Genomic DNA, 144179 nt, shown 5'->3' on the forward strand with positions numbered 1-144179 from the left:
AAGCCAGTCTCAAAAAAGAGGAGATGACTAAGCAACTCAGTGAGACCCTGTCTCTAAATAAAGTACAAAATAGGGCTGCGGAGAGGGCTCAGTGGTCAAGTGCCCCTGAGTTCAATCCCTGGTACCCCAACCCCACAAAAGAAGAAAATGCAAATCTGTTTGGCTCCTGACGGATGTGAATGTCTGTGTGCAAAAGTGAACTCTAAAGAGGGTGTGGTTATGGACATTAGTACTTAACATGCAAGTTCTTATAAACCAAAATCCTTTCACCAAAAAAAAAAAAAAAAAAAAAAAAAAAAAAGCATTTAAGTCCAAAACAATCTGACAGTAATCTGCTTCTTGCTACTTAGAAAAGTAACTTTGAATTAACACGTATTCTATCATTGGCTAATTTTCCCTGTGTTGATGAACATAACTTTTCAAATACATTGGTTTTAGGGATTTCATTATCCAACCCTCAACTGAAAACATCCCATTTCATCTCCAAAGACACAACCCTAACAAAAATGGCCAAGAGCCAGGAAATAGAAAAATCAACAACTAGTTTTTTTGAGGAAAAATTTAAAAATGCAAATCCATACTACAACCCAATGGCAGTGATTTGAATGAGTGTTATTGGCTATTTAAAAGCCACCACCTCATCTGTTGTTTAGGACAGGATAATTCTTGCAAAGAACCAGAGACCTCTTAGCAACTGGAGCGAGCTGACCTCATCTCCAAAGTTGGTGAGAAGAAAGAATGTGCAGCTCTCACAAATCCCCATCTTCCGTACTACTTCCCATGTGCCTGAGGATAGGGAATCGCTTTATGCTTGTGGACAGCTTCACACTGTAGAGTAGAATATCTCAAATCAGCTGTGCACCAGGGATAAGGATGAGGGTGGGAACTCTGGAACAGCAGCTGGCCACCCTGAGATGAGGAACAGTACATGATTGACATCGCATGGAATTGCCGGTGCATGGTTGTAATAAAAGCAGGGTGGGCTTTGAGTCTGTATTAGCATTGCCATTTCCATCTGCAGACCTGCCACTGCATTCCAGACTGTTCCTGATCTTTTCTTCTACAGGTGTATTAGGGCTCTCTAGAGGAAAAGAATCCACAGGAAGTGTGATTATAAAAGGGGATTTATTAGATGGGCTCACACGACCAGAAGTTGGAGAGTCCACATGGCCGTCTGCAGCTGGAGAGCTGGAAGAAACAGCAGCTGCACAGTCCAAGAGGCAGAAGCCCCAGAACAACAGGGATCAACAGTGTTACTCTAGTCCCAGTCCAAGGCTTCTGGAAACTCCCTGGAGAATCACTGGCAGAGTCCACTTTGGAAGGGTGAAGAAGCAAGAGTCCAATATCTTCAGAGGATCACAACACTGATCAAGATACTCTTCAAGAAGAGCCAAGCTGCATCTGCATCTGCTTCATTGTTCTCCCAGCTTTTATTCCATCCTGTTGGGGGTGCTGCCCACGCTTAGGGAGGGGCTCCACTTCAGTTGATTCTCCCACGTGCCAATCATTCCTAGACACACCCTCATGGACACACCTAGAGGCCTCTTAATCTTTGGCATCTCTTAATCCAATCAAGTTGACAATTCACATTAACCACTACAACAGGCTTTGTTATGGTACTTGCACCCCTGTCAAGGTGACCCCCCGTGCTGCCCATCCCCAAACGCCTGAAAATATCATGACATTACTGTCCTGTGGCAGGCACCAGAGCTGGCATTTTAAGGAAGAACATTGAACCTCAGACTAGCTAGATGACTAGCCCAAGGATGCTAATGAGATCACAGGGGGATGGAGCTCAAGTATTTCAAGCAAATCACCCACTGTGAACCATACCAGAGTTTTCTGTGTTCTGAAAAACAAATCTGGTCATCCATGTGCAGACATGATTTCATAGTAGAATATTTTGGTCACATCCAAAAGTATTCAGAACACCAGTGTTCATTTCAGGTAAAGCCAAATTGCCCTCTGCTCTGTGACTCTGGGGAATGCCCAGCAACCTTGGAAAGAGGTCTGAGTTGGATACTGGGCAGGAGGAATAGCGATTATCCAGAGCATGCTGAGAGGCCACAGGCAAGGACCCTGGTCTATCCATAAATCCAAGGAGGGCTTAAGAAATCTGGTGGCAAAGGGGAGACTGAGTGTAGCAGGGAGCATCGGGCGGACTTGCAAACATGACCTATTTCAATCCTGTGTCAGGAAATCCTTATGTTCCAACAGGAGCTTGACTTTATTTTCTCAGTTGAGTTCTCTCTTCAGGCCAGTTCCAAACTTTCTTCTTAAAAACCTGCCTTTGAATTTGTTTGGCTGCTGTTGGCCTTCCTAGGCAAGTAGGAAAGGAACAATCATTTTTATGCTCAAGTTGAATCCTCACGTGCTTGATCCAATAATTATTATCCCTTGAAAAGATGAGCTTAAGCTTAGGACATTGGCAGGCCCCTGTGTTTTTCATCTAAAGGGTTTCTCCTGGGATGCGGAAGGAGTTCCAAGATGCCTGAGGGAGCTTGGATTTCCTCCAACCCCGGCCGGCTGCCTCCCACTGTGTCCCTTCAAAGTTTCTACCCCTTTTGTTCCTACAGTGCAGACAGAATCCTCTGCCTGCTTGGGTTTCTGTTCTGTAAGCTAAGTCCAGACCAGCTTTGGTTGACAGAGTCAAGCCAACCAGTCAAGCAGTCAACTCCATTTCTTAGATAGGTGGGCAACTCTCTTGACCAACAGGATGCATTTATCAACTCAGGAGATGTTTTCAAGTCCTTCTGTGCAGCAAGAAGGGTCATGCATGGTGAAAATAAGAGAAATGGATCACCTTTTACATTCACTGTGAATCGCAACTCATTCTGGAGGTTAGAGATCTCTTCCCCACCATTATTCTCAGCTTAGATGTATCAAGGGATGCTTTTGTCAAGAGGAAGGCCCTGGGAGACATCACCATCCCCTGGAATGGTAACTTTGATGTAGCCTTCTAGCTTGGAGAATTTTCTCCTGCACAATCTGAACCCTGTTTTTATTTTCACAAGATTATTACATGAACTGAATGTTGGACCACTGAGATAATTATCTTTTTGTTTCTAATTTTGGAATCCACAGATCCTAGTACTTTGTCATTATTTGACAGCCCAAGAAAGTTTGCCGTCTTGAGTGTTATGGATTGTCATCCCTCAGTATCCAAGGGGAGTCAGTTCCAGGATCCCCCTTGAGGACACCAAAATCTGGGGATGCTCAAGTCTCTTACATAATATGGTATGGTATTTGCATATGGTCTACACACATCTTCCTTTATCTTTTAAAACATCTCTGAATTACCAATTATGCCTAATTCAACAGAAATACTATGTAAGTCATGGTTTGTTATACTGGTTTTTTTGGGGGGGGAAATGATGACAAAAATAAGTTGGTATGTATTTAGTACCAGTGCAATTATTTCTTTCCTGGTGCAGGTGTTCTCTGACTTTCAATGCTTCAACTTAATAAACTTTCAATTTCACAATGGTGCCAAATCAATACATACCCAGTAGCAACTGTCCTTCAAACTGTGAATTTTGGTCTTTTCCCAGGCTAGTTAAGTCCAGTACTAAAATCCCTCTCTGTGATGGGCAGGGAAGCAAGCTACAACTCCCAGGCTGCCCCATGACCACAGGGAAACATCCAGTACTTTACAGTGTACCGTGTTGCAAAGCTATGATACTCCATAAGTCAGGTGTAGCAAATGCATTTTTGACTTATGATAATGTCAAATTATGATGGCCTTGTCAGGACAGAGCCCCTGTGGTTTTGATCCAAAGTTGGTCAAGTCTGCAGGGTAAGGAGGACTGGTGGTCAACTATTGATGTAGGTCTACTACATATATTTTTCTTGTGTGGGTTCTTGTGCAATCAGAACAGATGTATACAATAGACTACATTTGATTTGTTACTTTTTTTTCAATCAGCAATGCTTTCCGAATCCTGTGATGAACCTCTTTTACTGCATGGCCCAGTGGACCTCCTATGGGAATGTACTAGAGTTATATGCCCACAGTTTGGGTCCTAAGTTATTTTGATACTCAATTGGATTAAACACTACATACCAAAATGAGTCTTTCTGTGGTTTCCCATGCAAATATAAATAAAGAGGCATTTGTCCTTCTGTCAAAACCATGTTGTATGGATCACTATAGTTTTTCTGTATATCTTAATATCTGTTAGGGCAATCTTTCCTCTTTGCTATTTTTATCATAGTTTTGTCATTTCCATGAATAATTATTTTTATGTATAAACTTTAGATTATGTTCATCATGTTTGGAGGGAAATCCACCTGAAATATTGATCTCATAGGAGGGAGAATTGACATATCTAGTATTGAAATTGCCCTCCTTCAAAACAGGAATATCTCTCCCTATATTCAGAAAGACTTCTATGTCCTTTATAATAATTTTACATTTTTCTTCACAGTCAGTGTGCATTAAGATACTTGAAAATTGTTGTTGCTCTTGCAAATGCCAATCATGTTTAGTTACATACCCAAGTTTGGCTGTATAACCAAGTTTCTGGTTTTTGTAAATTTATCTTGTTTCCAACAACCTAGTTGAACTCTTTCTCATTCTAAGAGTTTGTCAACTGATTTAGTTTGGTTTTGGAGGAAAATGGTTGTTTCATCTGTGAATAATATATTACAAAAATTCTGTTCCATATTGTAAGAAAAGTTAAAGAAAGGAGAAGCATAAGGATCAAACTCTGATGTACGTGCTGTGACCTTACAAAAATGATATGTATTGTTTGCTGGTAGAGTTGTACCTAACTATAACCTCTCAAGATTTTTAATTATATCATGCAGCTATTATATAATGGTGCATTTTTTATCAGCTTCATCTAACCATTTCTGAAAGGAATATGCTGTAAACTAAATGGCAGTTATTGATACATTCATTTCTCCTTGAACATATGCTCACAACAATTGATGTTCTTATAGTGTTGTTCCTTACACTGCACCATGTCTCTTTTGTGCCATGTGATATTTATGTATTGAATTCTATTTTGTCAGATTTTAGATTTGTTACCCTTCCTTGGTCCATAATTGACATTCTCTTATTTTCACACTTTATGCTTTAATCAAATAAGCATGGTGCATCTAAGAGAAAACAAATTATTGAATCATAGTTAATAACCCATCTCCTTGTCCTCTGTATTTTAATCAGTGAGAGTAGTATATTTAAATTTTTATATTGATTTGCTTCTACTATCTGATTTCCTCTTGTTATATTTTATCTTTGATTTTATTTTCCTTTTTTGCTTTCTGATACATGAAAATTTTCCTCTGGTGACTTAGAGTTCTATTTTTCCTTTTCATAGTTGCTCTTTAAGATCCATAATCACTATTGATTTCTTAAACACATTAGTGTCTCACTACGTCTTCCATCAAGACACATATTCTTGAGGAAGTTCTCATGTCCCTTTCATCTGCCCACTCCCTTACTCACTGTTTTTCTTTGTCTAGAATCTTAGTTCTTGCTTATAAATACGCATTCCCTTTTCCTTTTCCATCCTGGATTTTGTAGATAATGTAAATATGCCTGTCAGATGTTACCACTCTTCGATTTTTTTTTCCCCCAGCACTGTGGATCAAACCCAGGACACCATGCATGCTAGGTCAGCTCTGTGCCTGAGCTACATTACCAGTGCCTTCTAGACTTCTTGCAGCCTCCTCCTGGAGTTGAGTCCTTCCTCACTGACTTCTCCAAGTGAATTTGTGTCTGGCAAATCTTTCACAAACCAGCATGCCTGAAAATATTTTTATCACGCCCTAACGTTTAAGTGACAACTTGGCTGGAAGTAGAGTTTTTAGGTTCAAAGTAATTTTAAAATATGACTCTGCCTTAATGTTGATGTCGAGAATTATGTTGTCAATTTTATTCTTGTTCTTTGGAAGTCTGCTACTTTGTCCCTGGAACTTCTTGTGTTGTCTTTGTTTCAGCATTCTTAATTTTTCACTCAACTCTGCCTAGTTGTTTTATTTTTAATTTTTATTTCTCACCATCTTGGAAACTTTCTGAACCATTTCCATCTAAGGTCTAAAATCCCTTTCTTTTTTTATTAATTTAATAATGGAGGATTTTCTTTCTCCTCTTTTTCCAACAATGCCTCCTTTCCATATTTTTCTTAGACGTTCTCCTCTATTTCTTGCTCATTATATTTCTGCTCTGCATGTCCTTGGCATTTCTATTATAGTCCCTATCTTTGTAGTCTTTCATGACATATTGGGGACAGTCTTGAAACCAATCTTATAGCTCATGCATTTGTTCTTTAGCTAATTTAGTTTTGCAATTCAGTCCGACACCTGTGTTCTTAATTTTAATTATCGTGTGTTTTATAACTACGTATTTCTACACCACAGAAATTTATTGGCACGACTTTGGTCTCTGAGTGTTATTTCCTAGCACTCTTCATTATCTCCCTGAGCGTCCACTTGGACCATTGCTTTCTGTGATGGGCGTAGGTTTTTCAGTTTGCTTTCTTTTCAGTGGTTGGACTCTTTGTACCTGATTATCTTGGTCTGTGAACATTTGTTATCCAAGGTCAGAGTTCTCATCTGAAAGCTCTGTCGCCCTCCACAGAGGAATGCTATGGTCAGTTTTGGTGGTCACAAGTTTATACAAGAAGATGCCACTGGGAAGCAGCACCACACTCCACAATGCACAGCACGGACCCCAGCAGATACCTGCAACAGGAAAATCATCTGGCCTAACTGTCACTACTACTGGGACGGAGAAGGCCTTAACTAGCAGGTCTGCTGCTCCATGTCCTAGTGAGGAGCTTAGTCCCCAGAGAACCACCGAGAACCACATTGTCTCCCTCAACAATACCGGGCAACTCTGTTCCAGGTTTACCTTACTGCTGTCATCCAAATTTTATCTCCTGAGGTTGCAGCCCCCCCGTGTGGAGTTTTGGAAGGGGTGTGAGCTGAGGAGGAACTGCCCCAGGAGAGCTGGTCAGCACCTGTGGATACCCTTTTCATAAATTTCTCACTTAAGGAAGAGTTTCGTGCTGCCCTGATATGACCCCCGCAACCCATGAATATCAGAGGCTGGGATAATCTGTTGCAACAGATTCCTTGCAGCCAAGGGGCAGATGATAATGACCCCCCTCCCAGTGGAAAACAGGTGAGATTAATTCTTTCTATAAATCCCATTCTTCATTAACAGACGATGCAATAGATTCTTGTAAATAAGTTTCAGTGGGGTGATAGATAATTATGAGTTGTTTTTCTGCCCTCTTTAGACAGAGAAACATTCTTCTTTTGACTCTGACAGCCACCATACACATAAATACCTAAAGGATTGCAAACACCAGATGTTTTTCCCCCTTCCCTGTTTCCACTGAATACCGCTTAACATCGCAGGCCCTTTAGTGATGGCAGTGAGCAGAATTTCCATCCTAGCCACTAACAACATTGGTCAAAGTCATCTTTTATAACGTTTAAATAAATGGATTTTCCTTTGCACACACAAGGACAATATAGACAATCTGTAGGAAGTGGATATTGATCACAGTAATATATTCCTGTTATCACATTGCCATTATTTAGCCCCTGATCCAGGGGAAGCAAATTGCTGAGAATATCAAGATAAAGAAGAAAAACCATCTTGTGAAAATTCGAAGATGGTTTTAATGGACCCCTTCCTTGTTCATCTTTAGGCTTATTCTCAGAATTCAGACTCAACATGAGTAACAATTTTTCATGAGGAAATGGTTTTTTGCGTGTGTAGAATACACAATTCAAATAATGCACTTTAAAAAAAATTATGCACACATTCTTAAAACTAGGTTTATGTATATTCAAATGTTTAGGGGAAAGGGGACTTCATTTTTATCTACCTTTGTGTCTATTTATTTTTCTATCATCTGCGCTGGTGGTTTGGTACCCATTTTCCACCTCATCAAGATCAAATGGTAAAGTAGAGTCATTTCTTTATCAAAACTCTCAAAATAACCCTGTGTATGTTAATATAGCTCTAAATTTTACTATAGTATAAGCATTGCTGAAGTTTTTTTTATGAAAGCTGCACAAAAATAATCTCATAGTACAATCAAGAGTCACCTGAAAGACTAAAGGTTATATTCAAATAAATTTAATGGCTTTGTGCAAGGTATATTTTACAACCAAAACAACCCTGCAACAATCAATGCAAAGCTTTGGCACTTCCCAGGTGACACACAACTAATCCAGATGAAAGAATTGCTTCCTAATTCAAGTTTTCCCTTCAGGTCCTGTGTTTTAGATCAGAGGGCCAGCAAACTACTCCCCAGCCAAACATGGCTGGCCATTTTATTTATTTTATAAATAAAGTTTTATTGGCACACAGCCTTACCCGTTTGTCGATGAGCTGCCTGCCCTGTCTGCTTTTACACTACCACGTCAGAGTTGCATCTCTTCTCTTGCTGTGCCAGAAGGAGCAGTTCTCTCTGCCAGTGGACGTGGTGATCAGATGATCTTCTATTTTCATTTCTCAGGTATTCCAAAAATTATTTACACAAAACATTCTCTTTGTTCTAAGATTGGGCCAGTAACGATTCACGCTTTTATTGGCAAAATGAGAACACTGATTAGAATCAATAATATCCAATCGTTGCCATCCAGTAAAAATACTTCCAACAAACCTTTAGTGGCAAGGTGGCATAAATGGATGTGGGCTTGATTTATTGGGGAATGGATGGGTGTATAGTAAAAGGTATTGATTTCTCTGTATTTTTCCCCAGATGCCGGTAGCAGGCAATTGATTTAGTCTGCCATTATTGTTGTTATGATTCTAAGCATTTTTAAATTGCCATTGTTCTTTCTCCTGTAACATGAGTCATTTAAGGGTCTATTTTTTAATCCCTAAATACATGGGACTTCATAAGCTATATATTTTTTGTTGATGTCTACTTTATTGCCTTGAGGTCTTGAGGACAGGGGTAAAATTTTGTACATGTGAAATTTATTCGGCTTCTTAATATCCTTGCCTAAACTTTCTGTCTACTCTCTGACACTCTGTTATTTTGTGCTACGAGTTTTCTTCTGGACTCCAAGGTGTGTACGATCTCATTTTCTTGTATCTTCCTGGTAGGCTTGTTCTCTCATGTTTGGCAGATGCCCTCTGATTTTATTAAAACAAGTTGCGTGCTAAATTCTCCATGGTGAGATATTCGTATTACTAATCTGCCTTTTCAATTACTATGCATCCTGAATTTCTTTGAGCTGTGTTATTTTTATGTAGCTGGATTTTTAGTAGATAAATCCATTTCTACTGATGGTAATTAGACACAGTTCCAGATTTATTTCCACTTCATTATGGTGTGTGTTCTAAATTGCTGTTATTTTCATTTAATTTCTGTTTTTTCATTTATTTTATTTTCCTTTTATTCTCTGTTTTAACTTATTTATAACTCCCTTTATCTCTTCTCAATTTGGCTAGTTATAGTCCTTTAATTAGTGCATGGCAGCTATTGGATATTATTGATTCTAATCAGTGTTCTCATTTTGCCGATAAAAGCGTGAATTGTTGCTGGTCCAATCTTATTTTAACTGTTTACATACTAAATATTAATTTGTCTACTAAAATCTGAAGTTATTCAGTAATTTTATTTTTCAGCACCACACAGGGTTTCTATCTTCTTTTTGCTACTAGGGTTATTTTTAGGTAAAAACGCTCTTTTCACACTCGTTGGCTTAATTTCATCCACGTTTGGGCACATGCTGTTCTTTGAATCCCAACCCTTCTTTCCTCTCTTCTGATATTGTTGATGAAGAAGATCTTGAACATCTCTACAATTAGAGAAATGTAAATCAAAACAACACTGAGATTTCATCTCAGTCCAGTCAGAATGGCAATGAGCAGGAATACAAGCGACAATAAATGTTGGCAAGGATGTGGGGGAAAAAGTTCACTCATACATTGCTGGTGGGAATGCAAACTGGTGCAGCCATTATGGAAAGCAGTGTGGAGATTCCTCAGAAAACTTAAATATTTCCTTTAGTGTAACTTCTACAGTCTGCCTGAGTAAATCTGTGCTGGAAAGTACCTGTGCTTTGTGTTTGAACAGTTTGTGTCTGAAATTGCTTTCCTTCTCTTCTCAATTGCTGGATGAGGGGAACCTCATATCTTCATTTATACAATGGGTTCGTAGAATACCCTTTGGATGTGAGGACTTTCAATTCCAAATACTTTTGGAAATTATTTCATTCTGAAAAAAAATAAAAAAGATTTATTAGCCATTCTCTCTTCCAATCCTGTTTATATACAACTTAATTCATTCTCTAGCCATGGATCATTCATGAAACTCCTCCTAAAGCAACATCCTAGTGTCTCAGTCCAGCTTCCAAACTCCACAGTTTCTTTTTGGTACTTTCATGTGAGTCTCCCCTTGTTCTAATTGTGAATTAAGATGCCTGAAGGACATTCTGAAACACTTTATCTATCAAAGAACTTTCATCATTGGCAGACAGTCTCCATGGTCTTCATAAAACCTCAGTTTCTACAAAAGAAAATCTGTTTAAATTTTTTTCTCCTTAATCTTCCTCAGACCTCACCCCTCCTACCTCTACCACCATCATTAACGGGACTGATTTCTCTGAGTTTCTTTCAACCCAAGACTCTAGATACCAAGGAATCTACAAAAGAATGGCATTGGTCCTGATGCAGGGAATAGAAGAGAAAGTTGGAGAGAGCCAGAAGTGGGGACGTGGGAGTTGTAAGTCAAGCTTCGACGTCCATTCAGGGAGGTGGAACCTTTGCTAATGTCCTCATCTCTCCTCTCCTCTATCCTCCAGTCCTAAGTCATTGAATTTAGGACATCTCAGAATTGCTCTTTAATCGACTTATTCCATTGGTTCACTCCATTGGGTACAGTGTTCTAATTTCTTGCATTCTTTTCCTTCTGTCTCATATTGAAATGCAGATCTTTCAAGGGCTATCCAAAGCACACAAGAGAAGGCTATGCCTGGACGTGGGCTTAGCACTTAATTAGCCCCCATTAAATACTTTTGAATGTTTCACTGGCTTCTCTTCATTCTCAGAAGCTTTGCTACTCCCAGGGTATTTTTTTTTCTTTAATAGTTCCATAGGGAACCAACCTAGGTGCCCTTCAACAGATGAATGGATAAAGAAAATGTGGTGTATATACACAATGGAATATTACTCAGCCTGAAAGAAGAATGAAATGATGGCATTTGCTGGTAAATGAATGTAGCTGGAGAATATCATGTTAAGCAAAATAAGTCAATCCAAAAAAAACCTGCTTCATCTCACTGGAAAGTGGAATGCATGGTTTTAGGAAAAGCAAACTTAAGACAGGAGCACCATATGGTCAGTAAGACCAGAAGCAGGAGTGAGCTGTCTGATGTGATTGCAGAAAGATGTGGATGATTACAGAATCCAGGCTGCTGGCCAGCATCCTCCTGGTCACCTTTGGACGGGGCAGAACCTCCCAGGAGCCACCCACTGCTCACCCATCAGTTGCACTGCCAAGATTGTTAGATGATAGCTGGAGTGAGTTCCGAAAGCGAGCTTCCCCTCTCCAAAGACTTTCCCAAATGAACAATTAAAAAAACTCTGCAAAACCCACATCACCATTTTAAAAGACACTAAAGAGAAGTTATGTAATGCACAACCGTGCTTAACATAACCAGCTCCTGAAAAGATGTGCGGAATAAGAAATGAAGAAGCAGAAGCAATGGAAAGCAATTTCAGGCAAGCTTTGCAACTCCCTCCATCCGGATGAGTTGACGTTACTGTTACCGAGTTTTTGGATGAGTGGGGAGCTGTTAAGAAGTCACTGTGGTATAGATATTCGAATGTCTCAAGGACAGCAGGAGTTTCTCACAATAAACGACAACTGACATTTTTGTTTACAAACCTTGCAGTGATTTATCAGATAATTCACAGGAGGGTGCATTTGTGCCGGAGTGAATCCAAGCAGTCTAGGTTGTACCCAGTGGAGGGCAAAGAAGTTGCCTTCTATGTTTAATGATCAGTGTTTAATCTAAAGGGGCAAAGACTAGCCAGAGGAGGGAGGGGAAATGGAGGGCTGGGCAGATGAGACAGAAGATACTGAAAACTTTTGTGCACATTCTCTTGAACTGTGTTTCTCCTCTGATTCTCTAGGCGAAGACTGCAGAACTCTGTTCTACCAAGTTCGACGTGAAACGTCCATTTAACTTAGCAAACCTAAGCGAATGGAGCCCAGGGTCCTGGAGAAGGACCCACAGAGCTTCTCTCCTCTGCATCTGGGCCTTCCACCAGCTCCCGCCCTTCCAGGGATCCCCCAAATGGCTAATTTATTTAGATGCAGTTGAGTCCCAAACATCAGAGAGATCACACCCAAAGAGTGTCTTCTGAGCTCAATGCATTTGGGATGGGCAGGGGACACTGGCAGGACATGACACCAAAGACCCTACAGGAGAAAATGTTTGGGGGTCAGCTGCAGGTAGTGTAGTGTCCTCCGTCCACTGCAGGACATCCAGGGTGATAAGGACGTGCAAAGCTGGTCGCCAAGCTGTCGAGACCCCTGCCCAGCCACCTGGGAATGCTGATCAGGCCACAAAGATGAGTGAGTGGTTTTAACTTGGGCTGGGGGTGTAGCTCCATGGTAGAGCACTTGCCTAGCATGCATGAGGCCCTGGGTTCCACCCCTGGCACTTGTTTAATAAAACGAAGAAGGATATAAACTGGCAAACTAGAAGTGTGGTTTAGAACCTCTTCCCTGAACACAGAAAACGAACCTTCTTTTCTGGAAGACACTAAGAATAGCGCACGGGTTAGCTTTCTAGGTGACTATGACGAAGAGTTTGGCATAATCAGCTTATAAAGAGAAAAGGTTTTTTTGGTTCACAGTTTGGGGGTTTCCCGTTCCTGACTGTCGGCCCTGTTGCTTGGAGACTGGGAAGAAGCACTTCATGACAAGAAGGGGTCAGGGTCCCACTTTTGCCTTGGTAGGCATGGTCGCAGTCCCCAAAGACCTCCCCCAAGCCCGCTCCTTAAGTATTCAGCTGCCTCCCGGGAGCGCCTCCCCGGGGGCTGAGCCTTTATCCCGTGGGCCTTTGGGGCATTCCAGATCTGAACCATAGCAACCCACCTGCACCAATTAGCCCCACACATCAAGGTACGCTGGCTGCGGTCTCAGCCACAAGCCCACATAAAAGCCACCGCTGCCCCAAAGCAGCTTCTGCAGGTTGGTGTCGGTAAGGCATCTGGGAAACAAAACTAAGGTCTACGGCTTTCCTCTGAGTTCTCCATGGGACTTTCTGGTAGGAAGGGGGAACCTGCATTCCTGCAGCAAATTTCACAAACATCCATGTATGTGCTTTTCCTTTTGGAAAACAAAAATAATAGCAAGAAACAGATGCCCTTGCCACACAGCACCCACTTTCACAAACAGCCAAAACTCCCTTGGAATCACTTGATGCTTCTCTGCAAATATTAGCTGTGCTACCCTAGTTCTAGGTGCTTGAGAAACCTCAGCTGTGCTAGCACAACCAATTTGCCGGGTATGAATGGCTTCATCAGCAGGGAAAGGCTTGTCCCAAGCCAGCCAGTGATCATACTATGAATTCCCTGTGAGAGGGGTTCACGGCAATGAGTCTTGAATATGTGAGATGGCTCTGCCCTCTCGCAACGCTACCAGCATTTCTAATTCAGCCAGAGCGCTGTTCTCCATGCACGTACCAATGGTCCTACCCTTGTGTGATCTCTGGACACAATCATAAGACAGCTTTGGCAGAGAATTTTGTAGTTTGCAGCTGAATTTCTGGGACAGGTCCAAGTGACCTGGCTGGACAGCTGCAGAACGCAATTACACAAGAATATTCATTCATGTCCCAGTTCAAGTGACCCTCCATCATGTCGCTGTCATGAAGTCATCCCTCTCTTCTCCTTCCTCTGCTTCCATAGAGGATTGCCTCCACTACTGAATTCACGCTTCAAATCTTGGTGCAGAGGTCGGGCAGTTTCTTTTCCCAGAAAGAAGTTCTAGAGCTTGCTCATCTGCAAACCTCCACCTCTAAGGCCACCTCTCCTCTGTGACAGACTTTGCTGACAGCCCAAATCCCAGCACTCTTTACCTGTCCTGCTATGACACTTACAGGATTTTTTTGTTGTTATGCATTTGTTATTTGCATTCAAATCTTCTTTCTCCATTCTATTTAAGAGCTGCGAATGACTCTGCTTTGTGATTGAAATTCATTTCTCCTCTGGCTTCTGGCAGGGGCACTGAATCATGAGCTTTGCATCCTGATTTTTGACCTGCCTGGAGCTCCCTCCCATGCATCTAAGAAATAGAATCCCTTTTTGACCTCCTCTGGCAGAAACGAATCTTCCTCTACCAGCTGAAAATCCCGTGGACAGAAATCACTCACATTCTGTTGAGCATGAGCATCTCCGAACGGGAATCGCCGGGCCTGGTGTAAGCACATTTCGTTTATCAGACTTTTTCCTGGAGGGGAGAGAGATGGGGTGCCAAAGATGTAGAATATGAAAAGAAAAGAATCGGCCACTTACTGGAGACCAAAAACCAAAAACAGGTCAGAAGTAAGGATGGAAAAACTAAACTTAATTGACGTCGCGAAGGACCCAATGGCTGTCTCAGAAGATGACGCCGGAGCTGGTCAGTGTCTCGCTGTCCACTGCTCACCAGCCTTCTTGAGAGCGCCCATGCCGAGAGCTGACCACCATCCTCTCCGTGGACTGTGGATCCTCTTCAGGCTGGTCATCTTTGCAAAAATCTGATATTCTTGCCTCTTTTATTTGAAAGCGAGGCGTCCAGTTACACATTTGATTGCGATGACTGCATGTGTTCTTCTTTCCATCCTGTTTGGATTTCCAGATCCAAAATGACTAGGCTGAGAATCCACCCATCCACTCCCAGGTTGATCATGAATTAGAAAATGAATTAGCCGCATACCCTGTGAAGGAGAAAGGGTCCTGACCACCCAGTTCGGCTTGGGTTGGCTTTCTCAAAGCGGCCGGCGAACTTGCTTATAAGGTAGGCACAGCAAAGCTCAGACTCCCTGATGTGCCAGAGAAAAGGCAGGAGCAGCAGGAACCAGAAAAGGGTGTTTGCAAACAACACGCGAAATGCGCAGCCGTCCCAGGGACGTGCACAAACCAGGAGAGGATTATGGAAGCTCTTCCTGGCTGGGCAGATGCAAACAGCATATTTAAAATTTTTCCACTGTGTGTTTTTCCACTCACGAAAGGCACTGATGTAATAACTGTAATGAGAGATTGGAGCTTCTCAAAGTTCAATGACTCATTTACTTCAGGACAATTAGGGCAAAGGGAAATAATTCTCTGAAATGTTCTCTGCGGCACACACGGTGGAAGCTCATCTGTCTGCAACGGTGCGTAACGGGCTCTCTTGAAGGTAATTAAATGTTACAAGGAAGCAAAACCTAGGACCAGATTTGAAGGACTCTTCAGACCTTTGAATGGGGCCTGTCCTTTGGAGATCTTGAAGGAGCACAGGTGACCCAGAAAGGGGGAGCAGAGTGTGGGAGGGGTCCTTCTTGCAACACCAGGGGACCAAAGTACCTGCCCTGGAGGGTTAGTTCTACCACTTATCACCCTCTGATCACTGGGTAACTACTCTGGGTCTCCCTGTTTCATTTCTAAAAGGGAAATAGTTACCAGCTGCAGGGATGTTGTGGAATATAAAAATTAAAGAAATGCAAATAAAAAGATTTTGAAAACTAACATTAAATATAAAACATCTTAGTTCTTATTTATATGAAATGTGTTTGTGCACGTTGTCAGTGTCTGCTGCTATAACAAATGCCTTAGACGGGGTGATTTATAAATAAGAGGGTTTTATTAGTCATCTTTCTGGAGACTGGAAGCCCAAGAGCAAGGTGCTGGGAGATTCGGGCTCTGCTTCACAGGTGGCGCCTTCTTTCTGATCCTCACGTGGTGGAAGGGGTGGAAGGCAAGCCAGGCTGGCTAGTCCCCTGAGCCCTCTATATCCCTTCCCGAGTTGGAGTCCCCATGAGCTAATCACCTACGAAGTCCCCACCCCTTAAAACCATCACTTCAGGGTTTCATTTCCAACACAGGGATTACAGAGGAGCACACATTCAAACCGGAGCACACTGAGAACTGTTCCACATCTATTGGTCATGTCTGCGGGGACTGTTGATTTCCCGGTTTGCTAAATGCAATGAATTCCCTACACTCAGACTCGACAGGCACCTCTGTAGCTTCTGTTAGAATTTCTTTGAAATACACCTTGTTCAACTTTTACTCCAGTGCTTTCTTCTTGTTAAAATTCTGGAGATTCCTTAGAAAACTTGGAATGAAACCACCATTTGACCCAGCTATCCCACTCCTCCATTTATTTATACCCAAAGGACTTAAAATCAGCATACGACAGTGACACAGTCACATCAATGTTTTTACCAGCTCAACTCACAATAGCTAAACTATGGAACCAAACTAGATGTCCTTCAACAGATGAATGGATAAAGAAACTGTGGTACATTTATACAATGGAATATTACTCAGTCATAAAGAAGAATGAAATGATGGCGTTTGCTGGTAAATGGATGATGGAGTTGGAGAATAGCATGCTAAGTGAAATAAGCCAATTCCAAAAAACCAAAGACTGAATGTTTTCTCTGATAAGCAAATACTAATCCACAATGGGCAAGGGGGTGGAATGAAGGAACTTTGGACTGTGCAGAGGGGAGTGATGGGAGGGGCAGGGCACTGGGAATGGAAAGGATGGTGGAAGGAGACAGGCATTATTACCCTGTATACATGTATGACCACACAACCAGTGCGACTGTGCACCACGTACAGCCAGAGGAATGAGAAGCTGTGCTCCATTGGCGTACAATGTGTCAAAATGCATTCTACTGTCATGTATAACCAATTAGAGCAAATTTTTAAAATTAAAGAAATGGCAGGGTCACGCTCTATCAGGACTCTAAGGCCACGGGTGGAGGGGGGAGGCTGATCTTTATTTCTTTTTCTACACTACATTGACTGTTAATGGTTTTATGGAAAAGTTTGGTATTTTATTGGCCTGCTAGCAAATCACAAATATTGATAAAATTATAGTTCTGGATATCAGAGAGACAAATAAAAAATAAGCCAAATTTTTTTATTATTTTTTAATTTGTTCTAATTAGTTGTATGTGACAGTAGAATGTATTTACACATTTTCATACAAACAACTCATTAATAGTGTGTTCTGTTCTTCTCCTTCCTTCTATCAAACTTTTGACTCATCTGTAAAAAAATAAAAAGTCATACCAGATCTGAGCCAGATGAAAAGAATATTTTAAAATAAAATTGGTTTTGATTTGCATTTCTCTAATTGCTAGAGATATTGAAAATTTTTTCATATATTTGTTGATCACTTGTATATCTTATTCTGTGAAGTGTCTGTTCTGTTCCTTAGTCCATTTATTGATTGTGTTATTTGTTTTATTTATTTATTTTTTTGATGTTAAGTTTTTTGAGTTCTGTATACATCCTAGAGATTAATGCTTTATCTGAGGTGCATGTGGTAAAGGTTTTCTCCCATTCTGCAGGCTCTCTCTTCACATTATTTAACGCATTCTACTGTCGTGTACAACAAATCAGAACAAATTAAAATAAATAAATAAATAAAATTAGTTCATTTTTGCACATAAGATTTTCTGGCTAATTAGTGGGCAGTTAGAAGGAAGTTGAAATATTTTGAGATCATGCTAAGAAAATATACATTCCCTACCAAGACCATACAGAGTTCCAGATTTGGCCAAATGGTGGTCGTTTGCTGACCCTGCTAGAGAACAACATAAATCTATGTTTCCCTGAACAGAACCCACCATAAATGTGAGAAAAATGAGCAAAAATGTGGGCACATGGACTAACAGCTAAGAAAAGTCAGTTGCCATAAAAATTAAGTTTAGCGGCATTTTTCAAAAACAGGAATAATTTCTGATCTTTGTCCAGGTTAGGTTAAAATGCTAGATTTCTGCTAGTCAGCTTGCTCTGAGCAGAAGTTGAGGAAATGCACGTTATCTTCATGCTGGCACTTTATCTCTATGGGGTGTCCCTTCTGCACCCCGATGCTCCCTACCCTTAAAAACCCTGGTGGCATGGTAAGCCTCGACAACGGAAGTCCGAGCTCTAACTTTCAAGGATGCTAGCAGAAAGGCTCCAACGCAGATTTCTGAGTTGCCAATAGCAAACAATTAAAAAATAAAACAAGGGCAGCTGAGCTTTTCCAAACTTTGGGAGTACCAGGTTCATGGATTAGGAACCCAAAGAGAAGCTTGGTTCCTCAGGAAGGCAGAAGATCTCGAGGGAAAAGAGGGAGGTGAGGAAAATAAGAGATGAAGAGGGAAACGTGTAGGTGGAAGCAAAAATCAAAGGGAAAGAAAAACTAATCATGGTTGTTCAAGGACAGGTGAAGGAATCAAGCAAAGCCAGAAGGAGATGTTCTTAGATCAACAAAGTGGTGAAATTATGGAATCCTCTATGTCTTATCCAGAGTGAGCGGCCAACACTGCTTGCCAGGTGAGACCTGGATAAAGTCCAGCAGGAAGAAGGCCATGCAGAGCTTTGGCCAAGGTGCCAAATCTCCCCAGGGCCCAGGGACAAGATGGCCCCGTGAACAGAGGCAAATGTCCACCCAGGAAGATGTGGAGAGAGAAAGCTGGTCTCTTTCCTGCCTTGTAAAATTCCATGTGGCACTCTCCTCTAACTTAAAAAATCTTCTAAAAGTATCACACTGCAAATTCAACTTTTCACTGGGCCCAGGTTCTACGCATGTTAACACATAGAAGGTTCCATGGTCAGTGCCATCGCCAGGATACAGATAGTCCCCTCGACCCCGAAACTCCTCATGCTATCCATTCAGTCATCACCCCTCCCTCAGTCCTGGCAACCTCGGATCTTTTTCTCTATCACTATAGTCTGCTTTTCCAGGATGTCAAATAAATAGAGCGACCATTTATGATTCCTTGAAGCTGAGTGCGCTCTCATGCAGGATTGTGTCGTTAAGATGCATGCAGGCGATTGCACAGGTCTGCTCTATTTTACTGCTGAGCAGTAAATGATCGTAGGGAGTGGTGATTTTTTTTTTTTAATCAACTGACTCAGTGGAGGAGATCCTGGTTCTTTTCTGCTTTGGGCTATCACCAATAAATTGGTAGTACCCTATTTCCAAGCTGTCACAAATGAAAATTATCTTTATTTTTATTTGATGAAAAGAATCTTGATTTTTATCAACTTTATTTTCATCACCAATAAAGTTGTTCTGAACACTCAAGGACAGGTTTTTGTGGGGACGTGAGTTTGCATTTCTCTGGGGTCAACCTCTGCATCCATGGCAAGTGTATGCTTAGCTTCATGTGCAGGTTTTGACCTGTTCCCCACTGGACCAATTTTCTAACCATTGCTTTTGCTAATTTCCTATGTTAGGAGGTAGCACACTCTGGATGAAGACCCCCAGCTCACTGGCTGACCCACATCGAGCATTTTCTTTACGCCCATTGACACCATTTCTTAGTTTTAAAAGTGGAGCTGATAAAGGTTCCGCTTGATGTGCTTCATGAGAGACAAATGAGATAATGCGATTAAAGCAGTCAGGCCAATATCTGCACTGGAGGCTCTCAACCAGGGTGACTCTCATCCCAGAGAAATGTCTGTCTGCAGATGTTTTCATTCATCACAACCGGGGAATGAGCTGCCACCAACACCAAGTCGTGAAGATCAGGGATGATGCTGAACACCCTCCACCGCACAGAATAGCTTCCTACAACAGAGACATTTCCACTCCAAATGTCATTGGCACAGAGGCTAAGAAATCCCGGTCCACGCATACCAAACACTCAACACACATCTACCATAAACAACAGCAGCATTATTAAAAGGTATGCTGGGTTTGGCTTATTTCACTTAGCATGATATTCTCCAGCTCCATCCATTTACCAGCAAATGCCAGAATTCCATTCTTCTTTAAGGCTGAGTATTATTCCATCATGTATATGTACCACATTTTCTTTATCCATTCATCTGTTAAGGGCACCTAGGTTGGTGCCATAACTTAGCTATTGTGAATTGAGCTGCTATAAACATTGATATGACTGTGTCACTGTAGTGTGCCTATTTTAAGTCCTTTTGTATGCAGAAGCTAATTCACATGGGGGGGGCATTAGGGAAGAATAGAGTTACTTTAGGTAGAGGGAGTGAAGGGAGGGAAGGGGTGTGGGGTAGGAAGGACAGTAGAGTGAGTAAAACAGACATGATGACTCATGTGCATGTGTGACTGCATGACCATGTGATCCTGCAACACGTACAATCAGAAAAATGAGAGATGACCCTCCATTTATGTCTGATCTGTCAAAATGCATCAGTGCCTTCTGCTGTCATGTACAACTCATTAGAACAAATAGAATTTTTTAAAAATTTGAAAAGGTATGCTGTTCAAACTCAGCATGAGTTTGTCAAGAATTCTAGGCGTGTTAAACTTTCAAAAAGAATAGTGTACAGTTAAGGAGAACAGTTAATTCTGTATATGACTGAAGTCAAGCAAGTGAGCATATAGTCAAAATAAATCAAACCTGATTGTTTTCTTAAAATTTCTTAGAAAATGTTAAAGAGAACAAAGATTTTCTGAAGCAGCCACAGATATCTGGAGTCCTAATGCAGTTCTCATAGATGAAAAAAAAAATGAAAAAGAAATGTGTGTGTATGTTGGTGAAGGATTGAACTCAATTGGGCTGAGATAGACCTTATTTAGGAGTAGCCAAGTAGCTATAGGTTTAACCAAAGATGAAGAGCGGTTAAGTAAAGGAAAACACTCAAGTAGTCCTGTCCGAAAGAAGAAGTTCAACAAAGATTTGTTCCCCTCTGATCTTTCTTTCTATCAGTCGACTTTTATCACTGTGACCAAAGTACCTGACAGGAACAACTTAGAGGAGGACAGCTTTATCCTGGCTGACTGTGTCAGAGGTTCTGTCCACGGTTGGCTAACTCTCTTGCTTTGGCCAGAGGTAAGGCAGAATATCAGGGGGAAGGGCGTCGGGATGAAATCTGCTCAGCTCGAGGCATCCAGGAATCCAAGAGAGGAAAAGACCAGGGGCAGGGGATGGCCTTCCAAGAGCACATCCCAAGGACCTAGTCTCTCCTCCCATAGTCTCCACCGCCTGCCAACAGTCCCTTCAGCATGAATCCAGCAAGGCATTAATCACTGATGGGGGAGCCCTCGCCATCCAATCACTTCCTAAAGCCCCAGCTCTGAAATTTAGTGCACTGGAGACCGCACCTTCAACACACGAATCTTTGGGGGATAGTCCATATCTAAACCATAACATTCTCCTCAGCCTTAGATAGAGGGGAACAAGTTAAATGAAAAACGCTGCATCTCCATTTAGCTTCACAAGTATGTTGTTGCCATGAGCTGCATGACTCTGGGCCTTTCAGACCCACAGTCTCTTCATCTATAAAGAGACACAGTGAAGCATGAGCCCCCTTTAAGGTCCAACATGCTCAGGGGAAGTTCTACTGGCAGTTCGGCTCAGGAACTGTTGGAAGGAGGTTAGAGAGAGGCTTTGAGCTGGTGTTCCCCTCGTTATTCATGACCCAGACCTAGAGTAACAACCCGTTTCAGGGTTGAGTCAACCTGGGCTGTGCAGGGAAAGCAGGTAAGCAAAGGTTGGCAGAGCAGAGAGCATGCAGGGAAGAATACACCCGGAGCTGGCTTGTCTGTAATTTAATTTTTTAAATGCATTTAGGATCTACTGCAATTGCATCCACTAATCCTGGAAGGAATGCTAATGCAATCCAATGTGCGGTGTTTGCTCTGGGTTGTTTGGTTTCCTCCCCGTTTTCCTGGGACAGTTTTATGAAGGTGTGTTTCACAGACCATGCAACTCGCCTGTCTAAAGTGGACACTTCAGAGGTGTGCGGCCATGGCCACAATCAACTGAAAGTATTTCATCACTTGCGAAAGAAACCAGTCCCCCTCCTCGTCCCCCCACCTCTTGCAAAGTTGAGCACTGTTAATGATCAAGCAAACCAAATTTCACCAGTCCTTCAAGAGCAAGTCCATCCATTTTTCCAATTTCAAATTATTTATTCCCAACCCAACTCCTCCCCATCTTTCTTTTCTTTTTTTCTAGTTTCTGACTGGCTCCATGGGCTGCAAGGTGAGCAGTAGGGCGAAGACTGCTGAGCCCCTGGCACAAAGTCTTAGGATGCAAAATAGTCTGTCTTCAACGTTGTAATGTAATGTTGTCAAAAGTAAAATGAACCTGGCATGGAGGTGCACACCTGTAATCCCAGCTGCATAGGAGGCTGAGGCAGGAGGATCTCGAATTCAAAGTCAGCCTCAACAAAAGCGAGGCCCTAAGCAACTCAGTGAGACCCTGTCTCTAAATAAAATACAAAATAGGGCTGGGGTGTGGCTCAGTGGTCGAGTGCCCCTGAGTTCAATCTCTGGTACCACTCCCCCCACACAAAATTAAAATGAATGGAAAAGGTTCAGAATTTTAAATAAAGCCAAGATCTGCTTCAACTGGCTGGACTCAGCTCTTCCTTGTCATAGACCTTATTTACAGTCAGCCTGCCAAGTGGGCCATCGTTAAACTCCTTCATTTTTAAAAATATTGCCTGACAGAGTTGCGTATCTTGATTCCTGAGTTTTATTGGTGTTCCTTGAAATTTTTCACCTTCCACAAAATGAATCATTCACCCTCTTCTCAACCCAACATTATTTTCATTTTTTATTTTGTCCTTTCTTTTATGATTCATCTTTTTTAAAAAGAAGACTTTGAAAGCCTAGGGAGGTTGGTCAAAGCACAACAAGGAAAATCAGAGGATCCCGAGGCTGAGAGAGCAGCCATGAATAAGCCAGGCGATGGTTGTAAACATTCGGAATGATTCGGCTCTGCTATCTGGCTGCTAAATGTGCTGGTTTTCTATTAGTGCAATGCCTGAGTGGGAGATGCCTACGGCACAGTGTATTTATTCCTGGTCTTGAGGGTAAAGTAAATAGAAACGTAGTAAAATTGCCTGATGCAAGTTTATTTACTTAATAAAAAAAATACGGAGAAACATAAAAAGTAGAGCAATATAATTGGGTTGTGATTGAGCCACCTGATAATATTTAACCCAGAGAGGAATAATTTAAGGACTAAACCCAGAGGCACTCAAGAAACATAGCAAGTGGTAAATGACTCTAAGAAGCTATAGTTTGGATCTGAAATGTCCGCCAGAGACCCATGGTGGTCTCCAGTTCATGGTGCTATTGGAAGGTGGTGGAGCCTTTAAGAGGTGGAGCCTCATGGGAGGAAGTTAGCCCACTGGGGATGTGCCTTTGAGGGCATTGTGGGACCCTGGCTCCTCCTCTTCCTCTTTCTTCTAGTTTCCATAAGATGAGCAGCTTCCTCCACTACCTGCTCCTGCCATGATGTGCTCTGTCTGCACAGGCCCAAAGCAACAGGTCCAAGTGGTCATGGACCGAAACTGAGCCAAAACAAACCTTCCTCTTAAGTTGATTCTCTAGGTGTTGTGTCATGGGATAGAAAGTTGATGAATAAAAATTTTGGAATCTGAGAAAGTCAAACGCATAGAAACAAAATAGAATAGTAGTTAGCAAGAATTTTGGGGGACTGGAGATATATCAAAGGATAGAAAATTTCAGTTAGGAGGAAAAAAATTCAAGAATCTATTGTAAAACACAGTGATGATAGTTAATAGCAATGTATTATATTTTTGAAAATAATCAAGAGTGAATTGTTTCTTCTTGCCACAGAAAAATCAAATACATGTGAGGTCAGATGTATGTTAATCAGTTTGATTGAGCCATTGCACAATATATACATAGGTCAAAACGTGCTATATGTCAAAAATGCAGACAATTTTTATTTGTTGATTGAAATAATTTGTTTTTAAAGGAAGAAGCTGTTGATTTGGCAAGAGCCAAAATGTACACCAGATGCTTGAATATATTAATGAAAAGATATGGAAAAATTCAAAGATATACTGATACTGTTTACTTTAATGATCCTCGTTCTTCTCTAATGACTTTCCCACACAGCCTCCTGCAAATGGCTGCTCTGATAAGGCTCCTGGTACATTTGATGAAAGAGTCCAAGATGGCGGGTGGAAGGGATAATTATCCTGAATACAGTCCTGTTTCCAATAAGAGCTTCTATTGGGTCAGTATGTATGAAAAATAGGATGGGAAGAAAAAGATCCAAATTTGAGTCTATACTCAGCGAGTATAGACTCTCTGAAACAATGAAGATTGTTTTGCAGAGCAAAGAGGAGCAGTGAACTGAGGTCCCAAATCTCCATTAGTCTGGAGATGTATGTGCCAGATGCAAAAACAAGCAGAGCACATTGGAAGGTAGAGAAAGGGAAAGCTTCCAACTCAAGGCACTTGGACGCCAGAGAGCTCCTGATTAGGTGAGCTCGTGCGCGATCGGAGACCTCAGATCCGTGATGGTGAAGCACAGGCAGAGAGCAGCCCATGGCAGGGTGCGTCAGCTTTCCAGCAGCCAGGAAATGGGGAAAGCCATCCATGGCAAGGGCGACTAATGTTTCAGTTCCCATAGCTCCATCCTAAAGGCGTAGCAGCTGGAAAATGAGTTTATGTGTCTACTGGGGACAGATGGCTTCTGTTGGCTCTGGCTCTCTGTCTACCCTGCTGATGCTCTATGAGTTGGCCTCGATGGGCTACTTCTGGAGGTTCCTAATGGATTGTAGCACAGATGACAGAGGGAGGAAACTCCCGGAGACTACTACTTGACTGGGGGTGTTTGGGTAGTGGGCAGCACTACCATTAGGCTTGGCAAAGCCCATGCTCTCCATCTTTGTAATTGGCAGCCCCCAAGACAGGAGGAAGAACCCCTCTGAGGCTTCATAGCAGTCCCTGGGACTTCCCTGTGTGGTCCAGAAATGTGCTCAGTGTCTTCAGCGAAACTGCTAAGGCTTCTACCTTTGGTACTTTGCTATCCCAGCAGTGAACACTGATGCTGCTTTAGTGCAACCCGAGACTGGTGGCATTTGTGGACAGTTTGATGTGTTGTTTTTCCAGATAAAGACTCTGTGGTGAAGAATAGTGCTTTCATGATCAGTCATGGATGTTCATCCTCCTGGTAAAGCTTTTGATTTTTAAAATAATCATGATAAGACACTTGTAGTATGAAATAGAGATGTGCTTCACATAGTAATATTTTTGTCAGTGACAGACAGTATACAGTGGCTCCAAACAATTATTTCAGTGATGTGGTAGCTGTCTTAGTTTGGGAAGATTCACTCTTGGATATTCAATGACAAAATCATCCAATGATGCATTTCTCAGGATATATTGTTATTAACAAGAAATGTCATTTTAGCCATTTCTAAATACACAGTTCAGCAGCTTAATTACATTTGCACTATTGTACAATCGTTACCACTGCACTTATTCAAAACAAATTCCATCAGCCTCTTCTTTAGTCTCTTTTTAAAACATTGCTCATGATAAAATATGGAGAATATTAAACTTGCCCTCTTACCATTTCTGAGTGAGTGATCCGGGGGCTTTGAGTTCATTCATGCTGGGCTCTCTCACAGACTTTCCCTTATTTTCAGACTGAACTCAGTGTCCATTAAACACCAACTGCCCATTCCCCATGCCCTGGCCTCTGGGAACCATGACTCCACTTTCTGTCCCTAGGAATTTGACTATATATTTTTTAAAAATGCAATCATACAGTATTTGTCCTTTTGTAAGTGGCTTATTTCACTAATCACAATGTCCTCAAGGTTCTTCCATGTTGTAACAGGTGTCAGCATTGATTTCCTTTTCAAGGTTGGCTAATACTCCACTATGTATAAATAATATGTTTTGTTTGTCCACCTATCTATCAATGAGCATTTGAGTTATTTCCAACTTTGGGCTAACATGAATACTACTACTATTAGCACTGACATAAAAGTAACTCTTGGAGTCTCCATTTTCAATTCTTTAGGGTATAATTACTGGGTAGTAAGGTAATTCTATGCATAACTTTTTGAGGATCTCCATATAAGGATCACTTTTTTTAAGAACAAAATATAGAATATCCATTATAATGTAATTTTAATAGATACCAAACCAATAAGAATTTCCAATGGAATCTTTTATAAAGAGCTTTTAAAAACTACCCAGTGTCTGGGGGAGAGGAAAGTATTCCTCACGTTCTTGGCACCTGACTGATAAGTACTGACTCTTAAGACCACTTCTGCAAATGCAGTAATATAACAAGAGATGTATTGTCACACTTTTGAAGCTAGTTTCAGAAACATCTCATTAAACTTTACTTCTTGTGGCAAGAATTTCCTGACAGTTTTGTACTACTATTTTTAGGGATATAATTGTGTGAAGTTTTCCTTATTTTGAACATGAAAGGCTTGCACACCCACACACAAAGATGAGATGGGAAAGACAAAACTCTCCATCACCTTCCTATCCTTTTAGCCCACACCTGCACAAAAATAACCTCATTAGATCCCAACCCAGAGCTGCCTCTGTTCCCCATAAACCCTATAAAACATTGTGGATAATGGTGTGCTTCTTGCCTCATGAACAAGAGGGGAGTCATTTATTAGCTGGTGGGACAGGTGCCATCTTGGAGGCTCTGATTCCTACTGAAAGTCAGGGTCAGAACAGAATGTTAGCCATGCATTGCTGTCTGGGGCCCGCATCAGTTGTGAGGTAAATAGCCCCGTCTGATTCTTCCTGAAGACTACAAATCTATTCTGGGAAGTTTGCCAGTGCTCTTGAACCAACCATCTCCTAGGCTTATCTTATTGGATCTCCACCATGGTGGTCACTCTGGGGAGTCTTACACATACACATCCCTTTCCAACAAAGAGAGAGCTGTCCATGGTACCACACGGTCTCCAACCGACCCTCAGAATTCCAAGCCTGCAACTGCCATGGTCCCAGCTTACAAACTGATGGTTTCAGAGAAAGAGAAGGAGGAGGGGAAGGAGGAGAGAGGGAGGAAGAAGAGAGGAGGAGGAAGATAATAAGAGGAGAGGAGGAGGAGAAGGAAAGGAGGAGGAGGAGCAGAAGAAGGCAGAGGAGGAGAAGGAAGAGGAGGAGAAGAAGGAGGAGGAGAGAAAACGAGGAGAAGGAGGAGGAGGAAGAGGGGAGGAGGAGGAGGAGGAGGAAGAAAAAGAAAAGGAAGGAACGAAGGGAGGGAGAGAGGGAGGGAGAGCAAGCATTCCTTCCCCAACTACAGTCATGTCTACAGCACGTGAACCCAACTCTGATTCAAATATTAAGTGAAAACATTTTTCTTCTTTTTTTATATGAAGTGGAAAATTTTAGCGTTTCGGAAAGGTGTTTTTTAGAAATGCTTTCTCTCTTAGCATGTGGAAGATGATTTTGTAAGAGTCACCCAGGAAAGCAGCCCTTAGGTACGAAACATAATGGTTCTCAGATGTTAGAGTGTCCCAAATAATCTTCTGTGTTCCAGTTTAAAATGCAGCTCCTGCTCCATCCAACCACACTTTGCACTTACATTCTATGAGAACTGCACCACACAGAGGAGAGAAAACATCAGAGTAGCTCTTGGGTTCTGTGGATCCACCATCCACTCCATGGCTTTTCTAGTGGCAGGTCCTTTCTCTCGTTTACACTGAGTAACGACATGGCAGGAGGACCTGCGCTAACAGGTGACGGCTCCCCCTGAATGCTGCTGCTACAGAAGCAAGCTGTACAGAGCTGTCGTCCGCAGTGCTGTCTAGCGATGCCCTCCTTCAAAGTTGTCTCTCTGGACTTGGTGTGCTTTTTAGATGTAAGCCTATTTTCAACCATTCCAACTTACACCCTCACCTCAGATTGTGATTTGTCCACACAGTCAGCATCCTGTGGGGACAGGACAGACACAGGGAGGTGTTCTTCTAGAGGATGCCCATTGGAAGGATAGTCAGGCCAAGAGCAGTCTTGACAACTGGCCAACTTGAAGACCTAGCTCTGATCTTGAAAAGCTTGGGCAGCCCCTTTAAGAGGTGGGACTCTCTCTCCTGTTTTCTATTTGACCATGACATTCAGGTCAGTGCAGAATCCCTCATGGCTGAGCCACATAATTTCACTCAATTCATTAATTACTTTTTATTAGGTAGATGGGAGTGAAGGGAGGAGAAGGGGTATGGCATAGGAAGGATCATAGAGTGAAACAGACATGATGACCTCATGTACATATATGACTGCATGACCCATGTGATCCTGCAACATGTACAATCAGAAAAATGAGAGATGATACTCCTTTTATGTGTGACCTCTCAAAATGCATAAATGCATTCTACTGTCATGGACATCTCATTACAACAGATTAAAATTTTTTTAAAAATAATTTTATCTAATATATCCAAGATGCAAGTTTACTTTAGTTAAGCCTTTGGTTATTAAAGTAAGTACACTTTTCTATCTGCCTGGAAAGCACAGTCTCTTTTATATAGGTGCTGCTGGTCAGGATATATAATAATTATTAATGACCCATATTACATCTTATTTTGTTGTTGTCTAAAAATCTCAATTACTGGTGATTATCTTAAATCATACCAGCATGTAGGTTCACTTAGCACTCATACCAAACTTCTCAGCTTCCTTTTCCCCTTGTGATAATTTAGGTCAGTGATGTCTTACAAAATCTCATGTGAGACTGCAGTAATGTTCAGAGGTGAGATGATCAAACTATGAGAGCCATAACCTAATCAGTGGATTAATCTACTTGAATGGATTAATTGGGTGGTACCAATAGGCAGGCAGGGTGTGGCTGGAGGAGGGGGTCACCGGGCTGTGCCTTTGGGGTTTATATTTGGTCCCTGGTGAGCACAGCTCTCTCTGCTTCCTGTCGCCACGTCCTGAGCAGTTTTCCTCCTCCAAGCCCTTCCGCCATGATGTTCTGCCTCACTTTGGGCCAGAGCCATGGAGCTGGCCAATGCTGCACTGAACCTCTGAAACCATCCAAAATAAACTTTTCCTCCTCTGTGTTGTCCTGTTGGGTCTTTTGGTCATTGTGATGAAAAAGCTGACCAAAATACTCCTCCCACCAAATAAAGCAAAAAAAATCATTAAAGAATGAGATGCAATTTCTTGCTTTTATCTGAAAACAGAGCCTTTGTCTCTTAACAACTTTTCTAGTGTGCAATTGGAAAGAGCTTAAATTGAAAGAATGTGTGTTTTCTCTAGCTTTCTTTGAATTTGATCTCCCTTTAGCAGCTTTGAACCATTCCATTAGTGTCTCTAGAGAGCATGTAGTAATCCATAAGCTATGGGTTGGTCCTGTCTATAAACTACCTATTTTTTCTTAAGTTCTTTGGACACTCAGGAGATGGATTTTCCTATGAGGAAACTAAGTCAGAAGGTGTCCGCATGTTGAGAGAGATATCCAGGATTGTGAGAAGAGGACACAGCCCACTCCTGACCCCCCCTCTCCCTGCCTGACTCTTCCTTAAAACCCCTAATTACAGTCAGTTGTTCCTCCTCCATCTAAGTGGCCACCTTCGTATTTTCTCTCTCCTTCAGTCTTCATTTCCCACTTCATTTATTTTCCTCCCCATTTTTAATGTCAAATTTTGGATGTCCAAACTCACCTCCAAACCAAGATAGCAGGAAATATAATCATTCTGTCCCTCACTTTCCTCATGAGGACTGCGCCTGTAATTAAGCTTTGCCCCCGAGTTGAGGTAATCACTGTTGTTTTATTTAACATTCAAAAGCATGATAAATTACCAGACTAAGACTGTCTCAATGGCAAGAAAGCTGTGTTGGGTATCTTTCTATCCTCAAAACCCTGCTCATATTCTCAAATATTTGTTAGATAAAATGAGAACCATTTATGTTTCCCCCTTAAGAAAACACTGTCCATTCCTTCAGTAAACACTGAAGGAGAAGCATCTATATTTCCAGCACTGGGATAAGTCATGCAGACAAGTTCCTTGCTTGCTTAGAGATTAAATTCTTGCAGGACACACAGACCAACACAAACCAACAAATAAGCAAAATATGGCAAACAAATCAAAAGGAGTTTTCGCATGGTAATACATGCTATGAAAAAGTAAAACACAAGATGTGAGAGATGAAGGGGGCCGTTAGGGTTGGAACTTCAGGAATGTCCCCCCAAAAGCTCATGCATTAGGCAAGGAGGCATGAAATGATTGGATTTGAGGACGTGTTACCTCTTCAGTGAATTAATCCATTTGCTGCACTAATTCATTGATAACTGAATGAACTACTGGGTGGTAACTATACGCAAGTGGGGCATGACCTGGGACTCTATCTGTTTCTGGCTCTTCACACACTCTCTTTCTGCTTCCCAGCTGCCATGAGCTGAGACACTTTCCTCCACCATGACCTTCCGCCATATTTCTTCCTCGGTGTCAGTCCACTGTGGAATAAGACCTCTGAAACTACGAGCCAAAATAAACTTTAAGTTTTTTAAGTTAATCCTGTCAGTTCACAGTGATGACTAACACAGGGACAAACACACCAAAAGTCAAGGACAGATTGCTGAAGAAAGTGACATTTGAACAGAAAGACCCAAAATCTTAAAAAAGAAATGGTCGGGTTAAGACCCAGGAAACAAGCCCATGCAGTAGCTGATGGAGAGGCAGATGGAAATATCCTGGGGCAGTAATAAATTGGCACTCAATAGTTCCCTGCGGTTGTCATTGGCCATACAACCATGCTGTCCATCCATGGATCCTACACCAATCATACCTATGATTATTCAGGAGCAGATTCCTGTCTCTGGACTCCTGGAATTGTGGCTCACTAGGAACACTGTTCATCATTTACTGTGCAAGACACCTGTCTAGATAATGCCCTGGTTGATCCACTCCCAGAAGGGAAGGGCTAACATATACCAAGAAGGTGAACACCCAACCATGCCTCATTTTCTCTATTTGAGTGTATCAATTCATGCTGTCATCAAAAATTAGGAAAGAATTGTCCCAGATCTGAAAGTTCCAAGTTAAAGAAAGAAAGAAATTAGTTGTAATTTCATACAAATCAGGCAGGCCAAAACATGAAAAACCAGGAATGCAGGAAGACAGGAACCCACACACTTGGCTGATGGGAAAGAAAATTGGTGTGACCTGTTCGGAGGCGATTTTGTAAAATCTATTAAATTCAAGATGAATGTAATCTCCAACCCAGCAATTCTACTGCTAGAGAAATTCCTCTATGTGTCTACAAAGAGAGAAAGAGAAATTTACCACAGTATTGCTTGTTACAGCAAAATGACAAATAAAACCAACAAAAAGCCTGAGAACCATCATTAGGGAAAGAGACCATAATAAGTTCATAAAACAAATTATCACATGGCAATTGAAGTAAATAAACCACAGTTACTTGTGTAAACACAGGTGTTCTTGGAAACACCTTACTGAATGGAAAAATAAAACAAGTCATCGAGTTTTTCTTAAAACAACATTTGTGTGAATTCTGCAAAATTTAGAAAAATCTCTAAGTGGAATTTTAGTCAGTTTTTTCACTGCTGTAACCAAAAGACCCGACAAGAGCAATTTTAGAGGAGGAAAATTTGTTTGTGGCTCATGGTGTCTGAGGTCTCAGTCCACAGACAGCCGGCTCCATTACTATGGGCCCAAGGTGAGGCAGAAAATCATGGTGGAAGGGAATGGAGGAGGAAGACAGCTCAGGACATGGCACCAGGAAGCAAAGAGGAAGGGAGAGAGAGAGAGAGTGAGAGAGAGAGAGTTCTGATGACCAGGAACAAAATATATACCCCAAAGTCATGTCCCCAGGGCCCCACCTCATCCAGCCACATACTACCTGCCTATAGTTACCACCCAGTTAATCCATTAAAGTGGATTAAACCACCAATTAGGTTACACCTCTCATAATCTAATCTTTTTACCTCTGAACATTCTTGTTTGTATGACACATGATCTTTTGGGGGATACCTAATATCTAAGCTCTAACTAGTAGTAAAAGCCTAAGAAGGCCAATTTAAATGGTATGAACCAACTCTGAGAGGGAGGGAAGAAACACTGGTTGTGGAATTATACTTTTACCATTGTGCTTCTTCTTTTAAAATGCTCTGGAGCAACTGTAAAAAATGTAAGATTGTGTTGAATCTTTTCAGTCCCCCAGAATTTCCTTTCTCCCTCCCCACCTCCTTTTCCCTAATCAATTGACCTTCCTTGTATACATTTACTCTTTGTTAAATTGAAGCTTCATAGATATTCATGAAGGTGAAATTCACCATAACATAGGTATACATATCTAACATAATTCAGCCAATTTCTTTCCTCTGGTGTCCCTCGCACCCTCTCACCTCCACCCATCCAATACCCTTCTTCTACCCCACTGACCTCCCTTCCATTTTCATAGGATACCCCCTGGTCTTGCCCCTAATTTGAATCTACTTCCTGCATATGAGAGAAAACAATCGACCCTTGACTTTCTGAGTCTGGCTTATTTCACTTAGTATGATGTTGTACTTTTAAGAAACATTTTCATAAATTAGATTTTGTATTCAAGTTTCTGTCAGCAATAATAATTTAGGGATGAAAGAATCTGAGGCAAATATGGTCACTGTTTCTTATTATTTGGAAACTTGGGTTGTTAAAAAATAATTGTCATTTGGATTGCCAAAGGAATGATATAACTCTTCAAAATTAATAGTGTTCGTATATCATGAAGAATTTCTTGTTTTTCCCAAAGAATTGTGACCTCCAGCTCTACCAAAATAATCTCATGTTCATTTTCGAAAAATAATGAGCACACTAATGTTCTGAGTATGCATCTCCTACTGTTTTATCTCAGGCTGTATTATTAACCACAGTGGTTCTGATGATTCATTATTTGAACAACCATGGAAATTTCTTGATAGGATGCATACTGCAGACTCTGGGGAAAAAATGGAAAACATTAGAAAGAAATTGCAGAAACAGACCTGGATGTGTTAGTAAGGAATTTGTTTACTGGCATTTAAACAACATTCTGCAGTTCACACTGGTGAACACAGGCGAGCTAATATGATCACAGACGCTAATAAAATCTCTCCCTTCCTCCTCCTCAAGTGACCCTGAAACTGTACAGTCAGTGATATGAACTTGCAAAGTCAGTAGACTAAAAACAGAGGCACATCCTAAGAACCCCAATAGTTGCTACTTACTTTTTTCCCAAACATATCTTTAGTGAAAGCAATATTTCTAAGAGGAAGAGATTTCTGCTTATATCTACTGGCAGAACATATAGAAATGTTCTTTGCTAGTTCCATCATTCTTTATGTGAAAATTTGCAGAGAGACTCTCTTGGGAGCATGGTCGGTAATGGTGATATTCACTAACTCAAGATAATGAGGGAGACTGGTCATGAAGCATTTTTTATTTGTAGCCAATGCCTTTCTGTTGTTCTCTGTCTTCAGAATATTCCTTTTATGCTACATTTACATAATGTAGTATAAAACTTGATACAGAATGATCTCCATCCAAATATTTGTTCCCAAATAAAAGAAAACAACTTCCTTTCTTAGCAAACCTAAAAGCAAGTGCCTCCAGATTGATAGATTTAACTAGATTGGAGGTGACACTTAACTTCACTATTCAGAGATCCAGAGGACTGGTGGGAAAAAAAGAAATTTAGATGAGTATATGAAAATATATTACTTAGAGTCACCCCAACTTTTTTTTTTTTTTTTTTTTTTTTTTTTTTTTTTTGGTCAACACAGCTATTCCCTGGTGAGGTTTTCCTTGTCCTTTTGAGTCTTGGGTATTAAGTACTAAAAAAGATTCATTATTGCTTAATCCTTTAGCAAGCATACTCGTCCATGGGGTAAGGAGGCTTTACCAAGCAAAACAATTAACTCGTTCAGGACCACAACTGGTTCTCTTAAGTGTACCCCCAAACAGTCTCTTAACCTCATCACAGGGTGGTTCTCTGAGGTTTTTATTCACAGAAACTTCTGATTAAAGATTTGCCTTACGTAGCTTCTTAGGAAATCCTCAAAATGTTAACTCATTGATTCCATATTAGGATATCTAAAATTGGGTTAATGTCAAATGGAACTTATTAAAATTCCAAACTTTGATAGGTAGGATAGGAAATATTGTTATCTTGGATTTCCTAGGTTCAATTCTCTGTAACCCCACAGAAGCAGAAAATATTGCATTTCCCAACATGCATGTAAAAGCAAAGGCAGGGATTTCTAATGACCCCCTTACCTTCAGACACTCCAGCATCTAGCATGCAGATGTCTGAGCTCCTGCTATGGACTGTACTAGCAGTAGGTGCCAGGGATTGTGCAGTGGACAAAATCGAGCCCTGATATCAAAAGCATAGACGTCCATGAGGGAAAAATCGAAGGGCACTAAGAAAGGAAGACTGCGGGGTACTGAGTCAGTAACAGAGACATTTTACACAGGCTGAGCAGGAAATGCAGAAACTTAAAGAAAAGCAGTTGGTCCTGTGAATGTGGAGGTCATGGGGAGGACAGTTCTAGAGGTATGGAGGAATTGGGGAAATGCTTCTGGAAATGCTCAGGAAACATCTCTGAGATGAGAGACCACTGGAGACATTTAAGGACCAGCAAGAGATCAACATGGTGGAGACTCATTCTAGGGAATGTCAGAGGAGAAGCAGGGTCCCACCGAGGAAAGGCTCGCAGAGCACCATAAGAACATTCCTGATCTTACTGTATGAGGTAGGAAGCTGTTGGACATTTAGAGGAAAAGGTGGCCATGCACTAATTTATATTCCAAAAGCAAGAACTGTACAGGGAAGAAGCCTGGAAGATACCACCTTCACCAAGTGATCAAGGTCAACACCACCAGAGATAAGCTACACGGTTATCATGTGCCCTTGTTTTGATAAAATGGGAAGGGAATCTCACCCCAGTCACCTTCTTTGCCATATCCCTCAATCCCAGTTCAACTATGAGAAAACATTAGATAAACCCAAATCAAGGCACTTTCTATAAAATATCTGATAAGGACTCCTCAAAATTGTCAAGGTCATAAAGACAAGGACAGAACAAGAAAACATCACAGATCGGAGAAGACAAGGAGATAGGATGATGACTAAATGCAATGTAGGATCCTGGAATGGATCCTGGTACAGAGAAATGTTACTAGTGGAAAAATTTAGGAAATACAAATAGAGCCTCAAATACAGCTGACAGTATTGTACCAGTGTTAATTTCTCCTAGTTTTGACAAATGTATTCTATTTTAGGACATTTGTGCTGCTATAACATAATATCACAGATCGAATATTTTATATGGCACAAGAAATGTATTTCTCACGATCTTGAAGTTGGGAAATCTAAGGTCAAGACTTTTATAAGTTCAGAGTCTGTGAGGATCTAGTTTCTGCTTCCAAGATGGCACCTGTAACGTTGCATGGTCCAGGGAGGAAGGACTCCATTTCATCACATGGCAAAAATTATAAGAGCAAACAGGGGTGAACTCTATCTATCAAGCACTTCATAAGATATGTAATACCAGTCAAAGGACTGGCTTGATGTCAGAAGTGACAGGGACTCAGATCCAATTGAAAGGAGAAGAACAATTGACAAATGGAAAGATGATATGGACGTGGACTTTGCTTGTGGGCTAGATGTTAGTAATAGGAGAGAGTAAAAGGTTCAAAGTTTGAAAACCCAGGAAACTGGAAACATGGAGGTGTTAGAGAGCAAATGAGCCAGACTGGGTTAAGAGCCAAACTCAAGGAGATGCAAAATTCCTTCAGGGAGGTGTCAATTAGATGTCTGAGTAGAGAGGAGAAGTTGGTATATTAGAATAAGATAGGGGCTGGGGAGATAGCTCAGTTGGTAGAGTGCTCGCCTTGCAAGCACAAGGCCCTGGGTTCCATCCCCAGCACCGCAAAAAAAATAAAACAAAATAAATAGAATAAGATAGTCTTGCACTCAGGAGAGAGGTGTGGATGTGAATAGCAGACATATAATCTCTTGTGGAAGTGAGAGAGACACACCCTACAGAGTGCATGGAAGGATGCATGGGGAGAGGGAAGAGAGGTGACAAGGTCAGAGAAGGAGAAAATGAGGACCCCAGGCAGTCATACCATTACCAGTTAAAACTCTTGTATTATAATCAGGTCTTTTGTAGCAGAGATGGACTTTAGGAGCCAGCAGGTTGAATAACCAGAGCTATTGGGGTGGCAGTTTCCCATGGAATGTATCCATATGTGTACAAAGTGTGTACTGTAGTCTCCCTTATGCCTGGTTTTACTTTCTGTTCTTTTTATTCCCAGAGATCAATCATGCTCCAAAAAGATTAAGTTGAAAATTCTAGAAATGAACAGTTTATAACTTTTACATTGCAAGCGTTTCTGAGCAGCATGTTGAAATCTTGCATCATTCTACCTAAGAGGTGAGTTACCACTTTGTCCAGTGTTTCCACTCTGTATATGCTACTCCCTCATTAGTTGCTTCGTCACTATCCCAATGAATAGATCAACTGCAGTGGCATCACAGTGGTTATGTTCAAGTGACCCTTACTCTACTTAATGATGACCCCAAAATGCAAGAGCAATGATGCAGAGGCTCTGGGAGATAAAATCTGGAAGGACAGATTAACTGTGGTACTTGGGGCAATGCTGCAGAGTGCATAGAAAAAAAAACATATAGTATATAGAGGGTTTGGCATTATCTGTGGTTTCAGGGATACATTGGAGGTCCCTGCAGATTTGGGGTAACTACTATACACACACACACGCACACGTTATTATTTCACACTTTACATTGTCATTCCTCAAAATAGGCTAACTTTCCACCATCCTCAGGGATTTGGAGATTTGGTATCATCAGTTACATCTGCTTATTTACAATCCCCTTTCACAGCAAATCACAAACAACAAAAGGGACAATTTTTCTGTGGCAAAGGGCTTACTCAGAACATTATTACTACCGAAATAAAGACAGGGGTTAAACTCTCTTAGCTCAGGAAAATAATAAACTCAATAAGTCAGTCTACCCCTAAAGGCAAAGTTCACAGGGATTTAGTGAAGCCAGTGAGTTTTTTTTTTTTTCTTTCCCTTTCCACTCGAGCCTTGGCATAGCATTCTGAAGTCCGGTTGGGAGAGAGCTGTATAAATAGTTGAAGAGATTGGACAGTTCAAATTCCCAGACCCTAAGTAGTTCTCTTATTGGGAGACAGTAACTCAAATTAAATCTGTGGGTGTATGAACCGCTGTTTTAACAGGGTCTTCTTCAAACATTAAATAATGCAGACACAAAAGGACTGCATTGTTTCACTTAGATTTCTCTTCAATTCAAAAGCTTCATTATTATTTCATAAGTCCTCCTCCGAGCTCTTCCCCTAGGCTGTCAGGTCTGTAATTTGAATGGAAACTCACTGCAGTCCCAGGAGAGCGCCTGCTGTATGCTTCTTAAAGATCCATCCTCCCTCCCTCTTGTCAGGTACCATTTTACTCTGGATGGTGAGGCACGGATTTTTACTCTGGATAGTGAGGCACGGATTCAAGAGGAAGTTGCACAAAGAGATTCAAGTCTTGTTCTCTTTCAAAGATATTGTCAGGTAGATAAAGAGATCTGGACTTACTAAGGGCCGACTTAATTCTCGAGGATGGATGCAAGGGAGAACAGAGAGAGGAAATTACTCCCAGGGTCTTTCAACAGAGACAATGCTTACGGTCATGGCACCTCCAGAGTCAGCAAAAGTGAGCTTTCTTTTCCTTGGAGAAGTTTACAATCCCAGAAAGGACCAGGTGGGGGATTGGACAAAGGGCCCTGTCTTTGAATACAGAGTGTTTTACCCTGAGGGACCACAGGCTGGCTCAAGGTGAGGGTGGACCAAAGTTCAAGGTCCTGGCGGAAGGGAAGAGCAGAGCCAGAGCTTCCTTCTAGAGATGGGGGCAGGCAGCTCAGCTCATCATCTGAGGCAATAAAGGAGGACATTTGGAGGTTCTGGGTATGATCTTGTCACAGGTGGGCAAGGGGCATCACTATCGTATCTAAACCACATGAGAAAGGGTCATTCTCTGTTCACGTGTTCTCCGGACCACAAAGGATAGGGGACTTCCTAATCTCTACTGTTTTCCAAGTGTGGGGCTTGGGGACAGTTTGGCATTCTCAGCGTCCATGCCAGAAAATTTAAATGTATGCATTCCAAGGATTTCAGATGGAACCCTTGGAGGTGATACATCAAGGATCTCTGCAAGGAGAGGTTGCTCTAAGTTGACCCCCAGAAAAACACACAACTGGGTCTAAAGACATTTTGCAGTTTCCCAAAGTCGAATAATGACTGTTTTCTCATACCCCAAGATCGCAAAACCTGTAGCTGGAAACGTCACTAACTACATAAGTAACGATCAAAACGCTACTGCAACCTGCCATTCAGCACTCTGGGGACATTAAAATGTACAGGAATAACAAATGCTTGAGTCATTCAACCTTTCTTGGCCATTCTATTTGAGGAACTGACTGCAGAGATCAAGAGGCCCCCTAGCCTCCCATGATGAGACTTGTTTTCTTTTACTCTTGGTTTTCAAAACTGCAATTGACCCTTCATGTCCATGTTGACTTAACCAAGTGCAAATGCAATATATATATATATATATATTTTTTTTTAAATTGCATCTGCACTGGATATACCATTATTCCCTAAATAATACAGGATAACAAGTACTTGGAGAGCATTTACATTGCATTGGGTGTGGTAAGTCATCTAGAGGTGGCTTAATGTATCCAGCAGAATGCATGAGGGTTATGTGCAAACACTGTGCCCTTCTATGTAAGGGACTTGCGTATCCTCTGATCAGGGCGTCCCCTGGGATTGCTGGAGACAAACCTCGCTATATACTGAAGGCGGACTATTTTCCACAGATCCCTTTAAAAGGTCAGTGCTTCTGGGAAGGACATCGGGTTAGGACTGATCAGAAATTAATACACTTGTGCTAGGAATGGAGATGCAGAGGGAAAGAAGGGGAAAGCAGCAGAAAGAAGTTTCCCTTGCTCTGCAGGTCAAATCTCTGTCTGTTAAGGCTGTGTTCCACCCCACCTGCATCTGAATGGGGTGTTGTTTTCCTTCCCATATTTTCTTCCCACATAATAGTGGTTTATTTTACAAAGAGGCTGCATTTATAAGAGGACCCAGAAACATCTTCTTTAATGCAAGAAAACCTTCAAAAGCAAAAAAAAAAAAATGGCGTTGACATTTATAATCATTAGGATTTACAATGATTCACTGTAGAGATAAATATTTGGATTGCTTGTGTTTATTAAAAAGTAATGGCATCTGTGCAGAAAAGAGTACAGTTTTGAATTTATGTTGTTTATTACCCATGTGGAGATAATGTAATCATCAGCAAAACAGACATGTAGATTTCTGATGCTCAAAATTACTTTGCTATCTATACAGCCTGTTTGAATATAGCCCTATTGAATAAGATAAAAATCATGGAGAACTCAGCTTTTGATTTCTAACAATTGCTGGGCCAGAGGTTATAGATGCTGGAATATCTAACCAACGAGCAGACCCGGCCATCCTAATGTGGACTCACCTGGTTTCAGGGAGACCAATTTGATTGTAAAGCTCCTACGACTTTGTCCAAGAACAGAATTCAGCAAAGGATGCACAGATAGTGATTTCGGGTTCATTTGGACCTACTATGTTATCAAGCTATTAAGTCAGTACATTCACTTTGACAAAACATAATCTACTTGCATTTTGCAACAATAGAAGTAGCAAAACACACCCACCCACAACTGCCACTCTGATGGGGTGGGGGTGTGAGAAGAAAAAGACAGGAGCTCCAATGTTAGTAAGGATACAAAGATCCCAGAAGAAGAGAGGAACGAGAAGGGGGGCTCATCAAAAAAAAAAAAAAAAAAAAAAAATCAGTATCTTTCCACGTGGTATAACCAGAAAGTCTAATGCTATTTGTGCCAGTTTTGAGCACGTTTGTGACAAAGGGGTTCAAGGAAGTTAGCAGGAGGGTGAAGACCACTGTTTCAGAATTACTCGCCATGGATTCTTCCAGTGAAGTCCGCAGGTAGGTAGGAATTCCCTGGAGGAGGAGCAACTTGAAGTTTATGTTAATGAAGTTTAGTGTGTAAGCCTGCAGATAGAGACTGGGAGAAATCCAGTACCATTGTAGAGAAACCTTATCAAACTACATACACAGACATAAAGATTTACAATGATCAAGAATACAAGCAACAATAAATGCTGGCGAGTATGTGCAGAAAAAGGTAAAATCATGCAGCCATTCTTGAAAGCAGTATGGCGATTCCTCAGAAAACTTGGAATGGAACCACCATCTGACCAGCTATCCCACTCCTTGGTTTATACCCAAAGGACTTAAAATCAGCATACTACAGTGATACAGCCGCATCAATGTTTATAGCAGCTGAACTCACAGTAGCTAAACTATGGAACCAACCTAGATGCCCTTCAACAGATGAATGGATAAAGAAAATGTGATACATATATACAATGAAATATTACCTAGCGTTAAAGAAAAATGAAATGATGGCATTTACTGGTAAATGGATGGAGCTAGAGAATATCATGCTAAGTAAAATGAGCCAATTCACCAAACCAAAGGTTGAATATTTTCTGATATGTGGATGCTAATTCACAATAAGGGAGGGTAGTGCTAGGGAAGAATAGAGTTCCTTTAGGTAGAGGGAGTGAAGGGAGGGAAGGGTGTGGGGTAGGAAGGACAGTAGAGTGAACAGACATGATGACCTCATGTGCGTGTGTGACTGCATGACCCATGTGATCCCGCAATATGTATGATCAGAAAAATGAGAGATTGCACTCTATTTATGTATGATTTATCAAAATGTATAAATGCATTGTACTGTCATGTGCAACTAATTAGAGCAAATATAATCTTTCTAAAAGAGTAAGATAAATAATGAAATCACCTCGTATCTGCAAGACTGAAGGGACCCCTGTATTTCATTGTAACCCAACAGCAGAAATATCATAAAGAAATCTTAAAAAATATAACTGAGCTTCCAACTGTCCCTCGTAACTCATGCAAAGAACACCTTTGGTTTCAAGTCCCACCTGTTCCTCTTATTTTCTGGATCTCAAAGTCACAAGATTAAAAAAAAATATGGTTATTAGACTTTCCCCCTCTAAACTATGAAAGAATACTCTTTGGAAACAAGATAATTATACAAGAGTCAACATTCCAGCTCATTTTCCTCCACCAGCTCCTATCCACACACACCACACCCGAGTACAATTCTGTGTGCAGCCTGCCATGCTTTTCTTTGATCATGTTGTATACGAACAAAAACATCTTCCTTTAGATAAAAAACATTTATAAAATGCATAGCAAAAACCGGTTCCATGGTTTACACTACTGGAAGGCTGATAAATAACCTGAGACTGGAAGTGAGTTCTGAAAAAAATCAAGGTTGGAGAGGTAGGGAGGGTGTGGTTCCAGGGAACTCAGGAAGGTGACATGAATATCTCAGCTGCTGCTGTGGATACTTGTGTGCAGCTTACAGTTGGCGCTGCCTCTCAGGATGTCAACTCTGCCTCACACACTCTCAGCCACAGGACAGTAGGCATAGCCACCCCCAACCACCCCTCATCCTTCCAAGAAAAGAGTTGAAATGATCAAATGTGACCATTGCCAGTATTCAAGGAACAGATGAGTGGGATTCTTTGGTGGCGGATTGCAAAACATCTGAGCTGGATAACGTGAAGATAGGCAAACGTTCATACCCGCCTTCTTCCAGATGCATCTGAAATATTTTGAAGTCAAAACAACCTCCTGGTATTTATGTCCCAAGCAAACCTCGCAGAGAATGATGGTTTTTCATTGTTCCAAGCATCTGCATTTAAAAAAAAAATTCCTGGCTTTCCCCTTCCTCGTTTTTTCCTATTGTGAAGGGAAAGGTGCACAACCTGGACTCTTGAAGGGAAGGTCACACCTGATGGAACTTTGTCTCCTCTTTGTTCTGGAGATGGTCATCTAGCTGCTCTGACGAGTAAATTCCAAAACAGCATCCTTACCATATTTTGTTCCTGAAATCCCCCAACGTAATAAGCTACGTCAAAAGATCCACAATTTCCTTTTCTTCCCCCCGAGTTTTTGGTCCCCCAATGTAGCACAGGCTAAAAGAAAGAGCAATGCAATAGTCATTCTAACAGATTGTTGAAAATATGACATTGCTTCATCAAATTTTTGTATGGGAAGAGAAATAAAAAATGCTCTTTATGACTCACAGCTTTCTTTTAAATGAAAGGACAAAAATCCTCCTGAGATTCATCTCTTCAAGGGCACATTCCTGCAAACATGTACATCTTGGCTGAGTATAAGTCAGAAGCCATGGCCTTCCATCTCCTGGAGCACTGAGCCATGTCTCTTGTGAGCCTCCTCATTACTGAAGACTGACATCCAGATCTGGCCTCTGGCAGGACAAAGCCTTCTCAAAGAGAATAAAGGAACTATGCATGAGAATCAATACCGTATCAGTTAGCTACAGCTGTGTAACAAACCGCCCCATCTTCTAATCTCCATGATTCAGAGCAACAGGGATGTGTGGTGGCTTCTCATGATTCTGAGGGTTGACTGGGCCCTTCTGGTGGTCCCGCCTGTGCCCAGTCATATTGCTACAATCCCAAGCTGGATTTCTTGGCTGCCCTCAACCACATGTCTCAGTGCAGATGGTAGGGTGGTTTGGATGGAGGACTGATCCCAGCTCTGCAGGATTCAGCTGCAAGGAAGTCAAGTGTTTGTCATTCACTTCAGAAATTAAACACCCCTCACACCTGTTCCCAGCCTGGTTCTACGAGAAGCAGGGACAATCACCAGTGATGAGTTAAGGGTGTCCGTCACCTTCCCCATTACCACCTTGAAATGGAATTTTCCCAGTGAAATGGCAGAAGGGAATCCAGTCCAGTAGAGCACACTGCAAATGCATTTTTTTATTTTTTATTTGTTCTAATTAGTTGTAGATGACAGTTGAATGCCTTTATACATTTTGTTTTTAAGCATGAAAGACATAGTTGTTTGGAGTCAGAATCCCAGGTAATTGCATAGACATTGGAATTTACAGAATTATCATTTGCAAAGCTCCTGGTCCCTTGCATGATACATTCTAGTTTTAAATGCAACTAGTTTGTTTTGTTGTGTTCTGCTGTGCTGCATTGGGGGGCTCAGACTGAGGGCCTTGGACTTGTGAAACTTGGCAACTGTTTATAAATACAGGAGATAATGTCTTCCACGGCCCCCTTCCAACCATGCTATTAATTCCCAATTAGTAAGGGGTAGGCTAGACTCCTGGCTTGTACGCTTCTGCACTTCGGAGAAAGTGATTCGATAATGGCTCATTACAATGTCACCTTCCTCGCAGGACTCATTTGGTACTTCAATCCTCTAACACACGCAAATGTTACCAAACGGTGTCTGAAACATAAGAAGCAATTCATAATACCTGGTGTGATCATAATTTTCCTATTATCAACAAATAGGTTCTTTTAAGTGCAAGTAAGCTTTATGTCTAATTGCAGAAATCAGACAAGCGCTACATCTTTGCTTTTCTGTGAGCTGTAATAATAAAAGTGGACTGAGCACGGCCTAATAAAGAGTCTCCATGAACCCACGCTTCTGAGTGAACGAGGTACTGGCTGCCTTTGGAGTCATTTCATTTAATCTGCACTCAATGACTGCCTCAGATCCAGGGGCCGTGCTAGTGTATTTATAGATATTGATCCATTATTTTATTTTGTTTTTCCTTCAGTAAACTTAAAAAGTATAAAGAAAGAGAAGGAAGCCCAGTAGAAGCCAGGAAAGGGGAAGCACCAGGGACTGGATTGGAGCAAACTATATTGCATGTTTACCTACCCATGCCAACAGGAGCCCTGATGTTGTTCTGGACTATGATGAACTAATAAAAAATAAATGTAAACAGCGGGTCCCTTTCACAGATGAAGAGCTGTAGGAAGGTCCCCACGAGGATCTAGAAGAACTGTCAATCACACTGCGCTGTCCCTCCTTCGGAATGCAAACTCAGGCCCTGCTCAGCGGCAGATCTGCGGTCAAACTCTGATTTGTCAATCAGGGACAATGGTCACAGAACTGTCGGTTCTTCCTTCTGAACCCAAAGCAATTGGTGCCACACCATGGTCCCCTGGGGACAGGATTCCTTGTGTGTAAAATAAGAGCAAAGAAAAGGAGTCGTGGGTTTGTTCTGCGGGTGGGACAGGCCTCCCAAACGCACACCCTCTCTGGTCTGACTCGCGAGCACAAGCTGTAGCCGGCTAGGTCTCCTCTTCTGGGCTCTTTCCTTTATTCTTCAGGACCCCAAATTGCAAAGGCTTGACTGCAGATGGCGTTTATTCTGCCCCAGAAGCTGACAGACATTGGGAAACTCCGCAACAGAGAGCAGACCTCCACAGGAAGAGATCTTCAAGAGTCGTTGTTTCCTGTTAAGAGTTGCTTCCATGATGATCAAGTTGAAGGATGCCCAGAAAACTTTCATTTTATTTTGTGATGAAATTAAGAAGTGACATTAATTTGGGAGTGAGGCTGAGTTACCGGCCACCTCTAACGGCATCTCAACAGAAGGAGGGGAACCCAGGCTGGCCGAGGAGCATTTCAGACCACTGCAATCCCAGGGGCCTCTCCCAGGGAGTGGGACATTCCCCAAACGCTTTACACTGTGACTAAATGATCCGACCTGTGAACTCGGTGGCATTTCGACTTTCCAAAGAAGCCTGCAAAAATGTCCACACCTTGCCCACCAGAAGAAACAAGGCTTCCTTTCTCTAAGCCTGAGCACATCGTCATCACATTCAACTTCTTCCAGAGAGCCTAGTGTGGGCAGGAAAGCAAACGAGTGCAAAATGCCTTATTAAAAAATTTCAAACCCACAGATTTCCACTCCAGGGAGGCAAGTTTGGAGCACAAGTTAATTCCCCCACGTTTATTGAAGGATAATCAGCCACACTGGAGATGCAGAAGTTTTCCTTTGTGCTATGGGGACGTAATTTCCAGACTGTCAATATCGCTGGGGAATCCGCCCAACTTTCACTCACAGTTGTGTCAGGCCAGCCACAAAGATGGTGGAGGAAAGCCTGTAATTTTTCCACCCCAAGCCAAACACTCCAGTTCATCTTGCAAGGTTTCTTTATGATTTCTTCACAGCCCCAATGCCGATGAGGCAGAGAGAGCTCAATTTTTATCTTCCCATTCTGAAGCTGATATTCTGACTCCACTTTTCCAGGTTTGGAAACCGAGGTGCAGTAAAAGAAGCAACTGGAACCAGGTTTGACTAGTAAGTGACGGGCAGGGCCTCAATCCCGTTGCTCAGTCAGAGCTCATGGTCTGCACCCCAGGCTGTGCGTTATTACTGCAGTTATCGCCTCGCGCATCATTTGAAAGTCCAACGCGGTGCCACCCAGATGTGCCACCCAGATGTGCACCTCTCTGAGAAACGCCTGAGATGCTCAATTAAAAAAAAGCTTACTTCTACGGGGTTGGGGGGCTCCACTCCATGATGGGGGACCCCTGGCTGCTAGGCTTTATGGTAGGAGCATACAGTGCAGGAAAGCCACCCACCTCGTGGCTAGTATGCAAGAGAGAGAGAGAGAAAGAAGAGACCAAGGCCCCCCAACTCTCTTCAACAGCACACCCCAATACAACTCTTAAAGGCTCCAGCAACTCCCGTGACATCAAGCTGGAGACCAAGTCCTTAACCCATAGGCTTTTGGGGGACATTCTAGGTCCAAACCATAGCAAATACCAAGCTCATTTTCTTTCTTTCAAAGAATCTCTATTTTTGCTGTATAGGGGGTGAAAACATCATGTACCTTTTTTTGTTTGTAAGTTATTTGACATTTCCTCAATTTAGGTTTCTGAAATCTACTCCAATGGACATTGTGTGCATGTATTAAGCACTTTCATATATTTAGAAAAAATTTATAGAGTCCAGGTAGTTTTTTCTGATATCAAAAATTTGGAGCATCTATTAGTGATTATATCATTTAAAGTATTATCAAAATTAAATATCTCTTTCCAAATTCTGATGGTTTCAATACTTTGCATGAAAGATTATCAAATTGCTTCTCTTGATTCCCTTCCTTTTCCTGTTCAGTTTTTTATTTCAGTGCTGGGCATTAAAACCAAGTGCTACTGCAAGCTACGAGTACCTTCCACCACTGAGCTACACCCCCCAACCCCACCCATTTTGTTTTTTAAAAATGCATCAATAACGAATAGGACATGCACACAACACAGTAAGCCTTGATTTCTGTCCCTGGCAATATGGAAGCTGAACAACTTGAGACATTCTCCTGGCAAAGCAGGTTGAATTGCTGGTGGCACTGCAAATTGGTACAACCACTCCAGAAAGCAGGATGGAGATTCCTCAGAACACTTGGAATGGAACCACCATTTGACAGAGCGATCCCCTCCTCAGCTTAAAATCAGCACACTACAGTGACACAGCCACATCAATGCTTATAGCAGCTCAACCCACAATAGCTAAACTATGGAACCAACCTAGGCACCCTTCAACAGATGAATGGATAAACAGTGGTATATATACACAATGGAGTATTAATCAGTCATAAGGAAGACTGAAATTCTGGCATTTGTTGGTAAATGGATGGAACTGGAGACTATCATGCTAAGTGAAATAAGCCAATCCCCCAAAACCAAAGGCTGAATGTTCTCTCTGATCTGAGGATGATAACTCACAATAAGGGAGGGGGGAATAGAAGTTCACTGGATTAGACAAAAGAATGAAGGGAAGGGGTGGTTGGGAATAGGAAAGACAGTGGAATGAATGGGACATTACTTTCCTATGTTCACATATGAATACATGACCAGTGAAACTTTACATCATGTACAACCACAAGAATGGAAGTCACACTCCATGTATGCATAATATGTCAAAATATATTCTACTGTCATGTATGACTAAAAGGAAAAATAAAAATTTTTGAAAGGGCAAATACAATATAACCAGCATCCTTTTCAAGTGTTTAGGTTTGCTTGGGAAAGAAAAAAAAAGTCAACAAATCCCCAGGGTCACAAATAACAAGGACCCCAAAAGAAAGGTTCTTAGTAAGGCTGAAAATTCCTGTTGCTGTGAATGCAAATCAAGATGCAGACTCTTAACCCCTGCAAGATGGAAGTCATGATTTAGACACCATCAGAGAGAGGAGGGGCCCAAAGGATGCACAGGCTTAATGAAACAGAGGAACGTGGACATTCACCCTCTGACATCCACTGGGGCTCTGATGTGGTGGGGGATTCTCCTGGTACAGACGGTACCCAGCCAACAACGTTGCGCTTAAGATGTTTGACTTTACAAAGGTTGCTGCAGAAGCCATATGCATTCAGTGGGAACTGCACTTGACTTTTGCTCCTTCTCAAGGTAGCGATAGGCAGTACTACATGATGCCGAGCGGCAGCAGAGAATTCCCGCTCCCGGTCAGTCACAGATTACTAGGGTAACTATGCTACCTAGTTGCCGAGCGGGGATGTTGGGGAGGTTAAGTACCTCCAATGCATTTTCCATGAATGACATTTTGAACATAAGGTGGGTTTATGAGAACAGAATCCCCTCGTAAGTCAAGGAGCATCTGTATTAGTACAGGAAGTGCTTGGAATTCCAATAATTACTTCCTGTGTAGTCTGGGGACACCCAGGTGAGTAATGTCCCATTCATTCATTCCACTGTCTTTTTAAGTGGTCCTGACAAGCCAAGAAGAAGCAAATGATATGGTTCTTTCAAACTTTGGGTTAAAAGGCACCTTGTCAGCAAGGACTTCTTTGGTCACAGTAGTTAAATATGTCCCTTCTCCACTCCATTTTTCTCTAGGACTTTCCGTCTTCTGGTAAATGACATGTCACTTCATTACTGGGTTGCTAGCCCATGTCCCCAAACAAGGTTGGAATTTCCAAAGGATAGGAGCTTTGCAGCTGGCTTAGAGAAAGTCATCACATGAGTCATCATGGTTGATGTTCACATGAACTGGATTGTCCCCAGAAGTGTGGTACGCTTCCCTCGGGGGCACAGATTAGGCACCCACACTTTCCCAAACTCACTGATCCTTTTTGATCAGGGCATGTGGATTTCAGACAGGATACCTGAAAGGAATTGCATATTCGGATGAGTCAAAAAATTTGGTGGTGGGGCCCCCAGGGGGGCTATCGGAGAGAAGAAAATATGGAGGAATGAGTTCCACGGCAGATGGAACAGCTCATGTGCCCAGACTTGCACCAGGTTGGAGGTGCTGCTGTTTGGTCTGGAATGTCCTGCAAAGGCTCATGGGTGGCAGGTGTGGTCACCAGGCTCTTGCACTTCTGGGAGATGGAAGAACCTACTGGAAGGAAGTCGGGTCACTGAGGGCTTGCCCTTGAAAGGGATCGCAGGACCCTGACCCCTGCTCTGTCTCTCTTTATGCTTCCCAGTTCCATGAAGTGAACAGTCTTCCTCCATCATCTGCTCCCGCCATGTTGGGCCGCGTCACCACAGACCCGAAGCAGCAGACCAAGAGACCATGGACCAGAACCTCTGAAACCATGACTCAAAATAAACAGTTTTAAGTCATGGTCGGTATTTATTCCAGTTGTGAAAGGCTGACTGGAACCCAGGAGGCAAAACTGTCGAGGAGGCCAATGCCTCTCAAAGAAGGGAAGACCACACTGGACGTTGGATGGATGGGATATTTTAGTTGCCCTCCCACGAGAGAGTCAGCTGTTGATGCAGAGGCCCCAAACTGAGCTCTACCGGTGTCAGGTGAGGTGTCCCTGCCCCGCCACAAAACACAATGTCGCCAACCAGCCAGTTTTTCCCCTTTCTTCCAAGGTACCCCCAGTGGTTTAGAAGATGGACTGGCACGCCCAATACTCTCTAACGGATTTCGTCCATCTGCTCATAAGACAGAATCCCGATCTTGGAGCCCATGATTGAGGTGTGCTGGGTTTTCCAGTAATTGTAGGGGGAGACACTTCAGGGTCGACCCTCTGAGCACGCCCATGCTGTGCTTGATTTTTAACAGTCTAGCTGACTAGGCCTCCGTCCTTCGTGCAGGTCACAGGATCTGTGATTACTCTGTGGACCTTCGAGCCGCCACTTTCCACAGGCCTCTGCTGCCCCGGGGCGCCTGTGAACGAGAGCCCCGCTGAACTGCATCCCCTGGAAACACGTCTGAAAGATCCCAAGGTCTCAGCCTGGGCTTTCTCACTGATTGCCACTTGGCTCTTTTCATGGGGACATTCAGTTTGTCCCAACAAGCCACAGACACGGAAACTGACTTTTCATTCATCGCTCGTCGTGTTTCTTATCTCTCGTCCTCCTTCAGGTGCAGTTCCATTTTTTAAAACATGTCCCACTTTAATTTTTGAGTAGCTTTCGAGGAAGGTTGTCACCAAGGAAATGCAAATAGGGGCTAACTGGGTAAAGTCTGCCAGCTTCGGCTCGCGTCTGAGTCCTTGATGGATTAATACACGAGCGAATCCCTGCAGAGGGAAATTTATCAAATTTAATCACAGGAAAGTGGTGATGCATTATTCAGCCACGGGCAACCTCGAGACCTGTCATCAAGAGCTTTGGCTTCTGTGCTCCAAGACCCAGGATCTGTGTCCTTGTGTGGCTTAACACAAAACAGCTCTTTTCAATTCCAACTTGATGTGTCCAACATTTAATGTACGCTCTGCTGCCAGAGAGGCCGGCGGTGATTCATCCGCAACGAACCCCATGCATACAAATGACCAGGTGCTCGGTCCTTCCCAGGTCAGTCAGGAGGAGGAGAGGAGGGTTCCAGACTGCAGGCGGCCGGCGCAGAGTGGTGTCTTCTGTGTCGGGAAGCGCGGGCCAAGACAGACAGGCACGTCTCGAGATTTCCTTTTTCTTCAAGGTGAGGATCTGTGTTCTATGCAGAGCTTTGTGGAGATTCACTGTGGTTGGCAAAATCAGGGACTTCCTGAAAACGTCCACATCCTGACCTCCAGATCCCGTGAATAGAATAGGTGACGTCACCCGGCAAAGGTCCTTTGCATGTGGAATTAATCTACAGACCTTAGGACATGCAGAAGATCCCTGAGGCCCCAGTGGGTCCCACATAATCACAGGGGTCCTTACAAAACGGAAGCAGAAAGGAAATCGGACCAGACAGAAGGGTGGCAGAGATGCCACGTGAGACAGATTCACCAGCCATGGCTGGCTCTGGAGGTGGAGGAAGGGCCCTGGCCAGGAAGCCACAGCCGGTCTCTAAGTGGCCCACTAGAGCGAGCTGCTGGTGCTGAATGCCTGGGGTCACCCTGGCAAACAGTCTGGCTTTACCCTATTGCCCCAGCAGGCTGCAGAAGCTGGTCTGCCCTCCCTACCTGACCCCGGACCCAGGGAGCGAGCTTTGGAGGCCAGTCCTTGAACGTCACGGGTTGGTGGCCACTTGTGCAAGGTGTCTATCACCCAGCACAGGAGAGAGAACGAGAGAGAGAGAAGGGCAGATGGCGTCAAGCTCAGAGCCATCCTGGCAGGGCCTGGGTGTCTGTTTCTGCAGCCCCATATGAGATGCATGGAGGATTCAGCCCACGCTTCCGTCTTCCCTCAGTGAGTGCCTAGCACACAGTAGGTACTCAATAATGATCAGTTATGTCCATGGGTCCTTCCGCATCCTGTTTACAGCAGTCACAGTTTACGCTCTAAGTGCCTGGTTCTCTGTATGCTGCCCTGCTGAGGCTCCACAGGATGGCAGCTAGGGCTTCCCAGTTCATTGCATAAATGCTGTAGGGACACACGGTGAGAACTTGGGACATGTTCGTTGAGTGGTGGTTGAATGAATAGCACTGAAAACCTGGCACTACAGAGAAAGGGCATTAAGTGAAGCAGATGCTACGTACAGTGACTTAAGAGCTCGGTAATTCTCCCCAAAGAACCAGAAACATCGACTCTCACAGACACTTCTACATGAACGTTCAGAGAAACACTATGCACAATACCCCAAAGGTCAAGGACACCCAATTCCACCAACAGATGAATGGATTTTTAGAAAATGTGGTTTATCCTTGCAATGGAATATTATTTGGCCACGAAAAAGAATGCAGTAGTGATACATGCTACAGCATGAGGAACCCTGAAACGTTATACTAACTGGAAGAAGCCAGACACCCAAGGCCACAGACAGCATGATTCTGTTTCTGCGAAATATGCAGAACAGGGAAATCTGGAGGCAGAAATTAGGTTTAAATAGTTACCAGAGGTTGTTTTACTAGTGGGTACAGGATTTCATTTTCGGATAATGAAAACTCTCTGGAACTAGGTAGAGGCGATGGTCACACAAACTTGTGAATGTAGTAATGCCATTGAGTTTTTTGTTTTATCATGGTTAAGTTTGTCTGTATTTTACTTCATGACAAAAGAAAAAGAAGAGAAAGAATTCTCTAGCTACCAGGAAGTCTGCAGAGGGCCAGCTATCTCCAAGCTTATGAAGGCTTATGAAATTTTGAAAATTTCTGAGTTTAAAAACAAGCCAGTGGGAGAAAATATTTACCATGTGCATCTCAGATAAAGCATTAATTTCCAGGACATACAAAAAACTCAAAAAACTTAACACCAAAAAAAAAAAAGTAACTCAATCAATAAATGGACTAAGGAACTGAATAGATACTTCATAGAAGATATACAATCAATCAACAAACATGAAAAAAGGTTCAACATCTCTAGCAATTAGAGAGATGCAAATCAAAACTACTCTAAGATTCCATCTCATTCCAGTCAGAATGGCAATGACCACCAGCAACAGTGTTGCTGGCGAGGATGTGGGGAAAAGGCTCACTCATCCATTGGTGGTGGGGCTGCAAATTGGTACAACCACTCTGGAAAGCACTATGGAGATTACTCAGAAAACTTGGAATAGACCCACCATTTGACCCAGCTATTCCACTCCTCGGTTCATACCGAAAGGACTTAAAATCAGCACACTACAGTGACGCAGCCACATCAATGTTTATAGCAGCTCAACTCACAACAGCTAAACTATGGAACCAGCCTAGGTTCCCTTCAACAGATGAATGGATAAAGAAAATGTGGTATATGTATACAATGGAATATTACTCAGCTTTAAAGAAGAATGAAATTCGGGCATTTGTTGGTAAAGGGACAGAGTTAGCGAATATCATGCTTAGTGAAATAAGCCAAACCCCAAAAAACAAAAGCTGAATGTTTTTTCTGATATGCAGATGCTAATTCACAATAAGGGGGGGATGGGGAAGAATAGAGGTACTTTAGATTAGGTAGAGGGAGTGAAGGGAGGGAAGGATGTGGGGTAGGAAGGACAGTAGAGTGAACAGACATGATGACTCATGTGCATGTGTGACTGCATGACCATGTGATCCTGCAACATGGACCATCAGAAAAATGAGAGATGACACTCCATTTATGTGTGATCTATCAACATGTATAAATGCATTCTACTGTCATGGACAACCCATTAGAACAAATTTTAAATTTTTTTTAAATTAAAAAAAATAAGCCTGTGGGGTTTTTAGCCTATCTGTTCCACTTACTGACAATGTGTGCATGGAGATACTTTTCTGTGGCCAATGCTCTTCCTGTGAATTAGAGATGGTTATATGTCACAATTGTTCTGGGGCATACAGGATGAGAAGTTCCTGGCACACAGTAGGCGCCTTTAAAGCCCTGAGCTCATGGTAAGCCATTTCACAAACATGAATGGTATCTCTGGTGGCTATATCCTACTCAGAAGTGGACTCTTCTTGGAGTTCAGAGGAATCCTCATTGCAGGTCCACACTTTGCAAAATGTCTCTGAGATCAGCTGCAATGTTTTCATTTTTATTAGCACACATTAATTATACATATTAATGGACTCCGCGTGATTTTTCCAGACAGTCCCATGGCGTGCACTGATCAACTGCAACCACATTTTCCCACCACCACTCCCTCAAGCACCCTTCCCAATCCCTAGTAATCACTACTGTACTTTTAGGTCAACCTATTTTAGTTTCCACATGTGAGAGAGAGCAGGTAATTCCTGTCATTCCACACCTGGCTTATTTCACTTAACATGATGTTCTCAGGTTCCATCCATTTTCCTGCACATGACATCATGTCTTTCTTCTTCATGGTTGACTAATACTCCATTGTGTATAAACACCACATTTTCTCTATCCGTTCACCCTCTGATGGGTTTTATCACCACTTTCTATGTCAAAGGCTTCCACCATTATGTACTTTCAAAGAGATAAAGAGAGTCCAGGCACTTAACTGAAGGAACACAAATGTAGCAGATGTTTTCAAATCATGCAAGGAATTAACTTGAGGACCCAAACTCCCCTTAACTCCAAGGATTACTTTCCCAACTGATTTCTCCTTGATTCTCCCATTTGGTTTTATGGCATGCCTTGTGGGGTGAAATGGTCATTGCAGGATGTGATGAGGTCAAGGACAGATTTGAAACAAGAAGCAAAGTCCACAAGGCGGAGTGTGGAGCCCCTCTGGGCATGTTTGTTATGTGGACATAATTGTAGAGTGTGACAATTGGCTGCCTGTTCCACAAGGTGCTTGGCATGGTGCCACCAAATGTAAATATCATATTAGCAGCAAACAATCTCCAAGACTCTACTATTGACAGGGAAGGGTTTTTAAGAAACATGGAATTCTATCTTGTGCCTAAACAGCTCACCCTCATCATGGGATCTTGATCTACAATGGGACCAACCACAAAAGTGCAAGTTATGGACCAGAAAGGTTATAAATCCCAGATCAAGAGAGGAGGAGGCACATTTTAAGTTTTATTTGGCATCGTCCTAATGAGAGACTCACCCCTAGGGCTGAAGATGTGACTCAGTGGTAGAGTTTGCCTAGTAGGCATGAGGCCCTGGGTTCAATCCCAGACACTGCATAAGAAAGGAGGGAGGGAGGAAGGATGGAAGGAAAGAGGAATGGAGAGAAGGAGGGAAGGAGAGAAGGGGAACGAGCGAGGGAGGGAGGAAAGAAGACGAAAGAGATTTACCACCAACCCCCCACCCCCCAAAAAAAAAGCATGGAACATTTTTAAGGAGATTGTTTCTCTGCAGGCAATATAGATAGATTTTAGTAAAAAAGAAGAAAGATGTATATGCTCTAAGGAGAAACCAGAGTATCAACTGTTGTTTTCTGCAAGATTTCCCTGCAAGTCAGTGGCCAAAGCGACATTGGGAATATGCAGGGAAAACCAAAACTCAGAGCAGATTGCACTTGGACGTGGATTGTCCGGGACAGCTCAGGAAAACGCCTGACCTCTCTCCCTGAGATCTAAACCTGCAGGATTTATTATTTCAACTCCCTTAAGCTGCCAAGGGGCAGACCCACCTTCCAGAACATCCTCTGAGTCAGGATTTTCACTGAGAAATAGAACCTTCTGCACCCCTCAGGTCCATGTTTCCTGGTCTCTCCTCCAAAGACTAATATGAAGAACAATTGCTGTCATGTCATGGAGCAGAGAAGAGCTAAGATGCATCACAGAAAGATCTGGAATAGGACGTCATCGATCCACTTGGTCAGCCCATGATAAAATTCACAGTTGTCCCAACTGGGTTTTAGAGACTCAACGTTATCCATGTTCCTCCATTAGTGAGTTTACCGTGGAAATATCTGTCCTCTCTCCACTCTGCTTCCCACATGAGACATAAAGCAGTCCATGGTTTCTTCACAGAAGGTTAAATCATTGACCTTGGTGTGTGCTAAATAATCACATCCGTTCTAACTTCCAAGGGTTGACAAAGACTTTCTGTCTCTGGTTTCCAGATCCACTGTGTAACTCCCAGTTGCATCCTCTGCGATAAGTTGGCCAAGACTGGAAGTTCAAGTGCACAGGGCCGTGGAGGCAAAGCCATTCGCTCCGTGGTGTGGACTCAGCACGAGTGCCGGGCAGGGTACAGACATATGGAGACATTTCAGGGTTTGGAAGTCATATCGGTCTCACATTAGTTCTTCAATATTTACCATTAACTCAGTTTTATCCACCCTCCACTCTGCCTTAACGGGATGGAAGCTGCTCTAGTAACGAGAGCCAATGGGTATGGTCTGCAGAGGGTTATGGCTGCGGTTTGAATACCAGGTGCCCCAAACGCTCATGTGTGAGACACTGAAAGAATATTCAGAGGTTAAATGCTTAGAGTATGAGAATTGTAACCTAATCAGCAGATGAATCCACCCATACAGATTAACTGGGTGGCCTTGTGTGTGCACCCTTTTCCCCACTTCCTCGCCAACACTTATTGTTGCTCATATTTATTTTTTCATGTATTATTTGCCTGTTTCTGGTACGATGGGCCACCAGGTGCTGCACACAGTTACAGGCAGCTGAGCAGGCTGGTTCAGAACTTGCAAAGGAATATAAAGCTCTACATTTTATATTCCTTTAGTAAGTTCTAATATGAATACTTCCCTAATAAGAACATTTGTCTAATCCTTAATCATTTGCTTGGTCTTTTCTGTGCAAGCCAGCTTTTGTTTCATTAAAACAATCTAATTGGAAATTTATTAAGGAATTAAGGTATTGGAAAATTAAGTTAAAACATAATTAAAATGAAATTATTCTCTGCAGTTACAGAAAAATGGGCACAAAGACATTGTAACTGGATCTGTGAGAAAAGGGTGGTCCGGGAAAACAAGGGTCCAGACGTTGACTCAGACACAAAGCCCAGCGCCTTCGTGAAGCACAAAACAACATACCATTCCCTCGTGAAAGAAAGACATTCCACATTGGAAGACAGACGTTTTCCAAATGCCAATCACGAAGGACTCCACAGCGTGACCTTGAACGGCTTTTTTGCCTCTTCTTTCACTGCTCTCTTGAGATGCCAGAGTCCTCTTCCCTGGTCCCTGGGAGGATGAAGTTCCATTCCAGACTGACGAATTCTTTCAGGACGCAAACCTACCCCCAAGCTACCTCTTCACCCCAAGCTTCTAAATGTGGGAGGCGCTCTCCCGCCCACTTAGCCCTGCATCGGCCCTGGGAAGCTCGTCTGCTCTTCAGTCACACGCGCGGAACCCCAGAGTCAATGGCAGGTGACTCTGACCTGATAGTTGTTTAGTTTTTTTTTTCTTTTTTTCTTTTTTTTTTCCCTGAACATGGAAAAACAGGTCCATCAGTTGTATAGTAGAGGCAAGCTCCCTTCCAAAGTTTTGTGTTTACCTCTAAACAAACAGGTTTTGGTGATTCAGATATTGTTCAGAGTTTGTAGTTACCTTTGGAGGGTGTAGTTACCTTTAGAAGCTGTCTCCATTCCTAAGATGTGCTGCTCATGGCTTATAGACAACTCAGAAAAAAAAAAAAAAAAAAACTTGTAATCAAATATTGTACCTGCAGCAACATTAAAAATGTGGTCTATTTCACACAGTGAAATTTAAAGGACTGTCTTCTGTACCTGGATATGTAATTCCCTGGCACATCCATGTTAAAAACAGGCTGTAAATAGCAGAGGCTTGCGTATACAGATGGTGCTCAAATTACCGTGGTTCCAGGCTAAGCTGGGATGTGCTGTAAGTTAGGTCTACCAGTGTGTTTTCAACTTACGATATTTTTCCATCTTTTTATTGGTGCATAATTATAATTAGACGTAATGATGGGATCCGTTGTTATGTATCTACACATGTACACAATATGACAATATAATTTGGCCAATGTCATTCCCCAGTTACTCCCCCTTTCCCACTCCTCTTCCCTGCCCGGGTCCCTTTCATCTACTCAACTGATGCTCCCTCAATTTCCATGAGATTCCCACCCCACACACACCTTTCTTTTCCTTTTTCCTCTCTAGGTTCCTCATATGAGAGAAAACATATGATACTTGACCTTCTGAGTTTGGCTTATTTTGCTAAACATAATAGTCTCTAGTTCCTTCCATTTTCCTGCAAATGCCATAATTTCATTTTTCTTCATGGCTAAGTAATATTCCACTATGTGACCACATTTTCTTTATCCATTCATCCACTGATGGGCACCTAGGCTGGTTCCGTAGTTTGGCTCTTGTGTATTGTGCTGCTGTAAACCTGGGATTGCATGGATCATGGTAGTAAGATGCCTTTAATTCTTCAGGATAAATACCAAGGAGATGTATATCTGGGTCATATGGAGGTTCCATGCCTGGTCTTTCTCTTGGCATTAATTCCTTAGCCTTAGGGGTCCTATTGAGAAAGTTGCTGCCTGTGCCTACATGTGAGAGTGTTGACCCTATGATTTCTTCTGGAAATTGCGTAATTTGTAGTCTAATGCTTCAGTCTTAGATCCATGTTAAGTAGACTTTTGTGTAAGGTAAGAATAAGGATCGAGTTGTATTGTTCTACATATGGATAACCAGTTTTGCCAACACCATTTGTTTAAAAGGCCATTTTTTTCTCCAATGAATGTTTTTGGCACCTTTTCAAATTATAATATTCCAATTTACAATATTTAGCAGGACATGGTCCCATCGTAAGTTGAGCATCTGAAGTAGCAATTAGAGATTCAGGCGAACTTGTCATTTTATTGAAAACGTGTCCATCATGGGTGGTGATAGCCAGTTTTGCATCACTGTAACCAAAAGACCTGAGAAGAACAACCCAGAGGAGGAAAGTTTCACTTTGGCTCATGGTTTCAGAGGTCCAGTTCATGGTTGGCTGACTCCATGGCTCTGGCCCAAGGTGAGGCAGAACAAAATGGCGGAAGGGCATGGAGGAGGAGAGCAGTTCAGGACATGGCACTAGGAAGCAGAGAGAGCTCCACTCTCTAAGGACAAAATATAAGCCCCAAAGGCATGCTACCAGTGACCCACATCGTCCAGCCACATTTCACCACCCAATTAACCCACATCAGTGGATTAATCCACTGATTAGGTCACACCTCATAACCTAATCTTTCATCTCTGAACATTCTGCCATTGTCTCACACGTGAGCTTTCAGAGAGTTCATCATATCTAAACCATCACGAGTGGCATGTTGTGAGTCAGGCGTTTTTCATTTGTTTGTTTATTTACTTGGGTGTCAAAAGGACATCTGAATTCTCACACTCCTTGTTCAGTGTATTTTCTGGGTTCTTCCTATTACTTGTAGTACAACCCTCCTATCATCCTGACAATGAAAAACTACTTTATAAATACCTAAAATTCTCCTAAGGGAGAACCACCAAGCTTCATTCCAATTCAATGCCTTTCAACGTGATGAATATTTGAGTTTCATTATGACCCCCCTTTGGGGTTGAACAAACTCTTCAATGATCTGAGTCCCATCTAAAGGTAAAATAGCAGGAGAAGTGTGGTTATTTCCACAGTATTCCTCATGCCAGACTCTGATCAACTTGTCAGATGTGTCACCACCAATTAGAAAGTCCTCCAGGACAAATGAGTTTCTGCCATTGAGAGGCGCCACTGGTATCTGATGATCACACAGCAGAGACGGGGCTTCTCAACCCCAGAACTGCTCTGGGGACCCATTCTCCCCCAGATACCAAGCACCTGCAAAGACACCAGCCCACAAGGCGCTGCCTGGTCTTTGGGACAAAAATCACATTCTATTTTCTTCGTGCAGTAGGATCTTTGTGAACTTGAGACTACCTTGTGTAGCTCAAAGATACAAGAAAGGTTCACCACATGGCTCAACCTTCATCATGAGCTCTTTCCACTTGGAGAAGACCTTGATGCATGTGCATAGGAATGGACAGCTCTCGCTAAGGTTTTCTTCTTTATCTGACATCAAATGTGTTTAGGTGACCTGTACTTAGGCAAAGTTCCCTGCTGTCCATAGTCTATTTGCCAATGAAAGAAAGAAAGAAAGAGAGGAAGAGAGGAAGGAAGGAAGGAAGGAAGGAAGGAAGGAAGGAAGGAAGGAAGGAAGGAAGGAAGGGGCCAAATTATATGCTGTGGAGGTATTTAGTAAAGGACTTGAACTTCCTAATATTTGAACACTTCTAGGATTTTTGTAGCTGTAGATGGACAGCATGCCTTTATTATAAAATTTGTTTAATGTATTGCTAAGGATTGAACCCAGTGCTTCACACAGGCTAGGCAAGTGCTCTGCCACTAAACTACAGTCCCAGCCCAAAGGAGGATTTTTAGAAAGATATCTGTGAAATTTAAATTTTAACAAAAACAGTTTGTGATATGAAAATATGAGAAGATGGTATAAGAAGATGGAAGGAAAATTATGTACAGTTATAATTCAGCAGTAACGGACCAACGTTAACAATAGCTGTGGCTGCGTCACTGTAGTGTGCTGATTTTAAGTCCTCTGAGTCTGAACCGAGGAGTGGGATAGCTGGGGTCACATGGCGGGTCCATTCCAAGTTTTCTGAGGACTCTCTACACTGCTTTCCAGAGTGGCTGCACCATTTTGCATTCCCACCAGCAATGGATGAGTTTACCTTTTTCTCTATATCCTCACCTATATGTATAAATGTATTCTACTGCCATGTACAACTAATTAGAACAAATAAATTAAGAAAAAACGTATATGTCTAATTAATGTACTCATCCTAACTAGTCAATGGAGGACTTGAAAAATGTGTTATATCACAGTTTCTAAAACTGTTATACTTCATAGGGTCTAAGGACGGCCTGTTAATGAAGTTGCAGATGCCTCTCTGTGTGAAGCCCAGGATGTATTTTTATGTAAATATTTTAGTTTTTTTTTTTTTCATTTACTTACCAATATTGGGTGTCCTTAGAAAAGGTGCTTTCAGTCAAAAAGTACAGAATCATTATTTCACCCTAATTTAGCATGAAAGTAAAATGAAGTCAACTCATTGTAATCACTTTAGATCATCCAAATCAAATATCATGATTTCTTTACTCAGTAACAAAAGATGGGTTTCGTTTGGCTTTGTTGAAGAAGCAAGTATTTTTTTTAATTTGTCTAAAAATTATACAATTATAATCATTTGACATTTCCTTTGAAGACTACCTGCACATTCTACATTCTCCTCAGTTAAGACAGAAACTAAACACCGTTAAGACAGTTGAGCGAATTAACATTTAGAGAAGACATTTATATGAAATAAAACTGAATAATTTCCAAGGGTGTTCAGAACATTATCCAGGATAAAGCATATGTTGAGCCATAAAATGAGTTATAAGGGATGGGAATTACACAGATCAAGGGCTTAGTAGTGAAAGGAATGGAAATAGAAATCAGTTCTAAAATAAGATGAATATAATATGGCCAATTATATCTCAATTAAGCAACATATTTCCAAAACAATCAAAGCCCAAACAGGAAATGGTGGCTGGAGTTAGAGAATATTTTGAAGTGAACATTAATGAAATAAGATGTTAGGCTTTGTTATGGCTCAGAAATGAAGTATCCCCCAAAATCTCATGTGTGAGACAATGCCAGATGGTTCAGAGGTGATATGACTGGGTTATAAGAAGTGTAACCTAATCAGTGGATTAATCCACTTGAATGGACTAACTGGATGGTGACTATAGACAGGTGGGGTGTGGCTGGAGGAGCTGGGTCACTGGTCACCTGCCTTTGGGGTTTACATCTTGTCCCTGGTGAGCAGAGCTCCCTCTGCTTCCTGGTGCCACGTCCTGAGCTGCTCTCCTCCTCCACACCTTTCCGCCATGATATTCTCACCTTGGGCCAGAGTCATGGAGTCGGCCCACCATAGACTAAGCCTCCAAAAGCATGAACCAAAATAAACTTTTCCTGCTCTAAAATTGTCCTTGTTGGGTCCTTTGTCACCGAGGGTAAAAGGCTGACTGAACAGGCTTTGTGGGCTATGGCTGAAGTGCAGAAAGAGGGAAGAAATGTGCAGTGTCGTGGTTGAGTGTGCCCTCTCTGTGATGCCCACATGTGTACCAGTTCATCTTCATCATTCATGTTACGGGGAAGTACAAGTGTCTGCTGACTCCAGCTGCCATCTAAGTGCCTTGTTCTTTTGTGCCTGATGCATCCTTTGCTGCAGACTTACCCTCTACAGCTAGAGGCTGTGGCTCTGTCTAGCTGTGTTTTGCTCTTGCTTGTGTTTTTCTAGATCTTTGCTGTCTTTTCATTGTTCTTAGATCTACCCAAAGCTGGCTTTTGTCTTGCTTGCTTTCTTCTTCCCCTTGATTGATTGCTTAAGGAACAAAATCTGACATACCATCTGATTAAAATGCCACAAACTCGCCTTTTCTATCTTCTTCAGATGTGCTGAGAAAACATCGCGTATATGAAAAGAAGTTGTTCATTCTGCACCATTACATAGAACCCCCACCCCGCACCACAGCACAGAAAATAAAACTCTTAGGAAGGACAAAATGAAGGTTTTTGTGAACTTTCCACCCCACCAAGGTCAATATGGCTAGAATGAATAGGACAATAAGATCCTTGGTGGGCCTTCACTATTTCTTAGATTTTGAGTGATAAGACCTCCCCCAATATTTGAGGTGGGTAGAGCTCAGTTTTCACTTAACCATCATAAAAGAAAAGTTACTAGTTTCCATCCTATTGGAACATAACCTGACCAGGGCAGACCCTACACAGTTAGCTGAAGAATCCATCTATGAAGCAACATTAACCCCTACACCATCGATACTTGATGATATCATGGCAATTCACTGGTTCAGTGAGATTCATGAGGAATTTCTCAGGGACCCCTGTAGGAGAAGAAAGACAAACACCACCAGCATCCTCTGCCTAAATATATGGTGTCACACATAGAGAGCTCTGGTTTCTTCACTGAGATTTCGAATAAGATTGTTCCTGAAGACAAGTTTTTTCCACCATGCAAGACAGACCATGGTGCAGAGACTACATAAATGTAGATATAGGTATAGAGATAGAGATATAAAACTAGCAATTGATCTTGACTCCATGGGTTTTCAAATTGGGCTCCATGCACATGACAAAAGGCTGTACAATCATTAGGGGACACCACGTTTCCCCATCCCTAACCCTCTAGAGGATTTCTGCTTCGAGCTGTTGAACATACAGGTGAGGTATTGAACTCTAGCAGATGGGAGGGTACCCCATGTCCCCTTCCACCAGTGTCTCTCACATAACACCACAATGATAAAAAATGGAACTGGATCTGGATGACTCTGCCCTTCTACACTGTTGACACCCTGGTTGTCAAGGCAACAGATGGTTTTGCTTTCATCTTTCCAGGGGCTCCAATTCCTCTGCTTCCCAGGGCTGCATTTCTCTCTCTCTCTCTCATCCTTTCCAAAGGAACCTCATCCTCACCTTTCATCTTCACGACCTTTGGGATGTCTTCCACTAGACCATATCGCCTTCCTAAATTCACAGCATCGTACCTTCAACTGCCTACACAACTTTTCCTTGTCCTTGTCTGTTATGGTTTGGATTTGGAATAACTCCCAAGACTCGTGGGTGGAAAGCTTTCTACCCAGTGCAGTAATGTTCAAATGTAGGGCTTTGGAGGAAAGAGATGATTCTGACCTCATTAGTGGATTAATCCATTGAGTGTTGAATGGACTTCCGATGGCACTGGTTACTGCAGGCAGTGGAGCATAACTGGAAGAAGCAGGTCACTGTGGGGTGTCCCGGAGGGATATTTCCCTATTCCTTTCCCCCACTCCCTCTCTTTCTCCTTACTGGCCACCACGAGGGCAACATCTCTCCTCTGCCATGCCCTTCTGCCATGACATTTCTGCCCTGCTATAGGCCTGAAAGCAATAGAGCCAGCAAACCATGGACAGAAACCAGGAACCAAAATAAATCTTACCTCTTTTTAAGTTGTTTGTGTCCCATATTTTGCTAACGGCAATGAAAATCTGACTAAATCCTGTCCAATCTCATCTTCTCTCTGTCCCTGTGCCACAACTCCCTGACAAGCTGATGGCACCTGTTTTTCTCTGCCCTTCACACACACTGTTCTCCATTCCAAATGCAATTTTTTAAGATCTTTGCCACCTTGATAACCCTGGTTATGCTTTGAGGTGAAACCTCAGGACCGCCTCTCTTTGAAGGATTCCTTGAACCCCCAGGGAAAGAATCATCCCTTGTTCCTGTGGGCTGCGAGAGAGGCATCGGAAATAGAACTAATAAAATGTGACTTGTTTGATGTAAGAAGAGAGAATCAGAGATAAGCTAGGTAATTCTAGCAATCTGAGCCTAGAAGCAGGAGTGACTGTGAGCCATTATTAGGGAAAAGAAAGCTAGAGGAGGATAAAGTTTAACAGTATGAACAAAGATCTGTGGTTTTATCGTTTTCTTCAAACTCTTCGTAAGCAGGAAAGTGTACCAGTTCAGACTGTGTGGCTTACATGCACCAGAGAGTCAAAATTTCAATAGATAGACAAAACTAACTATTGGCACGAATGTGCAACAACATTTATATGCTTCTGGAGTATAATTTGTTGTGCCATCTTGGAAAATCACTGGACAGCATCTCATTAAGCTGAACAGATGCACATCTTATAACATGATTCCATTCCTAAGAATATTCTTAACAGATATGCTGACATATGTTCACCAAAAGACATATACAGAACATTCGTAGCAGCTTTATTCAATTATGACAAAAAAGAGAGAGAGACAATCCAAACGTCTATCAAACCTGGAATGGATGAATAAATTGTGTTTTATCTACAGACTCTCTTGTGACTGGCTTTTGTTCAACATCTGAGAGTCTGCTTTTGGACAGGTTGAATTGACATGTCTTATGGATATCCAGATGGAATATTCTGGAAGACTCTAGAAATAGCCACATAGGAGGCAGGTGAATTTCCTTCACTAACTCATGGACTCGGATCGTTTTTCTCTCCTTCATTCATGCCTCTGTCTCCTCAAGTGCACCTTTAGCAGGTGAAAATGCTAATTTACACAGCTGCTGCCAATTTACACAGATTTGCACACTTTCACATAGCCCTTGTCAGAATGTAAGCTTCACAATGACAGAGATCTCGTCTGCCCCGCTCACCACTCTTTCCACCACAACTAGGAAGCATCCGGGCACATTGCAGGAATTTAACAGCTATGCACTGAGCTAATTAAATACTGCAAAAACTGGGCAATCAACAGAGATACTTGATGCCTTGGAATTGCCCAAGCCCATCACAGGCTTATCTGAGGAAAGAGAAACTAAGGAGGAAAGGATATTCTTTGGAGAATGCCTATATTTAGCAGCAGGAAAACAATTCTGAACAGTAGACCAAAAAAATCAATGAAAACATTTTTTTTTAACTCATAAACCAATTTTATGTGTTTTATTTTAGGAAGAAGACTAAAAGGTATTAAACACTTTGCTTGTTTTTTTAAAATTTTTTATTTGCTCTAATTTGTTTTACATGACAGTAGAATGCATTTATACATTCTGATTGCTTTTTGACAAATGATAATTGCACATCTTTATGGAGTACAGTGTGAAGTTTTGGTACATTTATACACTGGGTATTGATCAAGTCAGGATATTTATGTTATCCATCATCTCAAACACTAATTGCTTCTTTGTGATACATTCAGAGCCCTTTCTTCCAGGTATTTCGAATAATGTGATACAATGTCGTTAACTAAACCACCCTTTGTGTGATAGAATACCAACAGGTGTGTCTCCTGCCTGGTTCCAACATTGCGTCTGGTAAACGGTCTCTTCCCAGCCTCCCCCACCTCCATCGGCTGGTAACTACTACTTTGCTCTCTAGTTTGATGAGCTCAGCTATGATATTACCAACCCTAGAGATATCGAGTTGATCTGCATGACTAAGTGATCACCAATTAAAAATTATTCATAAACTATTGCTGGTGTCTTATAAACTTCTTTGAATTCACGATAGGAGGCTTCAAAATGTGACTTAGGATCTGCATTGTGTGGTTTTCAGTCACTGAAGAGAGAATTTCATCCTCATCAAATTCTTCAATCCTGATGATGTAAACTACTGCTGATTATACGAAGATCATCAAATTCACAGAAAATGTGTACCCTTGGAAATGTCCATCAACTGTAAATCTGACTTTTCTTTAACCTTCTGACTCATGAAATCTGATGATATGCCTTCACTGTGTGGAGACAAAGAAATATCAGAAACCACAGTGAGAAGCTGCTTGCCCATCCATGTTGGAGAATATCATGCTAAGCGAAATAAGCCAATCCCAAAATACCAAAGGCCAAATGTTTTCTCTGATATGCAGAAGCTAATTCACAATAAGGGGGGGTGGCTATGGAAGAACAGGGCTACCTTAGATTAGATAAAGGGGAGTGAAGGGAGGGGAGGGGTATGAGGTAGGAAGGACAGTAAAGTGAAACAGACATGATGACCTCATGTGCATGTGTGACTTCATGACCCATGTGATCCTGCAACATGTACAACCAGAAAAATGAAAGATGACACTCCACTTACGTATGAGCTATCAAAATACATAAATGCATTCCACTGTCATGGACAACTAATTAGAACAAATAAAATTTTTTTAAAAAGAAATGCACAAGTATTACCTCCCCACCTTAGCAACAGGACAGGCACTACTGATCCCCAAAGGTTGTCTGTAAACAAGGACAAAATAAAAATATGCAACTCGACAAGGACTTTCCTAGAACTCCACGTATGTTCCATTTGAATTTCACTTCCACCTTTTCTTCCTCTGCCCGGTGTATAATTTCTGGGGTTTGAAACAAGTTATAAGTTCCTACTCCTTGTTCACCTCTATCATTGAAGCTCTGCTCAGCAAATTATCTTGGTCCCTCATCCCAATTACATTAAGCTCCCTGATTCATGGGTTTGGTTCTGTCCTTAGGTTTAGATCAAAACCAGTTAGTAAGGGATAAAGAAAGTGTGCAAATACCATGATTGGTTAATTGGTATTATTAACCAATGCTATTTTTACGTTCAGAAATATTGCAACATGCCCTAGCGTTGGCTTCCTTGGTAATAGACAGGCAGTGCTATCCTGGCAAAGGATAGCTGAACAGGGTGGTGGAAGCTCCTCACTGACCCGCAGAGGCAGACCGAGGAGACACAAGGCCAGTTGTCCCTCCAAGAAGCCACGTGACCAGAAATCCAGGTTTGCTCCTCATCCCTGCATCCTCGGGTATTACCTGGGTGGTCGTTCCCTCCCCTTCTTCAACTGATGATCGATGTTACTCCTTAGGAGTAGATGCCACGTCAGTACCCTACGTAAAAATATTTGTAGCAAGAATTGACCGCGTCTAAGAATTTGCATTTTTTTGAGTAGCATGATTTTATAGGAATTGAGAAAACACCCAAAAAACAGAGAAACAGGGATAAAAATCTTTCCTACTGCTAACATTTGGATGTAGTTGTAGTTGCTGTAGCAAATCATCCCAGAGAGAGGAGACCATCAGGTAGATGGCACGAATATGGCACGAATATGGAAGTATAAGAAGCCACACACACTCTGGGTAGGAATGTAAAGTGGGGTAGCCACTGTGGAAAACTGTATGGAGTTTCCTCAAAAAAATTAAAAGGGATTATTAAATAATCCAGCAATCTCACCTTCTGGGCATATATCCAAGAGAATGGAAGCCAGGATCTCAAGGAGAGATCTGTCTGCATCTCCACAACAACCAAGATCTGGAAGCAACCTAAGTGTCCACAGGTGGATGGCTAGAGTGCGAGTTATATATCCATACAGCAAAGTACCGACCAGCCTTAGGAAGAAGGCTGCCATGTGCGCCGGAAGGGATGAAGCCGTAAAGTCATCATGCTAAGTGATACAGACCTGCCACAGGAGCACAAATACCACTGATTTACTTACACGACTTATCGGACAAGTCAAACTCATGGAAACAAAGTAGAATGGTGGTCCCCAGTGACGGGGGGTCAGGAAATGAGGGGCTCCTGTTCAGGGGTGGGAGATTTCAGTTAGACGTGATAAAGAAGTCGTAGAAATTTCCTGCCAAAGTGTGCCTGTAGTCAATTTGAGTTTGATTGCCAGTAACAAAAAAAAACAAAGTATATATGTAGAGTTCAAGAACAAAGTCTGCTCAGCAAAGCAATTTGGGATTTTTAAGGTAATAAAGTATAGAGGGCTGAATGTGCCACCTCATCCAGATCATCCTGGAGTCCGTTGCAGGGAGCTCAGCCCCATCGCCTGGTCTAGCAAGTCTGCTTCCTGTCCTTCTGGTCAACCTGGATCCCCAGGGAGCCCAGTCGGGGACCATCTGCTCCCCTTGGCTCAGTCCTCTCCTGACCAAAGTTCTGGGCTACATTTCGAAGGTCACCACTGAGGGTCTCAACTCTGCTGATGGTGTCTCACCATCTGGATGCTATGGCCATCTGTGATCCATTTCCACCCTCAGGTTGACTGTTAAAGTACACTTTCCCTGGACTTACCAAGTATCACACAAAAGAAATGCCCCCAAAGGTCATTTATAGCACTGTAAAATTTCCTGAGCGTCCCATTGCCCGGTAAAATATCCCTGCAACTCCGTCTGCATGTGTGCACTCTGACAGTTGATTTTCTCCCAAAGGTCATCTGATTCTTCAATTTCTACTTTCTTTAGAGAACCAGTCAACAGAGGAGGGTGAAGAATAGATTTTTCTCTGTTTCTAAACTTCATCCCAAATTGACTTTTTTTTACTCTTTTAAAGGAAAGGCTAACTAGAATCACTAATCATCATGTTAACATTTACAGAGAAGGCATGGTTTAAAGTAATGAATGATAAAAACGTAAATGAATATTTCATTTCCCTCCCTTGAGTATTCTAAAGTGTTCTTCTCAGAGTCCAATGCCAGGCTGTTTCTCACTCTTGAGTGAAGAGCGTGGGCTGGAAATGACTGACATACTTTCTCAGACTGCTCTGGAGGGGCTGAAGGCAACCAGTGCGGCTCTCAGATGGTTCTGTGTTTAGAATATAAATCCTGGATCTATAATCTGAGTGTTGGTACCTGCTCATTTTGAGCATATTTTAGTAGATTACGTCTCAACGACAGTTCCACCCCAAATGCTTTGTTTAAACTGCCTTCACATTATGAATCGTGCTCACTTGACAGGGCATATGAGGACTTTAAAGCATAGCGATAGTGTAAAACACCAATAATGTGCACATTCTTCTCCATCTATGAGCAATTGGATTTATTACGCATTTTACCCACTTGTCAGGCATGGAGAAAGTGGTTAGCACGGACTCTTCAAGTACCATTGTGCTTTTAAAATAAAATGATCCAGCCAAAAGCTGAATTTATAAATTGAGCCACACTGAGTGTGTTCTCAAAGAGACCCGGCGGCCCTTTCTTCCTATAAATCAAAGGATCGTCTCTTATTCTCCAACTCATCAGCTTATATCTGCCTTTCAGCCAGCAGGACTGTGACAGACTTCTTTGCCCAATTTCGTGGAAGCATAGAAGGCACTCCATGGCTCTGAATGCCTGGATTACCCATCCATCAGTATGATAGCAGCTCCTCACCTGGGCAGCGGATCAATAGCACAGTCTTGCTGGCTGCCTCGTCGCAGATCTTCTTAAATTGCTTCTAAATGTAACCACACAACAATAAATGAAGAGAAAAGAGGCGAGAGATAGACAGGTACATAAGGTCTTTATGCAGGATGGTTTTCAAAACGTACGGCTAAAGCACCTCCGTTCACTGAATCCAAAGGATGACTCTAAATAGTTTAGCCCATTGTGAAAAGGAAATTTTTTTTAAAGACTCGTTTTCTGTTAAATTTGGGGTTTTCTTTAGGTTCTACGAAAGAGGCTAATACTTCCTCTATTAGTTAGCTTTTTCACTTTTGTGACCAATAGACCCAATAAGAACAATTTTAGGAGGAAAATTTATTTGACACTCATGATTTCTGAGGTCTCAGTTCATAGATGACCCACTCCATAGCTCTGGGCCAAGGTGAGGCAGAACATCATGGTGGAAGGGTACGGAGGAGGAAAGCAGCTCAGGACATGGCACCAGGGAGCAGAAAAACTCTGTTCACCAGGGACCAAATATAAACCCCAAAGGCACACCCCAGTGACCCTCCTCCATCCACACCCTTCCTGTCTGCAGTTACCACTAGTTGATCCATTCAAGTGGATTAATCCACTGATAGTCACAACTCTCATAATCTAATCATTTCACCTCTGAACAATCTTGCATTACCTCACACATGAGCTTGTGAGGGATATCACATATCCAAACCCTAACATCCTCTTTCCTGGTGCCACATGCAAACTATTTAATCATCATATGGCACTGGTGTCAATGAATACAAAGGGCAACTGGCAACCCATGTGGACCACAGACCACTCTGCAGCCAGCCATGTGCCATGGGGCATCAGTTCCCAGAGTGGATGAAGTTAGAGGATTGCAAATAGCAGCCTGAGGGGACCCTAGGGTATATGGTGCACCCAGAAACTGTTGGCATGACCAGATCAGATCTCTGGCCATGGCACAGGTGTAATGCAACTGAATGTGGTCCAGCTGAGAGCCTCTCTCAAGTTAGGTACATTGTATATGGCAAAATCCACTTGATGCTAACTTAACTGGAAGTTCAGTGTGAGATCTCATTATCACAACTCTCCACTAACTTCAAAAGTAGGAAAGGTCGGAAACTTCCATACCAGACACAAACCATGGTTGGAGATTTAGAGAGAAGTGTAAACCTTGAGAGACGTGGGGGCTTTGGAAGCCTTGGTCATTCACAGGAACCACAAAGACTTGGTGGTGAAGTCTTTTTCTTGCACGGCTGTGAGGTCCATCTGCAGTAGCTAGAGAGTGAGCAGAGTAGAATCAGGCATAGCCATTGCCAGGAGACCTTGCTCATCCTCGGTATCAGCTTAGACTGCAGAGAAACTGTAGGGAGAATGGAGACATCCAATTCACCACCATTCTTCTTCCAGTGTCTCTCAAAACCAAGTGCTCCTGATGTGCCAAATTTCCCCTTGACTTCCCAGGAATCTAGAGTAACAGGTTTTGGCAGCACATATCTGTTAAAGAATGTGTATGTCTACAGTGTCACTTTCCAAAAGGAAATGCCAGGGCCTGCGGCTGCCCCTGTGGCCTCAGTGACAAGGCATTCGAGGCTGCCCCGGTTGCTATGGAGACCATGGAGCTCTTGGATTAAGTTCACAGTGCTGAGCTTTGGGGACAGAAGAGCCAGCCAGCAGCTGCAGGGGTCAGGAGCTGCGGCCATATGGATTCAGCAGCTGCCAGAACAGAGATCTTAAAGAAGGCAGGGAGCGGGGAGGACAGTGTAGAGAGAACTCTTTGTTTCCTTTTGAAAATGAGGGTAAAGACCAACCAGCCATGGGGAATGACTGATCTAAACGCTAATCAAGTAATGAATCTGCCGTGGCCAACAGTATTTTAAACCATCTCACATGATGAGGAAATTAATCCTAGCGTGGCTTTAGTCAAAAAACACTATGCAATGAATACGTATTTGCTGAATAATTGCAGCTATCCGGTGAAATAGCAGCCGGAGATGGGTTGTTAAATAGGTCAGATATTCTGGGAGACAAATGTGCGCTCCACAGCATCTCTTGGACAGCTTCTGTGAAAAGGAGGTGATAGCATTTTTCTAATTGTTTTCTAACTTTTCTGCAGAGGTTGTGTGTCTGAGGGCTGACGGATGAGAATCTACCATGACCAATTACTTTCCACTGCAAAACAAGCTTCAATACATTGCAGAGGTTGCTTTATTTTCTTTCTCTTTTTTTTTTTTTTTTTTTTTTTTTCGTACTGGGCATTGAACTCAGGGGCACTTAATCATTAAGCCACTTCCCCAGCCCTTTTTTTAATATTTTATTTAGAGACAGGGTCTCACTGAATTGCTTAGGGCCCCACTAAATTGCTGAGGCTGGCTTTGAACTCACCATCCTCCCGCCTCAGCCTCCCAAGCCACTGGCATCACAGGTGTGCCCCCCCATGCCCGGCTCTATTTTCTGAATTGTTATTTAGCAGTGTAGACAGCAGGTGCCTGGATGAAGTTGGACCCTTGAATACAGCTTCATGACCATGGCTGGGCTTTGTGTTTTACGTAGTGGTAGACATTTTTGAAAATGAATTGGAAAATGATCGTCGAATTCCCCTCTAGCATTGAGCCCTGAGAAAGCAGGACTTGAAGTCACAGGGTGTGTACCAAAAGACATGGCTTCAGGGTTTTGACTGGAAGAGATGAACTGATAAGAAGACGTGTTGTTGTATGCTCGCCTTTTTAAAAAATCTTCCATGGGAGGAATAAAATTCAAACAAATCTCCTTCCAAGCATGAGATCATAGATGAAAGGGCTGGTTGGCTAGTGGCCACACTGTCACATCATGCCTGGAATGTGCTGCCTCAAGGCACAGCTGTGGATGAAGCGGACAGCACAGAACGGAGACTGAAACTCATTCTGCCTCAAATTCAGCAAGGAATCTTTACATGCAAGGCATTGAAATCCCAATGCTAGGAACATATTTCACTCCCTTCCCTTCTAGTTAATACTGAATTACATACTTTGGTCCCTCCCTTGTCCTTATCATTAAGCACCTGTACATTACCAGTACTGAAAAAGATGCTGAGGCGGACAGAAGGAAGAACAAACTCGTTCCCTTGTCGTGGAGGAACACAAATTAAATTTGATGTGAGTCATTCAAATAGCTATTTGTGAAGGAAAACCCAACCCTTCTGATTCTAGCTATGGATTATGGTTTACATACGAGGTGTCCGCCAAAGGTTCATGAGTGAGACAAGGCAAGAATTTTCAGAGGTGAAATGATCAGATTATGACAGCTGTATGACCTGTAATCCACTGGTATGGATTAATCCACTGGTGTGGATTAACTGGGTGGTAACAGTAGGCAGGTGGGGTATGGCTAGAAGAGGTAGATTGCTGGAGACATGTCTTTCTGGTTTATAATTTTCCTTCCTGGTTACCATGTCCTGAGCTGTGTTCCTCCTCCAGGTTCCCCCACCATGATGTTCTGCTTCACTTCCGGCCCAGGGTAATGGAATTGGCCAACCACGGACTGAACCTCTGAAATGGTGAGCCAGAATAAACTTCTCCTCCTCTGAGTAGTTCTTGTCAGATTTTTTTTTTCTTTCTTTTTTTTTTTTTGGTCACAGCCATGAAGAAAAGCTGACTAAAACACTGTGGAAGAGTTTGGGAATTATAGAACATTGGAGCTAAGAAATGACCTCTGAGGTCAAGAGCACCAAACCTTCTCATTACACAGATGGCAAAATTAAAACTCAGGGACCTGAAGTCATTTTCTGCAAAGCTGCTCCTTGCGTGGTGGAAGAATGACCTGCTGTTCACCTACCAAAAAGCCCTCTGCTCATGACTGGTGACTATACCATCAGGAAACTCCGACTCTCTTTGGGGGCTGAGGTTCTGCTCCAAGGGATTTATCGAAAGTTGAATCCAGAATGGGAACAGAAGTATCAAAGTTTTGCCACTCTTATTAGTGAGCAAAAACCTATTTGCAAGACCACTGATTACTGGTTAACATGAATTAGAATTAACGGGCAATTATAGTTATTTATGCTCTCCTACCTTATGTTCCACGCTATCTCATTAGCATGAATTTAAAAGTTGCTTTCAATTTAATCTTTAATGAGTCCATTGCACTATTCCAATTTAAGAAATCAAGAAATTTTCTCACCCACCCAGTAGTAAAATTTATATTACATTTCACTCATATTTTCTTTTTGAAATACCTCTTGCCATTATTGATTATTTTATACAATGAATTGTGTGAGGAGCTTTGTTTATATTATCTCTGATCTTACAGCTATCATAAAAAGTCATTATTTCTTAGTTTCATAGCTATCGCAAAAGGTAGGAATGATCATTTACATTTTTTAAGATGTAGCATTTTATCTTCTGTAGGATTAAGCAGCTTGGCCATGATCATAGTGTATGGGCAGAGTTACAAATCCAAACCCAGAGTTTTCTAGCTCCAGAGCCAGGTTTCCTGCCAATATCACAGCCTCTATTTCTTGTCCAGTCTTCCACAGTTGGAGAAAATTAATTACTCGTGCATTTGGAAAAGATCACTCAGAGTTTCAAGAAGGTCCTGCCTAACATGGCATCATAATGGAAAGATAATTAAAGTTCACACCACACATTCCACAAATGCCAATGAATAGTTAAGACTCTTGCAGATTGCTAGAAATCAGAAGCTGCCTGCCATACAACTCGAATGCAATTTCAGTTTATGTGGCTGAAAAGGTACGTTGGCAGTTGATGGTCACAGGATGTCTGGAGTGTCTACAGGAGCCACACAGAGGAATGGGAAAAGAAACTCTCTACAAACAGGCAAATATTGATGAAGTGTACACTAGGGAAAGGGGCAGGGCTGGGTAATGAATGGAACAACAAAAGCCAGAGAAACACCTTCGCTCCAACAGCTCTGATCGATGACCTTCAACAGAGTAGCCACAGCCCAGATGGGAAATGGAAGATCCACTCAACAGGGCTCTTTCTTTCAAACACCAGTTTTCCTTTATTTCATTTTCTCTCTAATCCCATTTTTCTTATTCCTGGGAAGATGACATGCTCAACCTCATGTGTGTTCCTTTGGCTCCTGTCCAAATTATTCACCAGGAAACATATTAGAATGCTAACAATGATAGTATTATCATCGATACATGCACAACAAGAGATAATGTGAATACCTAGAGTCTTGCAGCTATGAAGACACAGTGCACAATTTGAACATTGGTGTGTCCACCATTCATACCTTCTCAGCCAGCTATCTGTTAAATTATCATAGCCAAAAGGAAAAAGCTGTAAGACTTTCTTATCCAAATCCTATCCCCCATGAACCAATAGTGAAGGGAAAGTAAGAAATCTAAGCTCATGCATGCAGAGAATAAAAAAGCATCCAAAGTCTTTCAAAGAAGTGTACTGAAATCCCAAACTGCAAACTAGAAATCCAAGGAAATGAGGAAGAATGAGAACAGGAAAAAGTTGCTGAAAAGGGAAAGCAGAGGGAGAGGTCCGGGGAAGATGGTCGCCTGTCGTTGAACTGAATGTAGCCAGGGAGGACCTAACTCCTCCCACAAGGCTACAATGGAAATGTCAACTCGCCCTATCATTTTGGGCCTATTAGTGCCGTGCTATTATAAAAAATATTGAATATGTAGAATGTGCTATGTGCGATAAATAAAATAAAGCAGAATAGAGAAATAATAATAAGGATACAGAATAAGAATGTAAGAAATTATAAAAAGGATAACCTGGAGGGCCTCACAGATCATAAAGGATTTGGGGGGAAGCTCAGAGGAAGCTAGCGGCTGCAACAGAGAGCTCAGGAGAGAGATATTAAGAGTTGTCGAAGAGTTTGGCATTACATTAGTTAGCTCGTGCTGTGTAACAAGTGGCCAGAATCTTAGTGGCATACAACAGCACACATTGAAGCCTCAAGGTCTCTGTGGACTGAGTCTGGACAAGGCTTGACTGCATCTTCCGATTCAGAGTCCTCTCATCTCCAGGGTCAGCCATAGGACTGGTGGTAGGACATGGTTCCTCAAGGGTTGCTGGACTAATGCCCTCAGTCCTCGCTGACTCTGAAGCAAAAGCCATCCTCAGAACCTTACCATATGGGACTGTCAGCATGGAAGCTTTATCAAAGCCAATGAAGAAGGGTCTTCTAACAAGGTGGAGTCACAGTCTTTTGGAGACCCAGTCATGGCAGTGATATCTCATCCCCTTTGCTACTTTTCAAGTTTTAGAAGTGAGTGACAGGCCACCCTCAAAGTGACGGGCTCACACCAGGTTATGAATACCAGGAGGTGGAGATCATTAGAGTCTAACTTAGCCCAGCAAGGCAGAACACACAGGGCTTTGTGGGCTCTTGGAAGGAATTTGACTTCTGCGAGGATGTAGAAATGGATGGCACCACAATTTACGTGACGTAGCTCAAGATCTGATGATTCATGATGTCTGACATTACCTCATAGCAAACCACATGACCTCAGAGGAGACCCTTGAACTTCTCATCTCAGGGCCAACTGTTGGTGACACTGATTTTACAGCATTCTGCATGGTTTTTACCCCTAAAACAACTTGTTCTGATGTGACCAGCATTTCGCCAGTCATTCATAAATTCCCTCCATCAGCCATTCACCCAGATTTCTGTCCCGCCTCTCTCTTTTCTGCCAAAAGTCACCTCATCCATTAACTTCTTCCTCTTTGGTCCAACAGCACTATTATCACACTGCCAATATCCTTAATTTGTTTAGCATCTTGGGTAAGAGAATCTTTTCATCCAATTCAGAATTAGGGAGGCAGTGTGATCACAACTTAACTAAATTTCAATGTCATTCTCTGACTTTTGACACATGTGCTAACAAAAGCTGGAACAAAAAGTCAATGTCCATGGATATGGTTTACCCTGCACACCAAGCAAGTGCTGTTTTTTCATGAGTCTGTCTAGATCTTTACAGAGCCCAGTTTATCTCTTCTTTGATTCTCTTCTTCTGTACCCTTTGTATCTACATGTTTGCCTTCGATTCTTTATTATTAACCCACCTGATGTCTCCATAAAGTTGAATCCATTGGACAAATAACATCAGCCTAATCCATTTTCTCCATGATCTAGTGATTTTCCCCTCCTGTTCCATTTTCAAATGCCTTCACAGTGATCACTTTCTTATCCACCTCCATTTCTGGACACTTTCTTGTAGGGCTTATGAATAAACTACTGCAAGTTTTTGGAGGAAACTCACATTCTGTGCATAGACCATAGCACAGTGATTGAGGATAGCACCATAAAATCCCAAGTAAAAAATGTGATGAGGTTATAAAGTAGCATCTTTAAACATTTAGACAAATGAATGATGAGAGCTTTAGTTTATTCAAGTGCTTAAAGGACTTTTGACCACACTGGTTTTATGGTAACTTCTTATTTATTTGGGGGAGCAAAAAATTTTAAAAATTATGAATTTTCCAATAGGAGTTACTTTGTGATTGGGGGGAAATGGGTTTCCAGAAATTGCTAAAAATACCCTTCCAAGATTTCTTTCTTCAGGGTTAGAGTAAGTATATAGATGTCTATATTTACCAGGAAATGTATATTTTCCCTCAGGCTTTGAAATCCTTTGAAAACCTCTGTAACCTGCTGTTTTGCTTCTACAGCAATTGATGCTAAATCAGGGCTTGGAGAAAATGAAGCATGTAACCCAACTGCAGGAATTCCTCAGCCTTGCCACAGTGTGTCTGGATACACGACTTTTTTCTCTTTCATGTAAACATGGTTTTTATCATAAAATTGAACAAATTCTTTTCTCAATTTGTTTCCCCAGAGCAAATCCACACTGCCTATCATGGAAAGATGGGTTGAAAGCTCTAAATCACTGATGATATGGTTTAAAAAGAAAAGAAAAGCTCACTGTTAGTTAATTGCAGATAACGTGACTTTGTTTCCAGAAGCATATATGGAAATCTCTTATTATTTCTGTAGTTCATCTCTTCTGGAAAATAATTCTCAGTTGTAAAATTTATCTTTCTATGATAAAAGAATGAGATAGCATGAAACAAATTATCATTTTGGAGATAAGAGGATGTAAAATTTTAAAAGAGGAGAGAATTGTATTTCTGAAAAACTGTGACATCAGCTCTCCCAAATAATGTGTACCCAGTCATCTCAAAGAAAAATATTTCAATATGCAGGATCTTATAGGGCCACACCTATAAGAAAGTGTTCAGGGTGCCAAATTCAAGGAGATGCCAAAAGTTAGTACCTCACCCTGGTCACCCTAGCCCTGGACCCAGCTGGACCAATCAGCTAGAAGCAAACAGTTGGCACTCAAAATGTGCTTATTGAGTGCATGAGGTAGCACCTTAATCCTTTGCAATGAGTTTGCAAATATATGCACTACCCATGGCTAATATTAATACTCACAAAGTGCTTCGGGGCCTCCCCAGGGGAAGGACCAGGCATTGGAGGTTTCTTCTGCTATTTCCAGGATCAAGAGTGGAAAGGAAGAAGGGAGCTTGACCAAGTTCCACAGGAGGATCCCAGATAGCCCACCTTCATCACACCACCCAAAAGGCCATGAGGCGGGAGACAGCTTCTTAAAGAATTGCTTTCCTTATCATGCTAAGTGAGATAAGCCAATCTCAAAAAACCAAAGGACGAATGATATTGCTAATAAGTGGATGATGACACATAATGGGGGGTGGGAGGGGTTAGTGTTAGGGTTAGAGTTAGGGTTAGGGAGGGGGGCAAGAATGGAGGAAGAAAGGACTGTATAGAGGGAAAAGAGGGGTGGGAGGGGTGGGAGGGAAGGGAAAAAATAACAGAATGAATCAAACAACATTACCCTATGGAAATTTATGATTACACAAATGGTATGCCTTTATGCCATGTACAGAGAAACAACATGTATCCCATTTGTTTACAATAAAAAAAAATTGCTTTCCTGTCAGCTTATTTAATTTTAAAGTTTCTTAAGCATGTGCACATATAATTTTACATAATGCCCAAATGTGGTTATCTTATATTAGGTCATTGTTGCAGGAGTCTCTGTGTGTGTGTGTGTGTGTGTTTCTTCCACCCATATTGTTCATCTCTTCTCCCCATTATAGATCCAAATCCCTCCCTTATGAACAACTATAAGGCTTTCTTACACAAATTCTGTATCTGTGAACAATGTGTCTGTCCATATTCATTTTTTACATTTAATCATACCTACACACACACACACACACACACACACACACACACACACAAACACCGAGAATTTTGTATGGCTTCATAAAAATAGAATACTGCACACATCTTGGTACCTCTTAATTTTCTCCCTTGGCAGTCTGCTGTGGGGATCCCTGCACCTGAACTGCTATCCTCAAATGCACCCAGTGGCTGCAAAAAGAACAGGTTGCCCCTGGATTTCATTTCCTCACTGACTCCTCCAGGAACAGGCTTCAATTGTGTTTCCTCTTTCTCGTCACCGTGAACAATGCTCAGCACATATTTGGGGACAATGTTCCCTATGTGCTCAGATTTATTTCCATGGAAGAGAATTCCAGAGACAGAATAGACGGCTCAAAGAGAGTACATATTTAACAATTTAACAGTTCCTAACATGTTAGCATCCAAAAAGTGCTACGAAGACAGGTGCAGGGGACAGTAGGAATGCCCCTCATGTTGTGCTGACCCCTGCCTTAATTCCTCATGCATAACTGTACCTTTGCATCCTTTACCCTCCATCTCCCCAATTCTCCCCTTCCCCCTCTCCTGGTAACCACTGACTTTTAGGTGCTCTTACCACACACACACACACGCACACACACATACACACACACAAAGGGTAACTAAGGTAGGCGATGAAATTTTATGAAAGAGAGTAACCATATCACCAAGAATGTCCAAACAGCACACGGTGCACCATAAACATATATAATTTTTAATCAACAGAGGGGCTATAAACATTCATACTATCATCAGCAATGTGTGAGTATGCCCATGTTTCAGATACCTTCTAGCAGTGTGTGTTACCGATTGCATGATTTTTGCAATGTTTCTGTACCTGAATTAATTATCTGGAGGAAGACACACCCAGAGAATGCCATCCATTTAGGGGGAGAAGGAGTGCTCTGGAACTGGGCTTGGGAGTCACAATCTGCCACTTCGGTCAGGGAACCTGACTGATTCCTACACCCTTCGTTTGTTAAAAGACATATACGCACATTGATTTCTTTGCAATATCAAAGGGCTGACAAGCTAGGAACTTTTCAGACCCAAATCAAAATGGAGCCAAGAACCAAGACGTGTGTCTCAGAAGGTTTGGTCAATCTGGTGGATTCAGTTTCTTATTCCTCACAGGATGCAGGAGGTAGATCGCAATCCCTGCACTCACCCAGACTGGGAAACCCAAGAGGACCGCTCTCCTTCAAATCTGAAGCTTCAAAGAGTCACACCCTCAGTGTAAGTCTGAGGAAAAATGAACTCACTTCAAAAACTGCACCGCAAAGCAAATACGGGGACATTTCCTAAGGCCCAGAGAAAAGCAGTTAAGGGAATATACATTGAAAAGTTCTAATGCAAACTGATACACATGGAGTTACAGCTCAAATTCACATCTCCTGGGAATTCTAAAGCACATTAAGCCATCATGTAGCTCGGAAAATAACCTGTAAAGTTATCCGAATGAAGAGCTGGGCTCTTGTTTCATTTTCAATCTGTACAAACTTTGGAAAACTGAGATAAAATGAATTACTCAAAAAATGCTATGGGGGAAAAGACAGATAAACATTTCAGATTGATGCTGTAGCAAAGCCAAGTTACTATAAAAATTTCCAAATGACACTCTTGATTTCCACACTTACTGCAGAAGGTCACGGGCATTTTGTGCAGCAAAACTTGGTCCCATGTATCTGACAGAACACATCTGATTCCTCTCTATGGAGCACGCCTCCCTCTTAAGCCTCACAGAAATCTAAAAAGAATTTTCTAAGGAAAAGCGAATTTCACAAATAAACAAAAAAAAAAAAATATCCAACAAGCAAGAAACCAGGCACCATGGGGAGAATTAAAGAGACCCAAGAACCAGACTTGGAAAATAAACCTCATGTGTTGAAACTGGGAGACCCTAAATCTAGAACAAACAGGTTTATTATATTAAATATAACAGGCTACGGTAAAAAGTGATCACGAGTTCAAAGCCAGTCTCGGCAAAAGCAAGGTTCTAAGCAACTCAGCAAGACCCTCTCTAAGTAAAATACAAAAAAGATCTGGGGATGTGGCTCAGTGGTTAAGTGCCCCTGGGGTCAATCCCTGGTACCAAAAGAGAAAAAGAAAGAATGCACAGACAAATCATAAAATCTTATAAGCAGAAAGAAAATGAAAGATTGTGATTTGAAGGAGTCACAGACTAATGGTCGATTTTCCACGGCAGAAACAGACACTAGGAGAAAAGGAACTGGATCCAGTCATAACCATGTGATCCAGATTGACACTTGCCTGTGATTGCAGCTGGTGAGAGACCTGGAGGCAGAGGACACAGCCAAACGGCACCAGCAGTCCTGACCCATGGAAATGGTGAGGTGACAATGTACACAGAGTAGCTGATAATGATTAGAAGATAAATGCATGAGGTTTTGTGCTGTTAGGTTTGGAGGCAAGTCATTAAGCAGCAATAGATAACTGATAAAATTAGCATTCACCTATTTATTTGTCATCCAATAGAGCTATAGTTTTAGTCAGTCTTTCCTCACTGTGACCAAAACACTTGACAAGAGCAACTTAGAGGACTAAAAGTTTACTTGGGAGTTCATAATTCAGAGGTCTCGTCCATAGGAAGTGGATTCAATTGCTCTGGCCCAAGGTGAGGCAGAACCTCATGGTGGAAGGGTGTAGAGGAGGAAAGCAGCTCAGGACAAGGCACCAGGAAGCGGAGAGAGCTCTGCTCACCAGGGACAGGATATAAACCCCAAAGGCACAGGCCAGTGACCTACCTCCTCCAACTACCTGCCTACAGTCACCACTCAGTTAGTGCATTCAAGTGGATTAATCCACTGATTAGGTTAAGGTTCCCATAACCTGATCATTTCACTTCTGAACATTCTTACATTGTCTCACACATGAACTTTTGGGGGGCACACCTTTGTAAGCTTTGTATATTTGTAAACTATAATGGATGGATGGATGGATGGATAGATAGATACACAGATAGATAAATGATATATAGAGAAAGAGTTCAGTCATAGGAAGGAAAGTCACAGTTAATCCATGGTTTAGCCAACTGTCCCTGATAAAGAGAGAATTTTTTTTACAGTGTATTAGTATGCAGTTGCTTCTGTAACAAACAACCACACATTAAGTCACACATTAACATCAGAAATTGACTGTTTCACTTTGCAGGAGTCTAGACGGGGTCCATTCTGAGGGCTGTGAGGGAATAATCTGTCCCAGGCCTCTCTCCTTGTCTTGTAGATGACCTTTTCCTCTATAGATCTTTTCATGCATCCTCCCTCTGCATGTGTCTAATTCTTTGGGTTTTCCCTTTTTGTATGGGATTGCAATCACATTGGATTAAGGTCCACCCAAATGACTTCATTTTAACTTGAGTATCTCTAAAAGACTCTATCTCCAAACCAGGTCACATATTGATGTACTTGGGGGTTAGGATTCTGACATATAAATCTGGGATGTGCAATTCAATCCATAACATAATGCTAGGGAAATCATCAAGTCATTAGCTATTTTGACTTCAGCTAATGGTTTGGAATCCCAAGCTCATTCCAGCTCCAAATAATTCTTGCTGATCACTTTACTTGATTTAAAGAGAGCCCATAATCATAACATTCATTTGTTATATGCCCATCATTTCTGTAACTGCAGAGTCTGAGGTGGTCTGGAGGGGTTCTCTGTCCTGCTTTTGCACTTTAGTTATCAGTTTTTGAAAAGGATAATGAAAACTGAAAAGCAGCACATATGTCCACTTGGCATGAGATACGGCTGTTTTCGTGTGGTGCTTTGCTAAGTTCAATCACAGCATTGCTTATGGATAAACTCTTTAGTACATCCCCATAAATCACATCGAAGCTAATTAAAATCCCAAATGGAAGCACTCTCTCAGTTGTCCTGGAGCCTAGTTCTCCTCTGAATCTCTCCAAAATGAAATATGAAGATAATAAAATTATTCTAGGGGGTCACAGCCCAGCATACACTTCCAAAACTCGTGAATTATCCACCCTGGCACGTTCTCAACAGCTGACCCTGTATTAGAAATGAAACAGAGGGAGCCAGGGCTGGGCAAGATGTCCTTGCTGAGTTCAGCTTGGTGGGGAATGGAGACTTCTTGAGCAGCTTCCTGCAGACATCCAGCTCATGTTCCAGAAGGAGCTCCGTGCTGTTCGGGCACGGGGATCATTGATTGTTAGGTGTGTGAATGGGTGCACCTTACTCGATGTGGTCCTGAGGGGTTTAAACCCAAAGACCAGGTTTAAACCAAAGACTGGGTTAAACCTTCCTCTAGGACATCTGGTCAACCAGGCAGGAGCTGAGCAGGGCTGGCCATCTTTCTGCTGGAGATGAGACGCATCAAGATTTTGCAGTCTTCACTGGTCTGGATCTGAAGAATGAAGCAAAACTGAATTTCCCCAGCAGGAACTACGACAGAGAGATGGTAGAGGATAGCTGGAAGCCAGTCCGTGGAACCACACAGCTAAGTTCAGTAAATAATAATAGAAATGGCAACATTGTCTGAAGGCTACTAAGGATCCCTGCAGTAGGTGGAATGTTTCTCACATGGTTGCTAGCTGTATTTTAAATCAAAATTTTAACTCAAATCTGTGGAACTGCAGTGGGAGGCGAGGATAATGAACTGGAGGGGAGAGAGAAAGAAGCAAACACAGAGTCAGAAAGTGCCTTGCTTGTGAAGAAAATTGCCCTTCAAAGGAACTGCCTGAGGTTTGGTTCTATTGGTGGTGAAATGTGTTTTCTTGGTTCTTATTTAAAGGCACAGAGCCATTCAGAGCAAGAGTTCATCTCACAAAACATCCAGAATCTGCTCCCGAAGAAGGAAATTACCCGCTTCATTGCAAATTCAGTAAGGAAGGGTTTAGATTCACCAGGGCTCCAAGAAAAAAGGGAGGTGGTATCCCCTTTACAAAGCCAATGAGCCTGGGTAGGAAGCCAGTCAGAGACAAGCACACGCAGCTGGAATCCTCTATGCAAGACCAGTGGTGAAGGGTTTTAAAATAAGATCATGGAGAATTTTCTTGGTGATCCTTAATCTGTCTGTACTGCATGACCAGGTGATATGATTTTATGGGACCTCTGCTATATCCTGTTCATTGTTGACCAAAATATTACATAGTATCCAGCTGGTTAAGCAAGAGAAAACTTAGAAATTAATTTAACCTACATATTGAGCAGTTGATAGTTACCAAGATGCAAAATTCATTCAGCCCCACTGAGAAGGAGTGATTCTGAGACTGCAATGTAATCATAACGCAAGCAGAAAGAACTACTAAGTGACCTGGAAATCATGTTGCCAGGATGCCTCTCACCATGGAACCCACTGGATAAATATTTATAAACAGTCTGCTTTATACCAAACCATATCCTAACCATTGGGATCACAGTGGGAAAAAAAAAATGGTAGTCCAAATTCTTGACCCACCAGGTCCCACACACTAGAAGTTGAAAACAGATAATAAGAAAATAAATAAAATGCTTGAGATGTTGACATATTGGTTTCCTGTGGCCGTTCCATGAAATTACGAAAGTCTCAGTTGCAGAAACACTGACATATTCTTGTACAATTGTGGAGTCCCAAGTCCCAAATGAATGTCACTGGGCTGAAGTCAGATGCAGACGAGGCTGTGCTCCTTGTGGGAGGCTCTGCGGGGGAGGCTCACCCAGCCTCCTGCACCCTGGGGCTTGAAGACCAGCAGACAGAACCCTGTTATCATCAGATCTCCTTCCCTAACTCTGACTTCCTGCTTCTCTTTTTAATACTCCGATGGTGGCACTGGGCCCTCACAGATGATTCAAGATTGTCTCCCAGTCTCAAGATCCTTGGATTAATTCCATCAGCAAACACCCTTTTGCCATGCTAGGTGACCTTCACAGACCCCAGGGAATAGCATGTGAGCATCTATAGGGGCGGGGAACTGTCATCATTCTACCTACCAAAGGCGGTCAGTACTCTAGAGAAAAGCCAATCAGGTATCTGAAACAGACTTTGAAAAAAATGTCGGTTGCCTCTCTTCTCTGTCTTTCTTGACAGTAGGACATGGAAGTAATGTAATCCTGTTAATTAATGGGATCTGAGTTGAAATCAAGGAGCATGTCAATAGAGGCAGAACACAATTCCTAAAAGCATTTTATCTTCCCTGATGAAGAAAGAAACAATCAAGAAGAAACCCTCCTTGCTTTCACCTGGTGTTTGATGATAAAATTTGAACATGTGACATATGGAATGTCAGCAGCCTTATTGTCACCAGGAGGGAAACGTCCAGAGTACTGGGGACAGCAACCCTGTTATTTTTTAGTCACTGAATTTACCATCTCCTGAAACTTCTTCTCTAGAATTACCATTTTTGGGTTCTTTGTTTGAATTTAGTAAATGAAACAGATTCTATGAGCATTGAAATCTACTTTAGGTATAAATCTTTGACCACCAAAAATGCCACATGAATGTAACTATTCCCAGAGAGTTGGAAGAAGTATACTCTAACAGACCAACCAAAGAATTGCCAAACAAAACCAATTATTGCTTATGCCAAAAAAAATAAAAAAAGAAAAAGAAAAAGGCAGGTTCTAGGCATTGAACCCTAAGAGAGAATGATAAAAAGTTTTCTTATTTTTCACTTTAACAGGTAAATGTTGAATTTGAAAAGTAACTTGCTCTGGTAACATTTTAAATTATTTTAAACAAGGTAGCTTGTTGGCAGAATTTGATTTTATAATTTCTCTCCAAAAGTTGCCGTCTTTCCAGAACCTTCGGCTACAGTTTCCAGTGCATTTTGCAAGCTTGAAGATTCACCTGCTCCCTGCGGGTAGGAAAGTAGCTTTGAATCAAGATGCCTCTTGTGTTGCTGGTGAAACTCGTGAAGACCAAAGAGAAAAGTAGCAACTGCCTCTTGCTGCGAACCTGTTTTGCCAAAGGAAGGGCATTTAGAGACCGAGCCTTCAGTGAGCTTACCGATCATAGTCGAGAGGTGGAACTTACATCCAGTGTGGGTCGTGGCCAAGGTGTGCTGGCTTTGAAGGACGGAAAGATCATATCAGGAGAGTCTCTATTATAGTGTGAGCACCTTCTCTTTCTTTAATATTCTCAGAAAAATGCTTTTCTTTCCTTTTTTTCTTTTTTTTTTCTTGAGCTCATGCTTGCATAAGCTGTCAAAAGTGAGTTTCAGCACTCCGAGTTGTCACATTTAGCCAGCAGACTTTAAAATCTATTAACCTCCTATCTCAACCTGACATGTAGGTTATCCTCAGGAGTGTGAGGAAAAGAACCCAAAAGCTGTAAGATAAATGCCCCTGGAGCTACTCTTGGCGCCTCACAAGTCATTTAAAACAGCCATGCTCGGGCGAGGAGCGACTCTGAAGGCAGAATTCCATGAATTTCCTAAGGCCCACCACGCTTTATTTGTAAAAATGGTTATTCTTTTAAAATAAGCTTCTCATTGTAGAATCATCTCTCTGGCTGTCTCCTGAGGATCTTCATAGGGTTTTGCTGCTGCTGGGACCTTGAAGGACAGACTTGGGAAGTTCTGTTCCCTAAACCCTCTGCGTTCTGCCTCTGATGGAGGTTGGGGTGGGGAACCTGGATACTTGTGTTTTCTCAAGCAGGGACAGGTCGGGGGACAAGAGGAGAGTTCCTCTTCTCTATGTACTTGGGTCCTGAGGTTTTGACCTAAAACATTGTCATACGCGAGATGAAGTAACTTCTAAATTTCCTCCTCACTGGGCAGTTTCGGGTTGGCGAATGTACCCAAAAGATGTGGTATCACCTCATTTTGATCTGGTAGGTATAATCCCCCTTCTGTATTACATTTTTGTGTTTTGACTGATTTACAAATTGGCTAATTTCTGCAATTATAATACAGTTCCTTGTCTTCCCACCACTTGAACCAGGAAAGGAAGAAAAGCCAAGTCTTGGGGTTTTGCCTGAAGCATACTCTTGCGGGGAAGGACACGTCATTAGAAATGGCAAGGAGTCCTTAGGCGCTGTCGCTGATGTGCTGGTTCTGACTGTGCAGAGGCTTTCTGATGAGAATCCAGGTGATGAATCCCAGCAGGAGGTTCCTGAAGCAGAAGAGTACGGTCCTATGTGAATACGGCAGCCACGGTGCTACTCCGGACCTACACACCCACTCTCTCCAGCCCCCTGTGCTAACTGAGATCAAACAGAATGAAGATACCACTGGTAAAAGGGTCATTTCTACCCTCTATACTCCAAGCATCTAAGATCCATTCTCAGAAAGTCATGTTGTAGTTGAGCTGAATAGGGGAGAATTGGAGACGAACACTTGGTAGTACTATTTTCAAAATGTGAAAACTTTAATCTATCCAATGTTATGGTTTAGAGATCTCCCAAAAGTTCACATGTAAGGCAGCGCAAGAAGGTTTAGAGGTGAAATGATGGGGTTATGAGAGGTGTAACCTAATCAGTGGATTAATCCACTGATATGGACTAACTGGGTGGTGACTGTGGGCAGGTGGGGTGTGGCTGGAGGATGTGATCACTGGGGTTTATATTGTGTTCCTGGTGAGCAGAGCTCTCTCTGCCTCTTGGCACCATGTCCTGAGCTGCTTTCCTCCATCATGCCCTTCCGCCATGATGTTCTGCCTCACCTTGGGCCCAGAGCAATTGGATCCACCACCTACGGACTGAACCTCTGAAATCATGAGCCCCAAATCTACTTTTCCTCTCCTAAAATTGTTCTTTGTCAGGTCATTTGGTCACAGTGGAAGAAAGCTCACTAAAATATCCAGTCAAAACTTATTCATGTGGAGATGAAATATCACTTGATTATTAGTGACATACCCAAATACTGTTTGCTAATGAAGTTCTAATTTGGGGAGCATACACCCCCATGTTCATGAAGTATTTTCAGTGACTATTCCTGTGACTGATTAGCTTTGATCTTGTTTGGTGTGTCCTTTAAGCTATTACATCCCTTGAATTATATGTATATCATTTTACTGTTCCTGGGGTGCATCCAACTGTTTAGTTTTGATGCTGTAAAATAAATATAAATTCTAAGTAGGACAAATGGGGAATGTGCCAATGCATTTCCCTCAATGAGTTCTAACATTCGCAGTGTTTCCGAACAGACCAAGAGAGTCCTGGATGCTCTTTGCATGGATGAGCATAACTAGTTTCCTAAGAGCTGCACAAATCCCAGGAGTGGGACTTCTGCATCCCTCTCTGGCAAGGTGAATTAATAATCCTTAATCGCAGTACATTTTCCCATCTCCCAGAGTACCAAGGAAACCCTAGGAAGAACATGACCTTTGAAAGAACACAGAGAGCAGACTCGATTTTCTGGTTTCCTAGTTCTTCAGATCACCCCACACTGGATTATCTTAGATATGCCATACAGTGTTATGAAGAAAATCACCTGTGCCAAAGACAGGACCATTTTTACCCATGTCAGAAAAGTTAGCCATTATATTTCGTCTACATTCATAGAGTCCCAATCACTGTATTTATTTTCCCATTTTGAGAATTTTTCAAAATTTATGTTCCAGTCATCTGGTTCTTCTCTCTTAGTGCCGTGTTCTTTTGTCGTGGTTTCTATTTCATTTTCTTAAAAATTATATGTTGTTATAAACAGAGTAAGCCTCATCTCAAGAGCTCTCTGATTTCTGTCTCACCACGTCATCTCCCTCTTGCATGTGGTCCCACCATGATGCTGTCCGCCATCTTGTGATGAAGCCAATGGGGTTCATACCAGAGGCTAAACAGATAAAGTAGCCCACATTGGACTTTCAACTTCCAAGCCTTTGAGCCAGTTAAACCTATTTTTTTAATATAAAGAATCCAGCCTTTGGTATTTTATCATAGTAACAGAAAGTGAACTAATACTTCAGTAGTAATACTCAGGAGGTTTCTGAGATTCCAGTTAATCTATCAATAAGTATTAATGTTATATCTGTGTTAATGCAAATATTCTAGATTGAGAACACTGTCTAGAGGTGACAGAATGTGTCATACACTCCAAGAAAAGTGACAGAGTGTGTCATATACTCTATGTCACCTACTGCTCCTGGTTCAATCACTGAACATTTAGGTTGAACTATACCCCAAACTTCGAATATTGGACTTGTTTTCACATACAAAAATGGTAATTTCAAAGATCTCCACCTGCAAGCTTTAGACCCAGACAACTAGGATAACACCTCCACTCTTCTTTCCTCGTCTCTAAAACTTAAATTGCTGACTTACTGGATCACCACTGAGATTTCTTCACATTGTAAAAATCCATGAGTATGATCCTGAAAAAAACACCCTATGGAAGGTCAAGACCTTGACCCAAGGAGTTGATAGTCTCCTCCAGCTGGGAAAAGAGATCCAAAAGAAAATTCCTGACGCCACACATCTGGTCAGGAAATGAAGTACCCCGAGATGGTTTCTTGAAGATTTATTGCAGAATTTGTGCACAGAAAAAAAGACTTGCGAAAAGTTGACATTTATCTGACTGTAATAAAGCAGTTTCTGTTGCATACTGATGCTCTCGTTCCCTTATCTAATTTGGGAGTTACCCAGGATCCTGTTTCAAAGCCAGGCTGTCTGGCTATCCCAAGCCAGCGTCCACAGCTAAGGTTGTTGGTGATACTTAAGAAATGAAGAGTTACAAGCCTTGGCTGTAAATCCATTTCATCCTGATGCACACAAGACCACAACAGACTTGGCAGACCTGCCAAAGCAAACCTATTTTCTTCACAAATCCAAAACCATAGAACAAACTTGCCCAAGAAGCATGTTTACCCTTACTCAGTCTTTCCAAAAATGAGTGTAACATTTTGTCTTAGGAAAGGAACTGACTCCGCTGGCCTCCACCAGGCCCAGTTCTGCTCACTTGTCTTTTCTCGTGCGTGACCCACCTCAGAGTCTGCAACGGGCCATTTCTGCTCATTGCAGATTCTTGCAGCAGATTCCTGAGGTCTCCGAGAGACAGTCTACCATTCCTGGCTGCTGACTATTTCTCGACTGAAAACCGACTGAGCAGATCAACTTTCCTCACTAAGATTAAAATATGGATAAGTAATTTGCTGACGGGCTCAATTTTCAATGGGAGGAGCAGGAGATAACTTCATTTGTGCCTCACCAAACAGACAGCACAATGTGGATCGTGCTTCACGGGAGAGGGCTGCTTAAATATTCACATCATCTTTTATTTTCCCTCCCTTTTTCCCCAGCATTTCAACATTTAAGAAACTTCATTAGCTTCTATTAGGAAACGTTTGCTTAGCATACCTGGCATAATTAATGTCACTGAATATGCTCCTGTGTCTTCAACAAAAACCATCATTTTCTTTGTAAGTCGGGACATGAAAAATTAAGGAACATACTGAAGTGTTCGGAAGGTGGTCAACTGTATTGCCTAGGGAGTAATTGCCTTTCAAAGTAGTTCAGTATAAAGCAGCGTGATGTATGTGTGCGAGGGTCCTGCTTGAATTTCACCCAAGCACTAGAGGTGGTTGTTTTACATAATTAGGATTTCATATTTCAACGTGGCTTCTGGGCATTTCAAATGTTGTTACTGAAGTGAACACCAGACGGTGTAGTCATTAAAGACATGAGTGGTGTTTGACATTCATGGTTCAGTGCAAGGAAATAGGAGAGTCAGCAAGCTGAGCAGGCAGGTAGCTCCCAAGGACGGCTCACGCGGGCATCTCAGTACATGGCATCACCCTGCGTGAAGGAAAACCTGACTATAGGCTCTGCCTCAACATCAAGTCTTCAGAGTATCACTGTGCAAAGACTATATGCCATTGCAATGCAGAAAGCACACACGTCAATCATTCAGAAAAGTACAGAGCAAATCAATACAAGAGTATATCACCAGCTGAAATCAGGTCGTAGGAAAGAGGAAGGAAGAGAACATTTCTATTTTTTTAATTAGAGTAGAAAACCAGCCAATCATGTGTATAGAAATAAGGGATTGCACATATTTTATAAGACAATCATTTAAACACAAATATATTTATTTTAAGATGCCAGAAGTAGGCACTGAAAGCAAAGACCACATAGAAAAAGATTCTTTAAAAACTCCTGAAATATGAAAGATAACATAAAATAATTTGAGATAACACAACCAACACTCATGAACATGCATGAATGAAATCACACTTCCTAAACACATACTTAAAACCAAGTCCTCTGACCTGGGCACCGTTTGAGTAATCTGCTGCTGTGTAACAAACATCCTAGACTCAGGGTCTTATTATTTTTTCAACTCTGTCTCCTTTGCCTGCTTAGCTTGGGGTTCCTCACAGTATTTCATAGTAGTCCCTCCTCATCTGCAATTTCATTTATGCAACAGTCAACCCCAGCTGAAAAATACTAAGTGGGAAATTCCAGACATAAACAATCCCTACGTTTTAAATTCTGTGTCATTCTAAGTAGCATGATAAAATCTCCTGCTGTCCTGGTCCATCCTACTCAGAATGTGGATTGTTCAACTGTGCAGTGTTTCCACACTATATATGCTACCTGCCTGATATTGTTAGGCTCAATGATCCAGGATCACCCCAAGTAGATGATGTCCCTTCTGACAGAACCTCACAAGGCCAGCAGCAGGCTAGCACTACATCACAATGCTGATGTCATTCATCTCAATTCATGTCATCATGGAGATACTGAGTCATCTTGCATCATCTCAAGAAGTAGGGTATGCGCAGTACAATAAGATTTCGAGAGGGAAAATTCATATAACTTTTATTACAGCATATTGCTGTAATTGCTCTGTTTTGTTATTAGTTATTGTTCATTTCTTAACATGCTCTAATTGATGTATATATAGGAAAAACGGTGTTATGGAATTCAGGGCTATCTGCAGTCACGGCATCCCCTGGGGCCCTGGAACAATCCCCACGGATATCGCAGTCTGTCTCCTTCACATGGCCATTGGCCTCTGCAGAGGAAGTGTTGGAAGGGACCCAGGGGACACCTACAGGCTTCCCGGCACCTAGCCTTGTAAGTCATGCCGCATCACTTTCAGTCATGAAATCAAATTCCTGGGCACCAGCCCAGCATCAAAGGGAAGGGATCCTACTGGGGGTGAGTGCCAGGGGCCAGGTTCATTGACAAGCAGGGCCTTGCTGCACGGGGAGGCAGCTCCTGACCACCACACAGGAGTCCATGTGTTTCAAAAGAGTAGGAGACGAAACTTATAACTCCTGTAATGAAATTTATAACTCCTGTAATTGTAGAATTAGATACTCTGTAATCATTAGAATGATGTTGGATACTAGTTAAGCTTGTGAAAATGTTAAGGTTAAAAAAAAAAAAAACAGTTGTAACATGATTCTTCTTTGATGAATTAACAAAAAATACTTACCAAAAGAGTATATGTATACAGACAAAAATATTAACAATAGTATAGCTTTTTTGTATCTGTATTAGTTAAATTTTCTAAAGTGAAAATTTTCATTTATAAATGATCCCGTTGGGTTTATATGCTTCTTATGTTGCAGAATTACTGTAATGGTAATTATTTTTATACACATGATTCTATACATCAAATGGGGGCCATTTTCTTATCATATTGTATTTTAATCATTTGGTCAAATACCTGTCTCCAGTAGACCTTGATGTTCTTTAGATTTATTCAGTTTCGACATGTAACACAATGACTCACAAATACAATTAATAAATATTTCAACTGGAAAAAAAAAAAAAGCGTAGGAGACGAAAGATGGGTCAAGCCACCAGACGCTTGCCAATAACAAAAGTAGAGCATGCCATCTGCAATGGTGGAATATGGCAACGGAACTGGCAGAGAACGAAGCAGGAAAATCTAGAATACCATGGGTCTCAGGTCCAAGGAAACAGAATAAAAGATGACCTTAAATATCCACGTGCCAGATCAGCAACTTTGCTCAACAGAAACACAGGAAAAAGCAGCACCGTAGGATTAGGAGGCAATGATTCATCCGTCACTCTCAGCCCGTGAAAGAGTCACTGCATATTTTTAAAGACCTCACCTGCATGATTGGAAGATACTTGAATGAATGGCATCAAACTCGGCCACCTGTGGGCTGGGATGTAGCTCAGTGGGTAGCGTGCTTGCTTCGCATGCACAAGGCCCTGGGTTCAATCCATGGGACAGTCACAAAACACGACCATAGGTTGAGAAACAAGTGAACCTCAATTTAAGTTTTAAAAATAAAATCAGTATAGAAAACATTCTATGAATAAAATCAGAAGAGCTAAATCAAACCAGGGGTTTAGGGGCTAAAAATTTTAAAACAACTTGTAATTATTTGGTCACAAAGGAAATTCAAAATGAAGATGCAGAGATTCTAGGAAAAATATGATAAGAAAACCACTTTTGTTTTCCCTCAAGGCCCTGTGGGATACATCAAAAGTGATGTGAGAAGAAAATTTATAGTCTTAAATATTTATTCTTTTTAAATATTTATCCTTCAGAAACAAGGAGAACACATCATTTAAATGTCATTTTAAAATACTCAGAGAATAAAGAAAGAAGGCAAAGGAAAGTAGTAGTTATGGAAGGAAGAAGAAAATGAGATGCAAATGGAAAACAAAAAATTCAAAACAATTTTTGTAAAAATATTTACTAGGAGAAACTACTCATTTGAAAAGAATAATAAATAATTTTACAAAAATAATGAGGATAATCATATATTCAGATAAAATGGAAAAAACAAACATTGAATATTTCTTTAACTTATGTGAGTTTGAAAACCTAAACAAAATAAGAATTTCCCGGACAATATGTGTGTTAAATTAACAAAAGACAAAAAATCAGATTACTAAAGTGGAAGTAATATAATAAATATAATCAGAACTATTCACTAAAATAAATAGTCAGACAAATTCTGCCAAACCTTTAAAGAAAAGACAAGTCCACCTTAAATATATATATATATTTAATATATATATATATATACATATATATATGTATATATAAAACATATATATATATATGTATATATAAAATTATATATACATATATATAATTTTTGTCCTTACAAGTAAAGATACTCCAATCAGAATGGCAATGATCAAGAATATAAGCAACAATAGGTGTTGGTGAGGATATGGGGAAAAGGCACACTCACACATGGCTGGTGGGAATGCAAATTGGTGCAGTCACTCTGGAAAGCAGGATGGAGATTCCTCAAAAACCTTGGAATGGACCCACCCTTTGACCCAGCTATCCCACGCCTCCGTTTATAGCCAAAGGACTTAAAATCAGCATACTACAGTGACACAGCCACATCAATGTTTATAGCAGCTCAACTCACAATAGCTAAACTGTGGAACCAACCTAGGTGCCCTTCAACAAATGAAGGGATAATGAAAATATATGCAATTTTTATTGTCAGAATAAGTAAAATTTTTTAAAAGATGGAAGGAGACAGAAGCAATTACAGCCAGCTGTAGTGGTGCAAAGAACCCAGGGAGGCTGCCACGTGGATGGAGACCGTACTGTGTATAAATATCCCAGGGACGTTCTGGATCTCTGTCCATGCAGAGTAAGGGGGTTCATCTATGTACCCCAAAGCATAGCATGCAGAAGGTCAGAGCTGCCTTCAGCACCAGGAACCATCTCACCGTGATGTGAATTACAGAGATGGCTGCAGCTGTCTCCCAGTCAGACCCAGGCAAGGACACTGATTGGAACGTGTGGTTCTGTTTGCTCAGTGTGTGACAGTTGGCAAAAGAAGCTACAGCACCAGCCACTCCTTCAAAGGACCTGCATGCGGACAAAGCCGATGTCTCCCACCACCAAACCGGCAGATCTGCCCTGTCCTGGCGCCTGCGAAATGTCTAGCGTTTGTTCTGCTGCCGCGGAAGATGCGAGGAACTTGCATCTGGGAACTTGGATTGGAAAAACTCAGACTCGAGGATAAACTCAGTCCAACACACAGACGGCCTGGGGAATTATTTTCATCGTTGGGTCTGTTCCTTTGGTACTGCTGATCCAAAGACTTTTTAAATTTAAAATTTTTTTCTTTTCTTTCTTTTTCAATTTATTTTTAAATTGAGATCTAAAATCTTTTTTGTTCTAAATATTTTCAGCAGTGAAAACGTACACCTCTTTTCAGCCTCCAAGGTGGAAATAAAATGTGAACTAAACAGTCTTGTCTGCTGGAGGAAGCAGACTTCTGTACTGAGGTCACCCAGCCTGCTAGTCTCCTGTCTGAGCTGCTGGCAAAGATACAACTGAGCAAGCCAGGAAAGCAATAAAACCATGAAACAGAGATAGTAAGGGTGCAAGGGAGTGTTGATCACAAACGCTGTCTCCAGCTGGTCTGCTCAGTAAGCACAGAGCTAGCTGCATTTGAGATGGAGCCGGTTCTGGCGGGAGAAGGGTCTAAATGTCAAGTGGATGCAGAAGAAGGCAAGACATCGATTTCCCACAAGTCTCAAGGCATCCGCGGGAAATGCATGGGGTGAAAACTAGCATTTCCTGCAAATTCAACCGTCCAAATTCCATCATTCCAACCCCTCCTGAAGCTCCCTCGTTTTCTTCACCCCCAACTTTGCATTACCAGCCTCGCTCTCCAGTCGCTCACAGCTGAATCCCTGAAGCCCTGGGTTCTATTCCCATCTGCACCACTTCTTCAGCTGCATGAAAGGGCCATCCTTGCTGAGTCTCTGCCTCCCTGCCTGTTTAATGGAGGCCATAAAACCTGAGTCCTAGAAGAGGAAATGAGGCATTCACCTGCATAGCATCAATAAGGTTCAAATACATTAATGAACACCATAGCTCCCCTTTCTGATTAGGCCAGGCTCACCCTCCCCTTTCTGATTAGACCAGGCTCACCCTCCCCTTTCTGATTAAGCCAGACTCACCCTGCTTTTGTACACTCCCACTGCTAAAAATGGGTAGCCCCATGGGACTCACATTCTAAAGAAAGAAGCAAGCATGCCCCTTAGGAAAGTCACAGAGCCCTATAGCAGGTGTCAGCAAACTTTCCATGAAGGACCAGATAGCGAAGTTTTTGGCTCCGTGGACCATAGAACCTTGGTGTCAACTACCCAGTTCTGCCATTATAGCATCAACGGGGACATAGACAATATGTAAAGAAATGGGTGTAACTGTTCCAATAAAATTTTACCTACTGGATCAAGCTGGGGGTCATCATTTACCACCCTCTTTTCTGTCATTTATGGCTAAGAGTAGACTCGATTTCTGATTCACTAGATTAAGGAAAGTCTTGAGTGACAGGAGATGGAGAGAAAAGAACACTGAACTTGGAAAAAAATAAAACTGGAGTCCCGGGTTTGCTAAATGAGCGACAACTTACAGCAGGCAACAACGTTGGCCTCTTCCCGCCTTTCCGTGCTCGTGTGGAATGAAGAGGTGTCCTTTCTCTGGGCAGGAAGCGCACCGGCAGCGTGAGAATGTCTCCGGGTCTAAGAAGGCAGACCCGCGCGGGCCGGCTTTCTAGTTCCTCTTAGCTTTTGCAAATGGTAGAAGAACAGTATCTGGATGAGCAAGGGCTACTGCTATGATTTGGATCCAAAATGTCCTCCCAAAGCTCATGGATGGAAAGTGTGTCTCTCTGCGCACCAAGGTTCACAGGTGGGTTTTTAGGCAGGGGTTGGTCATGAGGGCTATGACCTGGTCGGCGAATCCACCGACGGCTGAATGGACTACCTAGAGGTGGGACCCAGTCGGAGGAAGCCGACCCGGAAAGCACGTCCAGGAGGGCTCATCTTCTGCTGGCTCCTCTTACACTCTGCTTCCTGTGGCCGTGAGGTCCCATGAGAGCCACAGGAGCTGCTCTCCTCCTCCAGGCCCTTCCGCCATGATGTTCTGCCTCACCTTGGGCCAGAGCCATGGAGTCGGCCCACCATGGACTGAGCCTCTGACACCATGAGCCCAAAAAAGTTGTCCTGTCAGGTATCTTGGTCACGGCAATGAACAGCTGACTCGCGGATGCCATCAACAACCCCACCGCCATGCCTGTTCTGAGCTACAAAGTCATTCTTCAGGGGATTGTAGGAGAAGAGATTTGCCCCCTCCCAGCGACATCCCCTAGCCCGGCAAGCCTTCCTACAGCTTCCTATTGGTTACCTTCAAGAGGAACACCCTAACTCCAGGATTTTCTACGTCTGTATAAACTTTTAAAACTTTTAAAACACTGTCTAATTTTGGATCAATGAATGTTGAATGAGGACATAAATCCCTGGGGAAATTCATGCAGCTGTAATAACAACAACAGTGCTATGATTAAAGATTCATAACCAAGAAAAAAACATCCATTTGCCGCTCTCACAAAGAGCTCTTGATAGATACTGAAACTTTCTTTGGAATCAACATTGTTGAGTGTCAAATTATTTTGGAAGACGAGAAATACACACATGCTCTTCAAAATATTGACACATCTCTTGGTCTCATATATGATCGTGATTGGGAGCAAAATCAAAGTTTGGATTTTTCAATTGCATAATCCACCAGGTAACTTGCTCCTTTTCAATCCTTCAGCCTGAAATTTTAATTAATTGTGAAAAAGATATTCTCAGAGAAAGGGTCAAGGTGAAGACACTAGAGACCTGTGCTTTATACCCCTCTCGTTTCCTGGGTCTGCTATCACTCATTTAGGCCCTTCGTGAAAATCCCCTGCCTACTATTTGCAACTGAGGCAGAGCCACCAGCTCCCTGGTACATTCTTTAAAACCACAATTCACCTGAAGTTCCCATGTTTTTCATGAAGTGGTCATCTAGGTTTCGCAGTCTAAGGGAATGAGCGGGAAGGCCATTTTCCATTAACTGTCCCGAGAAAATGTGTCTCACAAACGTCGATTTAAATCTTAACATCTAAACTGAAGAAACTCAGGGCGCTCCATGGAGTTCGAAGAAAGAGGAAACTGAACACTTACCATTTTAAAGTGCAGGAATAAAATATTGAATCCCAAGTCTTACATTACCAAAATATGTTAAAAGGGGAAAAAAACAGTAGTTTCAAAAGAAAGCTTGGAGAAACATACATCCCGTAGCTACCCGGAGCACTGTCTTCAGCTCTCAGAAGGTCTGTACATGGGCAGAGCAGGGACTCAAATCCCAGAGCTTGGATTTTAAGACTAGCAAAGCTGTCTGACATCAAGACAGCATTCACCACAACAGAACTCGCTCGCCATCGGCTTCCTTTGCATGTCAGATCAATAAGAGATATGAAAGGACGCTTCGTGATAGGGAAGCAGCAGGAAGTCCCTGGAAGCTTGCTTCTCATTCATCTCAAGTGCACTATTAAGGACCCCTGGAAGAGACCCATGGAGTTCTGGGGTGGGGAAAGGGCCATCCACTTAAGAGAAGGGAAGGTGGAGCATTGAGATCCACAGAGGTAGGTGACCGTGCCCGGATGGGATTGGTCTATAGAACATAACCAGAAATAGTTACTTACTCCAAAAGACTGGGATGAAGAGCAAGATTCATCTTCCCTGATATTATGTCCACCTTGTACTGAAATGGTCTTCTCAAACTCCGTGTGTCCACTGTTTAACTCAACGTTGCTTTTCGTCTGCATGAGACATTCTTAGTGGTTGGGTGTCTTCCTAGACTCCTGCTTAATCTCTCTCTGATATACAAAATTCCAACCCATCTGTTGTGGTTTGGATGTGAGGGGTTCCCCCAAAAGCTCAAGAAGGTTTGGAGGAGATATGATTGGGTTGTGGGCATCTTAATCTGATCAGTGACTCAATCGCTGATGGGATTAACTGAGTGGCAACTGGAGGCAGGTGGGGTGTGGCTGGAGAAGGTGGGCATTGGGCGCGTGGCTTTGGGGGTCTACATTTCTATCTGGCGGGAGGAGCCTCTCGGCTCCCTGATCACTGCATGAGCTGCTTCCCTCCACCACACCCTTCCGCCATGATGTCCTACCTCACTGGACCCCTGAGGAATGGAGCCAGCTATACACACCTCTGAAACCATTTCCTCCCCTACTTTTGTTCTGCTTGGGTCTTTCAGTCACAGCAGTGACTAAAAAATAACTGACTGAAACACCATCCTTCGACATCTAGTTGACCAGATGGCTGTCATTTCTGAATCTTCATTTACCCCCCACATAGCAGGGGTAGTAGCTCTGGAATTCCACCGAGAGTTCCCGGATGTGCGTATCCCACCCCAGATCCCTTGCGGAGCTTTGGGGCCACAAACACAACTGTTCCAAGGGCATCCTTACATCAGACTCCGGTTCAGAATGAACTCAAAATAATGGGCTAAGAGGCAGCTGCGTGCTCACAGGCTCTCGAGCTACATCTCCTTTTCCCTCACGCCCCTTCACCTCACCTGCAAGCCTCTCTAATCCATCCATGCATGTCCTGGGCATCATGCCTGCTGCCAACCAAATCCGTTGCGTCTCAAACATCCATCTAGACACACAAACATCCGTGTTTAGAAGAGCGGCCCACCACAAACACTAAGGATCATGCAACTCCCCAGCTGAAGGTATTTCCTGGTGCATCCTCTGCAGGTTCCTTGGCTAATCTGCCATGGCTTTTCCAGGGCGTAACCCCTGCTAGATGCCCACAGCTTCCTGAGCTCCTCACGGTTGCCCTAAGGCACCAGGCTCCTTGGCGAGTCATCTCACCAACCCTGACGGCACCTCGTTCCTTCTTTCTCCTGTGGGCTGGTTCCTCAAAGTCCACCAGGACCCCACCTCCTCCTAGGATCTTCCTGGACCTCCCCAGGCAGGATCGGCTGTGCTGGGCCCCCTTTAGGACCTCATACATCCCTTCCTCTCTGTTTTTATTGCTTGTTGATTTTTCAGATTCATCTACCAGATCATGGACCTCCCTGTGGACAAGGATTGAGTTCTCTTTTTGCATCCGCCATGCTGAAAGCCAAGCCTTCCCACCATAGGCACGTGATAAACGCTAATTGAAGAAATGAATGGTAGTTTTGCCCAGACACATCAAAACCAAATGAAAGTGCTATTTTTCTCCTATTTCTGTCTCACCCAGGGGTTGTCTTTCACATGATCACGTATTGTTAAATCGTTCAGAATTATGGCTCCACCCAAATGCACCACCTGCATCTTTTCAATCTTTCATCATTTATGATTCCTTGAATGTATTCCATCATTCCTTTCTATGTCTGGAGAACTCTCTCCAAGGTGTGTCTTTCAGCTATTAAAACGTTTAAAATATCGACCACAATATATCTGTGTTCCTTTTATGTTGCCAATTTCGTTCTACAAGACAGCGCCTTGAAGAGGGCCACAGAATCATGGTGGAGCATAATATGGTTATTTTCCATGAGTAGCCCACGATGATTATGTTTCTCATATGGACAGCTTTGTTTACTCATTGGTAATTATCTTGACAGGAATTTTTGTTATTAACGAGGTATCATTTACATAGAATAAAATTCCGTTACAGATGGTACATTCCCAAGCTGTCCTAATGTTATGTACATAAAAATCCAAATGAAAGCAATTTGTTTTAACCCAGCACAACAAGTCACTGGAGGCTTGATCAGTAACCAGATACCAATGCTCAAGTACAGAAAGGAACACTCATTTCCACCCCTGTGTTTTAAAAGGAAACAATGTCTGGTTCCCTTCAAACTAAATTTCTTGGAACTGCAACATATATTCGAATGTTCCTGCCTTGATAAATGCTAAAACTTGAATGACCCTTTTTGCTCTAATTAACTCTAGAGATTTAATAACCCTAAAGTCTTTTCACATGTAGGAGAAATTACAGGTCTGTAATAACCTCAGGCACATTTGTATTTGGAAGAGGTAATAGAGCGATAAGGAAGCAATAGTTTGAACAATGAGGGTTTCTTTGCTCACGTGATAAGTTAGGAATTCAGATGAAGTAGCAGAAGCCTGTAATCCCAGTCACTCGGGAGGCTGAAGCAGGAGGATTGCAAGTTGGAGGCCAGCCTCCGCAACTAAGTGAGACAGTCTCAAAATAAGAATAAAAAGGGCTTGGGATGTAGCTCAGTGGATTCATTCCCTAGTAACAGGGGAGAAAGAAAGTCAGGAGGGAGATGCAAAGCTAGTAAAGCTCTCCCTGAAGTCACTGTGGGGTGACCTCATGGTCACCGTAGCAGATGCTCATCGAGGCATCCCTGCTTGTGCAAGAAGGAAGGCCCGGAAATGAAAGGACCGAGTGAAGCCCCTTTTTATCAGGGGAGACTTTCCAGGACCCCACCATCTGTATTCAAGAATAGCTCCAGCCATTATGTGCAGTGAGCAACTGTGTTATTAAGCACTTACTGTGTGCTATCGCTTGGATCTCGAATGTTCGCTGCAGGCCCAGGTGCCGCAGGCAAGGTGCCCAGCCCGGGGTGCTACTGGGAGGGGATAGAGCTTTCCGGAGGCAGGGGCTAGTGGGAGGAAGTCAGGTCACTGGTCATGTGTCCTCGAGGGGGATGTCACCAGACTGAAAACTCTGCAGCTCTGAATCAAAGCAAACCTTTCCTCCTTTCATGTTGATCTTCGCAGGCATTTTGGCACAGGAACAGAAAACTGACTAAGGTAACCTTGAAGGGATCGAAGCTTGACGTTTTGATATATACATATGCATTGCAAAATGGCCACCATGATCAAGCTGATTAATGCATCCATCACTTCACACGGTTACCATTTCCCTGTCTCCTTGGTGGGGAGAACAAATAGGCTACGCCCTCTCAGCAAATTTCAGATACAGCACGCACATGGCTAACCACAGTCACTGTGATGTACCACAGCTTTCTTGGACTCATCCTCCTAACGGACGCCTGGTATGCTGTGGCCAGCCTCTTCCCGGGGGACCTGCTCCCTGCTCCCTGACAACAGCCATTCTGTTCTCTGCTTCTGCGAGTGGCTTTGTAGATTCCACAGATGAGTGACATCACACAGTCATTGTCTCTCTGACTCTGGCTCCCTCCACCCAGTACAGTCTTCCAAGTCCATCCATGTTGTTGGAAACGACAGGATTCCCTTCCTTTTTAATGTATAATGACATTCCTGTGTCTGTGTGTATAATTGTGATGTGTGCATATACAGAGAGCTAAACACGTAGTTATACATATACATATGCATACATTGTGGGTGCATATATATATACTCTTAGCAAATATATACATATGTTTACGTGTGTGTGTGTGTGTGTGTGTGTGTGTGTGAGTGCATACACAATACACACCCACTCTTTTTGTGCATGCATCTGTTGGGAGACACTTTGGTTGATTCCGTTTCTTAGCTGTTTCTGACAGCAGTGGGGGACCAGGGGAATAGAGATGTCTGGAAGCGGGTGGAGAAGGAAAGCAGGCCAGGATGCACCAGGACCAAGACAGAAGCCCAAAGGCACACCCAGCGACCCAGTTCCTCCAGCCACACCCCCTGCCTTCGCTCGGTTAGTCCATACGGGGGTTCATTCACTGATGGGATCAGGGTTCTGTCACCTGATCAGGTCACCTCTAAGCTCTCCTGCATGGTCTCACACCTGAGCTTCTGGGGGTCACCGCACATCGAGACCCTAACAAGTACCTACTTCTTGTTGCTTCCTTCAGGACATTCCACACTGTCTTTTCTCCTTTTTTTCTTTTCTTTTTTATTCCCCTCCTTCTTTTCTTTCCTCTGTGTGAGGAGGAGAAGGATTTCGTCCTGGTTTGTGTCTCTGTGAGAATCCAACAAGAGTGCCTCCCACAAAACCGGCCTCAGGGAAGGGATGTGGCACCTCTGCCTGAAGCTCCGCCCCCTCCAAAACCTGGGATGTCTCTGATTTGATGCGTGCTGCCGCAGGTGGTGATGGCTCCTCTTCTCTCGTCTTCCTTGACAGCTTCTGCCCCTGGACACCACCAATGGAAACCAGCCTTGACATCTCTGACATGGTTTCTTAGCACCACACAGCAAATGACATTGAACCTAGTGGCTTAAAACAGCACAGTTTCTGCGGGTCAAAAGTTGAGATCTGTTTTAGTTGAATTTGTGGACTGGGGTCACACAAAGCTGCCATCAAGGTGTTGGCAGGACTGTGTTCCTCTCTGAGCCATGGAGTCTTCTTCCAAACTCATTCAGTTTCCCGTGTCTGTAGATGCCCAGTGCCTTGCTAGCTGATGACCAGAGATGCTTCTTTGTTCTTCAATACACAGCCTACTCTAAAGTCCCCTCACATATCCAATCTCTCTGACTTCAGAAAGGAATCAAAACCTCTCAACAGTTCACCTGATTAGGCCAGGCTCACCAGATGATTTCCCTTTGGTTTATCTCAAAGTCAAATGATGAGCATCCTGTTCATGGAAGTGCTAGTCCTTCAAATGCTCTGTGGCACTTATGTAGGCTTTCCGTATCACAGGGTGGGAATCTCTGGAACCATTTATAATTCTGCCCACGAAATTTCCTTTTCCTTCTTTATCCACAATATCCAAATAGAAAACAGGGAGACCTGGCTTTGTGCCCTTTAATTCCCTTGGCAGAAATTCAAAACCACAAGCGACGTATTGCAGATTGCTTGCAACACTGCCATCTGGATCCATAGGACTCAGAAGAAAGGAATCCGCAGGGGGTGGAAGGCTTTGGTGACTGGCTTCCAGGTCTTTCTGGCGGCATTCCGTGGAGGACTGAATCCCAAAGGGGACTGTCAGTTTTTCCATTAAAATAGTGAGAAGGAAGGGAGGAAGTTAGGGAAGGAAGGAGGAAAGGGAGGAGAGAAAGAGGAGGAGAGGAGGAGGGAGACAGAGGACTAAGAGTAAGTCTGAGAAGCATGAGCTACACATCAGGTCTCCCCCATGCATTTATCCCCATGTTTAAGGAAAACAGACTGAGCCCCAACTCGCCAGGTGTGAGGCATAGGGTGTTGGAAAAGCGAGAAGAACAACTGTGCGGTCATAGAGCTCATGCCAGTAAAAGTGAGTGGGTACATAAAACATCTACAAGCCGTGACTCTGTGCCACCAGAGACGACCAGGTCAGAGCGGCTACAGGAGAGGCGCTGGACCTTTCTTGGCATGTGTACACCATCTGGGTCAGGAGACAGCATTGGGCTGCCGATTTTGTTCTGCAGAACCTGACTTGGGAAGGGCTGTTTGGTCGGTCCTGGGCGAAGCCTGCAGACCCCTAGCTGGACGCCAGCCACCACAGCCCCTGGCAAGAGTGCTCAGCGGGACGCCTCCTTCTGCAGCAGGGACCAGGTGTCCCGGGCCTGCAAGCGCCGAGCACCCGCTGCGCAGCCCCAGTGGCCTTTCCACAGCCCCCGTGCATCCGAGGGCAGGGCTCAGGGCAGCGACGTGGGCCCCGAGCCGGGGAGTCCCTTGTCCCTGAATTTGCTGCTTCTCCCCTCCCTGTGAGCCTGGATGACCCCAGGCTCCTGCGATCTCGTTCCTCGTCTCCGTCGTCTCCGTCGTGGGCACGGAGGGAGGCTGCGCTCTCCCCTGGCCAGGCGCGGGTTGCAGGGGGAGCGCATCCTGCTCCGCCGGGGAGGAAGGCAGCGCCCGGCAGCGGCAGCGCAGGCAGCCTGGTGAAGCCTGCCCAGCGGGCCCCTCAGCCTCCCGCTCCAGGCTGCGCAGCGTTCGTTCGCATGGATCCCGCAACACTGGGGTGCACTGCAGGCCCCCGGAGGCATTTCCACACAGACCCTTGATTCTTCAAGAACGGAATTGCGAGTTCGGGGGTGGGGTGGCCTCCTGCAGCCACGTGTGGTCCCCAAGGAGAGGAGCGCGCTCAGCGTATCCCCTGTGGCAGTCCCAACACCCCCACCCGGGTTCCGATGGGGCGTGGGTGTTGGGGAGGGAGGCCCACTGCCAGCGCTCATCTCTGGAGGCCGCCCTTCCAGCAATGCGCTGCTTGCGACTTCTAGGGAAGGAAGGAAGGAGGAGGGAGGGAGGGAGGAGGGAGGAAGGAAGGGAGGGAGGGAGGAACAAATGAAGGAAGGAGGGAGGGAGGAAGGAAGGAAGGAGGGAGGGAGGAAGGAAGGAAAGAAGGAAGGAAGGAAGGAAGGAGGGAGAGAGGGAGGGAGGAAGGGAAGGAAGAATGGAAAGAAGGAAGGAAGGAGGAAAGAAGGAAGGAAGGAAGGAAGGAAGGAAGGAAGGAAGGAAGGAAGGAAGGAAGGAAGGAAGGAAGGAAGGAAGGAAGGAAGGGAGGGAAGGAAGAATGGGGAAAGAGAAAAGGAAGGAGCAGGAACCCATACTGCATGTATAGACAGCAAAACACCCACAGGTAGCAACTGGGCAGAGTTGGTATTGAGGAGAGGTTTTTAAGCTAGTGTACAGGCTGAATATCTCAAACCAGACAATCTTATGGAACCAGATTCCAGAAGCACTCAGGAAAAAAACTAAATTGGGACAACCTCAACTCATGCAATTAATAGACCACATCTGCATTTGAAAATCAAAGGCTCGAAGCATCAGGACCATGCACATAAGCTCCTGGACCACGTGGCTCAGATCTGGGGCTGAGCACGTTCAGAGGGGTTCTGTCCACCCAGAGCACAAAGTGGAGAGGTCAGGTGGGATGCAGAGTACAGGGTGAACCAACCTGGGTTCCCATGTCTCTGCTCAGATGCAGGTTGTCTGGGTCCCTCAGAGCCAGGAACAGGGCCACACTGCTGGGAGTCACTCCAAAGAACAGGCTGTGGAGACATACAGGGGATGAGCGGCTGCCTTTAACAACTGAACGGCGTGGTATGTCAATTATACTCAGTAAAGCTCCTACAAAATAACAAGCCACTCTGTCTCCTTTCTCTTGTCCTTTTTCACTCTGAGGAGGCAAGCTCTTGGGTTGTGAGATGCACTGTACAGAAGCCCATATGGCAAGTTACTGATCCCTGGAACAGCCAGCAAGGAGCTCAGGTACTTGGTCCAATCAGTCAGGCAGTACATGGATCTTACCGCTACCCATGCACATGACCTTGGATGCAAATCTTTCCCCACTGAAGCCTGCAGGTGACCACAGCTTTGTCCAGCAACATTAATTGACCCAATATAAGCAGAGGGCCAACTAAGTCACTCCTGGATTCATGACATACAGAAAACTGAGATTAAGCCCTTAAACAGGGGATGTTTGTTACACAGCAATAGATAGCTGATACACTTCAAAAGAGTCCATTTTTCTTCTTCTCCATCTTCCAATCTATGTTGGATCATATTTTAGTTTCCAAAAAAGACACCTGCAAAAACTTTCAGAGGTAATCCTTTGTGTTCAATTTCCCCGACCAATCTGCCTTCTTTGCCTCTCATTATTTTCCTCACCAGGAATATCTCCTCCCCTCTCTGATGTGTGTATTATGTTGATACCTCCTTCAAGTTCTTTTATTTTCTTTTCAATGCAAAACCCACCTTCCTGACCCTACCCACTCTGTGCCCTATAGTCAAATTTTCCTGCCTTGGAATTTCTAAGGCACACAAGAAATCATGAAGCATCAGTATCTCATGTTATCACTTGTGTGCTGTGGCTCAATTTAAGAAACACTTTTTCTTTATCCGTTCATCTGTTGAAGGGCAGCTAGGTTGGTTCCATAGTTTAGCTATTGTGAGTCAAGCAGCTATAAACATGGATGTTGCTGTGTCACTGTAGTATGCTGACTTTAAGTCCTTTGGATATAAACCTAGGAGTGGGACAGCTGAATCAAATGGTGGTTTCATCCTAGTTTTCTGAGGAATCTCCATACTGCTTTCCAGAGTGGTTACACCAATTTGAATTCCCACCAGCAATGTATGAGTGAACCTTTTCCTCCGCATCCTCACCAATATTTATTGTTGCCTGTATTTTTGATAATTGCCATTCTGACTGGATAAAGAAAATGTGGTATATCTATACAATGGAATATTACTCAGCCTTAAAGAAGAATGAAATGATGGCATTTGCTGGTAAATGGTTGGAGCTGGAAAATATCATGCTAAGTGAAATAAACCAATCACAGAAAACCAAAGACTGAATGTTTTCTCTGATGTGCAAATGCTAATTCACAGTATTGGGGGTGCTAGGGAAGAATAGAGGTACTTTGGATTAGACAGAGGGGAGTGAAGGGAGGGGAGAGGGTCTAGAGGTAGGAAGGATAGTAAAATGAATTGCACATTATTACCCTATGTGCATATATGATTACACAAACGGTGTGATTCTATATCATGTACAACCAGAAGAATGAGGAATTAGACTCCATTTATGTATGATGTGTCCAAATGCATTCTACTGTCATGTCTAACTAACTAGAACAAATTTTAAAAACCACTCCGAAGTCATCTTCTTTTTCTTCTTCTTTTTAATTTGTTTTAGTTGGTTCTACATGACAGTAGAATGCACTATGATACATCATACATAAATGGAGTCTAATTTCTCATTTTTCTGATTGTATATAAGTTGTCTTCTTTTAAGTCTTTTTTAACCATGTTTTCTCTCCACACTCATATTTCTACAGATTTGCATTAATTTTACGCTTTTGTTGAATTTGTTTGCCCCAATTTGTTACACTTTTCATATAGTTGAGGTATTCCCATTTTATTGTATCTTTTCATACATGTAAACTTGTCCTGCCCAACTGGTGTGATTTAGAGCTCCAACTCTCTGCTCTTGTCACATTATATTCACTTTTAATTATTTGCCATTTTTGTTCCCCAAATTCCATTAACATCCAGACACAATAACGCTTAATTGTCTGTGTTGGATCGCCCGGCGTGTCTTGCCCAGTAGCTTTAAACAGATTTGCACTAGATTTACGACTGCCTTTCTCGGCCTGAGAAAATTATGACCATTTTTAAAGCCTCAAATTTATTACCAGACCTCTGGTAACAACGGAAATTAGTTCCAGGTTTTGGAGTTTCTGATTCAAGATGGACTTCATTTCATCCAAGGTTCTTCTTTATCATCCTGGGGTGAGATGAAATGTGTGCGAAAAAGTTCCCATCGATAAATAAAAGCTGATGCAGTGGGAAAACAACAGGGGCAGAAAACACTGGACGTTACACAGCAGGGGGAAACATCTGAAGGTCGGCCAAGGTCGCTGGTGACTAATCGCCGACTTCTCCATCCACCTTGCGGGGAGATGGCTTACGTTCTGCCCTCAGACAGTCGCATGTCCAAGCGAACCCCCAACCTGTGCTTCTGCAGCCCAGAGAGCTCAGGCGAGCTTCTCTGGTGCAGGTCTGAGATGACGTGGGGAGAGCCCGAGGTGTGTTCATTTGTTTCCCACAGCTGCTGTCTTCAAGGGCTTGTGAGATCCTTGCTCCTCTACGATGCCGCGCATTGAAATGCAGCTCGCGTTCAGACGGCTTCAGCAACCAGCGAAGGCACGGCGACACGCTCGGAAGACACTATGAGCTGGGAATAATTTTTGGTTAGGTATTTACTTGATGCAGATCTTCTTGATACCTCATAGTTGTCTATTTTTTAAAAGTCGAAAGGACACACACACACACACACGTATTGACTTTTTTCTTAAAAAACAGAAATGAAAAACCTTCTGCAGAGCTGAGGCCACATCTCTTGACCCGTCAGCCCACGCGATGTGCTGTGGGTAACCATAAGCGAGGGCTCAGGCAACCATTCCACAAAGACGAAGCCGAATTTCTTCGGGCTCAGAAAAATGACTGCACACTTGCTGTTCAGGGTGAGACTTTCAGTTATTCCCTCTGCTTTATGCACACGCCATTTCTGGAGAGGTGAAGGGAAAGGGCTTGGGGCTCCCCCCCGTGGGTCCTCTCTCATCAGAAGCAAAGGGACCGACCGTGGTTAACTGCCGGGCATCTAGGGACTGTTGGCCATGCTGCTGAAGCTCAAGCAGAGCCTCCTGCCCACTGCCTGCCTTCAGCCTCGGCACGGCAGACCTCACGGGAACATGCCCAGCCGCCGTGATGACCGCTCCCCAAGAGCATCTCCAAGAGGCCGCCGAAGGGAATGCAGAGTCGTTAGGCCTCTAGGTCCAAGGATTTGTGCGTCGTGACTTCAGCATGCACACCTCTCCTCCTCGCTTCTGGAGAGGTGGCCTCTGGGAAACTGCATGCCCGGACCAGATGCTAGGACGAGGGGAAGGAAGGTGACTGTTCCTCCTGAGCAAACTCCCCGCCCGTCAGTACGAACGTCCACTCTGGTCAAACCATCCGCTTTTAATTTTAATAGCTCAAGGTCCTCTTCTTCTTGCAAAGATGTGGCAAAACACAAACTCGGGATCTAACCAGAGATCATGAGCTCCTTTTTTTTCTCATCTTATACAGCATTCTTTTTATTTAATTTGTTCTTTCTAGATATACGTGACAGTAGCATGCATTTTGACATATTATACACACATAGATTAAGTACAACTTGTTCCAGTCGGGATCCCACTGTTGTGGTTGTATAGAGTGTGGATTACACTGGTTGTGTATTCATGTGTAAGGATAGGGGAGAAATGTCCAATTCATTCTACCACCTTTTCTATTCCCATCTCCCCTCCCTTCCCTTCATTCCCCTTTGTCTAGTCCGATGAACTTCTAATCTCCCCCTCCCTTGTTGTGGGTTAGCATCCACATATCAGAGAGAACATACTGCCTTTGTTTCTTCGGGATTGGCTTATTTCACTTAGCTTGATATTCTCCAGTTCCATCCATTTACCAGCAAATGCCATCACTTCATTCTCCTTTATGGCTGAGGAATACTCCATTGTGTATATATCCCACAGCTTCTTTATCCGTTCATCTGTTGAAGGGCATCTACGCTGTTCCATAGCGTGGCTGTCATGAATCGAGCTGCTATAAACATGTGCTGATTTTAAGTCCTTTGGGTCTAAACTGAGGAGTGGGATAACAAGGTGAAAGGGTGGTTCCATTCCAAGTTTCAAATGAATCTCCATGCGAATGAGCTCGTTTTTTAAACGTGACTTTCTCCCTTTCTGTTCTCACCCTCCAGTTTCCATTATGCCCTACCACCCCAGCATGGTGCTCCTGCGGTGCTCCCAGCAGAAGCTTCTGCCCCACCCTTTCACTCGCCCCCCAAGCCTCCTAAGACTCTGCTCCTGCAGTAGCCTTCTCTGTCTCCCTCCCTCTCTAGGGACAGAAGTCCAGGTGGGGAACTAGACCTGCCATACTGTTTGTCTGAGGAATGCGTTGCTGGGTAGAAGCAACCCAGGTGACATGGATGGAAACTGTGTCACCCAGGGGATGTGGGAGAGATCCACTGAATCCCTTGTTCTCTGCCTGCTCCAAATCAGAGGGATGCACCTCCAGCAGCCTGCATGCCTCTTTCCTGCTTGGACCTTGGCAGGGAGCGGAGCCCAGGAGGAAGGGGAGGAGCAGAAGGAGACTGTCAGTAATAGTCAGGGCTCTCTAGAGGAAGAGAACAATAGAAGGTAGGTCGGTAGGTAGGTGGGTAGGTAGATAGATGATAGGTAGATAAATAATATATGTAGATGGACGAATAGATAGATTATTAGATAGATAGATAGATATGATGGATGGGTAGATGGATGGATGCGATAGATAGATAATAGATACATAGATAATACAGGGGGTTAGATAAGTGGATAAATAGGATATATGATAGATTAGATAGAAAAAAGAAAAAAGGAAGGAAGGAAGAAGAAAAAATTCATGGGTTTAGATCAATGGATAGATGATGCACACAGACATCGACACATACAAACATACATACACTAAAGGCATTCGATAGATCAGACAGAGACATGAGGTGATCTGGAGAGATTAGATACATAAGTTCAGTATGTGGATAGTTCTGGAGCTAGAGACGAGGTATCAAAGTGGATTTATGAGTTTGGCTTACATCATCAGAGGCTGGATAGTCCCACCATGGCCACCTGCAGGCTGGAGAGCTGGGGTAACCAGTAGCTGCTTAGTTCAAGAAGCTGGAGCCTCAGGACAAAAGGGAACAGTGACACTAGCCCAGTCCAAGGCTGAGGGCCTGGAAGCTCCCAGGAGAGTCTCTGGTGATCGTCTAGGTTGAACCTCTGAAGAGCTGGAGTCGGATGCAGCCGATCAGACGTGCCACTCAGGAAGAATAGAGCTGTGGGCTTCCTCTCTCCCTGCCTCCAATCCATCTGGGCCCCCAGCCTGCTACCCAGAGCTGCCCACGTTCAGGGTGGGCCCCTCAGTCCGCTGTCTCGCATGCCCGCGGTCTCTAGAAACTCCCTCCTGGGTACACCCGGAAAAGGGCTTTTCTAATCTCCTAACATGTGTCCACCCAATCAAGGTGACATTCACCATCACCATCTGCAATCCCACGATAAGAAGGCCGGGCATTTCTGAAGCCTCCTGATGACCTGTCACTGAAGGGAGACGCCGTGCACATTGCCGCCTCAATACCCAGAACTTCCCAGGACAGGAGGTGAGGGCCCAGCTGCGGTGAGCACTCTGGTCTGCCTGGCTTGACCAGGGAATGGTACTGGAAGTGGACGGGGCATGATGGCCAGCAAATTCCCAGCGATGGCTGATATTCCTTCAACCTAGGAGGAATGAAACACACCTCCAAATTATAAATCCCTTTGGATTCAGCCCTAATCGGCCATAGGAAGGTTTGTCTGTGTTCCAGAAGCATACCTGCATGTGGATCTATTTTATATACATATAGAATTGTAAACATCAATACATAAATATATATGTTACGCCTTCAGAGCACTGAGATCTATGAAATTCTAGAAAGTAATTTCTATGAAGTATATTACTTGATGACCAAAATCTACAAATGCACATCTGTTTTTTAAGCCATTGGGTAAGGCTCTATAATGGAGAGAAAGAGGAGAGTGCAGAACCTTGCCAAATGACTGTGGGGGAGACTTGCTGTCTCATTACTTCAAAGAGGCGGCCCAGATCCTGCCAAAATCAGTGCGACATCCCCATAACCAGCAAGACTCAAGGCAGAGAGGCCGCGTCAGAGGAAACGAGGAAAACTTCAGAAAGGACTGGATCTGCAGAGAAGTGATTCACAAAAAGCAGGAGATGGCGTCCCTCTGTGCGGAATTCCAAGGTGCGAACTTCCTCTTCAGTACAAATTCATGCAGGTTCACTAAGAAGTCTCTTTGGTCCACGTTGCCTAAGCCAACTCTAAGAGGAAACTGGTGTTTACTTACTTCCGACCCATCTCAAGAGCGGGGCGGCCGTGAAGAAGAGGTCACCCTTTCCCATTGTCTCCTCCCCTGTGGTCCAGCCACTGCCGGACACTGAATAGCTACAGGACTCCTGGGCGGGCAGAAGGGAGGTTCGGTGGCTGCTAGCCTGAGCTAGCTCTCTGCAAAGCCTTGGCTGGGCCGATGGTAATAAGGGGGAGAAGGGACGGCGCGGATTCCCAGGGGCGGACAGGAAGAAGCAGCTCCACTGAACCTAAGTCAAAGACCCGGGCCAGACGCCCACGGAGGGCTCGACTCCTAGCATAGGTTCTGTGGAATGGTGTCTTCCTGCCACGAGCAGACGGGAGGCCCCGCCTTTATGCTCTTAGGGAAAGGAGAGGCCTGAAAATGCTGTGCACCCATAAAACAAGGATGGGGTGGAGTACCCAATGGCTAGTGAACAAGAGAGAGTGCCATCTTCCATAAAAACAATGAGGCCTCCAAGGACGCAGGAAGCCTGGGCTTGTGCTGGCTGGAAGGTGTATGTTTCCTTTTATCCATGTCTTGGTTTGAAACCTGAAGCTGAGAAATTGACATAAAAACTCAGTTCAACTCACAGTAGCCAAGCTATGGAACCAACCTAGGTGCCCTTCAACAGATGAATGGATAAAGAAAATATCACACATATATACGTGTGATAGAATATTACTCAGCCTTAAAGAAGAATAGCATTCTGGCATTTGCTGGTAAATGGATGGAGTTGGAGAATATCATGCTCAGTAAAATAAGCCAATCCCAAAATACCAAAGGCCGAATGTTTTCTCTGATAGGCGGATGCTAATTCACAATAAGTTGTGGGGGGGGAATAGGGAAGAATGGAGGTACTTTAGATTAGGTAGAGGGGAGTGAAGGGAGGGAAGGGTGTGGGGTGGGAAGGACGGTAGAGTGAACAGACATGATGACTCATGTACAGGTGTGCTTTATAGAGCCACAGTCCTCTCCTGAGATTCTGAAGTGTGTTCTTACTCTCTCTTGAAAAACACGTGGCGGCGAGACCCTAAAGTGAAAGGAGGGACATACTGCTCATCCTGAGTGAGCACTTCCTGGGACTCTTGCTACATTCTCTTGCACAAGTGAGGATGCGGTTGCTCACGCAGACCCAGCCCTGCAGGGTCCTTTCTAACATCTGGAAAATGCCGAATCCTGAGGACCCAGCCTCCAGGCTGTGGTGCCAGGGCTGAGTCATGAGTCTCCTGAAATCTGACTCGCGTCTGCTAAAGGCCTGGTCCTCAGGGTGGTGCCTTTGGGGAGGTGGTGCCACCTGTCCACTGGGAGGTCTTTCTGCACCGGGGGGCATGCTTCCAGTTGGCCTGTGGGACTTCACTGCTTCCTCCTCCCTTCCCCACTTCTGGGCCATGACGAGAGAAGTTGTGCTCTGAAATGTGTTTCCGCCAGGATGCGCCTCCCCTCCACAGGCCCAAGCACAGGAACACTGGAACTTCCAAAACTGTACACCAGCCTAAACCTTTCCTCTGTACAGGTTAATTATCTCCAATATCTGTTACAGTAGTGGAAAGCTAATGTATTTCACAATTTAAAAGCACTGAAATAAGATGACAAAGCTGAAGCACTTTCTATTTTTTTTTTTGTTCTAATGAGTTGTACATGACATAGAATGCATTTACACATTTTGATAGATCATCCATAAATGGAGGGTCATCTCTCATTTTTCTGACTGTACATGTTGCAGGATCACATGGGTCATGCAGCATACATGTACATGAGGTGATAATGTCTGTTTCACTCTACTGTCTTTCCTACCCCATGCCCTTCCCTCCCTTCACTTCCATCTACCTAATCTAAGGTAACTCTGTTCTTCCCTATCCCTCCTCTTATTGTGAATTAGCATCTGCATATCAGAGAGAATATTCGGCCTCTGGTTTTTTGGGTTTGGCTTATTTCACTTAGCACAATGTTCTCCAACTCCATCCATTTACCAGCAAATGCCAGAATTTCATTCTTCTTTAAAGCTGAGTAATATTCCATTGTGTATATACACCACATTGTCTTTATCCTTTCAATTGTTGGCAGGCACGTAGGTTGGTTCCATATTTTAGCTGTGGTGAATTGAGCCACTATAAACATTGGTGTGGTGGTGCAGAATGTGTCTGATTCTCCAACAGAGGGCAGGACACATAGAGGGCCCCAGAAGCTCCCTACGATTCCGGTGGGCACTTCTAGTCTCCTGGTGACTACCAATGGAACCCATTCCTCATGCACAGTATGGAGGAGACCTTTCTGGAAACAGTCACCCTATTTTTTGAATTCACTCTCGCATAAGCTGAAAAACAAAGATACTAATTACAATAAACTTGGCAGGATAGGGCGATAGAAGATTGTTGCTGGAACTCTGACGGAGCTCATGTTCATTGCTGATCCCATTGCTCTTACGATCCCTGCTAAATGATTCGATTCATGCCTGACTTGAGAGCTCCCATCCCCCTGGTAGCTTGTGCCTGGGATCCTTGTGTCTGTGGACAGGATGCGTCTTGGACGCCACTCCAGTACCTGGGCCTCTGTCCAGTCTCCTGCGCCCACAGCCTGTGCAGGTTCTGACTGGCTCCCTCCTGCGGCAGCTGGTGGGGACGCTCTTGCCTTGCTTCCTCTAAGGCTTCCCCACGGAGGTCATGGTCGGGACAGCTGGCGAGTCCTCTCTCTGCCTGCATGGTGCAGCCCAGAGACACAGGGAAACGGGGCCCTGAGGGAGCAAGCTCGCTGAGAGGGGTTAGAGCCCCTTCCTCCTTGGCTGGCCGGGCCTGGAAAACGTTCGCTGGGGCTTCACGGGTGGGCGGGAGGTCGACCTCTCCAGGGAAGTGCCTGAGCACGCCCCGACCTCCAGCTCGCTCTCAGGGAGATTGAAGTCGCAGGTCCTCGGACCACGGGGGTCCTCGGAGCAGCCTCACGTGTCCAGGACAGGCATCTGGGGAACAAAGAGACTTCTTCCTTGCCTGGGAAGCAAGGTCCAGGTAAGCTTGGAAAATGGGACAGCTGAGGTCTTCTGCTACCACCCATTTCTGGGCTCCATGTTCCGCCAGTGGTCATCAAGTTCCTCGCTGAGGGTCAAGTTTTCTTCCAAAGCATTCAAGTGGTGGCCCCCACTGGTCACCAAGTTATAAATCTGCCTCTGCTTTGGTCCCCAGACCAAACCCCACCTCCTAACACTCCTCTGTGGGTTCTGGCCATTGTAACTCACCATAGCGCAGCCTCACCGGCGTGTGTCCCTCCGTGGCGGGAATCTGCATCAAAAGGCACGTCTGCTCCGTTCTGTTGCCCCAGGAAGAATTCGTACATCAGGATTTACCTGACCGCTGTCAAAAAGCCAGACACGTTGTCCCCCGCAGTCTGACTTTCTCCCCTGCCTCCAGCCACGTTCTGTCAAGCAATAAATAGAACCAACTGTCGTTTTAAGACATTTTTCCTGAGGCTTTTTGCCATCTTATTATGTGATCTCTCCAAATGCCAGAGAAACACAAGACAGATGCTCCAAACCGGAGATGCCAGAGAGGGGACTTGCCTTCAGAAGCCGTGACAAGGACCTCTCAGAACTCAGTCTGGGAGCTCTGCGTGTCCACAGGGGTCTTGGCTTTGCTTCCTGGCGGTGCTGGGGGTGGGACCAGGACAGTGCACCTGCTAAGCTGGGGATCCACCACCGAGCCACATCCCAACCCCGAGCTTTGTATATTTGACTTCTCACCAACGTTGCTTTCCGTAAGAGGAAACACAGAAATGCAAGATGGCAAGTCCCTTTATGAAGGATCTAGCCAATGTACAAATGCATTCTGCTGCCACGGACAACTCATTAGAACAAACTAGAAACTATTTAACCGAGAAACAGGAAATAAGAATGTGTGGTCTTCCTTGTTTGGTTAAATATACTTAAGTCAGAGGTGTTCGATTTTTTATAATTCTATTATTTATTATTTACAAATAGAAACAGAAGCAGTTAATAAGGTAGCTCACGAGCTTTGAGGAACGCAGCGTCCCAACCCCTTCCCCGCTCCTGCCTCCCCCGGCCCCCGGCCTCTACTCTGCTGGGCCTTCCTTCTAGTCTCTTAGGTCTTTTGAAATCAATGGTAAGAGCATGGAGTCCCCCACAGCGTGTGTTGGTGGCATCCTGGTCTCTACCCGCCCAGCGCCAGAAGCACCCTCCTTCCCTGTCAGTGCCATAAGCCAAAAGCTCTGCAGATATGGTCAAGCGTCCCCTGGGGGCACCATCACAGCTGGTGACACTCCCGGGCCTGTCCCTAGAGAGGGAAGGACAGGAGATTGAGTCACACGACCAAGACCGTGTGCACTGGAACTGGTGCTCGCAGGTGTGCTAGGCTGGCCGGCCGGGTGGAGGCCCCCAAGGGAGGCCAGACAGGGACTGCAGTGTCACGGAAGATCAGAGAGAGAGGAGATGGAAGAGTGGAGGGACAGGAAACCTAGGGTTCACAGCAGTCCGCAGACACCGCAGTGGAACCAACGCAGGTGCCCACACGTGCTGCCGGCTGCAGGGACCTAGGCACACCACTTCTCGATGCTTGTGTGCACACACACATGTGTTCACCTGACCCTGACCCCCACACACACTACAGGCACAGAGGCGTGCACCCTTCCTGACGTCAAGGAAGCGGGGTCCTCCAGCAAAGGTACAGAAGCCACACGGGAGCCGAAGCTGCCAGCCAACAAGTCCCAGGTCCCTCCTGATCCTGTACCTCCTCTGTGTCACGTGATGGGCCCGGCCAGAATCATGAGGGATTGGAGGAAAGACGGGATCACGCGAGAGAAAGACCAAGATAAAGAGAAGAACCGACACAGTCGTCCTGGAGGTGACAGGGAGAATCACTGCAAGAAAACAGAGAGGCCAGATGGACCTGCTCAGTCGCACAGAAGAGGCTTCTCTCCAAGCTGGAATCCGAACCCCGCTAACGGGGAGGAGCGGGCCTTTAAGCTCAGGATGCCAGAGAACGCTGGGAAGCCAGAATAAGAGGGCTAGCCCAAAGGCAAACCTGTGACACGGAAAACAGGACAGCAAGCAGGTCTCCAGAGGATCGGGGAAAGAGATTCCCCAGAAGGGCCGGCAAGCAGGCGACTGTCACTTCAACCAGCCCAGAGAGACAGGGCAAGAAGGCACAAAGGCGGTCTAGAAGTGGTGATCTAATGCGGCCTGTTAAAAACAAGGAGGAATGTCCCCAGAGTCCTGATGAGGGAAGAAGAACCCTAAAATGCTGTGCAGTCCCACTGGCAATGAAGTGTGAAAACAATAAATTTTCAGCCTGCCTTCCACAGAAGGGATTCTGCATCGTAAAACACACGAGCAAACCAAAGAAAACTCATTAAGACCCGAGGAACAAGGCCACTTCCCATGAGGGCAAGGAAGTCCCAGCTGACCACGGCCACTTTCAATAGATGAAGTCAAGAGGATGGAGTGAGATCTTTGGGAATGAAAAACAGAATTCCTCACACCACATGGAGGCGCCTCAGACGATGCCAAGAGCTGAGGGGGCCATAATGGCAGGATGGGGAACCTCCGGGAAGGGGGTCCTGACCCGGGCTCCTCCACAGAGGGTCCAGCCTGAGTCAGCCCCTTGCTGGGGTCAAGAAGCAGCTTTCAGCGGGTGGACACATTGCAAGTTTGCTGCTACACTGGTCTGCATGTTGCAATTGGGCAAGTTTGCTGCTACACTGGTCTGCATGCTGCAGTTGCTGCAGCTTTGCTGCTACACTGGTCCACATACCGCAGTTGCTGCTACACTGGTCCGCATGCCGCAGTTGCTACAAGTTTGCTGCTACACTGGTCCACATGCCGCAGTTGCTGCAAGTTTGCTGCTACACTGGTCCGCATGCTGCAGTTGCTGCAAGTTTGCTGCTACACTGGTCCGCATGCCGCAGTTGCTGCAAGTTTGCTGCTACACTGGTCCACATGCCGCAGTTGCTGCAAGTTTGCTGCTACACTGGTCTGCATGTTGTGGTTGCTGCAAGTTTGCTACTACACTGGCCTGCATGCTGTGGTTGCTGCAAGTTTGCTACTACAGTGGTCTGCATGCTGCAATTGCTGCAAGTTTGCTACTACACTGGTTCGCATGCTGCAGTTGCTGCAAGCTTGCTGCTACACTGGTCTGCATGCTGCAGTTGCTGCAAGTTTGCTGCTACACTGGTCCGCATGCCGCAGTTGCTGCAAGTTTGCTGCTACACTGGTCCGCATGCCGCAGTTGCTGCAAGTTTGCTGCTACACTGGTCTGTATGCTGCAGTTGCTGCAAGTTTGCTGCTACACTGGTCTGCATGCTGCAGTTGCTGCAAGTTTGTTGCTACACTGGTCCCCATGCCGCAGTTGCTGCAAGTTTGCTGCTACACTGGTCTGCATGCCGCAGTTGTTGCAAGTTTGCTGCTACACTGGTCCGCATACCGCAGTTGCTGCTACACTGGTCCGAATGCCGCAGTTGCTGCAAGTTTGCTGCTACACTGGTCTGCATGTTGTGGTTGCTGCAAGTTTGCTACTACACTGGCCTGCATGCTGTGGTTGCTGCAAGTTTGCTACTACAGTGGTCTGCATGCTGCAATTGCTGCAAGTTTGCTACTACACTGGTTCGCATTCTGCAGTTGCTGCAAGCTTGCTGCTACACTGGTCTGCATGCTGCAGTTGCTGCAAGTTTGCTGCTACACTGGTCCGCATGCCGCAGTTGCTGCAAGTTTGCTGCTACACTGGTCTGCATGCTGCAGTTGCTGCAAGTTTGCTGCTACACTGGTCCACATACCGCAGTTGCTGCTACACTGGTCCACATGCTGCAGTTGCTGCAAATTTGCTGCTACACTGGTCTGCATGCCACAGTTGCTGCAAGTTTGCTGCTACACTGGTCTGCATGCTGAGGTTGCTGCAAGTTTGCTACTACAGTGTTCTGCATGCTGCAATTGCTGCAAGTTTGCTACTACACTGGTCTGCATGCTGCAGTTGCTGCAAGTTTGCTGCTACACTGGTCTGCATGCTGCAGTTGCTGCAAGTTTGCTGCTACACTGGTCCACATACCGCAGTTGCTGCTACACTGGTCTGCATGCCGCAGTTGCTGCAAGTTTGCTGCTACACTGGTCCGCATGCCGCAGTTGCTGCAAGTTTGCTGCTACACTGGTCCGCATGCCGCAGTTGGTGCAAGTTTGCTGCTACACTGGTCTGCATGCTGTGGTTGCTGCAAGTTTGCTGCTACACTGGTCCGCATGCTGCAGTTGCTGCAAGTTTGCTGCTACACTGATCTGCACGTTGCAGTTGCTGTTTTTCATTCTGCACGGTGGAAGAGCTGAGGGCTCCATGAGAGTTGGAGAAAGAGATTCACCAAGGCATGTACAAATGGAGAGAGGCGGTGAGGGACGCCATTGGTTTTCCTCACATCCTTCTGAGGCCAATTCATGGAGAAAAAAAAAGCCACATTTACAACCTCAACAAGGTTCTTCTCACCTTCCACTTGCCCCGGGCTCCATTCACACCGTCTATGCCCTGCTGTTGCCCGCGAGACCTCAGGATGCCAGCGACAGCATCTTCTGGGAACTTTTCCAGCCCTACCCCGCTCCCACACAGAAACTCCCTCTGGTCAAAGTTGGCTTAGGGTCTGCCAGTGGGAAACCTTAATAGACACAAGCTTTTCAAGCTTCCGTGTTTGTGGCCATTGGTGATGAGGCACAGGAGAAGGAATCCAACGAGCTAAGATAAATCTGTCTTGCAAAGATGGATGAAGGCAAGAATTGATCCACGTTCCTCATTGATCCTCATTGCAAGAAGCAAAGTGCCCGTCGATTCCCGCGGAGGGAGCAAGTAGACATATCCTAGTTAGCTCCATCCAGAAAGAGGACCACTAGTCTGCTACATCTGGAGGTCGCACCAAGGGGGGAAAAGCAGGGGTGCAGAAGTGTCCCTGTGAACTGGGAAGGCGGGGTTGACAGGCTGCGTTGTCTGGGGCACACACTTCACTGCTCTTGTACATTCTGACTTTATCACCAGTGCTAGGTCAAATGTCCACTGTCCCCCAAAGACCCAAGTGCTCAAGGCTGGGTCCCCAGGTGGGGAGGTGGTGGGAACTTTGGAGGTGGAGCATAGTGGGAGACCCCTGGGTCAGTGGAGTGTACCCTTGAAGGGGATTGTGGGAGCCCAGCCCCTCCATCTCCCGGTTCTTCCTGGCTTATGAGCTGAGTGGTTTTGTTCCACCATGTTCTCTCGCCATGATGCACTGCCTCTGCACCGATGCTCTGCAGAATTCCATCTTTGCATGCAGAGGACGAACACACGGAAACCACGTAGCCCATCCTCCTGAGAGGCACTGCTGTTAATACAGCATGTGTCCTTGCTGAATGCAGAAGCTGCATCTGTGTAACTCTCATGCAGAATTCCCACTTGTGCCTTGAGAGCAAGCATCTCTCTCCACCACCGTTAGCCCTTCCCATCACCCATCCCTCCTGCAGAGACTCTATACTAATGCCCAACTGCAACCAGCAGTGTTTCCCAGGGCAAGGTGACACTCAGGTTCCTTCCAGGAACATCCTTCACCCCCAGCTGAGGTCAGGTTTTGTTTCTTAACTCAGTAACAGACAGAGCATTTCGCCCTGTTTCATTGCATCTGCCAATTATTTGAGGACATTTTTAAAGTCAATGCTCATTCCACAGTGCATCTTAGACAGCAGACGCAGAGCCTTTGACCAATAGGGAACCGCCCAATCTTCACGACCCCTGCAGACGGCTCACAGTGCGCAGTGCAGAAAGAATACACAGTGTGATTCCACGTTTGTGTCACCGCCAAAGCTGACAGGAGTGTTTTCCTGGCTGGTGAACACAGAGCAAAGTTGAAGAGGGTGGGGCCAGGGAAGACCCCTCCACGGGAACAAATCTGAAGAAAAGCTGGGAAAACCCACCAACCCCTCCCCGGGGAGGACTCGAAATGATCTGATGCAGAGGTCATCCAGACCAGTGGTCGGGGGGATCATGTGCCCCCACTGCCAGGGACATTGGGCAAAATCTGAAGACATTCATGGTTGGTGCAGTTGAGCTGGGGACTTGGGAGGGAGAGATGCTCCCAGCTGCTAGATCTGGAGACCAAGGATGCCACTCAACGTTCTGCAGCGAGTAGGAAAGCAAAAAAATAATCAGTCACACCGACATGGGCAAAACTTGGTCAAAACTGTGTAATTTTTTTTCCATCTTCATACACGATTTTTTTAAATTTTTTATTTGTTTGAATTAGTTGTCCATGTAGTGGGATGCATTTATACATTTTGATAGATCAGACACAAATGGAGTGTAATTTCTCTTTTTTCTCATTGTACACATTGTAAGATCACATGGGTATACAGTTAGCTCACACTAGACAAATGTGCTAACAACATTCACTGGAGAAAACATAGGCTATTCAACAAATGGTGCTGGGAAAATTGGAAAGCCACGTGTAACAAAATGAAATTAAACCCTTATCTCTCACCCTGTACAAAACTCAACTCACTGTGGATCAAAGATTTAGACACTAGAACAGAGACCCTGTGACTACTAGAAGAAAAAGCAGGCCCAAATCTTCACCATGTTGGCCTAGGATCTGACTTCCTTGACAAGACCTCTAAAGCACAAGAAGTTAAATCAAGAATCAATAAATGTGATGAATTTGAACTAAAACTTTTCTTCTCAGCAAAAGAAACAATTAATAATGTGAAGAGAGAGCCTACATATTGGGAGAAAATTTTTACCACATGCACCACAGATAAAGCATTAATCTCTAGAATATAGAAAGAAATCAAAAAACTTAACACCAAAAAAACCAAATAACGCAATCAATGAATGGGCTAAGGAACTGAAAAGACACTCCATGGAAGAAATACATCAATCAACAAATTTATGAAAAAACATTCAACATCTCTAGCAATTAGAGAAATGCAAATCAAAACTACTCTAAGATTTCATATCACTCCAGTCAGAATGGCAATGATCAAGAATGCAAGCAACAATAAATGTTGGCAAGGATGTGGGGAGAAAGGTCCACCCACACATTGCTCATGGGAATGAAGATTGGTGCAAACACTCTGGAAAGCAGGATGGAGATTCCCTAGAAAACTTGGAATGGACCCACCATTTGACCCAGTTATCTCACTTCTTTGTTTATACCCAAAGGACTTAAAAACTATGTAATTTAAGAGTCTAGAACAATATGATGTAAGTTTTGGCATGATAGACCCATAGAGAGAAACATCCATGTGAATTCGTGAATTACATCTTTTCACTAAAATGTCTGCATGTTGGCCGGTGGGAAGAGGCTCAGCATTAATGACTAGTTAAGACTGTGGTACAATCATCATTTGAAAGCATGAGCCCAATTCCCCAGGTTCATTTATTTGCATTTTTATTACCACGTTTTTATATAAACTAACGTCTGATGTATCTTCCTTAACAGGTAGACTTCACACATTATTTCTAAGCTGTGTTTTCTTAGCAAATCTATACTTTCAAAAATAGCACCCTCAAATTAGAACAAATGAAAAAAATTTTTTTAAAATAGCACCAAGATGATCCATGTTTTTGCAAACCCAGCATCCAGCAGAGTGTTCCAATGTAATTATTACTTTTTCATTGCTTCTCATATGTATTTTTTTTACAATGTACACAAGAATCAAAACTTGTTTCTTGCATGTCTAATTTTCTGCTGTTATTTGCTGGCTAAAAGAATGTGCTATGATGGATAGCAAATCCCCACAGCTTCTACGCTCCCTCTATCGTGTGAACACAGATTGTCTCCTCTAATGAACTTAGAGTACCACCCTGGGACTGCCAGCAAGACATCCATCACCAAAAGCAACCCATCCACCTTTGGCCAGAACCATGAGCTAAAATTTACCTCTTTCCTTTATGCAGTTACCCAGTCTCAGGTGTTTTGTTATAGTAAAGAAAAATACACTAAAATCTGCCTGATCCCTTAGTCACTATTGCAAGCCTTAGCTAATGAACTTGAATTTTTCTGGTTCTCAGTGGCTGGGGGGATATTTCCTACAGAATTTCTTAGCTACATGGTGATACACTTTGACTTGAGTTCCATATAGGTGAGAGATAAAGGTCTTCTTCAATTTCTTTCTTTAGTGTCCTGTAGTTTTCATTGGAGAGGTCTTTCACATCTTTTGTTAGATTGATTCCCAAGTATTCTATTTTTTTTGAGGCTATTGTGAATGGGGTAGTGTTCTTTATTTCTCTTTTAGTGGATTCATTATTGATGTATAGAAATGCATTTGATTAATGGGTATTGATTTTATATACTGCTACTTTGCCAGATTCATTTATTAGTTCCACAAGTTTTTTGGTGGAATTTTTTGGATCTTCTAAATATAGAATCTTGTCATCAGCAAATAGTGATAGTTTGAGTTCTTCTTTACCTATTTGTATCCCTTTAATTTCTGTCTCTAATTGTTCTGACTGTTTTCTCTAATATGCAGATGCTAATTCACAATAAGGAGGTTAGGGAAGAATAGAGTTACTTTATATTAGGCAGGCAGGAGTGAAGGGAGGGGAAGGGGTAGGGGGGTAGGAAGGACAGTAGAGTGAACAGACATGATGACCTCATGTGCATGTGTGACTGCATGACCATGTGATCCTGCAACATGGACAATCAGAAAAATGAGAGGACACTCCATTATACATGATGTATCCAAGTGCATTCTACTATCGTGTATAACTAATTAAAACAAATTTAAAAATTTAAAAAAAAAAAAAGGTTCTTAATATTTTTAAGTTTCCAAGTAAGTATTTGAGTATCAATATAGAATCATGATAAGGTCAATGTCTTCTAGTTAAATACCCCCCAGGAAACCACCTATAGATAAGTATGTTTGGATTTATGGACTTGTGGCAACTCATAAGATCACAGAGGGGTCAGAGGAGATTCGTTATAGGGTGTGCACTTGAACTAGGTGATTTAGGGTGTGCTCAGGAAAAGGGGATGTGTCAGAAAGCAGAGGTCATGATGTAATCGGGCCTCATGATACCTGTCACCTAGAAGGCAGGAAGCAGGCGAAAGGGACAATTAATAACGAAGCCGTTATCAGCAGAGGGACTTTGGAGACTTTGTGGGGGGTAAGTTTGGACAATATTGATGTTTCTGTTTTCGATCAGCCATGACTGTGGAGTGGTCTTGCTTTCTCCCGTCACCACGGTGATCCCAGACTGCCTCGTCAAGGCAGGAGTCCTGTGAAACTGTTCCTGTTCAGCTGGAAACCTGCGAGCCCCAGCGGCGTGTCCAGCGGCTCCCCCTGCCCCCCGAATCCCTCTTCCCCGACAGCAATCTAGCTGCTGCCCAGGGAAGGGGAGCCCTTCTCTCCTGAATCCCCAAACACTCTGCTTCTCCTGGCTGGAGACAATGTGTTTCGCCATGCTGCTTCCAAGGAGAATGTCGCCTTGGAGACCCACATGTGCAAGTCAAAGATTTAAGCTGAAGCCTCCTTTGATTCTTGCTCTCTGAAATTCTCCTTTCTCATCTGGCCCTTTTCCTTGAAGTCAGAATCAGTTCCTTGGAAGCAGGCATGCATTCGGGATACTTAGCCCGGGGCACCGACCCATCAGATCAAAGCCCAGGTAGGATCTGGAGGTTCCCTGCTAGGCGCAGCTCAAACTCCTTGGTTGTTGGAAATTAAGGAGGTCGAAGGTCCCGAGGGAAGAAGTCGGGGTTACGGGAATATACCTGAGCATGAAAAGCAGCAGCTATTCACCAACTCAGTCAGGGGTGTTTCAATAATTTACCAGCCTAGAACACACACTCTGGTACATAGTACAGAGCAGAAGCCGTGGTCTTTCTGGAAGGTCAATAAAACAGTCACCTTTGAGGCTTTCTGCATTATTCTTGATTTTTTGTGCATACAAAAGAATAACCACTTTCCTTTTAATTATCTTTACCCTTGTGCATGTTCCTTCCCACTATGGTCAGTTTAAATGCTTTAAAGAATGAAAGCAAAAAGATCATTTAAGTATGATCTATCAAAATGTATAAATGCATTCTACTATCATGTACAACTAATTAGAACAAAAATTACTAAAAAAGAATGCTGTTCAGAGAGGTATTTTAAAAATCCTAAGGACTTAAAATCAGCATACTACAGTGATGTAGTCATATGAATGTTTACAGCAACTCAACTCACAGTAGCTAAACTATGGAACCAACCAAGGTGCCCTTCAATAGATGAATGGATAAAGAAAATGTGGTGCATATGCACAATGGAATATTGTGCATACACATAAAGAAGAATGAAATGATGGCATTTGCTGGTAAATGGATGGAGTTAGAGAATATCATGCTCAGTGAAATAAGCCAAACCCGATAAAACAAAGGTCGAATGTTTTCTCTGATATGCAGATGCCAATTCAAAATAAGGTAGGGAATAGGGAAGAATAGAGTTACTTTAGATTAGGTAGAGGGGAGTGAAGGGAGGGAAGGGTGTGGGGCAGGAAGGACAGTAGAGTGAACAGACACGATGACTCATGTGCATGTGTGACTGCATGACCATGTGATCCTGCAACATGGACCATCAGAAAAATGAGAGATGACACTCCATTTATGTGTGATCTATCAAAATGTGTAAATGTATTCTACTGTCATGTGAAACTCATAAAAACAAATTTTTAAAATATTTTTTTAAAAAAATCCTAAAGCTCTCTTTTACCTGTAAAGAGGCATTTGACTTTTTTTCTCTTCCAATCATGACTAAACAGAAAACTTGATCATTTTTAGTAAGAGATTATTAGATTACCCAATAGCTCATGCTTTTATTTAAATGTTTTTATTTAAAATGCTGTCATTTCAACAACACAATAGCCAATCCGGTAGAAACCAAATTACCTTAGAGAGGAAGAGGGATGGCGTGAAATCAGGAAGGTCTTCTGTGGCATTAGGAATTGCAACTACTTAGAGACTGAGCAGTTCACCACTAATCTTACTCCTTTTGGACTTTAAATTAATGTTAGTTATTAGTTATTGTAGTTGTGTGATTTCTTGATAATTTAGCATAAGTACCACTACTGGGTAAATGTAAACAAAATATTTCTTCAGTGTGGGCATATTGATCAATTAGCTATGGTCATACTTATTTGCTGGGTTAAGAAACTATTTTTAGCCAGGCTTGGCGGTGCACGCCTACAATCCCAGCAGCTCAGGAGGTTGAGGCACGAGGATCGCAAGTTCAAAGCCGGCCTCAGCAACAGTGAAGTGCTAAGCAACTCAGAGACACCCTGTGTCTAAATAAAATACAAAATAGGGCTGGGGATGTGGCTCAATGGTCAAGTGCCCTGAGTTAAGTCACCAGTACCCCCTCCAAAAAAAAACCTATTTTTAATGTCTTTTTACCTTTGAAATTTTGCCAACAGAATTAAAGTTTGTCCTGATTACAGGTCATACTAGGAGGTGAAGGATTTCTTAGTGTTATGGTTCAGATGTGAGGTGACCCCCCAAATCTCCTGTTAGTACAGGAACATTCAGAGGTGCAATGATTGGACTGTGAAAGGTGTAACTTGATCAGTCCATCCCAGTTTAAATGGACTGACTGGTGGTAATGGGCAGGTGGGGTGTGGCTGGAGCTAGTGGGATACTGGGGACATGTCCTAGAAGGGTGCATTTTCCCTGCACACCTTACCCTCTTCCCCCTCTCTGCTTCTTGACTGCATGGATGGAACAACGGTCTTCCACCACACCTGTCTGCCATGATGTTCTGCTTCACCTTGGGCCAGGAGTCAGCCCACTATGGACTGAACCCTGAAACCATGAGCCCACATAAACTTTTCCTCCCCCACATGATTCTTCTCAGATAGTTTGCTCACAGCAATGCAAATCTAACACACTCTATGCCCTCAGAGTCTTTTGAAACATTCAGCATTTTTCTAAAGAATTCTCAACTTATTTCAAAAGACATTAAAATTTGTATAAGCATCACAAGAAGCCTAGAAAATATTCTCACATACCCTCAGCAAATTCACCAACAGATAACCTTTTGCCTCATTCTTAATATCTCTGTATGTCCTCTGAACCAACCATTCAATAGTGAATTGTGGACTTATTACCCTTTACCACTAAATATTGTGGATTGCATTTCCTAAGAGGAACATGCTTACCTAATGTAGGAACTTTAATGATATATTACCAGTGTCTGAAATATAGTTCATAGCATAGTTTAAATGATTTCCCAATGGAATTTTCCAAATATTCTTTATAGAAGAATTACTCTTCCTGTGCTTTAAGGGTCTTGTTAAGGAAGTCAGATCCTAGGCCAACATGGTAAAGATTTGGGCCTACTTTTTCTTTAATTAGGCACAGTTTTCTGTTCTAGTTCCTAGGTCTTTGATTTACTTTAAGTTGAGTTTCATATAGGTGAAAGATAAAGGTTTAATTGCATTTTGCTAGATATGGATTTCCAGTTTTCCCAGCACCATTTGTTGAATAAGCTATATTTTCTCCAGTGAATGTTTTTGGCACCTTTGTCTAGTATGAGATACCTGTACTTATGTGGGTTTGTCTCTGTGTCTTCTATTCTGTACCATTGGTCTGGTATTCTGTACATGTATATCTGTTTTGGTGCCAATACCATACTGTTTTTATTACTGTAGCTCTGTAGTATAGTTTGAGGTCTGGTATTGTGATGCCTTCTGCTTCACTCTTCTTGCTGAGGATTGCTTTGGCTAGTCCGGGTTTCTTATTTTTACAAATGAATTTCATGATTGCTTTTTCTAGTTCTAAGAATGTCTTTGGGATGATAATAGGAATTGCATTAAATTTGTATAACCCTTTTGGTAGTATGGCCATTTTGCCAATATTAATTCTGCCCATCCAGGAGCATGGGAGGTCTTTCCATCTTCTAAGGTCTTCTTCAATTTCTTTCTTTAGTGTTCTGCAGTTTTCATTGGAGAAGTCTTTCACCCCTAAAAAGCTTCTTCTCCACAAAAGAAACAATCAATAATGTGCAGAGAGAGTCTATAGATTTGGAGAAAATCTTTACCACATGCACCTCAGGTAAAGCATTAATCTCTAGGATATAGAAAGAACTCAAAAAACTTAACACCAAAAAACACAAATAACCCAATCAATAAATGGACTAAGGAACTGAACAGACACTTCACAGAAGATACACAATCAATCAACAAATATATGAGAAAATGTTCAACATTTCTAGTAATTACAGAAATGCAAATTAAAACTACTCTAAGATTTCATCACACTCCAGTCAGAATGGCAATTATCAAAAATACAAGCAACAATAAGTGTTGGCAAGGATGTGGGTTAAAGTTTCACTCATACATAGCTGATGGGAATGCAAAATGGTGCAACCATTATGGGGATTCCTCAGGAAACTTGGAATGGAACTACCATTTGACCCAGCTATCCCACTCCTCGGTTTATACCCAAAGGACTTAAAATCAGCACACTACAGTGACGTAGCCACAACCATGTTTATAGCAGCTCAACTCACAACCTGAGCATGTACAACTCTTCTCAGCAAGAAGAGTGAAGCAGGAGGCATCACAATACCAGACCTCAAACTATACTACAGAGCTACAGTAATAAAAACAGCATGGGATTGGCACCAAAACAGAGGGGTAGACCAATGGTACAGAATAGAAGACACAGAGACAAACTCACATAAATACACGTATCTCATACTAGACAAAGGTGCCAAAAACATTCACTGGAGAAAAGATAGCTTATTCAACAAATGGTGCTGGGAAAATTGGAAATCCATAGCTAAACTATGGAACCAACCTAGGTGCCCTTCAACAGATTAATGGATAAAGAAAATGTGATATATATGTATACGCATATATACATATTATACATATATGTATGTGTACACACACACAATGAAATATTACTTGATTTTAAAGAAGAATGAAATCATGGCATTTTCTGGTAAATGAATGGAACTGGAGAATATCATGCTAAGTAAAATAAGCCAAACCCAAAAAACCAAAGGCTGAATGTTTTCTCTGATATGCAGAAATAACTCACAATAAAGGCAGGGAGCTAGGGAAGAATAGAGTTACTTTAGATCAGGTAGAGGGAGTGAAGGGAGGGAAGGGTGTGGGGTAGGAAGGACAGTAGAGTGAACAGACGTGATGACCTCATGTGCGTGTGTGACTGCATGACCCATGTGATCCCTCGCGATCAGACTCAGGTTGTGCATTTGCAGGGCAGTAGTGAAGCTCCTCCCATCTCAGGCCAACCCCAAAATGACACAGGAGCAACCTGTCATTTTGTCCCGTCTTCGGGGGTGAGAGCAGCGATTTCCTCTTGGACAGGTTTCTTCCTGCTGCTCGGGCGCCTGCGTCCGTTGTAAATGCCAGGTAGACTTGCGCACCACGGCTCCATTTTCAATACCTCCGCCTCCGCGACACTGTCCCTGCCTTCCTGGAACGCGTCGGGTTCTGCTCGTGTCTTTTCAACTCCTCTGATGGTTGTCAGCACAGTGACGCATGCAGCCCGAGATCAGGTCTACAAAAATACCCAGCTCGCTCCGCTGTCCTAGGAAACCCTGCCTTTGTCTGACATGCCAAAAGCAATTGCGCTCACTGGGTATTTTTAGAAATCGATTATTTGAGCTTGTTTCTGAAAGCAGTCTTGCTGCCACATTAAACAACGCGGTAGAGACCTCAAATTCAGAGCCAGCTGAACTGAAAATGGAAAACAAAATCCTGCCTGTAGATAGTAATTTTGGAAAGAGCAACCAGAGTATCTGAAAGGGTGGAGGCACTGGGGTCTGCCTCCCAAACTTGAAGTTTGGCAGGACCAAACTTCACTATTTCCCCCCAAGAATATCCCCATGCCCACCGGTTAAGCATCTCCATGAAAGGAATTTCCACAGCTTCCTGGGAATTGCTTCCAGGGTGGCAGGGTGCTTCCAGGCATGAGCATTGATTAGGAGACACCTGGATTCTCCCCCTTCACCTCCTCCCTGGTCACAACCTGTGAAGATACGGAGAATCAACTGGTCATACCTTCAACCCTGGGGTGAGGTCACAGGGGGAAATGAGCCTTGGGAACAGTCCAGTGCATGAAGATTTTGTTTGGAGAATTTTTCTTTAGTCCTTACAAAGATCTCACTGTAAACCTCCAGAGTCTCTTCTGTTATCTTCAGGAGGTTGGGAGAATGAATGTCTTGTGTTATGGTTTGGATCTAAAAATGTCCCTCCCAAAAGCTCATGTGTTGAAATGCAGCAAAGTTCGGGATGGGGGCCACCTCGAGGAAAGGATTGGGGCTCTGACCTCACCACCCGATGAATCCATTCATAGCTGAATGGGCTGCTGGGTGGGAACAGTAGGCAGGTGAGACATGGCTGGAGGAGGGAGGTCACGGGGTGTGGCCTTTGGACTCCACCGGCCCCTGGCCCCTTCCTTTCTCCCTCTGCTTCCTGGTGTCATGTCCTGCGCTGCTTTCTTCCTCCACATCCTTCCGCCATGAAGTTCTGCCTCACCTTGGGCCCAGAGCAATGGAGTCAGGCCAACCATAAACTAAATCTCTGAAACCATGAGCCAAAATAAAGCTTTCCTACTCTAAGTTGTTCTGGTCAGATATTTTTGTCCCAGGGATGAAAAACTGACTAACAGGAGGGAAAGAAAATTCCTGTTGAACGACCTAAACTATTACACACGACCACCACAGAAATCGGCTCCTAGGTGGTTCTTCACACTCAGAACTGCAGAACTAAGCTTTGATTTTTCCCAAACTATCACACTTTCTCTAATTTCTGAGTCTTACACATGACTTCTCTGTATACTCTCGCACACTTTCCTTAAGTCTTGAGCCAGGAGCCCACCTTTATCACCTGCCAAGGTGACTCTGACTCATTCTTCTCATCTACCATATCCTAGAAGCACCTCCAGACTTGTGCATCCCAGGTAGCTGACAAGCCCAGACCCTCCCGTGTGACCGCATGGCCCCTGTTGAATATTTATCTGTTGATAATCTCTGCAAGGGCAGCTCGGTCTTTAGACTAGTGCCTAGTATACAGCAAACACTCAATAAATGCCTGTTGGATGAATGATTGGAAATAGTCACTCATTTTGTGAGACATTACTGCTGTGTAAACTCTTCTTATCTGCTGATATTTTCTCTTTCCCCATTTTTTCCTTATTTAAAAAAATAAAAATAATTTTAAGCTCAGCTGATGGAGAGGTACCCGTTCAAATCAAGACCAGGAACTCTGACTCCACCGGACCCATCTGCTCGTTCATCTGGAAATAACCTGATGTGAATTACCTAGACCCAAAGTAAGCTGGGAGATGCAATCTGAGGATCTAGCTTTAATATTTAAAGAACTTCCTCATTACCGAGGCAGGCAACTCTCAGTTTTATTCCAGGTAGTAGACCTCTCTCTCTCTCTCTCTCTCAAGCTCATCCCTAACAAAATGACTAAAACAAAACTCCTTCACAGCAACTGAATGCTCATTCTTAAGTAAATTGTTTACAGCAAACCAAAATGACCGGTCCCATAACCATGATGCCCCTTGGTCTTTCGCAGTTCTTTGTAGAAATAAGAACTTCTCGGGTCAAATGACCGGTACCTAGACTCCATATCGAAGGACTTGCCTATTTAGCATCATTGCTGAAAATAAGCATTATTAACAAAACTAAGTCAACGACCCTACTTACCTCTAAAAGAATATATCCCTTTTCCCAGTGCGTTACAGTAAGTCCAAAGATTATATTCACGGTGACGGAGACTTTCAGGAAGAGTTTTCAGCAGCACATTCTGTAAAGTATTAGACTTGCAACGTGATGATCTAAGATACTTAGAAAGGAACTGGCAAGAGGATTTCAACAATCCACCGTGTCTGCCAATCAATAACTAATTCCTTGCTACCAAATGGTTTTTTTTCAGAGAACAGAAACACTCAGAATCATTGGAATTAAAGGGCTCTCACAAGATCTCTATATATCTGTTTATCAATGACTTTTAACAAGAAAACTAAACATTATTTATTATGATGCTTGTGACTATTCCTTGAAGCAGTGGCTCTCATTTGCAGATATCTGGGAAAAAAATTTGACTGTCTGATCTTGAAAGAGTAGGGCCACTGGCATCTAATAGGTAGAGGCCAGAGACGTTGCTGAACATCTTCTGATGCACAGCACAGCCCCACCCCAAAGAATGGCCTGGCTCAATTGTGTGGTGATTGGGAAATACTGCTTATAGAAAGTTGAAAGATACAATTTCTATTTCTCTGCTGTGCCAGATGGTAGCCACTGACCCCATGCGTCCACTGAGTCCTTGAAGTGTGACATGCAGGTTGCTGGGTACTGTAAGTAAATGCAGGGCAGATGTCAGCCTTAATAAGAAAAAAAATGTAGAAAATTCTATATTTAATAAATATTCAATTTGGAAAAGATAATCCATTGGCTATAATGGAATAAACAGGATATATTATTGAAATTGATCTTATCTCCTCCTTTGTACTTTTTTAAATGTAGACTCCCCTATGTGGCTATCATGGGTTTCTTTCCTGACAACATGGGGCTAGAATTGCCTCCTGCTCCCTGAAGATGCTCTACCTATGGAGCACACATCGCAATAAGTGGTTCTCTCAGAGTAGATTCAAATTAAAAAAGCACCTCGCTGCTACACTGATAAAAAATTCACAAAAGCCCCTAAGTAATGTCATCAGATCAGCAGTACCTGAGCTGGAAATTAAGTTTCCCTCTTTATATTGGTGAGAAAACTGGGCAGAGATCAAAAATTCAGCTATAGCCTGAGAGCTCTCGTTACGCCCAGATGGTTAGGAATTAATTCATTTGCAAAATATTCCAGAAATCAGTAGATTAAAAAGCTAAAAGGAAATAAACAGGGGACTTTCCAAGCAGGCAAATATTTCCAAGGAGAGACAAACACAGTATCTTGCTCATTAAAAAGAATGAACTTTACCCCATTTATTGATTGAGTTATTTGGGTTTTTTGGTGTTAAGTTTTTTTGAGTTCTTTTTATTTCCTGGAGATTAATGCTTTATCTGAGGTGCATGTACTAAAGATTTTCTCTCACTCTGTAGACTCTCTCTTCACATTATTGATTGTTTCCTTTGCTGAGAAAAAGCTCTTTAGTTTGAATCCATCCCATTTATTGATTCTTGATTTAACGTCTTGCTTTTTAGGGATCTGGTTAAGGAAGTCAGATCCTGGGCCAACACGGTGAAGATTTGTGCCTACTTTTCTTCTAGTAGTCGCAGGGTCTCTGCTCTAGTGCCTATGTCTTTTATCCACAGTAAGTTGAGTTTCGTGCAGGGTAAGAGATAGAGGTTTCATTTCATTTTGTTAGATGTGACTTTCCAATTTTCCCAGCAACATCTGTTGAAGAGGCTCTCTTTTCTCCAGTGAATGTTTTTGACACCTTTGTCTAGTATGAGATACCTGTATTTATGTGGGTTGGTCTCTGTGTCTTCTATTCTGCACCATTGGTCTGCATGTCTGTTTTGGTGCCAATACCATGCTGTTTTTATTACTATAGCTCTGTAGTATAGTTTGAGGTCTGGACTCACTTTTCTTGCTGTGGATTGCTCTGACTATTCTGGATCTCTTATTTTTCCAAAAGAGTTTCATGATTGCTTTTTCTAATTTTATAAAGAATATCATTGGGATTTTAATAGGAATTGCATTAAATTTGTATAATGCTTTTAGTAATATGGTCATTTTGACAATATTAATTCTGCCTATTCAAGAGCATGGGAGATCTTTCCATCTTCTAAGGTTTTCTTCCATTTCTTTCTTTAGTGTTCTGTAGTTTTCATTGGAGAGATCTTTGATCCCTAAAAATCTTCTTCTTAGCAATAGAAACAACCAATAACATGAAGAGAGAACCTACAGAGTGGGAGAAAATCTTGGACTGGGGAAATAGCTCAGTTGGTAGAGTGCTTACCTAGCATGAAAAAGGTCCTGGGTTCAATCCCCAGCACCACCAAAAAAAAAAAAAAAAAAAAAAAAAAAAAAAGAGCCTCTTCAGATTTGGAGAAAATCTTTACCACATGCACCTCAGGTAAAGCATTAATCTCTAGGGTATAGGAAGAACTCAAAAAACTTAACACCAAAAAACACAAATAACCCAATCAATAAATGGACTAAGGAACTGAACAGACACTTCACAGAAGATACACAATCAATCAACAAATATATGAGAAAATGTTCAACATCTCTAGTAATTACAGAAATGCAAATTAAAACTACTCTTAGATTTCATCACACTCTACTCAGAATGGCAATTATCAAAAATACAAGCAACAATAAATGTTGGTGAGGATGTGGAAGAAAAGGTACACTCCACATTGTTGGTGGGAATGCAGATTGGTGCAGCCACTCTGGACAGTAGTGTGGAGATTCCTCAGAACACTTGGAATGGACCCACCATGTGATCCAGCTATCCCACTCCTCGGTTTATACCCAAAGGACTTAAAATTAGCACACTACAGTGACACAGCCACATCAATGTTTATAGCAGTTCAATTCACAATAGCTAAACTGTGGAACCAACCTAGGTGCCCTTCAACAGATGGGGTTTTTTTCCCTGGTTTTTTCCATTTCTAAAATCACAAACACGTTTTTTTTACCGGAGAGCCACTCATTCACAAGAACTAACTTTATATTACATGTTGGAAGAAAAGGATTCTTAGACTTTTTCTTTTCAAAACAATACATAAATCTGAATCATATAAATCTGAAATCTGTAACTCAAGGACAACTTGAAGAACATGAAGTCCTGCAAGGGGTGTGAAGAGTAATGACTCGGAATTTCATCTCCTGTTGGTTCATCTGGGTTTCAGCTGAGCAGATTTTTCTCTGATTTGGATGTGTGAAACAAATAGAAAACTAGTGCTAGTGTCTTCTAGGGCTCATTTCTTCCCCTCTTATATTTTTTTTTCTCTTGTATTACACTGTCCGAACCTTGTTTGGTTTTAATCTGTTTGTTCCAGAAACTTCAAACCTAATATCCATTACTTAGCAACTTTTTAAAAAATCTTTTCAGGCTGATGTACTCCTTTGAGCATCTACTGTGGGCTGTGATTCCATTTGCAAGAATTGAAAAATAACAATGAGTTTATGAATACCCCTGCTTACCATTTGTGCAGCTACAATAAAACACCTGAGACGGGCAACTTAGCAACACTAGAACTGCATTTCTCCTGGTTCTGGGGTGGAACTGCAGGACTGTTGTCTGGTCAGGCCTGCTCTCTGCTTCCAAGATGGTGCCTTCCTGCAGAGTCCTCTGCAGGAGAGAAATGCTCAGCCTCATACAGTGGAAGAGATTGAAGGGCAGGACAGCTCTCCTTTAGCACAGGCCCTTTTATTAAAGGTGTGCACCCAGAGGCCTGATAACTTTGGCACCTCCTAAATGCACCTCTTACCACTATTGCTTTGGGGTAAAAGCTCCACGTGGACTTTTGAGGGAAGTCCACGTATCAGACAGTAGCAATATAACTCCCTGCACAATGGCAGCGAACAGTGTCAGAGGCTCGCAGACACTCTGAGCTCTGTGGATCCCAGGATTCCAGGAGTGTGGAGCCCAGGCTGCTCAGGGAACCCTGGAGTCCACCTTGACCCTGCTTGAATAGCTGTGTGACCTGGGCCATGTGTCTCTCCTAGTTCCTCCTTAACTGACTCATCTGTAAAGTGTGAGTAATAGTTCTGGTTCAACAGACTCATGCCTCATACCCAGAAAACCTCAATGAATGTTAGTTAAGAGAAGGAGGAGGAGATGAGGAGGAGGAGGAAGAGGAGGAAAAAAAAGAAGAGGAGAGGAGGAAGAGGAAGAGCAGGAGAAAAAGGAGGAAGAGAAGGAGAAAGAGGAAGAGAAGAAGGGGGAGGACAAGAAGGAGGAGCAGGAGGAGGAGGAGAGGAAGAGGAGGTATTGAGTCCTACATTTTCCAAGGTTTCTGAGTCAGTCTCCTTGCGACCTGGGAATCTGTGCAATATGATCAAAGTGCTCTCTATAAGCCACTGATGTCCACTGACATTCCTCCTGAGGAAAGTGCCTGATAGAGAACATTATGCAAGCCAACGAGATGCAATTCCACAAGCTTCCGATCCCACACGCATGACTAAGGGAGGTGCCTGGCAGTAGACTGAGTTCTGAGTCTCCCAACTGAAACTAGCAACTGACCTGTTTGTGCAGAGGACAGCAATCTGTTTTCTACCCAGCCATCTGCAACCAGCAACCCCTGGCCCACTACCAGGTTCCTGCCAGGCTCTCCTGCCTGCAGAGACTTAGTGCCCTCCCAGGATGCAGTAGGGGCTGGGAATTCCCACAGCATCAGCTTTGAGCCCACATGACTAGGAATGCCTTCGATGGTCATTAATCTTGATGATTTCTATTCAATCATTCCATTGCTAGCCATCAGTTTTATTTGTGAGCATCTTCCAACAGATGTGAGTGCTACATTGACAGGGTCTGGGTCTCCAGTTTTCCAGTAATTTGGTTCTAAGTTGTCCATAGCCTCTGGTTCCAGTGAGAAGTATCCTCACCCTAATGGCTGTGGTAGGCATGCAGTTCATTCCCCCCCCCAAAAAAAGGGCAGCCCATCGTTAGCATCCAGGGTTTGCTTTTGGGGGTGTTATGGTTTAGATATGAGGTGTCCTCAAGACCTCATGTGTGAGACAATGCAAGAAAGCTTAGGTGTGAAAGGACTGGATTATGATAGCCTTAACCGAATCAATGCATTAATCCCCTGATAGGCAATAACTGGGAGGTGACAGTAGGCAGGTGGGGTGTGGCTGGAGGAGGTGGGTCACTGGGGACATTCCTTGGGGACTATATCCTGTCCCTGGCTCCATGGGATTTACATTGTGTCCCTGGTGAGCAGAGCTCTGTCTGCTTCCTGGTGCCATGTCCTGAGCTGCTTTCCTCCTCCAGGTCCTTCTGCCATTTTGTTCTGCTTCACCTTGGGCCAGAGACATGGAGTTGGTCACCATGGACTGAACCTCCAACCATGAGTTGACATAAACCAGGTGGTAACTCAAGGCATGTGGGGTGTTGCTGGAGGAGGTGGGTCACTGGGGACATCCCTTGGGGACTATATCCTGTCCCTGGCTCCATGGGGTTTAGATCTGGTCCCTGGTGAGCAGAGCTCTCTCTGCTTCCTGGTGCCACGTCCTGAGCTGCTTTCCTCCTCCAGGTCCTTCCACCATTTTGTTCTGCTTCACCTTGGGCCAGAGACATGGAGTTGGTCACCATGGACTGAACCTCTGAAACCATGAGCCAAAATAAACCACATGGTAACTCAATGCAGGTGAGGTGTGGCTGGGGGAGCTGGGTCACTGGGGACATCCCTTGGGGACTATATCCTGTCCCTGGCTCCTTGGGGACTATATCCTGTCCCTGGCTCCTTGGGGACTATATCCTGTCCCTGGCTCCATGGGGTTTAGATCTGGTCCCTGGTGAGCAGAGCTCTCTCTGCTTCCTGGTGCCATGTTCTGAGCTGCTCTCCTCCTCCACACCCTTCCGCCATTTTGTTCTGCCTCACCTTGGGCCAGAGCCATGGAGTCAGCCCACCATGGACTGAACCTCTGAAACCCTGAGCCAAAATAAACTGTTCCTCCTCTAAAATTCTTCTCGTCAGGTCTTTTGGTCACAGCAATGAAAAAATCCAACTGAAACAGGGGACATACTCAACTCCAGTTATGATGTGAGAGGCTCAAAGTCTTGGACGTGAACAGAAAACACAGTCTATTTGTTATGAGTGCTAAGATCCAAAGAAACCATTAAACTCCTGTGACTTCTCCCCGACGTATGAAATCCAGTCTTACCTTGCAGTGAACCAGAGGCCAGTGTGCTCTTTTTATGGAGAGTCCTATGGTAGCCTGTAGGGCTTTGGTGACCCCAGGGGGTCCGTCAACCTCTCGACTCCGCCATGAGAACATGAAAGCAGACATGGCGCAGACAGACACACTGGTGTGGCTGTGTTCCAATAAAACTTTGTTTACACACACAGGCACCAGCCCCAGTGGCTGTAGCACCTTAAACTCTGCCACCCATCGTCTCCAGACTCGCAGGGCAAAAGGCGCGGATGAGATCACTTCTGCAGCCAGCAGGGACTTTTCTGTGTTTGGGATGCACTGTTCATCCAGTCCTCTGGGTCAGAGATCAGAGCAAGCCCCACTCAACTCCTCGTGTAACTGAGGAAGGTGGGCACTTGGGAGTCTGAGGCCTGGGGCTGTGGGGAGCCCAGGGAGCAGCCTTGGCCTCTCCTCCGTGAGCAAGCTCCTCGCTGTCATTCAGAGAGCGCTGGGAAGCCCAGGGCTTTGTATATCTGCAAAGGATCCTTTTCACCTGTTCCACTGCTCCTGGAGATAAGAGGAAACCCTTTTCATTGCCAAGATATAAAAAATGTGAGGGAGGAGAATAGAAGGCATTTATTTATATTATGGTAAGCTTTTAAAAATGATTTCCCCTGAAGAGGCGATGTTTCTCTTTTCTGCCTGGTTATTACCATCTTTATTTTCTGGTTGTAAAAATATATGTGCGCCATTTGTCTGAAGAACAATGCGGCCTCTCTGGTCCATCAGCAGCCTGCTCTCCCCGAGCCTCGCAAGTCATCAGGAAGGCGGCTGCCTGCTCGAATTGCCTCCGCGTCCCCAGGGTGTGCATGGGCCCCCAGTCCTGGCACCTCGCCCCAGCAATGCCGAGCACCCCCTGACTCACAGGGCAAAGAGTGGCGCCAAAGAGGGGGTTTCAAAACAGTGAAAGCACGTATTTCACGACCAGAGCGTTGGTTAAGGCTGCTTGCCAAGCAATTACGTGAAATGATTTCAGGAAGGCAATTTGATTCTTCTAGCTGATGATTCAATGAAATAAAAACCTTCAGAGAGAAGAAAAGCCTTCAGGTGATATTTTTCTCCTGATCACAACTCAACCTCCATTATCTCAGGGTTCTGCCGTAAAGCTTATATAACATAAACTGCCTTCTCGTCGTTTATTTTTAAATATTTATTGTCAAATTAATAAAACTAGAGTCCACAGCTTCTGGGAGTCTTGTGACCCAGAGTTCAATATTGAGAAGTGGGGTTGAGTTGTATCCTATCTCCACTAAAGAGAAGACATCTGCAGAATGCTCACCATGACTTTCAGCGCAAGCCACTTGAGCTTTTGGACTCAGTGTTCTCATCTGTAAAAGGGGAAATTGCAATAGATAGATGATAGATAGATGAGATAGATGATAGATGAGATAGATGATAGATGAGATTGATAGATGAGATAGATGATAGATGAGACAGATAGATAGATGGGATTGATAGATGATAGATAGATGAGATTGATATATAGATGATAGATGAGATTGATAGATGATAGATGGATGATAGAATGGATTGATGGGATGATAGATGGATAACAGATGAGATAGATGATAAATGAGATAGATAAATGATATTGATGATATATGAGAGAGACAATTAGATATATAGATAAATGAAATAGATGAGATAGATGAGATACATAGATATGTAGAAGATAAAATATTGGATAGATGGATAGATGGATAGATGGGTGGATGATACATACATAGATGATAGGGTACATGGATAAATGAATGATGGATGGACACACAGATGATAGATAATAGATGATAGAGTACACAGAAGGATAGATAGATGTACCGGTGCAGGTAGATGGTAGATGATAGACACATTAGTAGGTGTAGGTAGATGATAGACACATAATAGACAGACATATACATACTTCTGTAGACACATACACGTGCAACACACACTTCTAAGTACATAAATACAAATGTGCATATGTAAATTTCCAATCTGCTCCTAAACCCTTGCTTAGCCATACACACCCTGACTGCCTAGGCTGAAGGGTAGAAGGCATGATGGTTTGACTGCATGACTCTTTGCAGTACTCCTGGTTTTTCAGGAGTTCTGGTGGCCATTTTTTAAAGCCTCCTGATTGACAAGAATACTCCACCCCTGGGAGTTGATATTTTCCTGGATTATCTCCAACTCTTCTCTGAGAGGAAGGTGGAACCCTTCCCATTTCACAGGTGAGTCCCCAGTGCAACTGGCCTGAAGTCCACACAACTCCCAAGGTGCTGCCTGGGAGTCTAACTTGAAGCAAAATCTCACATTCTTTGCTGTCTCCTGGTCACCTTGAACACCTGGCAGGAAGCTCCCCCATGGAACCCTCCAAGATGGTACCACAGGCTTCCAAAAGCTGCTGCTCTGGTATAAACACTCCTAATTCTGTCCAGTGATCTGGAGCAGGTGAAAGGCCTCCCTCTACCCCTGGACCCAGAATAAAGGGCCTTGGGAGTTACACATTAGCACCAGAACCAAAATTCCTTAATGCTGATAACATAATAAAAACAAATATGTTTTTGGTCCCCCCTCCAGTCTCTGGCACAAAGCTCTCCTAAAACGTCTGGAATTTCCGGAGCAATGGGGTGTGAGGAGTATCTTTTGTTCTGATGTTTGGTCTTTGGCCCCAGTTTCTGAAACAGAGTTCCTAAATCTGTTGGAATTTCCTGGGCCATGGGAGTCTGCTTTGCTCTGTTGAAGGGTTCCTGGGTGGGGGTTGATCATCAGAAAAAAAGCAATCAAGCTGTGATAAGAAGCTTGCAGAAGGGAGAGGCACTAGAGATGGAGCCAATAATCCACTAGGCCTGGGCGGTGGATTCCACGCGTAATCACCAGCTCACAATCATTATCTCTCACCTCAACCTCGTTAAACTCTGGACACAGAGCAAACGAGATATGACCAAAGGAAAATTTTAATGTAATGCCTTCAGAAAATTTGGTCCAAATTATTAGTACGTGTCCATCAGTTGAGACAGCTGAACCAGCAAGGAGAATGAGAGAATTCAAACTGATTGATTGCTTCCAAGAAAATTAAATCTGCTACGTACCCAGAATACAGTCAGTTTTCCACTTCCAATTTTTAATCATTTTAAAAGTCTAAAATTGCAAGCAAATAAAACTATATTTGATGCACTTGAAAAGCTCCATGTATTATTCCTCTGGCTTTTAGATTTTAATCGAATTTTAATAGCGATGCAAAGTGTGAGGAGTATTTCTCTCTTTTTCACAAACTGGCTGAGGTCACTTGGGAGCCATTAATCAAGAGACATCTGAATAAATGTCACTAAATGGCAATACCAAAGACATGATGAAGACACAGTGATTATTACTCAGCATAAAGGTGAATAAACGGTTTTTAAATGTCAGTTTATGACATTCGATTAAATTCTAGGAACAATGTTTGGATGTCTTTCTTGTCTGCCTCTACATTCATACTGGAGATGTAAATTTGACATTAGAAAATTCCTGGAATATGTTAATATTCAAATAAAGAATTATGCTTACTTATAAGTAAGATTGCATCTTAATTAAATGGACTTTTTGAAGTATTGCTGAATAAATGACTGTATTTCTCTCTTAATTTTTGTTTATAAAATAGGGAGAACAGTTCTGTGACTCTGGACTTGTAGTATCTGTGTTCATCACAAACATTTCCAAAAGTTCTCATCTCTTTGAAAAGTTACCTCCGCCATACTGTTCTCACATGTTAGCAGGTGTTTGGGTATTTGATTCGCAAGGTACAAATCTACCATGATGACATTTTCTACCCTTGGGTGTCCCCATGATATCCAACATCCTCCCCCCAAAAAATGAAAATGTTAGTCCCAATCTGTCCCACTAAACCACGTGCTTCATGCCACAGAAAAGAAAAGATGACGGTCCGAATTTTTCTTTTATCTCTTTGACCCAATGTTCCAGGGCTACATCCAGCAACAGAAAAACTTTTGCTATGGAAGAGAGGAGAGCAATGAGCTTAGTCTCATTTGAGGGATGTCTCACAATTATCTGCACACCAAAGAGAAGGAAACATCCGAAATCATGCACGGTTCCATCACCAGATGACAATTTGAAGGTGGTACTTTCTTATTTGTCTTCCCTTATCTCAGGCAGCTACTCGGCTCTGGTAAATTGTCTGCATGGGACATGGCTTCTCTTGACTGGAGCATCTTTGTATATCTGCATTTGAAATGAGCTCTTGAATCAAGTCATGATGTGCTCCATCCAGGGTGTGGGTGGGTGCTGATTCACATGGAAGTGGATCTCCTTCTCCAGGAAAAGTTAGCCCTAGGGAATTGCATCACTGACTTTGATAATCTGCTAGCAAGTCCACATCAGACTCATTTTGCTTACTTGGATGGTATTTTAAAAACTGGTCTCTCAGGTTGCAGAAGACATGTTTGGGTAACCCTAAGATGGTGGCTGGCGTTGAGCCAAGATGTGGCACATAGTTAGTGTTAACACGGCGTGATCTACTTTTGCCTGATTAGTTAATGTCTCCTCTGCACTAGTGGTCAACAGATATTCCTCATTCTTTCTTGATTGGTACCGAGGGGCGTGCCTCAATTGTGCTAATCCTAAACTGATTGGCTGCCTTAGGTATATAAGACACACACCTATAGGAAGCACCTCGGATAAGCAGCTAGCAGAAGGGATAAGCCACACCTCTAGATCACTGGGCAGAGGATAAGCAGCACCTCTAGTAGATCGCTGGGCGGAGGACTAAGCAGACACCTCTAGGTTGCGGGTTGATGATGGCAGATTGCAGAATGCAGGTTGTGTTAGTTAGATGTAAAGGGGAACAGTTTTGGTTTGTCGATAACTCCCAGAAAAGACGCTCCGCAGATACAGGTCTCACACGAGGAACTTTTATTCAAGCGGACAAAACGTGTCCGCTCGGGGGAAAGGGGAAAGGGAAAGAGAGAAGAAGATGGCGCACGGTTCTTTGTATTGGAATTTCGCGGGCTGGGAGGAACCAATCACGGAGGAGAATTATTACAGACTGACTAATGGACCAATGACATATTGGAACGTAATGTAGGGGAGGGGGCAGGAAGTTTACAGCGACGTAAGCCGGAAATTCCTGTAACAGGAGAGGCGGGCTTAACACAGATTGACAGGTGGGTTGGGAAGCTGGATTACCTAACAGGTTGCAGCTCACAGAATGAAGATCGCAGGATGCAGGACACACCTCTAAGAAGAAGCAGCAGACCTTTAAGAAATAGCTCCTCTGATAATAGTAGCCTCTCTGAAAGTGTAGCAAGTCTCTTTTCCTGATAAGTAAAGTCTCTCTTCCTCTAAGCTTTAAGCAAAGCCTGTCTTCCTCTAAAACTTTCTCTAAAAGCAAGTAAGCCTCTCTTCCTCTATAAACTAACGAACAAGCAAGAAAGCAGCGCACTAAAGAGAAAGATAATAGAAGTAGCTCAGTTTCCAGTCCACCTCAGATAAATACCCACATAATTGTTGCTGCAGGCAGTAACAAATATCCGCGGGATTGTTGCCGGGGGCGGCGACATCAGGTTTGTTCTTTTGTTTCTTCCTAGGGCTGCTGTCCAGTCTTGAACCCGAGGCAACCTGGTCCCAATGCCATCCACCCAAATGTGTGCTTCTTACGAGCTAAGATGATCATTCTTCCTGTGTGGAAGAGACCTGGGTAACTACCTTGACTCTTGCAAGATAATCTTAAAATATTCTTAACTTCTTGAAATCAGTCATCATTGTGGAATAAAGGCAAGAATTCTAACTATGAATGTTTTATTTAGCAAATCACACAAAATCACATGCCTGAAGTGTCTGGCACACGACTAGAATTGAATGTGTTGTGTTTTCTGCTTCTTGATGGACAAACCTGCATAATAAGGAGACTGCTTTCCATGTAACCAATGCAGTCTCCTAATCAAGGTGTCTCAAACTTCAATGTGGAAAAGAATCAATTATGGGACTTGTTGAACTGCAGGCTCCCTGCCTGGACCAGAAGTTTCCTTCAACAGCTCTGCACAGAACCCAGGAAACCTGCATGGCAGAACACCACCCCAGGGCCATTGGGGGTGGACGGCCACATGTGGAGTCGGGAGGGGCAGAGGAGCAGTTCCCTGCCTCACTGTGGAAGAGGGGCCTTAAAAGCACAGACGATTCCAAGTGCTGGCAGTGGGTTTCTGTGATCATCTCCTCCCACCTGCTCAGTGAACCCCCTGCTCACCCACACTCTTGTGGCTGTGCTAAGTTTGCACCCTAAACCCTGAAGTCCTACACCGGCTGGAACCATCCACAGCCTGGTGCATCCCCTGCCTCTGGTGTCCCCATTGTCCACCCCACCCAGGCCCCAGAACCAGGTTCTGATTTTGGCCAAGACCTGGGCTACAGCCTTCCCATGGAGCAGATCCCAGGCCTCCGAGCCACATGCACGGCTGGGCCACAGTGATGGAGTCCTCAGTGACAGCCATGTGACCTCATGTGCTTATGAGGGTAAATTAGAGAAAATGACTCAGACTATGTTCCCGGTATTTTATACAACTTCCAGGGCAAATAAATGGAACGTTTGCCTGCTCACCCTTGGCTGCAGCAATCAATGTGACTTCCATTTGTGGGTCTTCTATTGTTACCTTGTTGTGTTTGCAACAGTATTTAAACCAATTATTGAACTTCTTTACCCAACCCTGGGGGCCTCTCCCTCTCCCTCTTCCCCTCCCTGTCCCTCTCTCTCTCTCTCTCTCTATTTCGCCTTCCTCCGACTCTGGGCGCTCCAGCTGGCGAAGACCGCATTCATTTCAAGTCCAGTTCTTCTTGTATTCATGACCTTGAAGAAATTATGTGACCTCTTGGAAATTGGGTTCTCAAATGCCAGATGGCAATAGTGTGTCATAGTTTTGTCATAAGGATTAAATGAACACAGAAGTGAAATGCCCTGGCAAGCCTGGAGTACAGTAAGTGCTTAATAAATGCTCTCCCTCCTGCCCGCCTTCCCCTCCACTGGGCAAAGATGGCATCTTGGAAGCATGCCTTCTGAGAAGTCCCTTTTCCTCCCAGATGGTAAGGAAGACCTGCCTCCAATAAGAAAGAGGACCAGAGTGCCTTTGAGAGAGCCACCCAGCTCCTCTGAGTTCCTCTGCTAATCACACCGAGAGGAAAAGATCTACAGCCTCACAGAGCCTGTGGGGAGGCGCAGTGCCATGGACACAACTAAGAACCCTCCCAACCCCACGCTTCAGAAGGACACGCTCCCCATTCCAAAGAAGGACACCGAACTTGCTCTCCCTATTCACACGCTACATAATCCGAGCGCCTGATTCTGCTCTGACCCGGGGCTGGTCCCCGCCCCACCCAGTACCAAACTCCGTCCGTGCTTCTTTGTTCTGGGACCAAGGGAGACCCAGGCTGTGGCCACTGAATCTGCTCAGTATTTCTGCTTTCCTAGGCGGCTCCTCAAACAAAAGCTAGGAAGGGCCAGTCCGTGACCTGAGGATCACGAAGAAGGCTTTCAGCAAGTGCCCATGCCTCGCACAGAACCTCTTCCGATGCACCTGAAGCTCACGTACCTGCTGTTATATGCCCAAGGCTTGGTGCGCAGTTCATGTCAAACAAGAGTCTGCTCAGAAATATAGCATGTTAGAGAACGTTGATGGGCTGGTCATAGTGGCCTACACCTGTAATACCAGTGGCTCCGGAGCCTGAGGCAGGAGGATCATCGTGAGTTCAAAGCCAGCCTCAGCAATTAAGCGAGGCCCTAAGCAACTCATTGAGATCCTGTCTCTAAATAAAATACAAAAAAGGACTGGGGATGTGTCTCAATTTTCAGCAGTTAAGTGTCCCTAGGTTCAATACCCAGGACCAAAAGAAGAAAGGAAGAGAACATAGTTGAACAGCTGATGAATATTTCCAGTTGTTGGCATGCATCCAACATAACTTTGTAGAGCTGGAAGAAAGAAAAC

Source organism: Sciurus carolinensis, chromosome X, assembly GCF_902686445.1.
Source record: "Sciurus carolinensis chromosome X, mSciCar1.2, whole genome shotgun sequence".
NCBI lineage: Eukaryota > Metazoa > Chordata > Mammalia > Rodentia > Sciuridae > Sciurus > Sciurus carolinensis.